Genomic DNA, 107499 nt, shown 5'->3' with positions numbered 1-107499 from the left:
CTTATCCAGTAGGTGTATCAACAGCGAGAAGTGATCACTGGAATGATGGTCATCAGTTGCTTCCCACAGAGCTGGGAAACAGAAAGAGAAGTCGATCGCGGAGGACGACCCGGGAGCAGCCAAGAAATGAATAGGATTGACCATGTTGAGGATGTACTGTTCCTGAGACATCATGAGGCTCTCCAAAACTTGACCCCTATATGAAGTTTAGTTCGATTCCCATCACACATTGTGGGCATTAAAGTTACCGCGTAGGAGAATTGTATAGCGAAGTTGTTCAATAAGGTCTGTGATAGATTGTATAGCTTCCTATGGAGGTAAATACAGTGAGCAGTTAGTGATCTTCTGACCAACATTAACTTCAATAGTCGCTGCTTGTTGGTCAATAACCAAGGCGAGGTACAGGAATGGGGTGCATTATTGACAAACGCAGCAACCCCTCCCTTGCCTCTTTCCTCAGTCTGGTCATCCTTGCAGTAGAGGGTGTAGTTCAGAAACACAGGGGCATCGGTGGTTTTAAAATGTGTTTCCTGTAAACACAAGCATATGGGGTGTGGCCAAGCTAGGAGGTTCAGTTCCTCAACATGAGTCCTGAACATGTTGTACTGTAGTATGGGAACCATTTTTATGGGGTTTGCACTTTCGCCATGTCTTTGTGCTGCGGTGGGATGTCTTCAATGGGTGGAGGTTCAGTCTTAGGGCGAGATGGTTGCCCTGACAAACTTCACGTTCCGCTGGCTGTAAGATCGACCTGGTCTGGGGTTATTCTGCTTGCTTTCGCTTGTGATGCTGGTAAAACGACTGCAGTGCCACCTAAAGCTTTCCAGCCTGTCTTTTAGTGGTCATAATTTATTATAATTGGTTAAAAATTAATGGTAATAGCACTATAGGTCATTAATTATGATATTTAGGTAATAAGTAGCGGTGATAGGTCATACAGCTTTATATTATGACAGTAACATAACAGGTCATCAATTTTTACTGTTGTGCTTTTCTGTCCGAAGACTAGTTTGATGCAGCTCGCGATGCAACTCTATCCTTGGCAAGCCTCTTCATGTCTATATCACTACTGCAACCTACACCACTTTCAACCTGGTCTCATACTCATCTCTTGGTCTTCAGCTACAGTTTTTACTCCCCACCCTCCCCTGCCCCCCCCCCCCCCACCCTCCACACACACACACACACATACTCATGCACACACACTTACCTCCAATACTACATTTATGATTCCTTGATGTCTCAGAGAGTGTCTTGTCTAATGATTCTGCCTCTCAGTCTACATGTGCCATGAATCCATTTCCTCTTCATTACTCACATGATCTATCCATGTAATCTACAATATTCTTGACGAGCACCACATTCCAAAAGCTTATAGTTTTCTTGTGTCTCAACTTCTTATCATCCCTATTTCATTTTAGTACAAGGTTCGCTTCTTCAGAAACGATTTTTTGCCTTTTCCAGTCTACATTTTATATCCTGCCTACTTCGACCATCATCAGTTACTTTACTGCCAAATAACAGAATTTCTTTGATGCTTTTAGTGTATCCTTTTCTAATTTCATTTCCTCAGCACTGACAGATTTACTTCGACTTCAATCCATTATATTTGTTTTACTTAGTTATGTTCATCTTATATTCTCTTTTCGAGACACTGTCCATTCCCTTCAAATCCTGTTCCAATTCCGTTGTATTTCTCACAAGATTACAATGTCTTTGGAAAATATCAAAGATTTTTTTCTTCTCCCTGATCATTAATTCCTTCACCAAATTTTTCTATAGTTTCCTTTACTGCTTGCTCACTGTCCAGGTTGAATAAATTTGGTGATAGGCTACAACCCTACCTCACTCCCTTCTCAATCACTGCTTCCCTTTCATGCCCCATCGCTCTTGTAATTGCAACCTTTTTTCTGCAAAAGTTGTAAATAGCCTTTCGCTCCTTATAGTTTACTCCTGCTACCTTCAGAATATCAAAGAAAGTATTCCAGTTAATATTGTCAAAAGCTTTTCTAAGTCTACAAAATTATGCTATAAACGTTGGTTTGCCTTTCCTTAACCTATCTTCTACGAAAAGTCGTAGAGTTCTATTGCCTCACATGTTCCTATATTTCTCCAGACTGCAAGTTGATCTCCCTGACATTGGCCTTCTAACAGTTTTTTCATTCTTCTGTAAAAAAAAACATTTTAGTTTTTAGCAACCATGGTTTACTAAACTGATAGTTGGCCACTATCCACCCCTGATAGCATCTGATTTCTTTGGAATTACATTCTTGTTGAAGTCTGATGGTATTTCGCTTGTCTCATACATATTACACGTCAATTGGACTTGGAAGTATTACAATCTAAAGCTTTATCTCATGATATTTATTTTATACGTGATATGCAAGTACTGTTTCTTTCTTGTACTGTTAGTCAGTGCATATACTTAAATTTAAAAAAGTTTCCTATAATTTTATACTTGTGTTGTAGGCCAGTTTGACAGTTTTATTTCTGATGAAGGCACTCATAGTAGTGCCGAAACTTGGGTCAAAAGACGTCTTTTTTGCGATAGAGGGCTGTTGTTGTTTTAATTTTACTTTGTAAACGGTCGCTGATCACACAACCATGTCCAGAATTTTAAGTATTACAGTCTTCTTGAAGTCTTGACTGTAGTCCTTGGAAATAAGGAGGATATTGAGCACTGACCTTGAGGATGGGGCGGCCGGAATGGCCGAGTGGTTCTAGGCGCTACAGTCTGGAACCGCGCGACCGCTACGGTCGCAGGTTCGAATCCTGCCTCGGACATGGATGTATGTGATGCCATTAGGTTAGTTGGGTTTAAGTAAAAATGGTTCAAATGGCTCTGAGCACTATGGGACTCAACATCTTAGGTCATAAGTCCCCTAGAACTTAGAACAACTTAAACCTAACTAACCTAAGGAACATCACACACACCCATGCCCGAGGCAGGATTCGAACTTGCGACCGTAGAAGTCCCGCGGTTCCGGACTGCAGCGCCAGAACCGCACGGCCACCGCGGCCGGCAGGTTTAAGTAGTTATAAGTTCTAGGGGACTGATGACCTCAGAAGTTAAGTCCCATAGTGCTCAGAGCCATTTGGACCATTTTTTGAGGATGGGCCAGTTGATAGAATGGTACACTCCCATCGTTCAGATGTCTATTTGTATTTCGCATGTTTCAGGTGAAATAGTGTTGTCATGATTAGCTCTCTCAAGACATCAGTAGTTGTGACTCAAATTATTGCCACAGTATCATATTTCACCTCTCATCATCTAAGTTCTCTTCTTTCTGTACAATTTTGCTTGAAGACCTTTTGCTTTTATAGCTCCTCTACATAAACCTTCCTCCTTTCAGCTTCCATTTATTTTCTTAGTACTGGTTTTCCATCTGAGCTCTTGCTATTCATACAGCTGCTTACCTTCTCGCCAATGATCCCTATAATTTTCTTATACTCGTTATCTGTCTTTGCCCTAGTTCGCCCCCAATGTCTTAGTAGTCAGCGCGACAGAATGTCAATCCTAAGGGCCCGGGTTCGATTCCCGGCTGGGTCGGAGATTTTCTCCGCTCAGGGACTGGGTATTGTTTGTCCTAATCATCATCATTTCATTCCCATCGACGCGCAAGTTGCCGAAGTGTAGTCAAATCGAGAGACTTGCACCCGGAGAACGGTCTATCTGACGGGAGGCCCTAGTCACACGACCTTGCCCTACACATTATTCTTTCGTATCCTTACATTTGTCCTCTAGCAATTCCTGCGTAGCTATTTTGCTTTTCCGGCCAATCTCAATTTTAGACATTTGTATTCCCTTCGCCTGCTTCATTTACTGCATTTTGATATTTTCTTTTCTCTTGATTAAATTCCATATCTTTTGCGATATCCAAGGATTTCTACTAGGCCTTGTCTTTTTATGATCTGCTGCATTCACTAATTCATCCCAGCAACGTACCCATTCATCTTCTACTGTATTACTTTCTCTGCTTCAGTGAATCGTTGTCTAATGCTCCTTCTGAATCTCCCGACTGTCTCTGGTTCTTTCAAATTATCCAGTACCCATCTCCTTAGTTTACATTATCTCTGCTTTTTTTTCAGTTTTAGTCTACAGTTCATAGTCAGTAAACTGTGGTCAGAGTCCACATCTGCTCATTCCATAATCTCTGCCTTACCATTATATAATACATCGGAAAACTTCCTGTTTCTCCATTTTAATTTCATGTATAAAAATGTCTTTCATGATTATTACGCAAAGTGTTAGCGATGGTTAAATTATGCCTTGTGCAGAGTTCTAGCAGACGGCTCCCTCTATCACTCCCTTTCTCCAAAGCTGCACACACCTACTATTTTTCCTTCTTTTCCTTTCCCTATTACTGATTTCCAGTCCACCGTCATAATTAAATTTTCCTCTGCCATAATTATCTGAATAATTTACTTTACCTAATCATTTTTTTTTTCAATTTCTTCGGCCTCTGTAGCACTAGTTGCCGTATACACTTGTAATAATGTAGTGGGTGTTGGCTTCGTGTCTGTCATGCCTACGATAAGAAGTTCACTGTGCTGTTGATAGTAGTTCAATCTGCACTCACTTGATGTGTTCTGGAGTAACCATAAGCGCCAGAACGCGTTGCAGAAATGTTCTTTGCTTTTTTTGTCTATTTGTTGCAATTGTATCTTCCAACATGCCCACCAATCCTGTCCCGCCCCCAGCTCCGACGCCACGTAGATAATGCAGTTGTTTCAGTTACAGACGAACCACATTTCTACCCTGCACAACACGGTGCAGCAGCTACTCGACAACGCTGGCGCCCGACAGAACAAGCACCACCTACTACAGCTGCTTTCCGCCTTTTCGACAGTTTCGTGAATAAGACGAGTAATGGCTCGAGTGGCTGCACCGTTCAATGCGCCTATGGTAGCTCATAACGTCCCAAGTATTGTGAAACTTCCATATCTATTATAGGAAGTGCAGTGTTCAGATTAATTCAAAAACAATTTCCTAACGCCATTCCGAGTGAATTTGATTACGACCAGGTTATCGTCTCTCTAACAAACTATTATGACCAACGAGTAAATGTGGTAGCAGCTAGGTATCAGTTCTTTAATTGCGAAAAACGGGCAGAACAAACTTATTGCGAGTGGCTAACAGATTTGAAGTGTATGACAAGAAAATGCAAATTCAAATGTGCTTGCGGTTATTTACATTAAGACATTATGTTGCATGATGCAATCGTGTACAATGTCCATGATGTCAAAATCAGGGAACAACTATGGAAACAGTCCGATCCATCATTTCTGCAGGTAGTGCAAATATTAGATCAGCATGATTCTGTGGCCTTGTCGCTCATACATTTGAGTAGCCAGCTATTTTTCAGGTAGAGTCCCTTAGTCGTGATTGCCCCATTCCACACAGGCGGCGTGCGCTAGCCACGACGGGTAAACAGAATTCCACGTCGCATACGCACTTCGCTGAACAGGCGGATACACAGGCGAAGAGAATTAAGTCTTGTCCTCGCTGTTATACACGGAACAAACGACACCACTGCCCCTACCGACAAGCTCAGTGCTACGCTTGAGGTAAAAGGACATGTAAAATCCGTATGTTTGCAATGGAAGAAAGATAAAAATTCATCCCTCTCACAAAACAATGATACACAAGTCAAACCAACTTTCTGTTCATTTATTTATTTATTTGTGGGAACCGTGTGAAATTTCAGTTGGACACTGGTGCCTCTGTCACATTGATAAATCGTCGCACATACGAACAATTAGAATCTCCACGTGCCTGCCATATATCACTCGCATACGCGAACAATGACTTTCACAGTACTACAGTCACGTAAATGTGAGAAAATATTTGGACTTGATTCTTTTCATTTGTTTGGCTTTAACATGCAGGCCAATGTGTTGTCAGTGTCTGCATTCAATACAGAAGACAGTTTACCTAGCTTGCTAAAAGAATTCCCGGAACTCTTTTTTGAAGGTTTAGGCTAAGCTAACGATTTTGTTGGACATATTACGCTGAAAGACAATGCTCAGCCGAAATTTTGCCGAGCCAGAATTGTTCTCAATGCATTACGGGACAAACTCGTTGCTGAACTTGGAGAATTGCAGCTAGTTCAAAAAAGCACTATGGGACTTAACATCTGAGGTCATCAGTCCCCTAGACTTAGAACTACTTAAACCTAACTAACCTAAGGACATCACACACACCTATGCCCGAAGCAGGATTCGAACCTGCGACCGTAGCGGTCGCGCGGTTCCGGACTGAAGAGCCTAGAACCGCTGGGCCACAATGGCCGGCTATCAGCTAGCTAATGGGCAAGTCCAATGGTTTTACCCCCCAAACCTTCAGGTCGAATTCGCCTCTGTGTCGACTTTTAAGTCTATCGTCAACCCAGAAACGTCATTGATACCTACCCATTGCCACGCCCAGACAATCTTTTGGACAAATTAGGCGCTAGACGCTATTTTTCGAAAACTGATTTGCAAGACGCGTATCTTCAAATACCGACAGATGAAGAACCTCAAGTAGTGTGTGTGGTGAATACTCATTTGGACTTGTTTAAATATTTGCGTTTGCAGTCCTTCCGCACCCGCCATTTTCCGACGGTATTTGGAACAGCTGATTGCATAAATGCCAAACTATTAGAACATACTGCAAATTTACGTGCTTTGTTTCATGTGTTGTCTGAAGCAGGACCAAAGTGTACACTGGACAAGTGTGATTTTTTAAACCTGAGTTGCAGTATCTTCATCACGTCACTAACAGTCAAGGTTTACATCCCCTTCAGTCGTATTTAGTAGTCATAAGCGACTTGCCAGCAAGAATGTGCCCTTTGTCTGGACAGATGAGTGCCAAGTAGCTTTTCAAAAAACTTAAAGATGCATTGATCAGTGATCGATGCTTAGTTCACTTTGATCCTGAAAAACCAGTTGTATTGCAAGTTGACGCTTCTTCTTACGGAATCGGTGCAGCGCTTTCGCACAGAATTGGTGATAAAGACAGACCTATTGCTCTCGCATCAAAATTGTTGGCCAAAGCCCAGTGTAAACTATTGACAAATTGAAAAAGAGGCATCGGCTATTGTGTATGGTGTCATGAAATTCCACCACTATTTGTATGCCAGAAAATTCTACTTAGCAATGAATCAGAGGCCTATGCAGTTCTTGTTTGATCCGGCTAAACCGGTTCCTATACTAACTGCACAAAAATTGCAATAAAGGGTTTTTTTGTTGTCTCAGTATCAGTACGAGATTCTGTATCGTCCGACAGCTCAACATGGTAATGCAGACGCACTTTCACGTCTTCCAATCGGTTCTGATACAAATGGCTCTGAGCACTATGGGAGTTAACATCTGAGGTCATCAGTCCCCTAGAATTTAGAACTACTTAAACCTAACTAACCTAAGGACATCATCCACATTCATGCCAGAGGTAGGATTCGAACCTGCGACGTAGCGGGCGCGCGGTTGCAGACCGAAGCGTCTAGAACCGCCGGGCCATAGCTGCTGGCAGGTTCTGACACAGACTTTGAAACATCGATGCTCAGGATTCTGGATTCCTTCAGTCTTTTCCGTTGAACTGTAAGAAAATTGCACAGGCCGCGATAGCTGATCCAGATTTGAACATTTTGCTAACCTACATTCGCTCATCTTGGCGTCGTTTGTTGCATAGCATAAAGAACTCCGTAGTGCGCCTATACTTTGCTCATTGGTATAGCCTCGCCGCACAGAAAGGTGTAATTCTGGTTCAAAGTGACAGTGGACAGTCACGTGTGTTGATCGCTACAGCTTTGCAAAAACAAGTGTTGTAGTTACTTCACCTGGGACACTGGGGGATTGTTTGTACGGAACAGTTAGTGCGTCGACACTGTACTTGGCAGGGTATGGACGCCCAAATAGAACAGATGACCTCACAGTGTCACGCATGTGCAGAAAATCAGTCTGCACATAATCTTTGCGGGACCCTTTTGGAACACTCGCTGGCTAATTGTGGTTTACTCATACAGCAAGTTTCCTTTTGCTATGCCCATGAACTCGACAACATCCCGTAGCACGATTCAGGCATTGTCAACTTCTTTTTTTTTTTACGTTGAAGCCTTACCGGAATTAATAGTGTCAGACAATGGACCTCAGTTCACGTCAAACGAATTTCAAACATTCTGTGAACGCAATGGCATGTTGCATCTAACTAGTACGCCGTTCCACCCACAGTCAAACGGCTAAGCGGAGCATTTTGTCAGAACATTCAAGCAGCAGATGGCCAAACTTCGCTCCGCACGCACAAGGGGTCAAGCATCGTTCACACCTACTAGATGGACCATCACCGGCGGAATTGCTTCACAGCTGCCGTCATGGCACACTGCTTCACCTGCTCCCCCTCCTCAACATCCGGCGCCGCAGGACGACCGCAAGTATCGCTTCGCTCCGCATGATACTGTCTTTTACAGGGATTTTAGCAGCAGCAGACAGTGGGCGCGAGGCGAGGTCGTCCGTCGACTTGGCGCTTGCATGTATCTTATTTCAGGTCCGGATGGCTTCCAGCACTGCCATCAAAATCAACTTCGCCTCTGTCACGTATACGATGATCCTTCAGTCTCTCTTCTCCCAGATTCACGGGCCCAGAGGATAACGCGGCCGCAGCAGCTTTCAGAGGGTGTCATCACGCGATCGCGGGACGACCGCATGGATAAGGAGCCTTCGCCCCCTCCGCCCCCTCTCGTCTTACCGATGGAGCTGCACCCACCCACACCGCAGCAATTTCCGCCCTCGTCATTTTCATGGCAGCAGGAGGTGGACGCGTGCCCTTCTGGTCGTTTTCCGGGGGACGTTCCCGGCAAAGCGCAGGCCGGATGGCCGGACGGCCAGAAGCTGGACGTCTCCTGCAGCCACAGCTTCCTGCCCATCAGAGCGTCCACGCTCCTGGATCCCTCGCCGTGGTCGCACTCCATACACGTCGACGGTCGCTTGCTTTGGGGGGATGAATGTTGTGGGGTAACCACAAGCACCGGGACGAAGATGCGGGTCGCAAGAGCAGAGAAGGGGCGAGAAAACGGCGGCCAGTGGTGCACGAAACTGGACCGCTCCGCGTCAAGAGCGACACCTGGAGGAAGGGAATATAAAAGCCACTCCTGCTAGCCTCAGCAGTGCAGATCGGCACCAGATCGTGGACGTTAGTTTCAGTGACGCGTGTCAACTTCCCTGAATAGCTCACATATCAAGGACTCTAAATTATATTGCTTGTTGCTCCTCGTTTGCAACTACTACTTGTAAATCTCCAAAGGTTAGGTATTGTTAATTGCTTTATAGAAATAAAAGTACTTATATTTTTTGTTTAAATTTTTGTATAGCATTCCAAGAACGCTAAATCCCTTAGGCACCCTATCAGCTACGAGTGAGCAATACCCCCTATGATGAAAAGTTCTTTTCATCGTGTCACCACTAACTCCCACAGTATCTAACTTCAACCTTTACATTTCCCTTTCCAAATTTTTAAAACCACCTACATGATTAAGGAATTTTGCATTCCACGCTCTGCACGTAGCGTGCCGACTCTGCTTTGTCTGATGACGAGATCCGAATGGGGGTCAATTTTATGTCCATAATATTATAGCCAAGAGGATGTGATCATCATTTAACCGTATAGTAGACGTGCATGCATCATAAAAATTACAGCTGTGGTTTCCCCTTGCTTCCTACCATTCCCTGTGCCAGTACAGCAAGGCCATGTTGGCTGATGTTTCAAGCCCAGATCAGTCAGTCATCCAGACTGAAGCAGTGGTGCGGAGACACTGCAGGCAGAGGAGGCAGGATGGAGACAACGCAGCGGAGAGGCAGCGTCATTGTGGGACTGTGGCTCAAGCAGACATCAGCATGGACAGGCGCAATGGCTACAGAGCAGAGAACAGACATCGTTGTGGACTGGCACATCGGATACAGCGAGGTCTGATGACAGCGTTTCAAACCAATGACTCTGTAATGACTGATACACATACGGGCAGCGGTATGGATCAACAGTCCTACAGTGGATTCAAGACCAGTAGGCAGACGCTGGGAGAGGATTCAGCATGGATGGATGTGATTGCTGTGATGTACAGACACTGTAGCTTCGACCACCATTGAAGTGGACAAGCACAGTGGCTGAGGTATGGTCATGTGGTGGCTTGTGGATGCAGCTGCCCCGAGATGGATGCGGCATGGACAGACAAAGGATTGGACGCAACGGTCCTACAGTCGCTTTGGAACTGACAGATAGCAATGTGGATGCACGTCCCTGTGATAACTTCAACGTGGGAACTGGACACAGAGATGGTAGCCCAGTGAAAACTGCGATATGAGCAGCGCGCCTGCTACAATTGCAGCATCGACAGATAGCAGTATGGACGTGACCATCCTGTGAAGACTGTAGCTAAACATGCAGTGATATAAAGACAGTAACTCTCTACAGACTGCAGCATGGATAGTGGTGGCGTTCTCAAATTGTGGCGTTGCGTACACCGCTGTCTACTGCTCCCACCCACAATAATTGCACTGCTACTACAGTTGCTGATACTGCGCTGTATGAATCTCAGAGCCGACATACCGACATACTAACTCTCTTTCTAAGATCCCCAAACACATATTTACACACAGTCCTGACATGAACCTAAGAGGGAACTTGTTTAGTTGAGTAGGTAATTCGTTTATTAGTGTTCTGCACATATTTTCTACGTGTACAATTTTCTGGAAAATTTCCTCTTTGCCAGTTCTTTGTTCTTCGTCTTCTGTACGGTCTTTCAGATTGCTGTGTTGTACATAACCTATTGGTTCGCACTTCCCACTGTCTTCTTCAGCCATCACACAATGTATCACGGAAAATGCTTCTTTATTCTCTGTCGTCTTTCAGACTGCTGTGTTATACATAACCTATTGGTTCGCACTTCCCACTGTCTTCTTCAGCCATCACACAATGTATCACGGAAAATGCTTCTTTTTTCTCTGTTGTCTTTCCTGTATAAAGGTAACCTCTGTCGCCCTTCTGAATCTTTACAGCATTTTCGCCAAAATTACCCTCAACTTGATGTTCTGTCAACCCGGCTGCCTCCAGTATACAATCCAGACGTAAGTTTGGTACAGCCAAAGCCTCCAATGCATGCGTTTCTTGTCCTCTTTCCAAAGCCAAAAATACTTGGCAACTTTTAGATTTGATGACATCTCCTATTATGCCTACAATCTTACGTCCCTTGTGGGAAAACTTACTATGTGAACTCCATTTTTCAACATGTAACATTACCTGACTCAAAACTTGTTTTTACTTCTATAGTCTCAAATTTTGAGGTTATTACCAGTGATCTCTGTTCCTTTCCTCACACCTCATTCTGTCACAACAGTTCTTGTTGTTTCTAAATGGTTCAAATGGCTCTGAGCACTATGGGACTTAACAGCTGCGGTCATCAGTCCCCTAGAACTTAGAACTACTTAAACCTAACCAACCTAAGGACATCACACACATCCATGCCCGAGGCAGGATTCGAACCTGCGACCGTAGCAGTCGCACAGTCCCGGACTGCGCGCCTAGAACCGCGAAACCACCGCGGCCGGCTCTTGTTGTTTCTCCTTTAATTCATCTGTATATTTCATTAGTATTTCTGCTGGCCTTTCATCTCCAGTTCCACATTGGACCTCTTGTAGAGCTACTACTAGCTATTCAGTTCACGAATACAGCCTCCTCCTTTCTCTAGTTCTTCAAGAGTTTCATATCAGCCTTTGTCCCACTTATACTGTATGTCCTCTGCTGTGGACAAAGCTTGCCTCGGGCCTCATTCGTAGAGGTCCCACTTCTGCCAAGCACGCACACTATGGCCATTAATACCATCCCATCATCAATACTGTTCTAGCAATAGTGGACACCGGAAGATTCTGCGGAAGGTCCCAGCAGAGGGGTCAAAACGCCGATAGTTTTAGAAGAAATATGACGCGGGCTAATAACCCAGAAGATTTCAACTTCAGGGATCATAATCCTGTTGTTCATTACTTACCCCTGTTTCTTAGTAATTTCTGTGCTGCATGTTTACTCCATGTTGCATGTTTCTCTGGGCATGTATTTCTTTTTGGATCTAGTCGATTCCTTTAAAAGCCTCCTGTGCTGTTCCTATGGATTACACTACTGTTCCTGCTAGTGTATGTTCCATGGCACTCTTTTTATTAAAACTGAAACTATTCATTTTTCATGTCGTTGACACATAGATAGATTTGTGTCTCATTCCTTACCACCGAAACTCTTTAGCATTCTGTTCTCTCTTGAGCATCCTCGTCCAGTTATTAACGTAAATTTTATTTCAGTCTGTTTTTCTTCTGCCCGGTATACCCCTAGGAACGCTGCGTAAAAATTGGTGTAGGTCTTTGTTGCCTTTCATAAGAACATGTGTCACACATCGGCTTCTCCACTTAGCTTCCTTGACCTTTGTGTCTTCTGACCAACCCACAAGCCAACCTCGTTTGAATTTTGTTCAAATTGCGACTGGGTTGTTGGAGCTTTGGGGATCAAATTTGTAATTTGACTCAACCGAGAGACGTCACAGCCTACATCTATACGTCCACTTAGTACCCAGTGCGAAGGCGTTAACTCCTCCTTAACCCATTCATGCATGGTTTCTTCAGCATTCTTAGGGTTCTCAGCAATTTCCTTTCTGGCTGTTTACACTTAATTATATAGTTACAGAGACATTCTGCGCAAGTTTACTACATTCTCCTTGAGTCTGATTACATCAGTGCACCACTTGCACGTTGTGTTCTACAATCGCATTACCTCTCTTAGATGATTCAGTATTCACTCGGATATCCTCCCTAATTGCCTTAGACCGATTGAGCAGGCCCGTTTCCATATCAGAAAGTTTTCCTGAGTATTTGCTCCTAGTTCCTCACATTTGGCCTTACATCGTTTTATTGACTCTCTAATTTCCTCGTGCTCTTTCTTTATCTTTTCAAGTTGTTCCTTCCGCCTCCATTTTCCTTACCCAGGGTGTCTGCCGCCCATCCTGTTTTCTTCCCCACTTTGCCTCCTTCTCCTCCTCTTTTCTTAACTGGTGTGCCTCTTTTATCATTAGTACATCGACTCACTAATAGTGGTTTTGTGTGCTTGTTGACCTTCACGCTTCCATGACAACATCTAATGCTATCTCCTATTTTGATTTCGCTGTTTTCCAAATAACCTGACTTCTTAGATACGTCCATTTTTTTTCTTAGTTTCGTCCATTTTTTCCACTTTATTCTTGTCTCATTTCTTATCTGTCCCGTTAAGTACTCCTTCACTTTCGGCCATAACTGTAGTTAGTAGCCGGCCGAAGTGGCCGTGTGGTTCTAGGCGCTACAGTCTGGAACCGCGTGACCGCTACGGTCGCAGGTTCGAATGCTGCCTCGGGCATGGATGTGTGTGATGTCCTTAGGTTAGTTAGGTTTAAGTAGTTCTAAGTTCTAGGGGACTGATGACCACAGCAGTTAAGTCCCATAGTGCTCAGAGCCATTTTTTAGTTGGTATTCGTACATACTTTACCACAATAAACACTAAAGCATAATTCTAGCACTGTTTGCTCTAAATCTTCACTTTATTTCACGTTCTCAGTAATACCATCTGCTCGTGAATGCTAACCTCAGCAACTACTGAAACGATTTTGATACAGTGTTTAGTATAAGACAGACTGACTGAGGAGGAGAGTTTATGAATGTAATTTATCAACGCTAAGTAATGAGTGTGCTGTATACATATTGTTACCTGTTCCATGTTTAACTGACGTTGGAGGTGACATCTCGTGAGATTGATGGGAGCTACGAGCAGTTCAGCTAACAGGCGGTATCTGGCGGGAAAATCAGTGAAGTAGACAGCCCCTACAACTGCAGAGTCCATTGTAGCTTGACCAGAATCTGCGTCGGCTCTGCTCGTCTAGAGGTCATACTAGCGGTTATGCAGTCAGATTTATAACCTAGCATTCACCTGTCAGTGGTGCGGAGATTCCCCAGAAAAGACATATGGTTCAGATTCCGCATTAAGCAGAAGGTCCTCTTTCCCCGATTGGATAACTGTGGTGGGTTAGGGACATGCAAGTCACTGAAGTAACGTTCAATTGAAAGGCTTACACCTCGCCTTTGAGCCACATGAGGTTATTATTACCAGAATCTTATATGTCTATACATATCTTCTTGTACATACATACCTTTGCAGAAAACAAAGTTAACACACATTTTAGAGGTTTCCAGTTCACTCAAGATTTATTGTTGCGATAGTGGATATGGAGCACATCAAATGTTTACATTTATGGATCAATAGCACAAACTGTTCTCCAGTACCAAGTATCAACCCATGGTGAAACACCGACATTGGCACGTGGTGTATGGAATATGTTATGACACGCCTGCTGCACCTGTTCACGCAGTTCTGTAAGAGTTGTTGGCTGACGAGTCACACTGTCACTCCGCATCCCACCATAGCACAAACGTGCTCCACTGGAGACAAGTCCGGAGATCGTGCTGGCCAGAGAAGTTGCTTCTTGTCTTGCAGAGCACGTTGAGTTTCAAGGGAAATGCGTAGGCGAGCATTATCCTGTTGGAACAACACATCACTTTCCTGTTGCAATAGCGGCAAAAGAATGGGTCTAAGAATATTCTAAACGTACCGAGTGCTGGTTAGCGTTCTCTCCAGAAACACCAAAGATAAACTAAAGTTGTAGGTTATCCCACCCCAGACCTTAAGGCCTGGGGAGAGGCCAGTGTGTCTTGGACGAATGCACTATATGAGACAGTACTCCAGGTCTACGGCGTAAGTGCAGACGACCATCACTTACGTGCAGGCAGAATCTGCTTTCTTCGCTGAAGACCACGGGGCGCCATTGCACCTTCCAAATGATCCTCTGACGACACCAATCGAGCTATGCGCGTCGAGGCTGTGGCTTGAGTGGAAGATAGGCCAGAGATGTGCGTGCCCGTAGTCCCACTGCTAATCAACGGTTTTCAACAGTTCATGTTCACATATCTTGCCTCACAAGCCCTCTTATCTGTGCTGTGGTAGCTGTACGATTTGCCACTGCTGCCCTTATAGTATGATGATCCTAAAGGCCGTCTTTGCTGCGTGGACATCCAGAATTTGACCCTTTTCAAGTTCCCTCAGTTGACTGTAAGGAGCATTAGTGCGTCTTTGTTGCATGGTTTTCTGTTTGCTTCATACGTTTGCATCACAATGAGCTTTCTGCCTGTGACCATTACCTCTCAAAAGGTAGGCACATTTGGCGCTCTGGTAGCTATGCTACTACGCTACCCATTGGAGGATGACTAAACCATTATCAGTACATCTCCTATCCCCCAACAGGCATATACAGTCAGAGGGTCAAAATAAACGATGTCTTTCGAGGTGTACGAGCCTTTTCTTTTCATATCACTAAGAATAGAAACATACAATCTGGAGAGGGTATTGATCTTATTTTCTAGGAGTTGTTGAAGAAGGGATTTTTCGTAATAACACACCTAACGGGGTGAAACAATGCTCAAAGGTTTTCGAAAATATGTCGCTATTAAGGCAATTGTCAAACTAGACTCACCGGAATTGGTCATAAATAAAGAAATACGTGTTTAAGCATTTTTGGAACTTTTTAACCCGTATAAGGATTAAATAGTGGGTGAAACTTTTTTTTAATAGATCACTATTAAAGAACTACTAAAGTATTTTTAGAGCTATATCCATGAAAAATGGTGCTTGACTTCTCGGTTGAAAATTTAAAAAAAAAGTGTTTCAGTGTTTTTGGAAATTCAACCCGCAAGAGGGGGAAATACGTCCTGACTAATTAAATGAATCATCATCACCAAACCTAAACTCCTAATGATAGAAGCTTGAAATTTGGGCAGAGTATTGATCTTATACCTTAGGTATCGTTTACCAAGGAATTGTTCGAAATTCCACCCGTAAGGAGGTAAAGTAGAGGATGTAATGCTTTTCCAAGATGCGTCGCTTTTAAGGCAGTTTTGAAGCTAGAATTACGAAAATTGATATTTGGTCACTCAGTCAGAAATAAAAAAGTACGTGCTTCAGCAATTTTGAAAATTCAACCGCGGAGGGAAAGAAAACTGGGTCAAAACTATTCTGATTTGGAGAGGATGCTGATCTTATACTGTAGGCATCGTTTAGTTCTGGATTGTTCAGAATTCGACCACTAAAGGGAGAAGCAGGGGATGAAAGGATTTTTAAAATTATGTCGCTATTAAGGCAATTCTGAAGTTAGAACTACGAAAAGGGGTATTTGTTTCCTCAGTCAAAAATTTAAAAAAAATAATAAAAAATACAAAAATAAAACAAACCTGCTCCAGCATTTCTAAAAATTTCAACCACTAAGAGAGTAAAATAATGAGTGACAGCTTTCTCTAAAATAAATCATTATTAAATTACAATTAAAGCTACATAGAAGGAAATTAGTATTTGGCTTATCGGTTAGAAATAAAAAAATATATCTGTTTTAGTGTGTTTGGAAATTCGACCCCTCAAGGGGTAAAACAGGAGTAGAGATGTGTTACGGAAATATTTCATTATGAAAGCATTTTTGAAACTATCTGAAAAATTGTATTTTGCTTCTTTTCCCACTATCTGTTTTCTGTGGCCATTCCACTGGATAGTTAAGCCTAGATATTTTACGGCATACTCTGTCTCCAACTGTTTGTCGTCAGTAGTGTAGCTGTACAGTACTGGATTTCTTTTCCTATGTATGCGCAATATGTTACATTCATTTACGTTCAGGGTAAACTGCCAGAGTCTGCACCATTCATCGGTTCTCTGCAGGTCGTTCTGCAAATTCTTACTATCTTCTGACGTTGCTGTTTTGGTATAAACAACTGCATCATCTGCGAATAGCCTTAATGAGCAGCCGGCGCTTTCTACTAGATCATTTATATATATCATTTATATATATTGTGAACAGCAACGGTCCTATCACACTTCCCTGTGCTACTCCGGATATTACCTTTACATCGATCGATTTAATTCCGTTAAGAGCGGCGTGTTGAGTTATGTTTGCAAGAAGGTCTTGAATCCAGTCGCAGGTCTGCTCGTATCTTTTTTTATTAAACTTCAATGCGGGACGATGTCAAATGTCTTACTGAAATCAAAAAACACGGCATCAACCTAAGCGCCTTTGTCCACTGTGCTGTGGATCTCATGGAGGAACAGAGCGAGCTGAGTTTCGCAGGATCTGTGTCTGCGGAATCCATGTTGGTTTTTATATAGGAGCTGTTCAGTTTCCAAGAATGTCATAATTCTTGAGCATAAAACACGTTCCATAATTCTACAACAGATTGACGTCAACGATATAAGTCTATAATTGTGTGGGTCTGTCTTACGGCCTTTCTTAAAAGCGGGAATGACCTGCGCTTTTTTCCAGTCGTTAGGTACCTCTCGTTGCTCACGCGAACTACGATAAATTACTGCTTGGGGAGGAGGGGAGTTCTTTCACATAATCTTTATAGAATCTTATAGGTATCTCATCTGGTCCTGAAGCATTTTCACTATTAAGCGATTGTAGCTGCTTTTCATTTCCACGATCGGTTATTTCAACATCTGCCATTTCGACGTTCGCACGACGATTGAAAGGAGGGACAGTGTTATGATCTTCCGCGGTGAAACAACTTCGGAAGACCGAATTCAGTACTTTCACCTTCTCTCTGTTATCTTCCGTTTCGCTTAGAGAATGAATAGATGATCTTGACCCACTTACTGATTTTGCATACGACCAAAATCTCTTATGGTTTCTATTCAGGTCGGTTGACAACGTGTTACTTTCGAAGTCATTGAACGCTTCTCTCTTTGCTCTCCTTACGCTCATTTTCGCTTTGTTCAGCTTTTGTTTGTGGCATTAAGAAATTTTAGCATTTTTGTGGTGGTGGTGGTGGTGGTGATGGTTAGTGTCCCGTCGACAACGAGGTCATTAGAGACGGAGCGCAAGCTCAGGTTAGGGAAGGATTGGGAAGGAAATCGGCCGTGCCCTTTCAAAGGAACCATCCCGGCATTTGCCTGAAACGATTTAGGGAAATCACGGAAAACCTAAATCAGGATGGCCGGAGACGGGATTGAACCGTCGTCCTCCCGAATGCGAGCATTTTTGTGAGAAGGTATGAAACATATTAATTTGTATTAATGAATCTAAAATTTTTGTGTCAGTAAGAATTGGATCTTTTATTTTTAATAATATTTTACAAAACATTTTTGCTAATACAACTGTTTCATTTCTAGACTATTCATCTAAATCAATACAAAATCCAATGTACTTTTCATTTTAAAATGTGTTATAATGTGTATCCTACGAGTTTCATCTGTAATTCTTTTTCTCATATCATAATACTGATTTTGAGAGTGAATCGTTCTATAAATTGTGAGGTATACGGAAGATAATTAAATACACAATGTCTTCATGTAGATTTATTCCTTGTAATCTTTATTTAAATTCCATCTTTAGATTTTCCTTTCTACATTCTATATTCCGTTTTTGTTTGTGACTGATAATCAGTAGATGTGATTCATACATTTGTCTTACTTCTTCGTCGTAGGGCAGTAAGAGTCTGGAAGCTTCTCGCAGGTTATGAACGGTGGTATATCGCATGAGCATTTGATACACTTCCCACCAGTTGATAGAAGTTCGTCGCCAATCTTCAGTTTGTGATCTCCGAACGAGCACTGATCACCTACAACGTTTCACACGCGTGAGTACATCCTTACGTCTCGATCAGAGATAAGCGGAAATAAAACAATAAACATTGTCAAACACATACACAAAAATTATTAGGGTGAAAGTCACATGAGAAATTAGAAGTATTCGCAATTCTGTGTGAAAACATTTCACAATGAGTTCAGATGTGTTAAAATGTTATATGCACAGCAGTAAGGGCACTAATTTGAAAAACATGAGCTCCGTTTTTCAGTGCATATAGTAAAATTGATAGAAAAAGTCCATATATACATTAACACGAATGGCTGGCGTCAGGAACTGTAATGCTTCTATTATTACGAATAGGACAGTAATATCATCATGGGCTGAGAACTGCCAGCGTAACCTTATTCATTTTTCATGTGTCTGGCTGATATGTTTTTATCGAATGAATGTCAAATCACAACATCTTACTCGCAAAATCATAATTATCCTCCTACTAAGGACATTTGTAATTCAGAATCTGCGTTTTATCTAATGGGTAAAACAATCTTTGCAGATGAAAATTCGCCAGACTTCCTGTTGCGCATTGCTGAACAGATAATAAATATTTGCTAAAACTACGTAGTTTTGTTAACCCTCCCTTGATGAACTGTAAATGAATCTGTAGGTCATTAATTATGCAGCTAGGAAATTGAAGCACCAGGAAAAACCAGAAGGTAACTTCCGCTTGTTCGTTAACATAATTCAAACTATCATTAACATCAGTTTTCTGCTCATTCAGCAGGTCATTAGCATCTCCATTTCTTAATTCCTTTCCATATCTATCCGTCCAACACATCTTCCAGAACCTGAAATCTGCTCCTTCCTCGCTTCCTCCCTCAGTAACGTTCTCTGTCCTCCCACTCCTCTCAGCAACTCCTCATTTCCCCCTCATCCATATAATTAGTTCTTTTCTTCCTCCTCCATGTCTACATCTGCAATGCCTGGAGCTTTGCTCTGTCTTTTTTCCTCCTCGTCCACCTTCTAACGCCATACAGGAGGATACTCATCAGTGAAAAATATCTTGGTCTGGCTACTTTCCGCCACTAGTACTTATACTTTCTTTCGTAAACCAAGACGCATTTATATCGGTGCATCCTATATGTTTTTATGTTTTAGGTGTACTTCACCATCTGTGTTAGGGAATTTGTATATTTAATAGTTATTCGTTTGTCCGCCCCGAAATCTCCATTTCCTCTCAGCTAATCATAGGTTAGTCTCTCAACTTTATTGGCAGCGTAGGAGAAAATTGCAGTATTAATAATGACGTTTGCATTATAAGCTATAATCAGATGAGAGGAATCGCAGATTTTTGCAGGACATGAGAATAAATGTTAAATCCACTGAACATCATAAAGGGTGAAATGCATCTGGAACAAAAATAAAGATTGTGGTAGGTCTGGGGCGTTTTAAGTTATAGAAAGATCTTTCTCAAATACATATGCATATTTCTGTAGAAATCTCTCCTTTTATTACAAAATGTTTCTTTCGCCGTGCCTGTCCCTTTCTTAATATTAGTGTCTGTTTTGCGTCCTATGTTTTAAAATATTTGCACATCTTATAATGTATCTTCATTCAGTATTATCCTTGCCTTCCCATTTCCTCGAAGCCTTATTTCTTTTGTTTCCTTGATGTCGATTTTCATTCGGTAGTTTCTTCCTTTTATCGATTTTCGTTCGTTAGTTTTCCCCATTTAATCCCAACGATCACATTTTTCTGAACGACAAGTGTCGTCTGAAAACTTCAAACTTTTACTCATTTTCAGTTAATTAAAACCTCCGGGCTAAGAGGCCGTGGTCGAACAGTAGAGTTTCTTCCTCCTGTTGCGTTCCCAACTGCTGGCAACGTCTTTCTTTTCCTGATTCAGCTCAGTACTTTCTCCTCGCAGTGCCACAGACATCTTTTGTGTCAAATGAAAATCACCTGTCGGGTAACGTACACGGCCCTAGGGAGCTGGTCGCAGGCGGTGCAGTTTTCCACAGGGAGGTGACACTAGTGGAATCACTTTACCACAGGCAGAGCGACTTACAGAAAATCGGTGTCTGGCCCAAAAACTGACACTCGTGTCCACGATTGAAGCTTCGGCAGCTGCTCCTTTTCAGCAGGAATCATCCTCGGTCTGAAATTTGAATCTCGCCACTGCCTAAATTTTGAACGTAAATCAGCAATGGCAGCCGAAGACTTAGGCATAAAAAGTTATCCTCGTTCTGCCGAAGGCCTTCTCAAAGAGGCAAAAAGGGCGGAGGAGCGGACAGAGATTCAGGCCACTCCCTTGGCCTTGGGTGCAAAAGGCAATCGAAACCACTGAAGGGAAGACACATAACGTACATCCACAAGACATGTGGTCTGTAACTGAAAAACTGTCATGATGATCTCTCCACTGGCATCTCACCATACTAGTCAGCTATCCAGATCTCAAGGAGGGAACAGCCATTGTTGAGGTGCACATGAGAAAAAAGACTGAATAGCCAACGCAAGGGTAACGTTCTACGAATCAGGACGAGGTATGTAATATGTCTGAACGTCGTAGGGAAAATAGAAAATCTGAAAAGAGAAATGCTAAACCTCAATCTAGATACAGTGGGAGTCAGCGAACTGAAATGGAAAGAAGACAAGGACTTCTGTTCAGACGAGTATAGGGTAATATCAACTGTAGCAGAAATTGGTATAAAAGGAGTAGGATTCGTTATGAATAGCAAGATTGGGGTGAATCAGTTATTCTGAACAGTTCAGTGTTTCTTCCTATCAGCAACAACAGAAAACCAACAACGGCAGCACTACTTCAGGTATATATGCTGACGTCGTAAGCAGAAGATGAAGAGATACGGAAAGCATATGAAGATAGCAGACGGATAATTCATTACGTAAATGGAGATGAAAGTCTAATATCCATGGGGGATTAGAATACTGCAAAAGGCCGGGAGATAAGAAGCGATTCTAGTTAGATTACATCACGGTCAGGCAGAGATTCCGAAATCAGACATTCGATTATAAGGCGAAACCATGAGCTAAGATCACAACTTAATAAGGATGAAGAGTAGTCTGTAGTTCAAGAGACTAGTCATGAAGAGTCAATGCACAGCAGGTGCAATACAGGAGTATTAAGGAATGAAGACACCATCTTTTAATTCTGTGAGGCTAAAGATACTGCGATAAAGATTAGCTCAGCAGGCAGTTCAGTTTAAGCGGAATGGAGGTGTCTAAATAGGGAAATACTTGGAAAGAAAAACACAGGTACAAGGAAGGTATTAGCTAAGAAACAATGGGTAACAGAAGACGAACTTCAGTTGATCGGTGAAAGAGGAAAATTCAGGATGAAATAAATAGGAACTACATGGAAGCTAAGGTGAAATTGCTGCCTGAGAAGGGCTAACTTCACTTGTAGAGAAGTCAAAACAACCTACGGTGAAATTAAAAGAAAGTGTGGTAACAGAAAGAGTGAAACGGGAATTTCAATGCTAAATGCAGAGGAGAGGGCGGATAGGTGGAAAGAGTACATTGAACGACTATGTGAGGAAGGTTTGTCTGATGTGATAGAAGAGTCAGGTGTCGACAGGGAAGGGATGAGGGATCCAGTATAAGAATCAGAAACTAAAAAAACGTTGAAAGACTTGAAATGAAATAGGCAGAAGGGATGGATAAGATTCCACTGGAATTTGTAAAATAACTGGGGAAAGTGGCTACAGAGCGACTAATCACGTTGGTGTGTAGAACGTATCAGATTGGCGATGGACCATCAGATTTAAGAAAAGCTTGATCTACATAATTCCGAAGATAGAAAAAGCCGACAAGTGCAAGAACTATCGAAAATCAGCATAACAGCTCACATCCAAGTTGCTGGCAAGAATGACATGCAGAAGAAATGGAAGAGGAAGTTAAGGTTTTGTTATATGACCATCAATCTGACTTTAGGAACGGTAAAAGCAACAGGGAGGCAGTTCTGACATGGAGGCAAGACTGAAGAAAAATCAAGCCACGTTCATACGACTTGTCGACTAGGAAAAAGTGTTCGATAATGTAAAATGGTGCAAGATGTTCGAAATTATGAAAAAACAAGGGTAAGCTATATGGAAAGACGGGTAATGTACAATATGTACTAGAGCCAAGAGATAACTATAACAATGTAAGATCAAGAACTATGTGTTCGGATTAAAAAGGTGTATGACTGGAATATAATCTTTCGCCCCTACTGTTCAACCTACACATCGAAGACACAATGACGAAAATAAAAGAAAGGTTCAAGAGTGGAATTCAGTGTGAAAGGATATCAATGATAAGATTAGCTGATGACATTGTTGTCCTCAGTGAAAGTGAAGAAGAATTACAGGATCTGCTGAACGGAATGAGTACAAAATAGGGACTGAGAGTGAATAGAAGAAAGACGAACGTAAGGAGAACATCTACATCTACATGGATACTCTGCAAATCACATTTATGTGCCTGGCAGAGGGTTCATCGAACCACCTTCACCATTCTCTATTATTCCAATCGTATAGCGCAGGGAAAAAACGAACACCTATATCTTTCCGTACGAGCTCTGATTTCCCTTATTTTATCGTGGTGATCGTTCCTCCCTGTGTAGGTGTCAACAAAATATTTTGGCATTCGGAGGAGAAAGTTGGTGACTGGAATTTCGTGAGAAGATTCCGTCGCAACGAAAAACGCACTTCTCTTAATGATGTCCAGCCCAAATCCTGTATCATTTCAGTGAGACTCTCTCCCACATTTCACCATAACACAAAACGTGCTGCACTTCTTTGAATATTTTCGATGTACTCTGTCAGTTCTATCTGGTAAGGATCCCACACAGCGCAGCAGTATTCTAAAAGAGGACGAACAAGCGTGGTGTAAGCAGTCTCCTTAATAGAACTGTTACAATTTCTAAGTGTCATGCCAATAAAACCCAGTCTTTGGTTAGGCTTCCCCATAACATTTTCTATGTGTTCCCTCCAATTTAAGTTGTTCGTAATTATAATTCCTAGGTATGCAGTTGAATTTACGGCCTTTAGATTTAACTGATTTATCGTGTAACCGAAGTTTAACGAATTCCTTTTAGCACTCATGTGGATGATCTCACACTTTTCGTTATTTATGGTCAACTGCCTACATAAAAAAAGGGAAGTAGCAGATATGAGAGCAGCGAGAAACTTACCAACAGGATTTGGATCACGAAGTAGACGAAGTTAAGAAATTCCACTGCCTGGGTAGTAAAGTAACCGATGATGGACTGAGTAGGGGGACATGAAAAGTAGACTAGCACTGGCAAAAAGAGCATTCTTGGCTAAAGCAAGTCTGCTAGCCTCAAACATAGACCTTAATTTGAGGAAGAAAGTTCTGAGACTGTACGTATGGAGTACAGGTTTGTCTGGTAATGTGAGAAAACTGTAACAGGAGAGAACTGAAACATTTGACATGTGGTGATACAGACTGTGAAATATAGCCGATAGCGATAGGTAAATTTTTTTATATCTTTTCCGTCATTTCTTTTCCTTTGTTACACTAAGTATTCATATCTTTGGTGTAGTGTATTTCGGTGTTGATATTAAAAGGTAACTGCAGTTTATTTCATTTTCTTTAGAGCATAAGTACGTGTCCTCATTATTTCTTGAATATGGAAAGACTTTAATTTGTTTTATTTTATTTGCATTTGCAATATTAACTGTGATGTGAAGAACTGCTCTGTATATTGACTCCTCTTCCACTGCGCGAAGTTTCTGGGAAATCGAGTTGTGGAACTTCCTGTGTTCTCCTAGTGGGTTTTGTAGTGTAAGCTGTCTAAGTGTATGAAGTGCACTTACTTTGTCTGTCTCCTTAGCATCTCCGATAGTAACAAGTCATCCAACACAACCATAAGTATCAGCTGTGGCTTCAGGAACGTAAATAACGGCCCCGCAGACTCCTCAGAGTGGTGGAGGAGGGGGGGGGGGGGGGTAGGGGGGCATTACATACAGCGCGCAGATTCCACAAGTAGAGTCTTCACAGAATACCGTCGCCGGTAGATGCGCAGCCGGCAGGGAATGTGTGGGGAGAGCGATGGTGGTGGGGGTTTCGCGCAGACGCTGTAGGGGAAATGCTGTTCTGGACTGAAGCCTACGCTCACATTTTTTGTATGTATTAAACGGAGCCCTTGCATGCGCACATGCATGGTGACCATTCAGAAAGATCTTCCGTCACCTCTTCTTTCGTTAGTATCTAAAAGGAAATCCTCTGAAAATGCGGCCATTCATTTCCTCTTCGTTTGTTAACCATTTGTAACTTTCAGAGAAGTATCATGAGTGGCGAATTTTGAGTAAAACCTACACATTTCTCTTATTTCCATGTTAAAATTTGCCTCTATTTCCAAAACACTGCAGAGTTTACACAATGTCACCTCACTAATATGTTGTGCACATGCAACAGCGAGAGAATTCCGCAACAGTGGTTTCTGAAGTTCATTGAGAGAGGAACTGACGAGAAGTAGGGTCAATAGCATATTTTTAAAAAGTACATCCTCAGTACAAAATAGACGTGCAATGCCTTCGCTAATGTCGTTCCAAACCTATAGAATTTCTCGTTTCACCAGCTATCGATAGCCCCTAAATATCACCTTTCACCGAAAAGATCTGTAGTCAGTGGAATAACATGGTTGATAATGAAGTTTTGCATCATAAACACATGGCAAAATACTCTCCTCTTTGCGTGCTATCATTTGCCAAAATCTCATTTACATATGTCAAACCGTTTATGAAATATGAGGAATGTTGAGAATATTTCACTCTTGCTTTATCGCTGGCGCGGCGCGATCGCAAATGAGCGTGTCACATCAGATCAATTTTCTCGAGATTGGTGACAGGTAAGGACCTCTACCCAAGTCCAATGAAAAAATTCAGTATCTTAACTAAATTTCATAAGCAGCAACATATTACGTAATACGCACCAACGCAAAATCATAGCGAACGCTATTTTTCATTGCAAACTTTTTCGAATTTCGCGCAGTGTCTTCTTCCATGTAAATATCACAGAAACTTTGACCATTAATGAAATGACAGGCACATGATCCTGAGCCTGACATATAAAAATGTAAGTAACGCAGAAATTCATAGTTCCTGTGAAATCGTCTGATAAATATTCCAGGGCGTGGCCTCGATTTTGTCATCGACCAGCCGAAAGGTGGCAGACACAGTCGGCCTCCCGTTCTGAACAAAAGAATGAACTCGCCCTGCGCATAGGACGCAAGTTGGTCAGTGCGCATCAGCCACCTTACCCTGCGTGGACTCAACTAGTTTTCTACACGAGTGGCCGGTACGCCAGCTGGCGCTCTAGAACGCGCTGCCTTCTTCATTTTGTTTCCTTTAACTCTCGATGACAACAATAGACGCCCCTACTAACAATCCTATACGTTTATTTGTATTTCTGTGACAGCCACAGTCTTAAAGGGCAAGTAAATTGCTAATAGAAAGTGACTCTTACTTTAAAGTTGTGTATGTAAGTTGTCTGACTAATGCAATTATTTTCTCTGCATTAATGTAAAACGTTGGTACTTTTTATTGTACTGACTGTTCTTAAACTTTTGCATTAAGTTCACAATGTCAAGGAATAGGCTATATTTAGGTGGTGTGCGAAAGAGAAAGTAAATAGCCTGCTGAGACGAAGGAGCTAAAAAGATAGTGAAAGTACATACCGTCTTCCAGTGATCAGCTACACCTCAAGAACAGACATGTACTAAAATTAGTAACGAGATTGAAATTTGGAAAAAGTCTGTCGATTTAAAGTTGAAAATGGAAGTCAATATAGTTGCAAAATCGAAACTGGGAAAGATTCTGACTTTTGCAGTTTCATAGGGGACACTAAAACTGCTCAGGAAATGGAACAAATTTGGCTACGCTATTCCCCTACTTTAAATGCCCCTTAATTGTGTAGCCTGATGATTACTCGGAAATGAAGAAAAAAATGGCGTCATGGACACTTTGACGACTGGCAAGGTCTAAGCAAGAAGATAAAAGTATGAAATAACTTTCGCTACACATTTAAATGTATGTATTACTTACAGCATGTGGAAACGTGGCAAAACCATTAACACAGATTTGTATAATAGGTGTGATGAAACGGAAGCCATTATTTCTAGAATACCGTATCTAACGAGAACATCAGCTCCGTGACAAATTGTTTCGGTGGCCTCACGAATATGCCATAGGGAATATAGTGGCAACTTTTTAATTATAATAGGTCATCGCTCTAGATATGATCCTGCTCTGATGACATATCTTTCAAATGAAAAAAAAAGCTAAAACAAAGTTTTCAACCCACAAATTGAGAACGAGAGAATATAACTGCTGAATGGTTGTGTTTTAGAGCGGATCATCGGTGAAATTAAACAACAGCCACTCTGTTCTCTTGTAGACCCAATCTCTCATTTATCAAGGAAGTGATGTAATATATTTGCCCTTAGATTTAAACGAACTAGATACACCCGGACTTTGAAATAAAGGAATCGTTTTTAGGGTTTCGTAAAGTAAGGGGTATAATGCTGAGAGTTTTGCAAAATAAATAATAACTGATTTAGAGACGATGAAAATACAACTGGGTAGATGTATAGATCAAGGATAAGATGGTGCTGTGTCTATGAGTGGTAAGTGCTTTACGGTCAAAAATATAACTGCAAATCCTGAGTTTACATATTGTTCAACAGAAAAGCTTAATCTGGTGCTAACTTAACTGTCGTGAATACAGCGGAACTGCAACAGTTTCATGGGAAAATACAAAGCATTTATGTTTTCTTTACTCCTTCACTGTTTCGACGTCAACAAGTAAATGGAACTGTAGCAAATGACAGACGAGTTACAACGGCTGTGAAGAAACTGTGCCCAGCCAGATGGCCTTCCAGATCTGATTCTTTGTTATCAACAAAACAGGAGTTTCATAAAAATTTTGCTGTGCCTATCTTGTCTCATTATAAACACCAAGAAGAAAGCAGAGAGGGAAGCAGTGTCTAATCTTATAAAAAATTGGAAACATCTGGCATTGTCCTGCCTCTGTATTTTAAGGTGAGCTTTGGAAAACATTAACCTACCTTCCCAACTACCGTAGTACCCAAATAATGATACAGATATTACCTCTCAGATCCTTCAGACTAAATAAAACTACTCACCTTATGATATAATTTTAAACTTGTAGCCGAAGAAACGAAAGTACTAGCGAAAGTTTGTAGCATTGACACAAAGCTGACCTAAAGTGTAGAAATTTTTGGACCAATTTTCTGCAGATCTTGAGTTTTGAATAAACTAAAGTCTTTTCAAGTGCCAGTTTTCAATGACCGTATGTTAAATACTTTATCACCCTAAAGAATGCTAATGGTTATTTTTCTTTCTTACGTCCTGTTCATCTTTTTAAATTAAAAAATGAAGATATCCAGGAAAGAGTGAAAAAAGTGATTAGAAAGTACTAATACGATTTCACGTGAACCTTTTAGCTTAGAAACTCTTATGTCGAAAGAATTTGAAAAGAAAGGACACGTGTTGTCAGTTAAAGAGCTTGTAAAATTTTTGGTTCTTGCAGGTACATTTCCAGCAAGCAGTTTAGCTCTGATGTTTGCACAGCCCGACAGCTGTTCTTGACTCTGCCAGTTATATCCGCCATGGCAGAGAGATAATTTCAGTGTCCGAGTCCAGATTAAGTGCTTTAGCAATTCTAAGCGTTGAACTTGAAACCTGCTCTATTTACTTTGATGCCGTTGTGAAAATGTTTTTGAGCGCTATGGTAGGAGAATGGGAAAGATGTGTATGTTTTAACATGAAGCCTCATTTCACAACACTGAAGGCTTTGTTCGTTCTGCAAATAATGTATCGATAAGTGAGTTTATTTCCCTCTTCACTTGAATTATGGCGTCTGAATGAAGAGTTTTTTCGATTTGTTCTTTAATTTTTTTAGTAAATAAGGGCCACAAAATTTATTTGCAGTGGGTTCCCCAAAATCTTACTTACGCCACTGTTATTTTGTATATTACTACCGTTCTAGATGTTTGTTTGAAGACGCCGACAATTACAAGTAGCTTTCTTTTGTGCAATGATAACTTTTTACCTTTTGTGCAGTAGTAACTTTTTGTGTTACTTAATCCATGCCGGCATCCGAACACCAAGGCTGTTTTGGTAATACATATCACTGAGAAAACAATTTCCACCAACCACACTTTTTAATGTTGTATTTATGTTACCGTGAAGTATGTCAAAAATTTTGATAAACTTATCTTTCACCCAGTTTCTATCAGTCCGCTGGCGATCGTCATTGATATTTATCAAAAAAAACTCTAATAATTTTTCAACCGATAAAAACGGATGCTGCATGAAACAGTTAATTAATGGTTTTTGTGGCCGTAAGTAACAATGGAACTAAGGCAGTATTTTTATAATCATTGTTATATCTGATTTCCTAAAAGCTTTAAATTAAACGGTGTAGAGACTGACCTTCGTTCGCCGTTGATGACTCATAACGCCTTACTACAAAATCTTCAGCGGAAGCTGCGGAAAGAATAAAGTACACCAATAAATTCTATACTGTATTGTCTAAAGAACGATGTATTACAGGTCAGTTGACATGTAAAGACATTTGCAGAGTGACTGCGATAATTCTTCATGTTGTAGACACAACCGAAACTGTATTTGCTGACGTTTAAAACATGCATTTATTACGCCGAAAGACGTGAAGTTTTTTTCTTCTATAAATAAAAAGCTACAACTGTAAATTGACACAAGTCAATTTGGTGCTACTTACGGCAGTGGAACTCATAAGTACAGCACTTGTTTTCTTCACTGTACAGTGGCGCACACGTACGTAGCTGTGAAATGGGCCACGTCAGACGATACCCGCAGCTGGGTCTGCTACACCACGGCCCTTTCAGCGTTCCTGTAACGTAATTGCAGTCAGTATTTAACGACAGCAGGACGTGCATACACTAAATACTTCTATCAACTACACGGATGCGTCTCTGCTGCTTCTTGGGCTGTTGCTTCTTGTTCTCTACAGTCTAAACACTGGCTCAGTTTAGCTCTGCAAACACGTCTAAACTGCCCAAGTCTGTCCATGCCCACATAACTACTGCAATCTATAGATCACCTTGAATGCTCCTGCAGCATCCTTGTCTTTGAATCATATCTCCCTTCCAAACTCCCCACCCACAAGCCCGTTCTTCACACTTCCTTCCATTACCAAATCAACTATTTATTGATGCTCCAGGATTTGTCCTAGCAACTTATCAGTTCACTTTGTTCCATGTAACTCTTTTCCTCCTGGAATTATTCAGTAACTGTTCATTTACTGGTTGTCCTGTCGACAAATCTAATCTTCAGCATTCCTGTGTATCAGGTCATTTTAAACTGCTATGTTCTTGCCTTGATACAGGCATTCATTTGTCATGTTTACCGTCTACATGAGGCTACACTGCAAACAAATATATTCAGAATGTACTTCCTAACACGTAAATATACACTCTGAGACAAAGAAAACGTGTCATGGAGGAGCTATGCAAATCGGTCGCAAACTGATATAGATGTATCGACGGAAAATTCAAAATTGTAAACTTTGGCGGTCGATGGATGAATGTGTTGACCTGCAGCGCAAATTCACTGCACAGGTGGCAAGGATAGTACACAGGGGACATGTCAGTACCAGGGCATAAAATATTCGTGAATTTAATTTCGTGTACTCAGTTTGACAATGACTATGGCACAGACAAGCGCGTGAACAATACACGCAGATGTCAGCATTTCAGTGAAGATATGTAGTTGGGCTAAAAGAAGCTGGTTGGGGTAATCGGCGAAACGCTCGACGTTTCAATACGAGCCATGCTACTATTCAACCATGTTGGCAGGAACAGGTGACCCATTACCTAACACATCGTCAAGAAAGAAGCGGTCAACCTAGAGACACGACACAACGTGAGGACTGAGCAGTCGCCAGAGAGGCATTCAGAGCCCCGGTTTCAGCGGCATCGTCGATATGATGTGGAACTGGTGGCGAAGTGACCACAGGGACCATTAACAGGCTCCTCACGAGAAGGGTGCTGATGTCATGGCGTCCGCTGCGACGACTGTCGTTGACGTCTGCTCATTAAGAAGCCCTTCTGTGGTGTTGTCGGCACACTCGGCCTGAATCTCATCGACTGGGTTAGAATTATCTTCAGTGATGAGTCACGCTCCGAATTGAGCCCCGATGACCAGCAAAGACGCATCTAGAGGCGCCCCAGACAGCGGTGGGATACCGGCCTCACTGTATCCCGCTGTACGGCCCGACAACCAGGAATGATGGTCTGGGAAACCATTTTATTTCATAGCAATACTCTTTGGTTGTCATCAGCGACACCCTTGCGACATACATTCTACGCCTCGTTTTTTTTTTTTTTCAGTTTCATGGAAAGCTATCCTGGACTTACTCTGAAGCAACATAACGCCCGCCCGCACAGGGGAGAGTTTCTACTGCTTCCTTTCGTGTTTGCCAAGTCCTACCTTGGCTATCGAAGTCGCCGGATCCCTCCCCAGTGGAGAACGTTTGGAGCTCTATGGGAAGGGCATCCAGTCAGCTCGTTATTCTGATGAGGTACCGGTTCAGTGGGACAGAATTTGGCACGATATCTCTCAGGACATCTAACACCTCTATCAATCAGTGCCAAGACGAATAACTATTCGCATAAGGGCCAGAGGTGGACAATTCGGTTATTGACTTGCTCAATTTGTGGCGCTCTTTCTATATAATAAATCACCCAGTTTGCCTGGAACAGTAACCACTTGTTTGTCTGTACGTGTACCTCACATCTACCGATTCCGGATCCATTCGGATAATTCCTTTGTGGTGCAATCCTTTTCTTTCTTATTTTTTGTCTTAGCGTGTATACTGCCTCTCAAAAATGTGAAGCAACCAGAAGACACGGTAGAACATCAAGGTAATTTCGTTCACGCACAAAACTTAGGGTGGAGCGTAAATAAATAAATATGATGCAGTTCTTTGTGACACGTAATACTTCCAGCACAGCGGATTATTTTTGTTAGCATTTTGACCTGTTACCGGGATTTGTTGGGTATATAAGGGGCGTAAACACCATCAGATGTTAAGTGATCACTGTGGACAATACGGAGATGTAGCGTGGTCGTGTGAGACGGCGTTATCTGCACGTGGCACAGTTGGAAAGAGGCTTTATTCGGGACCTCTACCTGGCCAACTGGTCACATCGTGCAATGTACTGATTTGTGGGGCATTCAGTTGCAACAGTGGTGCAATGCTGGAGTACATGGAGACGCGAGAACACGTTCTGGTCGATCATGTCAGATCACTACAAGGAAGGTTCTTCGTATTGTGCACCCAAGCACATTGTAGCCAGTTCACACCCGCACGTGACAACCGAGGACATGTAATGGACTTCCTGCAACTTCATGTGTCATTCCACATTACTGATCGGAAACCAGCAACAGCCGGATTACGGAATTAGCATATGATGCGTAAGCTTCTGTTAACACCACAACACAAACGGCTGCTATCACAGTTGTGCCATGACTAGGACAGCTGATGAATGGCATCACACTGCGTTTAGTGATGAATCGCGGTTCTGCACTACCCCTGACAACCACAGCCGGTGAATATGAGGTGAGTATGACGGCGATATGCGGAGAGGGCCCCATTTCTCTGATACTTTAGAGGGGTACAGCAATGTTACTCCTGGCGTCACGTTATGAGGAACCACTGGATCTAGCTTCAGGTTTTGGTTGCACTGACTGAAGTAACTCTCACGGCATGTCCATGGTGCACATCCTCTGTCCTCTTTTCTTATCTCTCGCACGATATTACTTTTCAACAGTAGTATGTTCGTCCACAGATAAACCGAGTTTCCATGAACTGTATTCAAGGTGATGAGGTATTCACTTAGCCTGCAAAACCCCTATGTCTGTCCCCGATGGAACGTGCGTGGAAGCAGCTTGGACGTAAAGTACATCCCAGGGCCAGTATACAGGACATCAATTACCAGTTTACTTGTGGGCCAGCTTGCCACAGAAGAGAATACAACGGCTTTACGTAAGCTTTACCGAATCAAATCGCTGCATGCCTCCGAAGCGTGCGCAACGTCATAGCAGCAGCTGACTCATGTTGCCTAGTCATTTGCAAATTTAACTCGATCATTTATCACTGAAATAACATCATATACTCTTTTAATTTGTGAATTTTCATTTCTTATCCTCCTCCCCTTCTTGGTCCTTTAGTTTTTTTCGCTTAATGTGTTTTCGGTGTTAAAATACGTCTCCTTTCTCTGAAAATAGTCTCTAGCTGTTGCAAGTCAGGATTTTATATTCTCTATGGTGACGTTCCTCTCAGTTCCTTTGGTCACCAAACGGGCTTAAACCATTCCCTGTAAAGGAAATTATTTCTTTAAGAGCAGTTAATGTATTCTGCATATGCAAAAGGAAACTGAAAATGTAAGAGATCAAAATCAAAAAACGAAAATTGGAGTATAGACTGAAAACAAATGCTACAATGGAAAAATATAAACTGCATTTGGAAAGAAATCTGCCTGTGCCAGGAACACAAGATATCTCCGTCTACTGTAATAGCAGTGCAAATTGATCAGGTCTTGGAGTACACGCAGAAATCAGTGTCTACATGGATGTTTCCCGCATTAATCTAAATTCGAAAAATCTGTATACAAATATCCGCTCCCATTCGGGCTGGTTTACAAATGATGGTGTTTACATTTAAATGTGGTGGACCGAACGCTGTGCACCTACCAACAGAACAGCCATCTGTGGAGTTTAAAATTGACATAAACGCTACTTACAAAGGTCACTTGTTTCCAAGGTTTATAAACTTTACGTTTTATAAGAAAATGCCACAAGAATGTGATGCAGAAGAGCTAGTAACATACAGTCAGAAAGATCTGGAATGTTTTAAATGCATTGTTATGGAGAAAATAGAAGAAAAATTGAAGTACTGGATACCCTTACCCACAGTCATATTGCAAGAAGGAGCAGAGTTTATTCCTGAAGGGGTAAGAGAAATATTTCTTAGAGAAATTTATATACGTGGGGAGAATCACCTGCAACAAGCTTCACAAATATTGTGGAAATGGAAAGTGCTATCGATGTGCGGTTTTCACAGAAACAATTGATAGTCATGGCTCTTAATATAGCCAATACACTGATTGTAATAATACTTAGAAAGTGTATTTTTTGTGCAAACATACACTTTTTTAATGGAACAGTGCGCATTGGCATTAAGAAACTAAAAGTAGGGTAAATCAGAATGTCAATCCTGTTTGTTGCAGGATCCTAGTACGAGTCTTTTACGAGATATCGTATTTTGAAACGTTTCCACGCCGACACTTGTTTGTGTCATTCAATCTACGTAGCTGCTGGGTTCGATATTGTTATGTTTGCTGACAGTGTGCTTGTGTGCTCCTTGAGTGCACCGCGACTTGCTAGTCGGTTAGTGTGTGACAGTCCAAGAAGCAGGTTGAAAGCAGACGATGAGATTTGCCAAAGCATAAAAAGCCAACAGGCTCATGGTATATGGAGCGTTGCCTTCCCTAGAAAGCTGTTCGTTCTTGTACGGTTTATTTGGAAAGATAAGCCAATAGACGTCAACCATCTCCGAAACTATTTATCAACATCTTCAACCAGTTACGTGAATGTGGCAGTTTGATCTCTAGACAGCGTAACAGAAGGAAACAAGTGACGACATGAGAGAGGGAAATCAATGTTCTTGCTGCCGTTGCTGTTGATCCGCACGTTGGCTCCCACGCAATCGCACGAGGAAGTGGCATTGGGCATTATCAGGTAAGTGTCGTACGTATCGACATATGCTCCATGTCTATCACATCTCACTCCATCAATAGCTTCAAGGAAGCGATTATGAGAATTGTGTTAACTTCTGTACGTGGACATTAAGACTAGATATTTCAGAAAAATGGTTCAAATGGCTCTGAGCACTATGGGACTTAACATCTATGGTCATCAGTCCCCTAGAACTTAGAACTACTTAAACCTAACTGACCTAAGGACATCACACAACACCCAGTCATCACGAGGCAGAGAAAATCCCTGACCCCGCCGGGAATCGAACCCGGGAACCCGGGCGTGGGAAGCGAGAACGCTACCGCACGACCACGAGATGCGGACGATATTTCAGATGTATCATGTATCTTGTTTAGGGATGTACCCACTTTTACCAATCATGGCCAGTTAAACCACCGAACCACACTCCGCCAAGTGGGACGTCAGTGTACATGGAATGAAAACGTGTGGTTTGGGATACTGAAAATCAGGTCATAGGCCCGTTTGTCATAGATGGAATACTGAACTCGCACAAGTATAGCTGCCTACTAACAGACCATCTTCCACGGATACTGGAAGACATTCCGCCGGAGACTAGGAGAAACCTGTGGTACCAACATGATGGCTTTCCAGCTCATAGTGCACGAATTGCTACAGTATGTCTTTACGAATTATTTACAAATCGTTGGATTGGACGCAGAGAACCTGGATCTTGGCCGGCCCGTTCCCCGGATTTGACGCCTGTAGACTTTCTTCTGTGGGGAAAGCTGCAAGACGCTGTCTGAAAGAACATATCAACTGCACCCGTTGATATTCAAGGACGTATTACTGCAGCCTGCTCGTACATATCCGCTGAAATGCTAGCAAGTGTGCAGCAGACGCCCATACTAGACAGGAAGCGTGTACTGCCGCTGCCGGTGGTCATTCTGAACACAATTTGTCAAAGCTTCACCCTCCATTGCTGGTTATGGACTGGAGTCGAGCTCGCGGCCGCAGATTGTATGTCCAAGGGCTTTTCCGTGGTTATTTCCGGTGCGGTTCTCCTCTTGCTACCTGCAACGGTCGTTCGCTGCAGCACGGTAATCCTGGATCCGTCCACCTTGAGACTTTCTTCTTTCTTGCTGAAGCTAGTCGCATGTTTGTGCATTTATGTAGCTTCTCTGAACAAGCTGGTGTGATAGCTCTTCTATACAGCCAGAATTACCGTGTCGGCGAATTTTACTACGTGGTCAGCCTCATACTGTATTGTCGCTTATGCTCTGTGATCCTCTTCCGCATGTGCGTGGTTTTAGGCATACTACTAGCATTGCAAGTGGGTCCCTTTTTTCCTTTGCCGGTCTTTTGTGTCGCTTTATAACTAGACTTTACGCCGTGCTTGCGCAGTGTACGACTGATTCTGTCATTCAGTCTGGGTATGTATGACAGAAAGACCGCACCCGATATTTCCTTTTTCTATGGTTCACTTCGTCAATTGCTTGACTCTGTTACACTTCTTATATAACTTTCGAAGTGTTGCATTTTGCGTCTGAGGTGCTGCGTCTCACATATTCGTCTTGCTCGCGTCACGAGCGTATTAATCATGCCTCTTCTGGTCCGAGCGATGATTTGACAGTTTGTGCAGGTATCGGTCCGTGTGTGTCAGTTTTCGATATACGCCGTGTCCCGGGTTTTTACCATCCCTTGTCACCAGCACATCTAGAAATGGTAGCTGTTTGTAGTTTTCTACTTCCATGATACATTTTATATTGCCATGAAGGCTGTTCCACACAACGAAGGTGTCATAGACGTATCTGTACCACGCATTAGATTTACAAGGTGCTAACTCCAGTGCCTGTACTTCAAAATGTTCTATGGACAAGTAGGGCACCACTGGACCAAGAGGACTACGCATGGCGAAGCTTTCCACCTGTTCGTAGAAGTTCCAATTCCACTTGAAAGAGTTCGAGATGAGACTTGCATCAACAAATTTTGATTTATTGCTGGAAAATGGAACCGATGTGCTCCAGAGAGCCATTAGGAGACGAGGTACTGGCGGAATTAAACCTGTGAGGACGGGTCGTCAGTTGTACTTGGGTAGCTCAGTTGGTAGAGCACTTGCCGGCGAAAGGCAAAGGTCCCGAGTTAGAGTCTCGGTCCGGCACACTGTTTTAATCTGCCAGGAAGTTTCATATCAGAGCACAGTCCACTGCGGAGTGAAAATGTCATTCCAGAGATGCCAAGCGTTTTGCCAGTTTATACGTCGGTGAGCCAGGAACGCTATCATTCGAAATGGTAGGGTTTCTCTGTTGCGCATGTTCTTCTGTATGTCCACCGAGAGAGAAGACGCCTTGATTAACCGATTCATATTCCGTGTGATACGCTGCGTGAGATCTGCGCCTAGTTTTCGGTACGTCGTCGGATCTAACAGGTCCCGGATTTTCTGTTCATAATTTTGGATCTTCGGTCGCATTTCCCTTTTCGGCGGGCAGTACCAATAGACTCCTGTCGACGTTAAGATTCTTATTAGCTTGTACCTCTTCTGTCTTCAGGTTACAAGCTGGTGGTTTTGCTCGGCGCAGTATCCTGGCTGTTTCAGTGCGTATTTCCTCTGTTTTTTCACAAGTTAGGGCCCGAATGGCCGCTTCAGTATTAGCAATGATCTCCTCCGTAGGTATAGTTGCGTGGATTGCCTCCTTTTTGATGGACAGATTCTTCCTCTTCCGTCAATTGGCGTTTACTGAGGTTGACCACTGTGCGTGGAATGTCAGGAATAGCCTTGTCAGTCTGCTTCCGGCATCTTGCAAACTTCTTCTTCTGTCGTTCAGTGGAGCGCTCGAGTTCGTTCTGTATGTTCCTGCATGTTGTTATTTAGTGTGTGCTATTACAGCTATTGTACATGTGTCAGTGTGAGAACTTTCCAAGATACGATATCTCGTATACGACTCGCACTATAATCCTGTAGCAAACACATTTAACATTCTAATTTATCCTAAGTTTAATTTTTTAAGGTCAATAGGCCTGTTCCACTAAGAAAGTGTATATATGCACAAGAAATGCACATTCAAAGAATTATTACATTCTGTTGATATGCTAACAGTACGAGCCCTGACTACTAATACATTCTGTGAAAACTGCACATCAATAACACTTTCCATTTCCACAATACTTGTGGTGTAAGTTCACTCTGTATACTAGTATTTACTGTATTTATAAAATAACTGGTAAAAATGATTTGAGTGATTCGGGTGCAGATTTAAATTGTAAGTTAAAACTTATCTGGATTCTATTAAAACTACACCAAACAAAAATAATAAAGACTTATTTTCAGTGCTTAAACGTATATATAAAAATTAATAACAGTTTTTGTTTGAGAATATTTGTTTCTCATTCACTACCATGCAAAAAACCATAAACGTCTGCTGCTCACAACGATCTAAATGTGAGTTTGGGCTGCGGAAGTGGGTTAGTTGGTTGAGCTTGAAAAGTGGTTGGAACTAGGTAGTTCAAACTGCAACAGTTGTCGTTTCTTACCTGTATGATAATATCCCAGCACCTATACATAAGGCAATCGGTCCGGAAGAGAGGGAGATGGAGAACGGGTGGGTAGGAGAGGGATGAACTTGACCTTGATCTTCGAGGAGCTCTGATTACAATGGAGACTCCGCCAGAAGTCGCTTCTTCTATTACTCACCATATCATACATACCATGTCGGTAGAGTTCGGTAGAGTTTTACGTAGGTCTCGGCCTTCATGCACCTATTTCTATTTACTTGCTATAAAGTAAAAGACACCAAATAATTTTGACTATCGTTATTATTTCTGTAGACGCGAAATTGTTTACTCACCGTCATACCCCTTCTGGCAGACACATCTCTGGCACTCAGACACGGTTCCGTCAATGACCTGGCCCTCCAGGAACGTCTTGCCTTCGTAAGTACACTCTGTGACATTCCGTAGGCTCTTCGTGTCATTTGCTGCAAAATAAAATATACGTATTTAATTTACTAACAGTTTGATGTAATGCACATAAATGAAGATAAAAGTGTCTAAACTGCTACAACTGCTACAGTCTATGAGTGTTTAGCAGAATTTTTGCACCCTAGCAGAAACGTATTTCTCTTTTCGCATGGTGGGCGTCTTCTGAAGCAGCTGTTACGTGTCAGTTAACTTCATGTAAGCTACGATGGTTATTCTTCGTAAAACCAAAACGGTTAAGTAAATGGAGGACTTAACAGCAATATGTGTCTACTGCCTTTATAATGTCGTTTTTACTATACCCATGATCATGGCTTCAGCCTCTATTTCAAGGCCTCCTTTCCGCTGTCATCACACCAAAAACGGGTATCTCCGGAAGCTGTAGTACATGCTAATGGGCAGTTTTAATTAACACCTCCAAAAAATTACTTTTGTAACTAATTCTTTTTTATTCGTTTTAATTTTTTATTTTTTATGTTTATTTTTTTATTTGTTATTTTTTGCGTGTGTTTGTTTGAAATTTCCTGGCAGATTAAAAGGAGCGCCGAACCGGAAGTCGAAACTAGAAACCTTTCCTTTCGCAGGCAAATGCTCTATCGTCTAAGAAATCCTTCTTTTCTTGCATTTTTAGGGCCTCCCTTTTCCCATCACAGCCTGCAAGGGTACAGTACCCTTACATATACCGATCATGCACTATGCAGCGATCATAAAATTAAAGCAATGACTGCAGTGCAGTCAACAATGTGCGAGTGGGTGAGCGAGAGTCGAGTGTTAAAGAGTCCGTGAGTTGAAATCGGGTGTGCGAGAGGCTAGAGCGGGTGCTCGGTAACGAGGTTGGAGATTAGTGGCAGAATATAGGCGTAATGGCACACAGTATTTGACTCCTGTTGAGTGTTTCTAAATGTTGGTTTACGAAAGGGTGTTTTTAATTAATAAAATCCAGTAATTGTGAAAGGAGATGATATCATTTAGTAGTTTTCCTTAGATTTCACAAGAATAGAAGGACACGACAGTAAGCCTCTTGAAAAGGAGCTATTACCTATTATTGTAAAATAATTAAATATAACTTCACATTCAGCGTATGCGAATAATAAATTTCGGCACGTTCGTCGGACTTCGATTCCACAGCAATCTTCGGAAACGACGGAGAAGACGGAGAAGACAACACAGAAAACGGTGAGTCTGCAGCATTTCAGCACAGCAGCTCTTCGAAATTAAATGAATTCAACGTTGTGTAGAAATGAACAGGAATAGGAACAATCAATAGTGATACTGACTTTTAAGTAGCAAGTGAACGTTTCAATTAAGTGCAGGCATAAGTTGTAACGAACAGTGATTTTTGTGAACAGAGTTAATATGGCTAATTCAGAACAAAACGGTGGTGTTACTGAAGGTGAGGGAGGACGATTTAATAACGTGGTTGACGGAGAACAAATTAATTTGATGGGAAATACTACAGTTAACTCGACAGAGGACATTAGTATTGTCAGTTTTGATTTACCTAAAAGAAGTTCAACACCAGTGGCTATCCAGCAAACAGGAACTGCTATTGTCAGTAAAGACTGCATGTGTCAATTGTTAGAAGCATTCAAAAATGTTTATGAGCAAAATAGACAGGTGCGAGTAGAAATAACAAAATTTTGTGAGGAACCCAAAAAGTTCCATGAGGAAACCAAAATTGATTATCAGACACTAACTAATGCGATTAGTAATTTGCGAGCGGACTCACCAGCTCATTTGAACGAAAGCATGATGAGCTCCGAAATGTCAAGACAGACATATGGCCATTAGCAGCGAAATTTCATATCTTATGGCTCTGAGCACTATGGGACTTAACATCTATGGTCGTCAGTCCTCTAGAACTTAGAACTACTTAAACCTAACTAACCTAAGGACATCACACAACACCCAGTCATCACGAGGCCGAGAAAATCCCTGACCCCGCCGGGAATCGAACCCGGGCGCGGGAAGCGAGAACGCTACCGCACTTCAGATCTTAAAATACAGGTTAATGGACGGTGCAGGCAAACGGAAGATTCTGTTAGTAAAGTTAATGACAAAGTTAAGGTTCAGGATGACGAAATTGTCAAAATTAAAAGTTCTTGTAAAACAAGAAAGGGTCAATAATTAAGATGGTTAGCGGCGTACAAACGCGATGCGATGAAGTAAGTGATGAAGTGGATGAGATACGAGAAAAGGTAACAAACGACACACTGTAAAAAGGAATTAGTAAAGAAATTTTGCGTGATAAAATTAATGCAGTATCACGGGAATCAGATAGCAATATTGTTGGTTTGACGCAAGTAATTGTTGACAGTGGTCTGACCGGTTGAAAATTTCATGACTATGAACCGAAACACCCACTTGCGTTCATTAAACAAGTGAAACATGCGTTTCGGAGGCATTATAAGGTACGTACTAAAATCGATACTTTCGTCAGTCACATGAAGGGTGAGGCACATATTTGGCGTATAAGTGTATCCGACAATTACGCCAAGTATGAAGAATTTGAAACAGCATTCTTGAACAAATTTTGGTTTAAAGGAAAACAGTGGGATGTAAAACCAAAAATTCTCACACCGCCGAACTATGCAAGACATCACGGTAAATGCGTGAATTTATGCAAAGGTACTGGAATGACAATGCGTACTTGGACGATCCGGTTAAAGAAGAAGAGCTGATGCTTATATTAATCCAGAAATTATCATTTTTGGTGGGTGAGAAGTTAGCACTCACACCACAGTTCATAATGGAGCAAGTGTGTTTGCTAATTGACCGGATGGAAGCACTCAGTGTCGAACGGGAACAACGTGAGCGAAACAGTAACAGTAATTACCCGAATCGTCATAAAGGGCCCATCGCGGGAAGAAAGTCCAAGCTGCGGACGACCGAAAGTGTTTGATCGCCGAGATGATGATAGACACAGAAGAAACAGATACAATGTACAAGACGGATTCAGGTCAAATCATCCGCCGAACTGGCCACGCAATTACAGAGAAAGACAGCATCGATCGCCAGAACGTGCAAGAAGCCGCGATCTCAATCAGCGAGATTCTGAACAGTTAAACTAAGCAAAGTTTCGGAGACGACCCGCTCCAAAATTCTGTCACAGGGACAAGGGTCGGATATTATGATAAATGCCATAAAGTGTGAACATGTAAATGACGTCAAAGAGGATTTGTGCCGAGAAGATGAAGAAACTACTAAAGAAATTCTGATGCCTGGTATTGTTGTGGATGCATTAATTGATTCAGCTAGCTAGGGAAGTGCTATTTCTGAAAACCTATCTGCTCAATTAAACAATCTTGTAACCATTCCCACATTTCCTGTTAACGGCGCACGTATTGTCAGTGCAGTTGGAAACCGAAGCAAACCAATTAAAGGACCACTAAGATTTCGTATTCAAGGGGACTAATACGAGCACAGTGTGTTAATCGTTGGTTCTCTCAATGTCGCACTAGTTCTCGGAGTTGATTGGTTGTCAGAGATGAGATGCGGTATTTATTTTGAGGAGAATCGACTGCGGACGCGGAAAGATAATGAAGAAAGAAGAATTGTATTTAAGGGATTTATTGTGGGTGATGATAAGGGCGCTGCGGGCGTGAAGATAAGGATGATTCGTTATAGAGGAGAAGATGAAACTGTAACTTTAAACAGTTCTGAGAACTACGCTAAGCAGCGAGAGAGGAACGATAAGGCTACTCTAAATTGTGTTCGAACCAAGATTCGAGTATTGGTGGATTTGACTGAAGCAGAACAAGAAGAACTGAGGGAACTACTGAGAGGCTACGTCGACATATTTTCAAAGGTAACGGGATTAATTGAAGGATGTGTTTGTGAAATTAAAGTAAAGGAACATGAACCATTTCGCAGTAAGTCATACGCGATACCACTGGCAAAAAGGGAAGCTGTTAACAAGGAAATACAGAGGATGCTGAATAATCAAATACTTGAGCGCACAGATAGCGAATATTCAAACCCAATACAAACTGTAGCAAAGAAGGATGGCACAGTTCGCATTGTTCTTGACGCCCGTGCGATGAATCGCATAATTTTACCACAGCGTGATCAGTCAGAAAATCTGGAATTTTTGTTACAAAGATTTAAAGGAGTCCATCATCTAAGTAGCCTTGATTTAACTAGTAGTTACTGGTAATTACTGCTACAAGAGAATAGTAGGAAGCATACAGCATTTCTTTATAATGGGAGAAGTTACCAGTTTCAGAGAATGCCTTTTGGTCTGTCGATTTCTTCATCGGCTTTTATGAGAGCACTGGACAAAGTTTTAGGCGAAGATTTGTCGAAATATGTGGACGATATTTTGATTAGCACAGCTTCATGGGAAGACCCTGTGGAAATTATTCATCGGGTACTTCAGGCATTTAGGGAAGCTGGAGTGGTTGTTAACCTGGAAAAATCGGAATTCGCCAAGTTGCAAATTAAATTCCTTGGGCATATTATTTCGTCACGAGGGATTGAACTGGATCCAACAAAAATGGACACAGTAAGAAATTTTCAGTCACCTAAGTGCCGTAAGCAACTTAAGTCGGTTTTTGGCTTCTGCAACTTTTATCCTCATTATTTTTCCGGATGCTGCTTATCTTCTTATATCTTAATGGACTTGCTGAGAAAGGATGCTATATGGAAATGGACTCATGAACATGAGGAAGCATTTGATTTAGTAAGAAACCAGCTGTGTGAAACACCTGTCCTTCACCACCCTGATTTAAGTAAAAAGTTGTAGCTTGGGACCGATTCAAGTGATTATGCTCTTGGCGCGGAATTATATCAAGTAATTGAAGTCAATGGAGTTATTGAACATAATACTATTGCATTTGCGAGTCGCGTACTCACGAACTGAGAGCGAAAACATACTGTCACGAAAATAGAAGTTTCTAAAAGTTTCGTTTTCACCTATTTGGAAGGCATACTGTCATAGTGACAGATCACAAAGCATTATCATTTTTGATGAGTTGCAAATTGATGCACAACAGGCTAACCCTGTGGTCATTAACGCTTCAGCAAAAAAGTTTTGAGATTTAGTATAAACCAGGAAAGCAGAACGTCGTGCCGCATGCTCTGTCAAGGCTATCAGAAGGAAAAGATTAATGTTGCGCATCCATACCAGAAACATATAAGGATTCATTTTATGCGAGGTGCGAAGGCGAGCTTCATATACGCAGTATTCTGCGGAACATCTACATCTACATGTATACCCCGCAAGCCTCCCAACGGTGTGTGGCGAAGGGCACTTTACGTGCCACTGTCATTACCTCCCTTTCCTGTTCAAGTCGGGTATGGTTCGCGGGAAGAACGACTGCGGAAACAAGAACAGGATGCAGACGAAATATTGAAGATGATTAAAGAAAAATATGATGATCCGAAGGCCGAGGGTAGCCACAAGATACGTCAATATTATTTAAAACAAGATGGCGTCATTTACTGTCGAAGCGACATGAATTCTGATCATTGGAGGCCATGTATACCCAAACATGTTATGGACGAATTAATAATATATGTGCTCGTGAGCTATGCTCATTTTGGACCACGTAAATGTGTACCAAAATTGCAAGAGAACGTCATCTTCTATAACATGGCACGGAAAGTACGATCAATTTTAAAATCTTGACGAGATAGTGAAGCCGATTACGTACATAGTCGGTAATTTAGTACTCATTCGAACTCACATTAAATCGTCAAGTGCAACTGAAGAGATAAAAAGTTTCATCTCTACCACCGAGGACCATTCAAAATTAGAAAACTTGTTCACCCTAATTCGGTTGAAACTGAAATGGTGCATCTGGTCAGTATCATAGCCTACAACATGTAGAAAACTGCATCATTTGTAAGAAGTTTTGCAAGACAACAGATGCTCTGTCGAAAAGTGAACGTTGTGTTATTTGTGAACATATCATTTTGTCTGTTTGAAAGTAAATGGACAATAGTCGGTAACTATTGTGAGTTCATTATAGTGGACAATAGCAGATAGCCATTGTGAGCTAGGTGCAATCAGTTTTAAACATTTTGTGCCATCAAGAAAACATTGTACAGTGCTTGAGCCACAGAAACGTCCATAAGCAATAATAGGGACGCGTGGTGCGAGAGTTGTGTTTACTACACACTGATGTGAGCGCGCGGTGTGTTTTGTTTCCCAACCGCCAAATTCCCTTTCGTGATTGGATGTTGGCGAACCGACATGGAGCCACCGACGTGAAGCGATGCGCGCGCAGCTCGGTCGTCACTTGTCGCTAGTGCAGCAGTGGATCTGCAACGCCTCCGAGGACATCATGGAGGTAAGAATAGAGGGAGACGCCGTGACGTCACAGCTGTGAAGCTATGTGAAGCCGAGGGTAGCCATCTCAATCCGACCAAAACATTGCTGTTGTAGGCTTGTGTGCATAGGCTTGTTGCTCGCTTTTGGAAGGATTTTGCGCAATTATGGTGACTTGTGTGGTGTTCGGATGTACGAATCGTTCTGATTGTGATGCGAAATAGAAGGGAATAACATTTCATGTGTAAGTTGTCTCGTTAAGTGTGATTTTACAACTTCATTGTGAATGAACGTGTGCTACATCGGTACTTGTACTATAGCGTGTTTTTCTTCTGTATGATTTTAGATTTCCTAAAAATGAAAGTCGGAAAGCTCTGTGGGAGAATGCCGTGAGGAGGAAGAATTGGCGTGCGTCTAAATGGAGCACTATATGTTCTCCGCATTTCCGAGAAGAGGACATAGACCGAACTTCCCTTTCAACAGTAAGGCTCCGAGAAAATGCTGTACCATCAGTTTTCCCTACACACCCAAAACATTTGCAAAAGGTATGTTAATTCAAAGAATTAAATTCATAGTTTTCAAGTTCACGTTTCAGTATAATACGTACGGCCGGCCGATGTGGCCGAGCGGTTTCAGGCGCTACAGTCTAGAACCGCGTGACCGCTACGGTCGCAGGTTCGAATCCTGCCTCGGGCATGGATGTGTGTGATGTCCTTAGGTTAATTAGGTTTAAGTAGTTCTAAGTTCTAGGGGACTGATGACCTTAGAAGTTATGTCCCATAGTGCTCAGAGCCATTTGAACCATTTTTTTTAATACGTACGCATCGTCGATAATCGAAGTGTTGAGTAACTCACTTTGTCTTCATCATGTACCAAATTAAAAGCTAACACTACATTAACTGGCGTAAAGTATAGGCCTAAACAGGACACTGTGTAGATTTGCCATTCTATGTACCGTATTTCAGTAAATATTGGTGGTAATGAACAGTGTTTCCCAGTAGTGTAACGTAACTGAAATGACCCAGTACGTATTACAAACAAAATGTATTTATGGGGCTTTGGAGGGAGGGTATAGCTAACTCAGTTTTCAGTTTCTATTATTTAGTTTGTGATACACGTTTATTACTGAATTAACAAAATTGTATCGTTTACATTGAAGGCTAGCCTTTACGAGATTTTATTTTAAACAAAAACTTTGAAACAACCAATCTGATGATGTTACGTGCGTATATGGTGCAATTAGTGACTGTAATACACGCAGCGCTATAGCACACTGGCAATGTTTTGGTCAGAGTGTCATGGCAGCGAGCCACGCCCCCATGGCTTCAAAACGTAGTACGGCTGGGATACGTAGCGCCATCTCCCCTTATTCTTACCTCCATGGAGGACATAGCACGCAGCGCGACCATCGCTTGTTCCAGCGCTGCGCTAGTGCGGAACCATGGGATGCTGATCAACAAGCTTCATGACGCGGGAGTCGCTGTCATGACGCCGTAACGAGAATTCCACCAAATTGCAGAGGCAACGATTCTACAGACCCCAGCGGCTTCTATGCCACAGCCTTGTAATTCATCGAAAGCAACGAATACGTGTGTTTTGCATCGCATCCTACAGGAAAGCAAAAAAGCTGAGTAACCAGTGATGTGGTGGTGTATCCCTGGCGGCGTCGATGCCACAGCCCAGTGCATCTTGAACCAGTGTGTTTGCTTGTGATTTACGACTCACCGTATAGGCAGGGACCTAAAGCAGAGTGGTGGTGGTGGTGGTGGTGGTTAGTGTTTAACGTCCCGTCGACAACGAGGTCATTAGAGACGGAGCGCAAGCTCGGGTTAGGGAAGGATTGGGAAGGAAATCGGCCGTGCCCTTTCAAAGGAACCATCCCGGCATTTGCCTGAAACGATTTAGGGAAATCACAGAAAACCTAAATCAGGATGGCCGGAGACGGGATTGAACCGTCGTCCTCCCGAATGCGAGTCCAGTGTGCTAACCACTGCGCCACCTCGCTCGGTAAAGCAGAGTAATTATATATGAAGTGCTATGTAACAAAGCGTTTTCCAATGTGATTATTTGCTTATGGTTTACTCTCCAAGGTTTGTGCTTTTTCCCAATTTCTTGTGTTTCTGACCCTGTAAACTCTGTGCCAAAATCTAACAGTAACAGATTTTCAAAATATGCTGCGACTAGGACTATAAATTTATGTGGGGTAGTAACAGAATAGTTTCCTGTCAATATTGTGCAGTAGTTAGAGTGGTCTGTTTATTATTTTGCTTACTTTTGAATCAGTTAGACCTATGTTTCTATTCACTGAATACAGTGATTTATATTCAATTCATTCTGACAAATTACATCAATAGTCAATAGTAATAGACAATTGTTAATTAATGTGTCACATTTAGCCATGGTATTTCAATGGGAAGTTACAGCATTTGGTCTCATCCTGCTATGTTATTTCAGTGAGATTATGCAATATACACAAGCATTTGTGAGTAACCTGAATTATCTTGTTGCTAACTAGTGATTGATTCAATGAGCTAATTGATTTTAATGCAGTGTGATACTAACTTTAATTTATTAAATGCCATTTTCCATTTGCAAATATAAACAAATATTGTAAATAGGGACTCCATTGAGAATTATTCTTAATCAGTTGTGGTTCTACATTGATAAACAAATAGTTTTGACCAACTACTGTAATTTTATAATGTTAAATTTTACATTTTTTGTCTTTTTTGTCATTATATGTATTTTTTAACTTCAGTATTCAGATCTAATGTCACCATTACATTTTATCATATTAAAGTATTATTTTAGTGGGGATACGTAAGGGCACAGTACCCTTACATAGTATGGATCATGCACTATGCAGCGATCGTAAAATAAAGGAAAGACTGCAGTGCAATCAACAATGTGCGAGTACGTGAGCGAGAGTCGAGTGTTAGAGTTCGTGAGTGGAAATAAGGTGTGTGAGCGGCTAGAGAAGGTTGCTCGGTAACGAGGCTGGAGTTTAGTAGCAGAATATAGGCGTAATGGCACATAGTATTTGTTTCCTGTTGAGTGTTTATAAGTGTAGGTTTATGAAAGGATGTTTTAATTAATAAAATTCAGTATTTGCCAAAGGAGAATTTAGTAGTTTTCCTTAGTTTTCACAAGAACAGAAGGGCACGACAATAAATTACATGAAAGGGCTATTACCTATTATACTAAATTAATTAAATATAACTTTATCTTCAGCCTATGTGAATAATAAAGTTTGGTGCAAAACTGGAGGGAGGTTATAAGCCCTTCTTTCACTCACCACACATCACTTACTCTGGCCTAGCTTCTCCACTGTTGAACTGTAATTCTTTCTGGTGTATAATATTTTCTCTGAAAAATTAAATCCAAATTGTGAGGTCCTCTTGTAATTCATTCTAAAATTTGACACATATTTATTTAATGTTATGTGCTATTTGTTGTCTCACTACTAGCATTAAAAAAGATTAACTCTGCTGACCCCTACTGAGGCTTCAGTAACCTGCTCAGTCCTCATTTAACATAGAACCTACACCCAGCTTTTAATATTTATGGCTCATGGCAAACTAATCTTGTTGTCCCTGAGTGTACTGTGTGCATTACACCATGTGCTTTGCTTTATCACTTGTCTTCGTTTCTGCATGCTCGCAGTAGTGGCAGCACCTTCTTGAAAAAAGCTATTTATTACACTGTAAGTATGGCTTCACAAAATAATTGTAATTTCTGCTTGTTTCTAGCAATTTTCTACTACAGTGTTTTAGAATATGATATTATAATATACAATAAACAATGAAAAAATTGATTCTTTATTTCTACAGTATATGTTCTTTCTGATGTAGCACTGGTTCCACACTCGCCAACAACTACACACCCATAAGAGAGAATACATCAGGAAGAGGAGACTGAAGAGGAAGGAAAAATCTGATAAAGATGATGCAGGTCCAAAGAGGAAGTGCCCCAGAACAACAAAGCCTGTGCCACCTAAACAGAATTGATGTAAGGCTTTTCAGATGTAGGTTGCCTTGGTATTAGGGTTTCACATATGTGCAGTGTGCTACATGAAAAACATATCTCTCTTTCACAAAAAACTGGTTTTTGCAATTTCATAAAAATGGCAAAATTATGAAGGATTTTCTGATTGTGTTTTCACATAAAATAAAATAACTTTTCCGGTCATTTATAAGAATATTTGTGTATTTCAATTATCAGTTCATAAAACCCATGAAAGCAAACATTAAAATCACTTTAATACTGGGACAAAAAAAAAAAAAAACATATTAGCCTCCAGACATAGCACAATCTAAATGCAGTAAAATTTTAGTAAAAATAACTCCAAGTTTTTTTATTTTAGTATTTGAGTTTATTTCATTCCAGAAAAATGCATTGACCATCAACATACATTTTTCATTTATAAAACCTAAGCTCAGAATTTTTTTCCTTTCATTTCCCTCAATCCACATGTGGAGGGATGAGCTGTCAACAGTACAACATTCCACTCTTCAGCCAAGAGCTTTAAAAAAAGTAACAAAAGCGAAACAAAAATTATCAAAATGAGAAGAATTTTCAGTGATTTTAAGAAGTACAATTGAGTTTTGTCAGCAATTACATTGTATTTTTAAAAAATATTAAAATGGGAGGAGTAAATGTTAAAAAACACAATATATGTGCCCCTATTAACATACTGCCGAAAGGCAAACAATCTCTAGAGAAATAGCGCTGCACTCTGACTTAAAATCTGCAGGACCTGCAATGGGAGAAAAGGATTTGGGAAGGAGAGAATGCATTCTATAGGACTGACAGTTATGGGCTGAAAAATACAGGCAGTCCTTAAGGTAAGGAACTACTGGAAAGAAGGCAGATGTTGGGATGAGTAGCAGGAAAACAGATGGTGAGGAGGAATCTAATGAATGGGCCGATACAAAGAATGGACAGGATGGGGAGAGGTGGATAGAGAAAAGGGAGGGGGAGATCTGATGTGAAGTGAGTTCAACAGGCAATTGTAGCTGGTAGGATAAACAAATGTTGGGGAGGGGGTGGGGTGCGAGAAATGTCAGTATCTGGGATAGGATCTGGAGTGTGTGCAGCTGGAGGGATGATGTGATGTGTTTGTAAACATGTGGCATTAAACTGGGATTGGTGATCACAGGGGAAACATTATGGTTATTGGAATCTTAATTTGCAGTTCCTATCAGATATGGAGAAGTTTTCGATGCGAGTGAGGAAGGGTGGTACTTTGAAGAACTGCTGGAGGAACTATCTGGGGGAAGGTAAACATAAGTTGATAATGAGGTGGAGTACATGACATTCAAGAATTTGGAGGGCATGACAAGCATAGACAAGGACAGGTCAGGTCAGGTCAAGGTTTTCCTATGTGTGGAGGACAGTGAGTGTAATTACCAAGTTTAGCCAGGTAGCAGTTGTAGCCTATTGTGGGCTTTGTGTTGGATTGTTAGTAGGTGAGATTTTCATTTTAGTTGTTGGTCAAGGTGTTTTACTTTATTACTGAATTGGATGGGATGGTCATAAATGGTAAGATACAGAAGGTGATCATTTTCCATTCTGTAGTTATTGCCTCCCCCCCCCCCCCCCCCCCCCCCATGAACCATGGACCTTGCCATTGGTGGGGAGGCTTGCGTGCCTCAGCGATACAGATGGCCGTACCGTTGGTGCAACCACAATGGAGGGGTATCTGTTGAGGGGGCCAGACAAACGTGTGGTTCCTGAAGAGGGGCAGCAGCCTTTTCAATAGTTGCAGGGGCCACAGTCTGGATGATTGACTGATCTGGCCTTGTAACATTAACCAAAACGGCATTGCTGTGCTTGTACTGTGAACGGCTGAAAGCAAGGGGAAACTATAGCAGTAATTTTTCCCGAGGACATACAGATTTACTGTATGATTGAATGATGATGGCGTCCTCTTGGGCAAAATATTCCGGAGGTAAAATAGTCCCCCATTTGGATCTCCGGGTGTGGACTACTCAAGAGGACGTCGTTATCAGGAGAAAGAAAACTGGCGTTCTACGGATCGGAGCGTGGAATGTCAGATCCCTTAATCGGGCAGGTAGGTTAGAAAATTTAAAAAGGGAAATGGATAGGTTAAAGTTAGATATAGTGGGAATTAGTGAAGTTCGGTAGCAGGAGGAACAAGACTTTTGGTCAGGTGATTACAGGGTCATAAATACAAAATCAAATAGGGGTAATGCAGGAGTAGGTTTAATAATGAATAAAAAAAATAGGAGTGCAGGTAAGCTACTACAAACAGCATAGTGAACGAATTATTGTGGCCAAGATAGACACAAAGCCCATGCCTACTACAGTAGTACAAGTTTATATGCCAACTAGCTCTGCAGATGATGAAGAAATTGATGAAATCTATGACGAGATAAAAGAAATTATTCAGGTAGTGAAGGGAGACGAAAATTTAATAGTCAAGGGTGACTGGAATTCGTCAGTAGGAAAAGGGAGAGAAGGAAACATAGTAGGTGAATATGGATTGGGGGGAAGAAATGAAAGAGGAAGCTACCTTGTAGAATTTTGCACAGAGCATAACTTAATCATAGCTAACACTTCGTTCAAGAATCATAAAAGAAGGTTGTATACCTGGAAGAATCCTGGAGATACTAAAAGGTGTCAGATAGATTATATAATGGTAAGACAGAGATTTAGGAACCAGGTTTTAAATTGTAAGACATTTCCAGGGGCAAATGTGGATTCTGACCACAATCTATTGGCTATGAACTGCAGATTGAAACTGAATAAACTGCAAAAAGGTGGGAATTTAAGGAGATGGGACCTGGATAAACTGAAAGAACCAGAGGTAGTAGAGAGTTTGAGGGAGAGCATAAGGGAGCAATTGACAGGAATGGGGGAAAGAAATATAGTAGAAGAAGAATGGGTAGCTCTGAGGGATGAAGTAGTGAAGGCAGCAGATGATCAAGTAGGTAAAAAGACGAGGGACAGTAGAAATCCTTGGGTAACAGAAGAAATATTGAATTTAATTGATGAAAGGAGAAAATATAAAAGTGCAGTAAAGGAGGCAGGCAAAAAGGAATACAAACGTCTCAAAAATGAGATCGACAGGAAGTGCAAACTGGCTAAGCAGGGATGGCTAGAGGACAAATGTAAGGATGTAGAGGCTTGTCTCACTAGGGGTAAGATAGATACTGCCTACAGGAAAATTAAAGAGACCTTGGGAGAGAAGATAACCACTTGTATGAATATGAAGAGCTCAGATGGCAACCCAGTTCTAACAAGGGAACCTCCCCATCGCACCCCCCTCAGATTTAGTTATAAGTTGGCACAGTTGTGTGGAACTGTTAAAAAATAAGCAAAATATACAAACTGAGTAGTCCATGAGCCACATAAACAACATCATGGACAATATGAGCTCTAGAGCGCTGTGGTAGCGTGAGCAGCTGCTAAATGTGAGGTCCTTGATTCAAGTCTTCCTTCTGGTGAAAATTTTACTTTCTTTATTTTTGCAAAGTTATTATCTGTCCGTTCGTTCATTGACGTTTCTGTTCACTGTAATAAGTTTAGTGTCTGTGTTTTTGCGACCGCATCGCAAAACCGTGCGATTAGTGGACGAAAGGACGTGCCTCTCCAATGGGAACCAAAAACATTTGATCGCAAGGTCATAGGTCAACCGATTCCTCCACAGGAAAACACATCTGATATATTCTATACGACACTGGTGACGGCATGTGCGTCGCATGACAGGAATATGTTGCCGACCCACCTAACTTGTACACTTGGCTAATGGGTAAAAAGATTCTTCTACCTTATCCGATTTAGGCTTTCTTGTGGATGTGATAATCACTCCCAAAAAAGTGATGAAAACAGAAGAGTTTGTCACATAAACTGTAAATAAAAAGTTAAACTTTTCACTCGATGGAAAATTTGAACCTAGGACCTTTCGTTCCGCAGCTGCTCACGCTACCACGAGACCACGGCGCTCCTACGGTCACAGTATCCTTGATGTTGCCTATGTTGTCATGGACTACTCAGTTTGTATATTTTGCTTATTTTTTCAATAGTTCCACACAACTTCTTCCTGTTTTCTCGATTGATCTGTGTTCAGTTTTTGAAGGCCTATCTACTGTGCCAACTTATAACTAAATCTGAGGGGGGGTGCGATGGGCAGGTTCCCTTGTAAGCAAAGAAGGGAAGGCAGAAAGGTGGAAGGAGTATATAGAGGGTTTATGCAAGAGCGATGTACTTGAGGACAATATTATGGAAATGGAAGAGGATGTAGATGAAGACGAAATGGGAGATAAGCTACTGTGTGAAGAGTTTGACAGAACACTGAAAAACCTGAGTCGAAATAAGGCCCCGGGAGTAAACAACATTCCATTAGAACTACTGATGGCCTTGGGAAAGCCAGTCATGACAAAACTCTACCATCTGTTGAGCAAGATGTATGAGACAGGCGAAATACCCTCAGACTTCAAGAAGAATATAATAATTCCAATTCCAAAGAAAGCAGGTGTTGACAGATGTGAAAATTACCGAACTATCAGTTTAATAAGTCACAGCTGCAAAATACTAACGCGAATTCTTTACAGGCGAATGGAAAAACTGGTAGAAGCGGACCTCGGGGAAGATCAGTTTGGATTCCGTAGAAATGTTGGAACACGTGAGGCAATACTAACCTTACGACTTATCTTAGAAGAAAGATTAAGAAAAGGCAAACCTACATTTCTAGCATTTGTAGACTTAGAGAAAGCTTTTGACAATGTTAACTGGAATACTCTCTTTCAAATTCTGAAGGTGGCAGCGGTAAAATACAGGGAGCGAAAGGCTATTTACAATTTGTACAGAAACCAGATGGCAGTTATAAGAGTCGAGGGGCATGAAAGGAAAGCAGTGGTTGGGAAAGGAGTGAGACAGGGTTGTAGCCTCTCCCCGATGTTATTCAATCTGTATATTGAGCAAGCAGTAAATGAAACAAAAGAAAAATTCGGAGTAGGTATTAAAATTCATGGAGAAGTAGTAAAAACTTTGAGGTTCGCCGATGACATTGTAATTCTGTCAGAGACAGCAAAGGACTTGGAAGAGCAGTTGAACGGAATGAAAAGTGTCTTGAAAGGAGGATATAAGATGAACATCAACAAAAGCAAAACAAGGATAATGGAATGTAGTCAAATTAAATCGGGTGATGCTGAGGGAATTAGATTAGGAAATGAGACACTTAAGTAGTAAAGGAGTTTTGCTATTTAGGGAGTAAAATAACTGATGATGGTCGAAGTAGAGAGGATATAAAATGCAGACTGGCAATGGCAAGGAAAGCGTTTCTGAAGAAGAGAAATTTGTTAACATCGAGTATAGATTTAAGTGTCAGGAAGTCGTTTCTGAAAGTATTTGAATGGAGCGTAGCCATGTATGGAAGTGAAACATGGACGATAACTAGTTTGGACAAGAAATGAATAGAAGCTTTCGAAATGAGGTGCTACAGAAGAATGTTGAAGATTAGGTGGGTAGATCGCGTAACTAATGAGGAGGTATTCAATAGGAATGGGGAGAAGAGAAGTTTGTGGCACAACTTGACTAGAAGAAGGGATCGGTTGGTAGGACATGTTCTGAGGCATCAAGGGATCACCAATATAGCATTGGAGGGCAGCGTGGAGGGTAAAAATCGTAGAGGGAGACCAAGAGATGAATACACTAAGCAGATTCAGAAGGATGTAGGTTGCAGTAGCTACTGGGAGATGAAGAAGCTTCCACAGGATAGAGTAGCATGGAGAGCTGCATCAAACCAGTCTCAGGACTCAAGACCACAACAACAGTTATTGCCTGGGTTTTGGAGAGGTCGATCTTGAGGAGTCGTTGGTTACTCCAGGGGGGAAACTGATGTAGATTGGGAGGGACCGAGCGAGGTGGCGCAGTGGCTAGCACGCTGGGCTCGCATTCGGGAGGACGACGGTTCAATCCCGCTTCCGGCCATCCTGATTCAGGTTTTCTGTGATTTCCCTAAATCGCTCCAGGCAAATGCCAGGGTGGTTCCTTTGAAAGGGCACGGCCGACTTCCTTCCCCATCCTTCCTTAATCCGATGAGACCGATGACCTCGCTGTCTGGTCTCCTCCTCCAAAACAACCCCTAGATTGGGAGGGATAATTGGGGTTTCTGAAGTATAGGATGAAGGAGAAGGAAAGTGGTGTCATCAGCATACTGAAGGAGGTGAACTAGTGGTGGTGTTATGGGCGTACCAGCAATGCAGAGGAGATAAATGAGAGACAAGAAGATGGAGCTGTGGAGCACTATGTTCACGACTGAGTAATGTACACTCAGACTAAATACCTCCACAGTGGGCTGTCAGGAGAACTACAGAATGGAGTAAAAAAGCCTTCTTTTCAGCTTCTGAGCTATGTGTATGTGTAATGCTTAGCATGTTACAAAACTAGCAAACTGTTTGGAATCACAGTGTCATATTATCTCAGCTAAAAGGGACTTGGTTGTAGGCGAGCGGCGATGGCACAGTGCATAGTCTGAGTTAAACCAGTAGCTGGTATGTACATCTATATCTACATCTACACACATACTCTGCAAGTCACTGTAGGTGCGTGGTGGAGGGTACCCAGTACCACAATTGGTCGTTTCATTCCCTGCTCCACTCGCAGACAGAACGAGACAAAATCGACTGTTTATATGTCTCCATATGAGCAGTCATTTCTCATATCTTATCTTCGTGGTCCCTACGCGCAATGTATGATGGCGGCAGTCAGCTTTAAATGCCGGTTCACTAAACTTTCTCGGTTGTGTTCTTCGAAATGAATGCCTTTTTCCATCCAGAGATTTCCACTTGAGCGTCTGAAGCATATCCGTAACACCTGCATGCTGATCGAACCCACTGGTAACAGATCTAGCAGCTCGCCTCTTAACTGCTTTGATGTCTTCTTTGAATCTGACCTGGTGTGGATCCCAAACACTCAAGCAGTACTCAAGAATAGGCCGCACAAGCATCCTATACACGGTCTCCTTCACAGATTAACCATACTTTCCTAAAATTCTCCCAATAAACCGATGTTGACAATTCATCTTCCCCACCACAGTTCTCACATGCTTGCTCCATTTCATATTGCTTCACAGAATTATGCCCAGATGTTTAAATGACGTGACTGTGTCAAGCAGGACACTGCTAATGCTGTATCCGAAAATCGCAGGTTTGTTTTCCTACTTATTCTCATTAAGTTACACATTTCCACATTAAGAGACAGCTGTCATTCATCACAGCAACTGGAAATTTTTTCTAGGTCGACTTGTATCAACCTACAGTCACTTATCGTAGATATCTTCCTGTACACCACAGCATCTACAGCAGATAGCTGCCCATCCGTCTGCCTGATCATTTATGTATATGGAAAATAGCGACGGTCCTACCACACTTTTACGGGGCACTCCTGATGTTGCCCGGTCTCCGATGAACACTCGCCATCGAGGACATCACACCTGGATCTATTACTTAAGACGTCTTCGAGCCAATCACGTATCTGGGAGCCTGTTCCATATGCCCGTATTTGGATGTCGACCCCACTATCAAAATGATTTGCTGGTTTGTGTTCAGGTGTGTATACAGTGCTCCACTAAAGAAAACATTGGCTTCATTCACAGATCACACGTTTGTATCAGGTGCGGAGACTTCAGTGGCGACGAGTTCTGACCCTGTCACGTTTATGGCGACGTATTCAACTCTGGTTCCCATATTGTGGACTCAAGTTTATGGAACTTTGGTTTCAAGAGCAGTCACTCCAAAGAAACAGTTCGCGGCTTCAGAGCAACGGTACAAAGAACAGCGGGCCGTTCTCCTGCTGCTCATCTCTCAGGAGTAGCTCCCTAGTCAGTCGGTGGCTACGGCTACGTCCTCTCCGCCGTTCGCTGCCTTCGACGAGTCTGCGGAGAGCTGGTAAGTCCACCTCCACCGTTTTGAACTCTACTGTTTTCCATATGGCATTTCAGGTGGGCAGCAAAGTGCTAGGTTTTTGAGTTCTCGTAATCAGTTATACGAAATCGTGCAGAAGCTGCATCGACTCTTGGCCTCTGGTGAAACATCTTTCGTTTAGCTCCGTGCTCTGATAACCAAATACTGCAATGAGCAGATACACCTTAATGCGGTTAGCCTACAGTTTAAGGTATCTTAAGTGTTGTGGACAACTGTACACAGCTTGGACTTCCGACCTGCACCGTCTCACACACAACTGCAGTTTCAGTCGCCAGTACCGTGCGGAATCATTGCTTCGAGTTGTGCTTGTGCACTTTGCCACTGCCAGGAAGGTAATAGCTAAAGCTTTGGAGAAGCTCGATCCTAGTCTTGATGAAGTGCTTCAAATTGCAAACACATTCGAGTTCGCTTCGGCAACTCAGCATGCTTTTAGAAATTAAACTAAGTTTCAGCAAGTTGTTAGTCACCGTCCCAAGCAGTGGGCAACTCGTGATTCCTATTCATCATCTTCTAAAAGTGAAAATAAAGTGATTTACAACTGAAGCGGTATTTTCAACCTCGGTTCTAAAGGTTTCTTGAAATTACTGCAACCAGTCGCCTGTTATTTTGTTCTTTAATTTTTTTATTACTCCATTAGCGGTTTTGAACCGCCTAGCGATTCATCATCAGATGCTACATGTATTAAATGTGTGAGGCAACGTGTTACTTGTGGCAAAGTGAGTAAAGTGCAGTACAGTTAACGTCACTGGAAAACATTCATCATGTTTTCCAGAATACGATGTACACCAGCATCCAACCAACGGATACAAATCACTATACGTGATTCCCACACTGCTGCAGAGAGTTAATATACACACCTCAATAAAAGTTTTGTATCACCTCGGTTACGAGAGTTCTGGAACCTGTACAGAAAATTGTAATAGAGATCACCTTCTGAGGTGGTGGTCCAGATTGCTGTACACATCAGCTCCTCTAATACCCAGTAGCACGTCCTCTTGTATTGATACAGCACTGTATTTGTCGTGGCATACTATCCACAAGTTCATCAAGGCACTGTTGGTCCAGGTTGTCCAAAACCTCAACGGCGATACGGCGTAGACCCCTCCGAGTGGTTGGCGAGTCACGTCGTCCATAAACAGTCCTTTTCAATCTATCCCAGGCATGAAAGGATTCATGTTTGGAGAACATGCTGGCCAGTCTAGTCGAGCGATGTCATTATCCTGAAGGAAGCCATTCAAAAGATGTGCACGAGGGTGGCGCGAATTGTCGACCATGAAGATGAATGCCTCTCCAATATGCTGCCAATATGGTTGCACTATCGGTCAGAGGATACTATTCACACTGGCGTTATGGCGCCTTCCATGACCACCAGCGGCGTACGTCGGCCCACTTAATGCCACTCCAGAACAGCAGGGGACCTCCACCCTGCTGCACTCGCTGGACGGTGTGTCTAAGGCCTTCAGGGTGTCAGGGTTGCATTCAAACACGTCTCCCACGATTGTCTGGTTGAAGGCATATGCGACACTCATCGGTCAAGAGAACGTGATGCCAATACTCAGCAGGCCATTCGGCATGTTGTTGGGTTGGTCTGTACCGTGCTGCAAGGTATCATGGTTCAAAGATGGACTTCGCTAGCCGGCCATGGTGGCCGAGCGGTTCTAGGCGCTTCAGTCTGGAACCGCGCGATCGCTACGGTCGCAGGTTCAAATCCTGAATGTGTGTGATGTGCTTTGGTTAGTTAGGTTTAAGTAGTTCTAAGTTCTAGGGGACTGATGACCTCAGATGTTAAGTGCTCAGAGCCATTTGAACCATTTGGACCTCGCTATGGACGTCGCATCATGCACTCTGTTGCTCACACTTTGAGTCGTAACACGACTTACTGTGGCTGCACGAAAAGCATTATTCAACATTGTGGTGTTGCTGTCAGAGTTCCTCCGAGTCATAATCCGTAAGTAGCCGTTATCCACTGTAGTAGTAGCCCTTAGGGGCCGGAGCGAGGCATGTCATCGACAGTTCCTATGTCTCTGTATCTCCATGTCCGAACAACATCGCTTTGGTTCACTCTGAGACGCCTGGGCACTTACCTTGTTGAGAGTCCTTCCCGGCACAGAGTAACAATGCGGATGCGACTGAATCACGGTACTGACCGTCTAGGCATGATTGAACTACAGGCAATGCGATCCGTGTACCTCCTTCCTGGTGAAATGACTGGAACTGGTCGGCTGTCGGATCCCCTCCATCTAATAGGCGCTGCTCATGAATGGTTGTATACATCTTTGGGCGGGTTTAGTGACATCTCTGAACAGTCAAAGGGACTGTGTCTGTGACACAATATCCACAGACAACCTCTATTTCAGGAGCTCTGGGAACCGGGGTGATGCAAACATTTTTTCGATGTGTTTATGTACTATCTGATAATGAATCGCTATGTGGTTCAAAACTGGTAACTGAATAATAAAAAAAAATGAAGAACAAAATAAAGGGCGACTGGTTGCAGTAATTTGAAGAAACCTTTATTCATCACAGTCACAGTGTTCTTCATCCATACTGTATAAAAGTTTCATCGTCCTCTGACTCTGCTTCCAGGTCTCAGCAGAGTTCGAGGGAGTCTGGTTGGTCACTATCTTGTGAGAGATGCAAGTACATTACATCGCTTAATCTACTCAGGTCTCAGTGTCGGATGAACTCTTTTGTAATATTAATAGGGCGGGTCAGAATTGACCTCGCTCTTCAGTGTTGAGATGTAGCTTGCACACATCGAAGAAGCTTCAGTGCTGTTCCGATGGCAGTGGCGTACATACCTGAAATCGATGTCCGCAACGTGCAGTCATCTGCTCGGCCAAGCGGCCCTATTTGTGGTATTCCAGCTGACATGGGCGCTGCCGTGTGTTTAACCTCTTAAACTACGATTTAAGTTCCACCGACCTGGGCCCAAAATTTAAACGTGATTGCCAGGCCTTCGAGGCATTCCACGGTTCGACAAATCGGTCCGACATTGTACCAATTCCGTGAGACTTACGGACTGTAATTAAATGTGTAAGATCCAACTGGTTTAGTTTTGTGAAATATTTAATAAGTGGTTACAAATTCAACTAACAATTGTGTTAAAAATACTACAAAGGATTTATTATCAATCAGTACAATGTAATATAAACCAACTGCTTGAAAAGTTGGTCAGAGGGAAATTAGAAAACGGACTGGTGAGACTTCATTCTGAGAGGACGAAACAAATTTGGACACAAAGGAAGGCCAACCATCAAAAGTGATATTGGTGGATTGCAAAGGGCGTGGTTCTATTGGGCCCATATGTGAATAATAATAGTAATAAACCAATACCATTATCTCAAGTTCCCGAATACACTCAGAATTCACATAATTAGCACTTTTACAAAATTCAACAACGCAAATCAGTAGTCTTCAAAGGCGTGATATGGTTCGAAGTGTATGGTACATGTAATGGAACCTTGCATCTCTCTTGAACTCCCACGTTGTTTCACTAGGTTTCTTTATATTTTATGTGAAAACTTTACAGAGTCTTGATGGCCTTGATTTTGATGCTGCTGGGTCAACACGCTTAAGAAAACTAGCCCAGCATTTCGCATGCTGTATCTCCGGCATATCGCCGTGTGATACCTGTCTTTGTTCCTTTATAATCTGGTTTTGGTATATTCTTCAGTAAGAATTCGGCTATTTTAATCCTATAATCAACATAATTCTATTTTCTCTCGTTATTTATTCTGTTGCACAAACTGCACGAATTGAAAAGACAAATATCGAAAAGATAAAACAAAGTTTTTCGATATCCTTTCATATATTTTCACATGATTGGGAAGCATGCTAGTACTGGTGTTGCTTATTGATTCCAATCATTTTCTTGTTGTGCTCAATAACACCTCTTGGTTTCGATATACGATTGGATCCTTGAGTAGTCATTTCCATTGTTCCCTGTTTTGTCGTCATAATGTGAACATCTCGCTCATCCCCATTGCGTCAACAATATTTCCATTTTACAGCTAGTATTCGACTGCAGCTCCTCATTCTGTATTCTTCCTCTTTAATTTTAATTTATAGAAATCTTTTGGCATATTCTTTCTGTTCACAAGCACTGGCCCAGTCTCATTTGTTTTATAACTGTGAGATAGTGTCATAAATAGTTTTGATGAAGGGTACCAATTTTCTAGATGTGAAGTGTGTCCTCTGACCCACTGTGATAGGTCTTTGATTAAAGTTTCGGATTCGTTGTCATCACAATTTATTTTACCGAGGCATGTATATATTTTGAAGTCATACTAATAAACTGACTCTGACTGACATAATTTTTCACGGCAGTGTGTCAGTGTTCGACGGATTGGCTGCTGCGATGAAGCAGCGTTCATGGTCAGTCTTTCTGCGGTCTCGTTAGTATGATTTACACAGACTATATTGATGCGGCCTAAGAGGAGCAACTCGCCATTGCGTCAACAATGTTTCTGAATCGTATTTTTTCGCAGACAAGTAGAAAATTAAAAAACTAGCTCTTTACAGTAATTCGAAGAGTTACTATGTAATGCGTTAAACTGCAATAAATGAATTTCAGTACATCCAGCATGGGATGGTATACATTGAAATTTTCATTATTTCCGTTCTTTAGTGTTTAATGTATGCTACATTAAGTGGACAGCGTTTTTTTTTTATTTTTGTTGCTACAAGCCTCAATTATCCGACCAAGACATGTTACAAAAATTTTACTGGTCTCCTTGCCTATTGGTGAATTCAGCAATCTGAGATATTCTATTCTGTCGTAATTCCTGCTATTTCCGTACAGCTTCCTGGTGGATCTACAAAAAACCATCCTAACTAGGCTTTCAACTATGGACTTACGGAATTCAGCTCATGAGACCCGGAATAATGCATACTTCATGTTCAAAATCGAAGTTTGGAAGATGTTTTTCTCTACGGAAATTTTTGGTGGACATCCTATGAGTGAAGATGAGATACTGGGTCATCTGTCTGCGGAAAAGCCACACTACGATTTTTCTAATTGATGTGGAGCTGATTCCTCAGTCTAGTTTCTAAGATATCTGAGGAGATCTACGTATGCACCGAGAGTGGCGAAATACCCACAATTTAATCCAGTACCCGTTACGTGCCTGAAATAGCTAATTAATGGCGTTTCAAAGATTCTTTTGATAAACTGAAACACCTTTTTCTTATTCGAAGCACTATTTATTTATGTCCCAAACGCGTTTCACAACTTAGGTTAAGACACGTCCAGTGGATTTATTCTGGAATAAAGCAGTTTCTTTTATGCATAACTTACAGAACAGGAAACACTTTCAATCATACGGGCGTGTGCTATGTATGCTGCTCCGTATCCTGGATGACATCATCCAAGTGTCCGGACCGTTCGCCGGATAGTTAAGGAAACGGGAAGTGTTCAGCCACATGTGAAACGTCAACCACGACCTGCAACAAATGATGATGCCCAGGTAGGTGATTTACCTACTGTCGCGGCTAATCCGCACATCAGTAGCAGACAAATTGCGCGAGAAACGGGAATCTCAAAAACGTCGGTGTTGGGAGAATGCTACATCAACATCGATTGCACCCGTACCATGTTTCTATGCACCAGGAATTGCATAGCGACGACTTTGAACGTCGTGTACACTTCTGCCACTGGTCACAAGAGAAATTACGGGACGATGACAGATTTTTAGCACACGTTCTATTTAACGACGAAGCGTCATTCACCAACAGCGGTAAGGTAAACCGGCATAATATGCACTATTGGGCAACGGAAAATCCACGATGGCTGCGACAAGTGGAACATCAGCGACCTTGGTGGGTTAATGTGTGGTGCGGCATTATGGGAGGAAGGATAATTGGCCCCCATTTTATCGATGGCAATCTAAATGGTGTAATGTATGCTAATTGCCTATGTAATGTTCTACCGCTGTTATTACAAGATGTTTCACTGCATGACATAATGGCGATGTACTTCCAACATGATGGATGTCCGGCACATAGCTTGCGTGCGGTTGAAGTGGTACTGAATAGCATATTTCTTGACAGGTGGATTGGTCGTCGAAGCACCATACCATGGCCCGCACGTTCACCGGATATGACGTCCCCCGATTTCTTTCTGTGGGGAAAGTTGAAGGATATTTGCTACCGTGATCCACCGACAACGCCTGACGAAATGCGTCAGCGCATTGTCAATGCATGTGCGAACGTTACGGAAGGCGAACTACTCGCTGTTGAGATGAATGTCGTTAGACGTATTTCCAGATGCAGTGAAGTTGACGGACATCATTTTGTGCATTTATTGCATTAGTGTGGTATTTACATGTAATCGCGCTGTAACAGCATACGTTCTGAGAAATGATAAGTTCACAAAGGTACATTTATCACATTGGAACAACCTAAATAAAATGTTCAAAGGTACCTACGTTCTGTATTGTAATTTTTAAAAAACCTACCTGTTACCAACTGTTCGTCTAAAATTGTGAGCCATATATTTGTGACTATTACAGCGCCATCTATCACAAAGCGAAAAAAGTGGTCCAACTGAAACATTCATATTTCTTTATGTACTGCACGTATATGTAATAAAAATGAGGGTTCCTATTTAAAAAAAACGCAGTTGATATCCGTTTGACCTATGGCAACGCCATCTAGCGGACCAACCATAACGCCATCTGGTTTCCCCCTTCAAGCTAGACAAGTTTCGTTCTTTGTAGTTTTTTTCGTTTGACGCTTATTTCGTGAGATATTTGGCCCGGTCACGATCAATGGACCACCCTGTATAGAGGTTCGTGCGTCTGTGAAAATATCTATGCGCGAAGCATACAGCACGTACCACTATGCCGGCCGCTGTGGCCGAGCGGTTCTAGGTGCTTCAGTCCGAAACCGCGCTGCTGCTACGGTCGCAGGTTCGAATCCTGCCTCGGGCATGGATTTATGTGATGTCCTTAGGTTAAGGTAGGTTTAAGTACTTCTAAGTTCTAGGGAACTGATGAACTCAGATGTGTTGTCCCATAGTGTTCAGAGACATTTGAACCTACCACTATCTCTCTCTCTCTCTCTCTCTCTCTCGATGATGTATAAGTGTGTGTGCATTCCTATCAGCGATGTTTTCATTATGTTAAGGCATTTTGTGTGGTGGGTTTATGGTTAATCGGAGAGGGTGCTGCAGGTCCTTGAATGTGGAACGAACAGCTCTCAGGCAGTGGATAAAACGTTCTGGTGTTCGGCTTGTTGGATTTTTCGTTTAGAGGTTATATGGGGGGGGGGGGGGATTTACGGGAAACGTAAGTGGAAGGGGATTGTGCAGAACTGTTCTGACGATCATATACTCATTGATTTCTAGACCTGTGTCATCGGGTGGTAATTTGGAGGACTCCCCTAGAGAGGTAACGGATGCACTACACAAAGGAAGCAGCTACTCGGGTAGCAGAGTATTTGTGGAGTGCACATGAAGGTATTTTTAGGCCAGGCGGAAGTTTGAGGAACTGCGACGAAATCTCGCCAGTCGATACGCAGAAAGGGAATTCAGACTACGTGCAGAGTAAAAATACTTCGACTGTCAAACTTTATCAGTAAACTGTCCAAGTATTCGTATCAAAGTTCCCGGATTTACTGCCGTCGAGGAAAGTTCTCACGCTTCAATTATTTTCGGGACCGAGAACTGGCTGAAACCCGAAGCAGTAAGTTCTTAGATATTTAGCGGATCACGAAACGTATGTCGGAAAGAAAGGTTAGACGCCACAATAGGGGAAGTGTTCATTGCAGTTTACGAAAATATTTTCTCTTTGACGTCGAAGCCGAGTGTGGCAGTGAAGTTACCTGGTCGCGTATAACAGGTCTAGGTGAAACCAATTTAAGCGGTGGATGTTTTTACCGGGCACCATGTTCCGCTGTGGCAGTTCAAGATTCATTCAAAGGTAATCTATATCCAATAGCGTATAAATACCCACATCATACAACACTAGTGGGAGGCGACTTTAACCTATCGAATATAAACTGCGACGTCTACGGAAAAAATTGCTGACAGGTGGGCTTGCGAAGTACTTTTCAACACTTTTCTGAAAACTGGAGTAGCTAGTTCGTCAGCCCACACAGAGTGGAAGTATCTTAGACCTTGTAGCTACAAACAGGCCGGACATTCACGACAGCGTCAGTATAGAGACTGGGACTAGTGATCATGACGTTATTGTAACAGCTGTGGTTACGAAAGCTAATAAAGAAAGCAGTCAAGAAGGTTAGGAGAGTGTTGCTGCTAGAAAGAGCAGATAATCAGTTATCAGCCTCTCCCTTAGACACTGAACTGGCAGCACTTACTTTCAGTAGGATGGACGTAGAGGACTTATTTGCACAGTAGGTGGATTGAGGACAGAAAAGACCAACCGTGTTTTAAAAAAGAAATATTGAAAATTCCGCGGAGACAAAGGACGTTGCACTCTCAGTTCAAAAGAGAACTCGCACATGACGACAGGCAAAGGTTAGTAGAGATTCGTGCGTCTGTGAAAAGATCTGCGCGCGAAGCATACATCAACTACCACCGTCATGCCTTAGTGAAAGATCTGCGCGAGAACTCGAGAAAATTCTGCTCCTATGCAAAACCGCTCAGCGGTGCTAAGGCTTCCATTGAGTCACTCGTTGACAAGTGTGGTGAGGCAGCTGAAGACAGAAAAACGAGAGCGAAAGTTTTAAATTTCGCGTTTAAAAAATCTTTCAAGCAGGAGAATCGTATAAACGTAACGTCGTTCGACCATCGAAAGGATGCCCGTATGAACGACACAGTAATAACCATCTCTGACGTAAAGAAACAACTGAGAGATTAGAAAACAAGTAAGTCAAAAGGTCCGTATGGAATCCCAGTTCAGTTTTACAGAGAATGCTCTGAGGCACTGCGCCTTACTTAGCTCGCATCTACAGCGAATCTCTCGCCCAGCTGAAAGTTCCAAGCGAATCCCAGTTCGGTTTTACAGAGAATGCTCTAAGGCACTGACGCCTTACTTAGGTCGCATCTATAGCGAATCTCTCGCCCAGCGGAAAGTTCCAAGCGAATGGCGCGTAAGAAGGAGAAAAGTAGGGACCCGCAAAATTACAGACCAATATTGTTGACGTCGGTGTAGTGCGGAATACTTGAACATGTTCTCATTTCGGATATAGTAAACTTTCTTGAGACCGAGAGGCTTATGTCAACAAATCAGTAAGCTTTTAGAAAGCATCGCTAGTGCGAAACTCAGAATACCCTTTTTTCACACTAGGTACCGTGAACTGTGGATGAATGGCAACATGCCAAGTTCATATTTCTAGACTTCCGGAAATTCTTTGACATGGTGTCCACTGTAGACTGTTAACGAAGGTAGGAACATGTGCAACAGTTTCCGAAATACGTGAGAGGCACCAAGACTTCTCAAATATTAGAACCCAGTATGTTGTCCTCGACAGCCAGTATTCATCAGAGACAAGGCTAAAGTCACTAGCGCCCCACGGAAATGTGATACGACCGCTATTATTTTCTATACACAAAAATGACCTAGGGGACAGAGTGGACAGCAATTTGCCGTTGTTTGCTGATGACGATGTGGTGTACGAGAAGGTGTCGGAGTTGAATGACTGTAGCAGAGTACAAGATGACTTAGACAAAATATCTAGCAGGTGTAATGAATGGCAGCTAGCTCTAAATGTAGACAAATGTAAGTTAAGGCGGATGAGTAGGAATCTACAATCTTCGGATACAGCATTTGTAGCGTCCAGCTTACTACAATCACGTAGTTTAAATATCTGGGCGTAACGTTGCAAGCGTTATAAAATTAAACGAGCACGTGAGGACTATGGTAGGGAAGGCGAATGGTCGACTTCGGTTAATTGGGAGAATTTTGGGGAAGTGTGGTTCATCTGTAAAGGAGACGGCATATAGGACGCTGTTCTTATGTACTGCTGGAATATTTGGGATCAGCACCAGGTCGGATTGAAGGAAAACATCGAGGCAATTCAGAGACGGGCTGCTATATTGGGTAACGGTAGGTTCTAACATCACGTAAATGTTACGGAGATGCTTCGGGAACTCGAGTGGGAAACCCTCGAGGGAAAGCGACGTCCTGTTCGAGGAACAGTACTGAGAAAATTTAGGGAGCTGGCATTTGAAACTTTCTGCATAATGATTCTGCTGCCACAGACATACATTAGGCGTAAGGACCACGAAGATAAAATACGAGAAATTATGTCTCATACGGAGACATACAGTCGCTCGTTTTTCCCACGCTCTACTTGCGAGTGGAACAGGAAATGACTGGTAATGTTATAGGGTGCCCTCCGTTACGCACCGTACCGTTGCTTTCTGAGTGTGTATGTAGACGTAGATGTATTATCCTACCACTTTATCTATTAATGCGACTAGTGAATCATTTGTCATATATACCTGATGTTTCAAAAGTGATTTCTTTTCGACTTTCGTTTTTTGTATATGCTATTCCTTATTCCGATTATTTTTCTCTTTTTCTCTAGAGTTTGCCTTGTGGTTGTATTGTCTGAGATGCTCTGCAAATGTGAACTAATTTGTCCCTTACTTACAGACACTCATACATTCTTTTTTGTTGACCATCGAACGTTCTATCTCTTTGCCCGACGTATCTGCCATCATATAAGTTACACTGTAATTCATATAAACCTGCATTTAGCTTCATGTCTACGTCTTTGATTAGTTTTGGGATGCATTATTGCACCCAACTGGCTGATGTGTATGTAATGCCAATGCCTCGCCTCTTGAAATTGTTGGTGATTTCGTGTTTGAGTTTGTGTTTCTGCATCTACATCTATGTCTACATAGATACTCCTCAAGCCATCACCTCATTGTTCCTATCGTGTGCTTTCGCTTATATTCTCCTGTTTATTCTATGTTCTTTGGTATTGGATGAGTGTATTTGTGTTGGGGTATGTTGTGTTGTTTTTGGTGGTTTTGTGTTTACTGTTACTATTTTTATTTTAATTGGACCCATTCGTTGTGGCTGTCTGCGTTATGTCTAATGCATTTTGGTAGTTTTCGTTGTTAAGTCAATGGACCATGTGTCGAAGTGCTGTTTTTGTGAAGTTGGGTGGTTAAAGGCTTGATGTATGAATGTATCAGTTGTTGTGGATTATGATTAATTTCAAATACGTACTACGTGTTTCTTTTTTGACTGTTATATCTAAAAAGTTAATTTCGTATTATATCCTTTTCCTACCTTGAATTTTATCTTTTAAGTACCTTGGCGATAGCAACGTGACGTTTATCAATTTTTGATATGCTTCATCTAATAACCAGTGGAAGTCACTCATATATCTGAACCCAGAAAATTCGGTTGCATTCCTTTGCAATTAGTTTTGTAAAACTGAGCTGTTCAACATGGTTTACGAAAATATTTGCTAACGTTCCTGAAACTGGGGAACCCAACGGTAACCATCCTCCAAATCAGAGGAAACTCAGATTTCGGACGGAATAAGGAAATCTACATATAGAAATTTATTAATGTAAAAACGCATTTGGAACATAAATAAATAAAGACTATAGTAAGAAAAGTCGTTTATATACCTAGTGCGCACAATGGCCATATCAACAATCTTGACATTATAAAGAGTATTTTTACGAGGAACCTTACCTTTCTCGTCAGTCTTCACCCATCAAAATTAAGCCGAAATGCACTTTAAAAAACGTCACCTTTCAAACTGTTCAGATTATTTATTCCTACTTACCACAGATAATTCCAGCAAAACAGTCCTGATCAACTCTGAAGCTGGGATAACAGACGGATTCCTTTCCTTCAGGCAACAGGTACTGAACGAAACCAGGGGGTAAACAAGCCCAATGCGCATCTCCCCTGCAGAAAAAGAAAGAGATCGACATGTAGTGAGATTTGTTTAAAGCTTCTGTTTCGAATAAATTGCGTTATTTTTTCAACATTTCATTGTTATGCATTTCCTAAGAAACTACTTGTTCACAATGTAAACGAGAGGATTTCGAGCAGAAAGAAGACGTACAAAATTGAGAGAGAATCGTTTTACAGCAGCTGCTAGTTTTATACCCAGAATAGCCCAGGAACGCTGCAGAATCGAACTAAGGCAAAACCTGAAAGGCCAATTTGATAAGTGAAGGACAAGATCTATTCCGTCGATGTTTCCTTAAATATTCATTCTGTAAATTTCATCGTTTCCCCGGGACGTACACTGACTGAATCATTGGGTTAGTGTCATTTCCGAAAGATCGAACACTTGATTTTCATTTTCTGCCAGTGAACCTTATGAAAAAAAAAGTGCTGCGACGTCCATCAGACTGCACATTACTATACATTTAGGATCCTTTGCGAGTGGCTGCCTAAACCACTTCTTAAGCTACAGAATGAGAAAATCACATCAACCGCAATATGACGATGCCTTGTTGAACGCCCGGAGTAATCGAAAATCGAGAATGATTACGAGAATATGATCCAGAAAATGAACATATTGGCCTAGCAAGACGACGTGGTACTGGGTATTAGAGGTACCGGTATGTACAGCAGTCTAGGTCACTACCTCTGAAGGTCTCGCTGTACGGTGTTACAACATCCAATGTGTGGCTTTCATGATCAGTGAAAGAGCGGAAGTGATGTTTATGTTGATCTGTATTCCAATTTTCTGTGCAGGTTCCGGAACTCAGGGAACCGAGGTGATGCAAAACTTTTTTTGGTATGTGTATTTTGCTGCCGAAATAGCAATAACTTGAGTGTCTCGTTTCCTAATGCACCTGCATAGCATCACTGATTAACATTGAGTACATTTAATCAAACTTCATTTACGTTTGTTGATATTCATGCCAGAACCCCTTTCCTCTTCTCAGCAAAAAATCTTTTCCCTTAAACTGATCTTTCAATTGCTTTGCCGCCTCGAAAAAATAAGAATGCAACCGGCAAATCGTAGAGGTTTTTCTTTCTTCTCTCTGAACATTAATTCCCTTCCCAAACGGGTATAGAGATAATTAATCTATTGCCCTCTAATCATGCACAGACAAATACAACACAGTTTTTCTTAGCACTAAGTATACTGCAGTGTATTTTACTTCATCTGATTAAAAGACGACACAAATCTAAAATTTAAACTTGTTGTTTGAGACAGCAGTATTTTAATGTGCTCGTACTTGACTAACGTTCCCCCTTTTCTGTCTTAGACTACCAGAGAAATAGCCTTCTGCAAGTACTGACGCAGTTTCTGCTTGCAGTGACTACAGTTCTAGAACTGTTATTACAGGGCAGAATGCGAGTACTAACTTCCAGGGTCCTTCCTCATGGCTTTGGCAGACACACCCTGGCGTGCATTCAGACGTTGATCCATCATTCCATGCCCCATCTTCATACGCCTTCCCGTCGAGGTGACATTTTGTCTTGTCCAGTGATAGTAACGAACCTGTAATGAAAGAACATTTAAGGATAAGGCAGCTGTCGATGGTATGATCTATTCAGCTTGTGTCTTTATTGATGAAGTAGTATGTGTAACAAAACTAGGATATATTTCCTTATAATATTTTTTTGAAGGAACAGTCCACTGAAATGCCGGTTTTCGATATCCATGGAGCACAGTGCAGGGCTATTCACAAAAAAACCTCCGGGATTTCAGAAGACGACTTGAAAGGCATATGCACAGAGTAAATTAATTCCCGTGTTGTAAAAAAATATCATATCGAACGAGAGATGGTCAAATGTAGTATCGATTGTGTAGTAGCGTCGCTGCTCAACAGCGATCACTGATTGAAGGTGTTATGGGTGATGTGTTAGAGTAACTTTAGATCGAAAGAAGTATTGAGGACTCTCAAGCGTAAAGTCGCGTTGTATCTGATGTGTGCTGGATATATACTCGCTACGCGTAGTAATGATTTTTTTTTATTTACAAGATCATATGATATTTGCTAACTGTAAAAGGAATCTCAACAGAAGTTGGAAATAACTAAGGTAAAGAAAGTTGTTTTGTTACTGATGCAATGCGCATATTCATAAATGATTGAGACAATGTATAGCAGTCACACCCAATGTTTTTGTAAAGCTAATTGTTAATGTATAATCAGTTTATTAAGAGTGTTAATTGTGACCATTATTATTTCCAAAAAGTCAAAATACAAGTTTTAAAGTTAGTATCATATTGTTACTCACCCAAGTTAGTACCAGTTCCCACCCATGTCATTTTTGATTATTTTTCTCAAGTAGTTATTGTCTCAGTCATATTCGATTTTTTTTAAATGTATGCTAAGCAACAGCCGTGCACAGTAGCTGTTTGCTAACTATACAATTTAAAGTACTAACAGAGAGCAGTGCGAAGAGCGTTAGCATTGAACAGATAAAGGTAATAAATTTTATTATTTACGTCGCTATCATACATTAAGCACTGGGGCCATTATTTTCAAATTGATCAAGGATTTTTTATTACCAGGGTCAACTTCAGTTTAATAGTGTTTGCACTAGATTCTGTTTTTGTGTTACGTAAATTCATGCAGTTTTGGTTTGGTTTAAAGAAGTTCAGTACAGGGCAAAGCGCATAGCGAAGAGCTAAAATCCACGTGCACATGCCGTTCCATTCTAACAGTCGTGATTCAGACTACTGTCAGTTAAGTACTTTTAATCCTATTTAAAACGTGCGTGTTTCACTTGGTCACAACTTTGTACAGATGGAAATGGTTTTTGGAATCTTTTGAAATAATATTGTCAGGCCTACGGCCTGCTCTTCCTTACTTAGTTAAGTGTAGTTAGTAATTTTGCGCTTCGCATTTACTGTTCTGTGTCAATTATTTCTAACAGGTCAACGGCAAAAATGCTCTTTATCTCTTTTCTGTTTTTCTTTCGTTGTATTTGTGCATCATGCGCGTAAAACGATTACTAGTGCTATGCGTAGCTCAGTCATGGACAATGCCGAAAATACGCATTTGCTAAGTAACTCTGTTGCAAGGAATACCAATTCTGACAATTCTCCATTGACGACAGTGAATCACATGACAGTCAAACTGCCTTGAATTTTCTTTACCTACCGATATCACCATTAATCAGACGGCATATTCCACAAATGAGGATGAAGCTGATACACATACTTCCTATGCACAAAATTTGCACTCTGATCGCTTACCTTTAGAATCCAATCAAACTAACAATACCCAAACCTCAACAGACATGTCAAATGCTGACACTGTTGAACATATTACGCCAAATTCCTTAAATACTGATGGTCAGTTATCGAATAATGCCATTATGATGATGATTCAACAAATCATCGATGGCAATAAAAAGTTACAGCAGAAAAAAGACTAACGTTTTACTCAAATTAGTGACGCGATTGTTTAATAAAGTTTCACATAAAGAAGAGGAACTGGCACCCAATATAGAATAGCAAATTAACGAATGTTTTGAACAACAAGAAACGCAAATTAACGAATGTTTTGAACAACAAGATACGCGATTTAATGAACGCCTCAACTAGCCCTCAGAGACATGTAATCAATTTCAATATCAAGTTACACTTGCAATCCAAGCGCAAAATGAAACCATTCACCAACAAAAGATCGAATAGATACACCAAATTCTCCTTCACGAGAAAAATTCATAGACAGTTGCTACAGTAAAGTTTTCAGTGACTTTAAAACCGTACATGACGCGAAGACACAGCTTCAAAGCGATTTTACAGAGCATAAAACACACGCAGAAAATCGTTTGAGTCAACACGAAACACATCAGGAAGAAATGCAAACTGTCACCGGTAGACTTGAACAACTGGAATATGATACTGATTCTGCCGTAATCAAATCTGGCATAAGCAAAATTAAGAAGTGTACAAAGAAACTGCATAAATGTGCAAAGAAACTGCAGAAACAAATGATTTCCATTATAAGTATTTCTTGTCAGTAGGTAAGTTTAAGGTACTCCGCAATATCAAAACAGATGTGCATCCCTTAGACGGGGTATAACCATTTCCATTCTCGTTACCACCTAACAGACCTATTACCAACAAACTGGAATTCATTTGCAATTTTTCGGAGGGTGGGCCCGTCAACAGAAAGCGCCACATTGCAAGACAATTTTACTCATTAGAAAAATTTCAAAATGGCATTTTGTCGGCTTATTGGTTGCAAACTACACAACGAGGAATTAAAGGTCAGTTAACCAGTTTACCTTCCTTTGAAAATTCTGTCTTCCCAACCACTGTGCAACTTTTTAGCACATGGTTGAACTAAATCAGCATCTTACCGAGCCATATAGTCAATCAGCATTAATACAGCTATGCATCTCTAAATTACCGCTTTCATTACGAGTCTCCCTGTTAACGGGGCAACAAAAGAAGGCATTCCTTCATGTCGCCATCTTTTACAACTTTTGAGAGTACTGACTATTCTTTTGTCATTAAAACTTTCTCCCAAAACAGCAACAGTAACAACACGTATGGGTATCAAAACTCATCGGGAAATTTTCATGACAGACATAATAAGAGGTTTGGGAACGGCAACAACTTTCAGAATAATTTTCACAGACGTCAAAATTTTAGTGATCAGTACTCACAAAACTAACAACAGTACCAACAGTTTGGTAGCAACAACCAGAATTTTCAACAACAATTTCACGATGGAAACAGCAAGTTGGAAATTTGAACAATAATATTCCTCAGCAAGATCAACCCGCCTTCAATGGTTCGCCGCAAACTTCCGTGAACACGCAACAGCATAGCAATAATACTACACAAGGCAATAATTTCATGTATAGGAAGCAGACTCTGCGTTTCATCCGAAATGTTCCGTATCAAACTAATTACAGCAACAAACGATGAGGTCAGAATCAGAATTTTCAGCGTAATTATGGCAATAACAGTTTTTTCAGAAACAAAGACAATTTTAACAACAACCTCCACTGATTCTTAATGAACCTGATATACATTTGCACCCACCTCAAAACTCTAATGACCACAGTAGCAGAACTGTCAAATTATTGAGATGCCACAACGAGCTTAGACAAGTAATCAAATTCCGAATACTACATGACTAGAGAACAACCCCCTTGCTTTAGCCTGCAACGACGATCAGAATTAGAACCCTACGAAACAGTAACTGAAAATGTAATCAGTTTGACGACATTAGAGAAACGATTTTAAAAGAAAAGATTCAGACTAAGAAGACAGCTTCACATCTGACCATTGAAATACAAATATGTCACACAAATTTACTGCTGTGATAGATTAAAATTCGCCTGTTACTGCGGTAAGTGATGCTGCATTTAATAAATGTAATTACAATTATTCCTGTCCGACTTTTACACTGAGCAAAACAAAAGTATGTGGAGCAGTTTCTATCAAAGGTGTCGACGTAAAGCTTCAAACACATTATCTTTTTGTGTACACGGTCACACATTTTATCCTAAGTTTTTGATTGTTCCCCGACTTAATGTTAGGTATGGACTTTCTGATCGAACATAAAGCTATTTTGGATTTCAAGAACTCGTACGCAATGTTAAATGAAAATGGAATTTCAACAAACTTTATCATCTGAGGAACAAAACGTCAATAGAATTGAACCTACTTCTGTTACCAAAAATACACATTTGCATAAATCTTTTTACACTGGGGCTTATGTACCAGACGATGTGTAATACAACGTTGAACAAACAATTACTAACAACGTAAGTGAAAGCTAAGCTACAACGATGATGACAGTTACACGACATTTTACCACAGCTTTCATGACTGTTTCATAACATTCCAGGTACTATTCTAATTTTCTTATATGAATTTTATGTCAAACCTCACGATTCTTTCAAATCTATACATTATTCCACACCATTTACGTATGGAGAACAGCTCAAACAGGAACTTCGAGCCATGTTCCACCAAGGGATTACAGATACAGTTTTTAGTCTGTACATAAGTCCACTGCACATTCTTATTAAAAAGGATGGATCATTACGCCTTGTTCTCGATTCACACCAGATCAACGACATTATAGTAACGGAAACTGATCGACCACAGACTTCAGACGAACTTTTACAGAAATTTCATGATACATCCGTTTATTCAATGCTAGATCTACAATGGGGTTTTTGACAGATTGAACTTCAGCCGAACTGTAGAAAATACATGGCATTTCTCTGTTTTGGCAACTGCTGTCAGTTTTGTAAACTGTCATTTGGTTCGACAATATCTTCTGCTGCATTCAGACGAGGTATGAACACAGTAATATTGACAGAATTGAAAGACAGAATAACCACGTATATTGTGAGATTTTAACTGCGGAACCCACTTAGACTGACCATAACAGTACTCTTCAAGCTTTACTTCAGACATTTCTTCAGCAAGGCCTCACAATTAATCTTAGTAAATCCCACTTTGGTAACACTTCTATTAAATTTATAGGTCATGTCATTTCTGCCGATGGCATAGCGCCCGATCCAGAAAAACTTCAAGCAATTCGAGATATTATGAGTCCTCCTTCAAAAAAGAAACTTCATAGCTTCCTAGGGCTGATCAACTTTTTCCGTCGCCTCATTATTCTGCACCAGATACGCCTATATTATGTCAGTTAATTGGCAAAAATACTATCTGGACATGGAATGAACAAGCTCTTTCCGAATTCTTGAATTTTAAGGATGCACTCTTGAATGCACTGATATTATCGCACCCTGATCCTACTAAGAACTTTTCGATCGCCACTGACAGTTCCAAAATAGTCCTCAGGAGACAGAAGCTAGAAGAGATAGAAGAAGATGGCATCATTGTTATTAAAAGCATTTCATGTGAGAGCCGCATTCTGTCTGCTTCAGACATACGCAGTGATGTTCAAAAAATATTCAAGATAACATGACTTAAAAATATAGTCCTCGATTTGGAGACCATCCAGACTGTAACTTTACCTCAACAATGATTTTATCCTTGCCTTTTTCACCCATTACTTTCAATTTTATACTGATGATATAGCTACACTACGCTTTGTGTAACAATGCATATTATTATTTATAACTATGGAAATGAGCGTTATATAAATGGACACTTGATCTCACATACTAGTGCGTTGTAAATGGACACTTGATGTCACATACTAGTGCACTTAAGCGCTACATTTCTTAACAAATTTGTAAATACTTAGAAATGTTTTCCTTTAACTCTGTATTACATAAGTCAGGTTGTTTTAATTCGCATGTGCTTTTAAAGACGTAGATACTGTAACTGACAGCAGAACCAGGCTGGAACTACTAACAGACTAGTTAATCACCGTTCGCTGACACAGGTTTAGACCAGTATTCAGAAACTTTACCTCAGTGCCATGTTACCACATCATCACCACACTGAAGTTGAGTAGCTGCATTATATTTTAATAAATGATTGTTAGTTGTTACTCACTGTGTTGCCAACACTATTTTTGCTGTAGTCTATTTGCTCTGGTGGAAGAAGTATATAGAGGGTCTATACAAGGGCGATGTACTTGAGGACAATATTATGGAAATGGAAGAGGATGTAGATGATGATGAAATGGGAGATATGATACTGCGTGAAGAGTTTGACAGAGCACTGAAAGACCTGAGTCGAAACAAGGCCCCCGGAGTAGACAATATTCCATTGGAACTACTGACGGCCGTGGGAGAGCCAGTCCTGACAAAACTCTACCATCTGGTGAGCAAGATGTATGAAACAGGCGAAATACCCTCAGACTTCAAGAAGAATATAATAATTCCAATCCCAAAGAAAGCAGGTGTTGACAGATGTGAAAATTACCGAACTATCAGCTTAATAAGTCACAGCTGCAAAATACTAAAACGAATTCTTTACAGACGAATGGAAAAACTGGTAGAGGCCAACCTCGGGGAAGATCAGTTTGGATTCCGTAGAAACACTGGAACACGTGAGGCAATACTGACCTTACGACTTATCTTAGAAGAAAGATTAAGGAAAGGCAAACCTACGTTTCTAGCATTTGTAGACTTAGAGAAAGCTTTTGACAATGTTGACTGGAATACTCTCTTTCAAATTCTAAAGGTGGCAGGGGTAAAATACAGGGAGCGAAAGGCTATTTACAATTTGTACAGAAACCAGATGGGAGTTATAAGAGTCGAGGGACATGAAAGGGAAGCAGTGGTTGGGAAGGGAGTAAGACAGGGTTGTAGCCTCTCCCCGATGTTGTTCAATCTGTATATTGAGCAAGCAGTAAAGGAAACAAAAAAAAATTCAGAGTAGGTATTAAAATTCATGGAGAAGAAATAAAAACTTTGAGGTTCGCTGATGGCATTGTAATTCTGTCAGAGACAGCAAAGGACTTGGAAGAGCAGTTGAATGGAGTGGACAGTGTCTTGAAAGGAGGATATAAGATGAACATCAACAAAAGCAAAACAAGGATAATGGAATGTAGTCTAATTAAGTCGGGTGATGCTGAGGGAATTAGATTAGGAAATGAGGCACTTAAAGTAGTAAAGGAGTTTTGCTATTTGGGGAGCAAAATAACTGACGATGGTCGAAGTAGAGAGGATATAAAATGTAGGCTGGCAATGGCAAGGAAAGCGTTTCTGAAGAAGAGAAATTTGTTAACATCCAGTATTGATTTAAGTGTCAGGAAGTCATTTCTGAAAGTATTCGTATGGAGTGTAGCCATGTATGGAAGTGAAACGTGGACGATAAATAGTTTGGACAAGAAGCGAATAGAAGCTTTCGAAATTTGGTGCTACAGAAGAATGCTGAAGATTAGATGGGTAGATCACGTAACTAATGAGGAAGTATTGAATAGGATTGGGGAGAAGAGAAGTTTGTGGCACAACTTGACCAGAAGAAGGGATCGGTTGGTAGGACATGTTCTGAGGCATCAAGGGATCACCAATTTAGTATTGGAGGGCAGCGTGGAGGGTTAAAATCGTAGAGGGAGACCAAGAGATGAATACACTAAGCAGATTCAGAAGGATGTAGGTTGCAGTAGGTACTGGGAGATGAAAAAGCTTGCACAGGATAGAGTATCATGGAGAGCTGCATCAAACCAGTCTCAGGACTGAAGACCACAACAGCAAACAAACAACATTTGCTCTGTGAAAAGGAAGTTGCCGCCACCTTAATATAGCAGCTGCTTTCTGTGGTACTTCCTGCTACTTTTATGTTGAGTGTCAAACTTAACCGGCCGCAGTGGCTGAGCTGTTCTAGGCTCTACAGTCTGGAACCGCGTGACCGCTACGGTCGCAGGTTCGAATCCTGCCTCGGGCGTGGATGTGTGTGATGTCCTTAGGTTAGTTAGGTTTAAGTAATTCTAAGTTCTAGGGGACTGATGACCTCAGAAGCTAAGTCCCATAGTGCTCAGAGCCATTTGAACCATTTTTGTCAAACATATTTCGTAAATACAACGCAGGGAAAACTTGGTCGTGCTCAGGATGGAGGTACAGTACATCATACTGACTATCCTGTTGCATCATAATACGAAAGCAACTAACATAGCGAGTACCCCAGAAGGAGAAGGTTGTTTTCCCGTGCTACAGTAGCTATGGGCAGAGTTCATTTAACGCACAGTTCCGGATTGAGTGTTATGTGCGCCTGTCAGGCTGCACATTCAGGTGCAATTTGTTGAAGAGGGAGGTCTGTGTGTGTGAGGGGTAGACTGACAGAGAACCTTGGGAAATCCTCTTAACGACTGAGCTATTCAGCAATGTGCAACGCATATTCTCAGCTGTGGCTGTGCCTCTTTAGTACTTACCAGATCCTGCAGGGGCTATCCTGTATACCTGGATGTGCTAGTACTCCTGGGAGGATGTTTGGAAGGCGAGAGACAGACACTGATGGTATTGTAACTGCTTGGACAGCTCTGTATGTTAGATCATCGCCTGCGAAGGACTGCGTTGTGTGTCCGAGTCCCATTCCCACCCACAGTTTACGACTGCCTTGAAGTTGCACAACAACGCCCACTCCACTGCAGACTGAAATATTCATTCCGGAAAAAGATCCTGAGGCTGTGACTAAGCTATTTTTGTCCAGGACTGCTGGTCGTGCAGATACACAGGAGAAGTTCTCTTAAATTTAGGAAAGTAGAAGTGAGATACTGGCCGAAATGAAACTTTGAGACTTGGCCGTCATTTGTTAGTGAACGGCTTAGATAGTAGGAGAAAATTCCACCCCCCCCCCCCCTCCCCGGAATATGAGGTTTTTATTTCGAGTCCCAGTTCGGCACACAGTTTTAATTTACAGTTCTTCCTTCTGTCAGTGCTCCGCAGATCTCAGATGATTCATGAAAGACAAACAGCCAAAAGCCGTTATACTAATTTTTTATTACTTCTATTTTCTATTTTAAATTATCAATAAGCTCATAAATGTTATCGGCATTACTCGTCAGAGTTAACTTCACTGCAACAAAAAACACAACAACACTGATGTCTGGTGATACATACAAGTACCCTGATGACCTGGGATGCCCACAGTGCACCGTTTGGGTGTGACTGATAGGTAATGCACTGGATTGGAGATCTTTCGGAAACTGAAGGAAGTTGGCCATTTAGTAAAAAATATCATCTGCTTCTTCTTGTTTTTTTGCGATTGATAAAAGTACGTCTCTCTCAAAGAGGAGTTCGAAGAAGGAATACCCCTACGATCAGTCGGTTTGTAGACCGAAAATACTTTTCACAAGCCTATTTTCTGCCAACCATAAGACATGTTGGCACTAGTTGCTCTTTTATTCTTGTATTTTTTCATTAGCATCACATATATTTTTTTACCGCGCGTCTTTGTATCAAGTCTCTGAAGTTATATTCAACAGTCGTACTCAGCAGCCACTCGTTCACTATTTCCACAGCCCCTTCTTTCTATACAAGACCCATTTCTCACACAAGACGGAAGAGAGCAGGCAGTGCTGTTGCTAGAAAAAATCATAGTGTCTTCTCGTTATTTGTTCTGCTGGTAAGCTTTCTGTTCATAGTGTCATACATCAGCTCAAACTTAAGCTTTCTGTTCATAGTGTCATACATCAGCTCAAACTTATTTGACTCATACTTGTTTCGTAAATAAAACAGCATTTTCTTGCTGCAACTTTATTTTTCCCAGACGCGTTTCGCCCTTTTTCCGACTCTACAGGCATCATCAGCGGGATCTATAACGACACAGTTTTGTTATTTTTAGATTATCAAACAGCTCAAGTCGCAATTTTTTACGTAACGCAACTAAATAATTACTTACGTTTGATGTGATCTGCGTTTCATCTCTTCTGGCCTGGAGGTTGCACTACCACTTTTTACCGACACAAACAAACTTATTTGACTCACTTCGGAGATCCTCCTCACAGAGCAACAAAAGTCCTGACTTGGCCGACTGCTTTATTGCAAATCGTAATCTTTGAACGGTTCCGACTTTTTCTTTTCAATACCAATACTCACATGAATTTATAGAAACATCTAGATCGCAGATTAAAGCTGTTAAAGAGATGATGAGTGGCCAGCTGTAACAAGTAAAATTATGATTTAAGTTCTGCTCTGCAATTAAAAAATGTTTTATATTGCCTGAATTTTCTTTTACAGCAGCGTCAATTACACTACTGGCCATTAAAATTGCTACGCCACGAAGATGACGTGCTACAGGTGAGAAATTTAACCGAAGGAAGTAAATGCTGTGATATGAAAATGATTAGCTTTTCAGAGCATTCACACAAGGTTGGCGCCGGTGACACCTACAACGTGCCGACATAAGGAACGTTTCCAACCGATTTCTCATACACAAACAGCAGTTGACCGGCGTTGCCTGGTGAAACGTTGTTGTGATGCCTCGTGTAAGGTGGAGAAATGCGTACCATCACATTTCCGACTTTGATAAAGGTCGGATTGTAGCCTTGCGGTTCATCGTATCGCGACATTACTGCTCGCGTTGGTCTAGATCCAGTGACTGTTATCAGAATATGGAATCGGAGGGTTCAGGAGGGTAATACGGAACGCCGTGCTGGATCCCAACGGCCTCGTATCACTAGCAGTGGAGATTACAGGCATCTTATCCGCATGGCTGTAACGGATCAACAGATGGGGACGTTTGCAAGACAATAACCATCTGCACGACCAGTTCGTCCATGTTTGCAGCAGCATGGACTATCAGCTCGGAAACCATGGCTGCGGTTACCCTTGACGCTGCATCACACACAGGAGCATCTGCGATGGTGTACTCAACGACGAACCTGGGTGCACGACGGCAAAACGTCATTTTTTCGAATGAATCCAGGTTCTGTTTACAGCATCGTGATGGTCGCATTCGTGTTTGGTGACAACGCGGTGCACACGTATTGGAAGCGTGCATTCGTCATCGCCATACTGGCGTATCACCCGGCGTGATGGTATGAGGTGCCACTGGTTACACGTCTCGGTCACTTCTTGTTCGCATTGACGGCACTTTGAACAGTGGACGTTACATTTCAGACGTGTTACGACCCGTGGCTCTACCCTTCATCCGATCCCTGCGAAACCCTACATTTCAGCAGAATAACGAACGACCGCATGTTGTAGATCCTGTACGGGCCTTTCTGGATACAGAAAATGTTCGACTGCTGCCCTGGCCAGCACATTCTGCAGATCTCTCACCAACTGAAAACGTCTTGTCAATGGTGGGCGAGCAACTGGCTCGTCACAATACGCTAGTGACCACTCTTGATAAACTGTGGTATCGTGTTGAAGCTGCATGGTCAGCTGTACCTGTACACGCCATCCAAGCTCTGTGTGACTCAATACCCAGGCGTATAAAGGCCGTTATTACGGCCAGAGGTGGTTGTTCTGGGTACTGATTTCTCAGGATCTATGTACCCAAATTTCGTGAAAATGTAATCAAATGTCAGTTCTAGTATAATATATTTGTCCAATGAATACCCGTTTATCATCTCCATCTCTTCTTGGTGTAGCAATTTTAATGGCCAGTAGTGTATATATTAAACAGATATTAGAATGTTTCGATGATATGCACCAGACATTAGTGTCACCCTATGGTTTGTGGCTGCATGCGGGGATCTGCCCTTGTCCTTCCTCATCACCCTCTCTCCTTAGCGTGAACACAGACTGCAGGAAGGAAGTGTAAGTACCTCACGAATTCCGCTAAGAGAGTGGGAGGGGAATGACTCAGTGTGTTATTAAAGAAACTGAGAAACTGGATGGGCCTCGCTGTATTAAGGTACTGGACAACTGTATTTAGGGTTAGGTTAGTTTTCCTAAATCGCTATAGGGAAAGCTAGGACGAATTCTGCTACGATACTATGACCAATTTTCACTCCTAACATTGTTAAACATAATCAGCGCTCAGACTCTGTTGATATCTAACTAGACGAACTGTTAAGCTACAGCCTCCCCTGGATTCTGTTGTTACTTTCGTCAAACAGCATTTGTTGGTCGGTTCCCCGCTGATTATGCGGTACTCACTGCAATCGAAGCGTGTAGGGCAACATTCGCTGGAGCCGTCACTGCGTACACAGCCCAGATCCTCATAGTAGTGTATGGTGCGGTAGTTGGGGCAGTCCTGTACTCTGCATGTTGACGTATGTGAACCTGAAAAGGAAATGTAAGAACCCTTTCTTAGACTCGTTACACGGTTGCCAGCGTCAGTACAAGATACATATTTCTTAGACGCTTCCCACATATCCGGCGGACATGCAGAATATCCGCTTCTCTGATTGTTTTCCCGCATCACGTTGAATAAACTTCACTGTAGTTCCTCAAGGCAAATGCTCGACATCACTATGGTAAACAGTAGCAGTCTCCTGTAAACGTAGAGCAATTGCCTTGAAGTAATATATAACCGATAATAAATAAACGAACAACTGTATTTTCATCTCTGATTTATTCCAGAGCCAACCGGATTCGGATTTCCATTATGCCATCATGTGGCCCTCCATAGTAAGTAGCTGATCTTACAATGGAAGACAAAATATCATGCAAAAGCGAACCAGTATCCACATACACGCTTGTGTAGATACTGGTTCGCTTTTGGATATTTTGTCTGGCAGTATAAACTCAGCTACTATGTTACTATAGAGGGCCCGATGATGGCATAAGAGAATGCCGAATAAAGTGAAATTCGAAGACTTATGGTGAACACATTGTGCTGAGGCAAACCCCAGAAATGTTTTCCCAAAATGTTCATTCACAAGAATGTATTCGAAACATTAAGGCAAACTCGCAGTTGAAGTGCTGCCACAAGCACTGTTCCTTCATGTCCACTGTAACTTGATTTTTACACCATGAATGACCAATACAAGCATTATGTTTAAGAACCTTTATTCTATATCACATCATAATTATTATATTACTTTGACAAAACTAAAAAATACTGACAGGCTTACAACACTGATGTACATCTTTCCTATGCAATTATATGCTTCTTGCACAACATCTCATAAGACATGTTAGGTAAGGATGAGTTTGTGTGTCAGTAGGAACGATTTTAATTTGCTTTCAGGCCTTTATCAGCCCTATGCTTTCCTTCTGTAACTAGGTAAGTCCGTTATTGACAAATTCCATGCCCAAGTCTACATCAACATTTACATCTTTACTCTGCAAATTACAATGGAATGAATGGCAGAGGGTACCACTTGTATCAATTCCTTTCCATCCGAATCTCATATGGAACTGAGGCAGAATGACTACTTAAAGCAAGCCACCGTGCGATTCATGTAATCTTGTCTTCGCCAGCGCTATGGCAGAGATACATAGGGTATGTACAGTTTATGCTACTACTGGCTGTTGCAACATTGTAACTAAGCTCTCGCGGAATTATCTTCAAGTCTCTACTAATTCAGTGTTTTCAGCCTACGCCCGGGATGGTTTACGGTAATGTACAACGTGTCAACTGAAACAAGAAAACTGTAGATTTCTTTAGTAAGTATAACAGTTCACTTGTATGTAGATAAAACGAATTTCATGAAACTGGATCTGCTTATTCACATCTTATCTTATCAGATGCTTGGTGTCCATATGTTTGTCACAGCTTGCTATTGAAGATAATGCACGATACCTTCACCTGACAGAGCAATAGCCCTTTTCGTCAGCTCTCAAACGATGCTGTGGTGCCGTTGTCCTACGTTACTTACCAGTCTTTTGCTGGAGGCCCTTGCACGCGCTCTCTCAGACCCCATCCAGCTTTCGGACGCTCCCCGCCCTTCTTTTACTTCCGCCAATTTTTTATAGAACTGAGCTATGTCCCTACTTTGATACTGCCAACACACTTGCCATTCACGAAGGCGACCTTTGGCTTCCTTCAGCAGCACAGGTCAACGAATGTGGTTGAGAGGCTGCATTCCCACGTCGACTGGAGTGCCGTTTGGCGATCGGTGTGCGCTCCTTATCTTGACACTGACGTCCAATCTGCATGGTACCTTACTGTCAATGGAAAGCAAATATGCCCGTCACGCCCTCACGGGATTCACCTCGCAGACACCCTGTTGTGCGTCGCCTGTGGTGTTCTAGACAAGGACGAGCATCACCTGGTGTGCGGATTGGCGTGAGGTGTCTGGCTCTTGGTGCGACAGATGCTGGCCCTAATTACCCATACGATTCCTCATCAGATACCTACTCAACTGCTCCTCTTTCCGGACTCGGGATACTTCCCACAAACGAAGAGAAACACCGTGAAGTGTCTTTTCAGAAAAGACACACACACTGATCGTTATCAGCAGAAAGATTCTAACAACCACCCAAGACATAAAAGAGGGGTAATTAAAAAATTAATAGACAGGGCGCACAAAATATGTGAACCAGCTCACTTAGATGATGAGATTGAACACCTTACAGCTACCATCAAGAAGAATGGGTATTCCAACAGATAGATCGTGCACTACGCTCTAGACTGACAACCAGGACGGACGAGGATCGACACCAATCCAAGGGGAAAGTGTTCTTAGCATTTATCAGTAAGGTCACTGATCGCATTGGAAAAATTTTAAGCAGGTACGATATGGTAGCTGTTTACAGACCGACTACGAAAATAAAAGAATGTTTAAGATCCGTAAAAGATAAACGACATCCTATAGCTACACCAGGTCTCTATAAAATCCCGCGCAGTTGTGGAAAGGTCTATATAGGCACAACAAAAAGAAGCATCAACACCCGTCTGGGTGAACATAAAAGGAACTGCCCCCTCGGACATATTGATAAATCGGTTATAGCGGAACATGTGTTTCAGGAAGGTGATCATGAAATAAAGTTTAGGGAGACGACCGTCATAGCAAAGACGTCGCGTTATTGTGGGCGAATGTACACAGAGGCAATTGAGATTGCCAAACACTGCAATAACTTTCATAGAAAAGATGAAGGCATTAAGCTGGATGGGATATGGATGTCAACATTGCAGCAACAGCGTGATAATCGATTAATTTCAATTGAGGAAGTTAGCAATATCAGAGATCATAGCACAGCCGACGTCACGTGATTGACAGCGGCGCCCTCTGCATGGCTTATATATACTGCGCTCACTCGCGCTCTCGTTGCAGTTCGCCCATTTTCCTCGGAGGATGCCTTCCGCAGTCGAAGGCGAAACGTCAGGGGAGATTTTTATGTACTGACCACGGCATCTCAGCCCGGAAGTGTTAAATGATGACAACACCGGCCGTGAAAGCCTTCATTCTATGATCACCGTGAAGTGGATTTGTAGACACACAGTGCACAACGAGTTTGCTCACGACGAGAAATATGTCCAAATTCTTGGCATTTCCTTGATGAACGCCATTGCATAGTTGTCCACAATTTTTCTCAAGTTTCCTTTGTAGTGTTCCTTAACGCCAGTGTTGGGGTGTTCCTGCAATGAGAAGTTGATCCACGTCTTTTCCACTCTTAGAACCGGTTATTCTCTGGCCATTGGAAAGTTCTTCTCCAAAAAACTATGCTACGATACTTTCACCGAGTCCGGCGACTTGTCGCACGCTCCTCCCCGGGACGTCGGTTTTCTGCTATTCTCAGAGGACTTAATAATATTTTTGTTTTTAGAAAGGAAAATGAGTAAATGAATCATTGACGTTCTTTGTACCTTGACTCCCTATTCCTTACGTTCCCCTTGGTTCCTGTGGGTAGGGAACGGAACATGGTGGCCAGATAACGGCTTACGAACCGTGCGCACTTTGCCCCACCTACTTTTTTGGGCGCCAGGAAGATGCCTTTGAATCTAAAAAAAAATGATTTAAGGGTAGCGTCTCATCACCCAAAGGCCATATAAAAGACAGCAGAGGAATGGACAGAGGTTCGGGGCACTCTTTTGACCTTGGGGTGGAAAACTGCCCCTAAAGACGGAAGAATCAGCAATGATCAACGACATGGGGTGCAGAAGGCTTTGGAAACGACTACCTGAATGACACATAGTGTTTACCCGCAGCACAAGTGGTCTGTAACTGGAAAAGTGTCATGATGTCTCTCCACTGGGGACAGATTCCACACTAGTCCCCCATTCCGATCCCTGGGAGGGGACTGACAGGGAAGGGGTGACCATTAAGAAAAGATTGGCGGTCGGGTAACGTTCTACGAGTCTAGGGGCGCAATATCAGAATTTTTTTATATGTGGCAGGGAAGCTATGAAATCTGAAAAGAGAAATGCCAAGACTCATTTTAGATACAGTGGGGGTCTGTGAAGTGAAATGGAAAGAAGGCAAGGGTTTCTGGTCAGAAGAGTATAGGGTATATAAACAACAGCAGAAAATGCTGTAACGGGAGTAGGGTTCGTCATGAAGAGGAACCCAGGCCAGAGTGTAAGTTACTGTGAACAGTTGGGTGGTAGGGGTATTCTCATCAGAATCGACAACAAATTAATGCCGACAACGATAGTTCAGGTATACAAGCCGATGCCGCAAGCTGAGGATGAAAAGGTAGAGAAAGGACGTGAGGATACTGAAAAGGCAGTACAGTACGTAAAGAGACATGAAAATCCAATTTTCATGGGGGATTTGTAGGCGGTTGTAGGGGACGGAATATAAGAAAAGTTTATAGGAGAATATGGGCTTCGTACTAGAAATGAGAAAGGTGGATAACTAATTGAGTTCTGTAATAAATTTCACCTAGTAATCGAGAATAATCTGTTCAAAAATCGGATAAGAGATGAAGGCGTACTTGGAAAAGCCGGGAGATACAGGAAGATTTTAGGTAGATTACATCATGGTCAGGGGGAGATTCCTTACTGGACTGTAAGGCGTAACCCAGTAGCTCCTACTGACTGAGATCACAATTTTGTGGTGATGACGAGTAATCTGAAGTTTAAGAGACTAGTCAGGAAGATTCAAAACGCAAAGAAGTACTAAAGAATGAAGCTATCCCTGAAGTTCTCTGGGACTATAGAAACTACGATGAGGAATGGCTCAGTAGCCAGTTCAGTTGAAAAGAAATGAACATCTCTAAAAAGGGCAATTACAGAAGCTGGAGAGAAAAAAATCAAGACACTTTCATAGGATTTGTCGACCTGGAAAAAGCGCTCAGCAATGTCAAATGGTGCAAGATGTTTCGACATTATGAGGAAAATAGGGGTAAGCTATAGGGAAAGATGGGTAATATAGGATACGTACAAGTACCAAGAGGGGATAAGAGTGGAAACCGAGAACAAAGTGCTCGGCTTGAAAAGGTTGTACGACAGGGATGTAGTCTTTCGCCGAAGAAGCAATGATGGAAATAAAAGAAAGGTTCAGGTGCGGAATTAAAATTCAAGGTGAAAGAATTCCCGTGATAGTATTAGCTGATGACACTGCTATCCTCAGTGAAGAGAAGAAGAATTACAGACTCTGCTGAAAGGAATGAACGATCTAATAAGTACAGAATGTCGACTGGGATTAAATTTAAGAAAGACAAAACTAATGAGAATTAGTAGAGATGAGATCAGCGAGAAACTTAACATCAGGATTGATGATCACAAAGTAGATGAAGTTAAGAAATTCTGCAACCTAGGCAGCAAAATAACATATGAAGGATGGAGAAAAGAGGACATGAAAAGCAGACTAGCACTGGCAAAAAGGGCATTCCTGGCCAATAGAAGTCTACTGGTATCAAACACAGGCCTTAATCTGAGGAAGAAATTTCTGAGAATGTATGGTAGTGAAACATGGACTGTGGGAAAACAGGAACAGAAGAGAATCGAAACATTTGGGATGTGGTTCTACAGAAGAGTGTTGAATATTACGTGCGCTGATAAGGTGATAAATAAAGAGTTTCTCGACAGAATCGGCAAGAAAAGGAATGCAAGGGAAACACTGACAAAAAGGAGCGCCAGGATGGTAGGACATCTATTAAGGCATCAGGGAATAACTTTCATGGTACTAGGGGGAGCTGTAGAGGGCGAAAACTGTAGAGGAAAGCAGAGACTGGAACAGAGCCAGCAAATAATGAGGAGATAGATTGCAAGTATTACTCTGAGATGAAGAGGTTGGCACAATAGATGAATTCGTGGTGGGCCGCATCAAACCAGTGAGATGATTGATGACTCAAAACAAGAAAAAAAAGAAAATTTTGCTAGTTTTCTGACTGCTGCTTTCAGGTATATCTGTCTAATGTATACAGATGATGGTTATTTGTGTTTGTCCCGTAACTTGTAAATTTGCCTAATGCAAAAGATTCTCCCGAATACAACATACTCTACCTTTGTGACTGAAAGTATATGACTTACAATAAGACATTCATTTGAGCTCTGCTAAAGTGAAATCAGTGTAAGTCTTCGAACATTTCGTAGCGCCTGCCGATTTTTGTTGGTGTAATGCATACACTTATGACGGTGTAATATTCTACCACGATACAGAGACGAACTAGAATAGTGGTGGAGATAATTCTCCTCTGGAGAATGGTTCTAGCTATGAAAGCCATGAGGCCAGAGGAGGTGGAAAACATGTCACATAGGCATGACCATTTACAGGAAATAAATACCCGCCCTGGCGAGCTGATCGACAGTTCGTATCTCGTCACTGAATCCATTGTTACGCCGATTCTCAAATACAACTGTTACTTCGTTTCCAGGGACGTAGATTTTTATTTGGAAATCTGTTTGATTGTGTATCAGAGCATCTAAGCTTTTCTGATTTACGCTCACGCTATTTGCAGTTATAACGTTCGCACTCTACTGCCTAGGTCTCCAGACTTCGGTAAAAGACGGAATGTTCTTCCATCATATTGGCAAATATGTCATACCATTTCAAAACTCTTGGCAGCTTGTTTACAAGAAGTAAGTTTTGAAAATACTATTTGGGAAGTTTACTGGCAGATACTGCTTTGGAAAGAATACATCTCGGGCTTGATGGAAACTTCAGTGATAGTTGAAATACAGAGTGACCAGCAAAAAACAGAACCCATAACGCTACCGATACAGAATCGGTGCCTTATGTCGGAATCGAATTTTATGAATCGTATATAATTTAAATGTTGTATTACTTAGCATTGCCGTTATAAATTATGTTCAAAATGGTCACTGTGGCCACATTTTTGCTCGACTGATCAGTTGATGTCAATTTCGTTTATTTCTCACTGTACTTCTACCTTCAGTTCATCAATATTGTAGGATTAAATGCATAAACTCCAAAGGAAAAAACTGAAAATTGACAACTGTGGGGAATGTGCAGTCCACTGCTGACATCTCGTTCATTTGTGATAGCTCCATTAATGACATTCGGCGAGACGTTTGACGTATGACACGTTGCTCCATCTTGTTGGAAGAAACTCTTTCATTAACAGTCCAACGTGCACAGAATTCTGCTATAACTGCGAGGTAATATTGTGTATTAACAGTGTGGTAATGCAATATTGGTTCCAAAACACGATTATGTGAAACAGCAGACAAAACACCAATGTTCTCATCGTGTGGTGTAGGCTCGAATACTTCGTGAGAATTCCTCGCCATCCAATATCCGGTGTTCCGAGAATGAACAAGGCAAGAGAAGTGAAACCATGCATAGTTTCACATCGGATACACGGGATCTACTTGTCCCCAGACAAAGTTTTCGAGAAGCTAGTTGCAATTGTCAATTCGTGTCCTTCAGCTTTAGCATAGTTTTAAAACTGTATGCTTGCTAATTTACTTCGTGAAACATTTTACGACAAATTATATATTTAACACCAGGCTATCTTTTTTTGAACTGACTGTAATACTTCTTTAAATATTGGCAACGGATCGTGGGCTCCTATCAGAAGTTTGACTATATCGTTTTGCATTTGAAATCTATCTTGTTTGACTAAACCTCGTATGCTACTCTTCGTAGGGATACTGGCCTTGGGAAATGTTTCTACAAACACTTGACGTGCTTCTTGAAACAACTGAGAAGTACCATATGCCTCAACCATAGCTATCCCCTCCTGGATTCGATAAGATATTTCACATAAAAACAAAGCCACTCACAATCCTGCACTGCTCTGGGACATATACTATACTGATACGCAGTCATGTGACATGAAACCTTCCCGCAGGTTAAAACTGTGCATCGGACAGGGACTCGAACCTGAAAACCTTGCCATCCACTGGTAAGTGTTCTGCTAACTGTGCCATCCGAGAATAACCCACGAATTTCCTTCAGTCTTTTCCGCCGGTACCTTGTCTCCTACCTGCCAAACTTCACAGAAGTTATGCTGCATACCTAGGTACTGGTGGAAGTAATCCTGTGAGGACAGGTCGTGAGTCGTGCTGAGATAGTGGTTAAGTAAGTACCAGGCAGTGACACACTAAGTAAAGCAAATGATAGTTCGTGTCCACCTGTCCTGGAACTATGCAGCATAAAGGTGTGCGCGGGAACGAATGACGGATGCACTAATATCAGGGTGTAATGACTGAAAAGAGACATATTTAATACCATTTCACTCTCTGCAACCCGATAAAAAGTTTCATAGTAACTACTGCCTTTACATCGTTGGATTCATCTGTTTTTTTCTTCTTTATTGCTGCTCTACAGCCTACACACTTTTTTAAAAACGGAAGAAGAAAGCAACAAGAAAAACAGGCGATAAAACTGTGACTTAAAGTGTAAAAATGGCGGAAAAACGCGGAAAGGTAAAATAGAAAGCAAACAGGGTTTGGCAATGTTAATAAAATACACAGGAATCAGACAAGTAACATAGTAGACACACAATTAAAAATCATGGCGACAGTCTGTTTTCTGTTTGCAAGAGATAAAAAATCACACCCAGCGACAGTACGATGGCCGTTCGCAACACTTCCCAAAAGACACAATACGGAACACTCACTGTAAAACACTCACTGTAAAACACTGCACGAAAATGGCGGCACAAAGATGACAATCCCGAGCCAGATTGGGGGGGGGGGGGGGGGCTGGAGGAGGGGGAAAAACAAGGAGGGAGTAGAGGAAAAAACGAAAAGGGGGGGAACCAAGGAGGGAGATAAGGGGGGAGAGGGGCAGGGCAGATGTGAGAGGGAATGAGAAGAGACAGAGGAGGGAAATGCAAAAGGACTCGGGGGAGAGAAGGGGGCAGAGAGAGGGGAGGTGGGGAAAAAGAGGATGGAAGGGGGGGGGAGAGGGAGCCCGAGAAAAGGAGAGAGGAAAGGATGGGGAGTGAGGATCTGATAGGAGGGATAAACAGAGGGAGAGAAGGCATCATCCAGGAGGGGCAGTTGATGGAAGCCACCTTGGGAAAGGGGATGAAGGGTGTAGAGATGGAGGATAGGGGGGACACAACGGTGCAGGCGTGGCAGGAAGCGGGGGTGGGAGAGGAGAGGAGCAACCAGGGGGTGAGGGGGATCAAGGTGGCGGGAGGTGTAGAGGATGCGGATATGTTGGACGAATAGGAGCGGATGGGGGAAAGGAATGAGGATCAGCTACACTGTTACAGTTACAAAGTGAGGCCACTGTTTTTTTTTTATTTTCTTGCACTAATTAGAGAGGAGCGTATGCGTCCTACACCAGCAGCTGCAGACGGACGTGAAATTTGGATATTATGAATACAGGGCGGTCCATTGATCGTGACCGGACCAAATATCTCACGAAATAAGCGTCAAACGAAAAAACTACAAACAACGAAACTCCTCTAGCTTGAAGAGGGAAACCAGATGGCGCTATGGTTGGCCCACTAGATGGCGCTGCCATAGGTCAAAGGGCCGAGGGGTTCTAGGCGCTTCAGCTGGAACCGCGCGCCTTCTACGGTCGCAGGTTCAAATCCTGCCTCTGGCATGGATGTGTGTGTGATGTGTTAGTTAGGTTTAAGTAGTTCTAAGTTCTAGGGGACTGATGACCTCAGATGTTAAGTCCCATAGTGCTCAGAGCCATTTGAACCATGTGACATGGCACATTATCCTGCTGAAAAATGCGACTGCGGTCGGGAAACATGAGCGTCATGAAGCGATGAATGTGGTCTGCATTCACCGTGATGGTGCTTTGCATGAGCTCCACTGGACCCATGGAGGCCCACGTCAATGTTCCCCCGAGCATAACGGAGCCGCCACCAGAACAAACCATTGACCAAATTTTCGCAAATTTTTTTTTCTTCCATGGCGTTTCCCCTGTGCGTCAGTAATATGCTGTTCGAATTTGATATCATTCTGAGTAGTAGTTCTCTTTGTACAGCGTTTTGAAACTGGATGCCCTGTATACTTTTTGTAGGGTAGTTAATAATCACCGCTGGAACAATCAGATGGTGAATTGCCTGTGTGTGTGTGTGTGTGTGTGTGTGTATGTGTGTGTATACTCACTGGCGGGGACCGTGGCGACCAGCAGCAGTAGCAGTGAGAAGGCAGACACGTGCAGCAGCACCCAGAGGCCGTCCATGCTGGATGTCGAGTTGCCACTGTGGCGACTCATCAGCGGCGGCGCTCGCTATATACGTCACAGCTACGGGAGGGGGAACCGGATGTTAGGCTAGCAAGCAGCCTCCGATTCTCTGACGTCACTCACGACCGGATGGATTCGCACCTTCTGGGAGCAACTGTTCCGAAAAACCGACCGACGACAAGGAGTGCAATTACATATGGAAAACCGTGAACTTGATTTATTTCCTGCCGACTGACATCAGTAGTGTCCAACATGTATCGTCTTAATAAAATTGTGTAATTTAATTTAATTTATTTAATTTATGTTTACTCATCGAAGGATCATCTCACAATGATACCGGAGCTGTCAATGTAATACAATACGAAACTAGAGCTCATAGTATAAGTCACACGGAATAAGTAACATGCTTTATGGGCATACAACAGATGGCCTATGATGATGGGGCAAGTAATTGTCCGTGGCCTTTAGGATCCATCGCGGGATTTCCCTATTTTAACTCACTTCCAGCTTGCTGGACGACAATAGACAGCAACTTGCCACGGTTCAGTGAAATTACAGAACCGCCAAACTTGCACAGCTGTGTTGCTATTTAAATAGCTACGAGCTTCGGACTTCTGTCCATTTTAAAGCCGTCCACATAACACCATAATGTGTGTACGCTAGCCATGCTACTGCCACTCATAAGTGGTTAAATGCAAGATACTATTTGCGTACGACAGTCCAGTGCTGTGTGAAGCAAAACAACGTTCTGTTATGGTAGAACATACATGGATGGCATAATAATACACTAAAGTGAGAAACTGATCACCATTTAAATGAAAAAAAAAACTTCTGTGCAAGTTTGACGGTTTTGCAGTTTCCCTGAATTCAGGAAAAGCCATGGAAAACCATGGAAAACCCAAATCTGGATGGGCGGACAGAGCAACTCCATCCTTCCAAATACGAGATCAGCGTCTTAACAGATGCTTTGGCTCATTAAGCTACCCGATATTGAACGATGTTTCTTGATTTACTCGTACACAGAAATTGTTCCAGGTTAACTCGTAATAAAATGAAAACCTAAAGATACTGGCGAAAAGGATTTCGTCAGTATATTATGCTCTTGCGGTTTCTGAATCAGTTTGTAACGGCCAATTTCTTGTAGTGGCGTACTACGCCTGTGTACGCTCGAATTATTATTCTGAACAATAAATTATCGTTTCCACAGTTCTGTCGGGTGAGCGGGTCGGTATAAAAGTGGTCGAGTGTCAGACTAAGACAATACAAAGATCAGGTCGAAAGGTGTCCGTGTCGGCATTTGTTCTGCTATTTCAGTTTTTGGGTTCCTCATCATTTCCCGGTTCGATAGTCGTAACTTTGTAGCATGGAGGAGAGTGTTTGTTGTGATCGCCGGCGACGAAGGCCTGGGCACGCAACATTGTCCTTGTGGGGTCCTGCCCACCCGTCTCGTACAGGGTGCCTAAAGGATGCTGCTTTCTCGGATAGCTATACAACAATTCAAGCAAATCACATTAATGGTATGTATTACAATAAAGTAGATTGACAATATTTAACTTTGGTTTACAATGTCATGTCGTAAGGTATTGGAGACACGCAAATAATCGATGTATTTCGCTATATAGAATGTCCATGCAAGTAATGGATATGGATCACAAGCAACATCTCTTCTAGTGCTCCCTTCTAGTCCGGGTATACTAGTGTCCGTCTTCTACTGTCAGGCCGAAGCTGGCGGTGATGATGACGAGGTCCCATACTCCGAGGAGCGTAGGGGACGATGCGGGAGACCCGCACCGCCGTACTAGGCAAGGTCCTAGCGGAAGTGGTTTGCCATGGCCTTCCTCCGACCGCAATGGGGACGAATCATGATGAAGACGACGCAGCAGCCAGTCATCTCGAGGCAGGGAAAATCCCTGACCCCGCGGGGAATCGAACCCTGGACCCAGTGCGCGGGAAGCAAGAACGCTACTCAAGACCACGGAAGCTGGCAGTAGCGGTTCTTATTTTCTCTTCGGCTAGATGCCGCTCCTGTAGTGGTGCAGTCCTACTGGCTGACGTCGTCTCACAACCTCCTCTGCTCTTGCGTTCTTCATCTTCGTGCCGTCGCTTGTCGTTACACCGGAGCAGTCCCATTCTATGGAAAGTATTTGGGTCGTGCGAGATTTTTGTAATACTGCTGGGTCAATTCCTTTTTCCTGGTCGCAATCGAAGTAGAACCAGCCATGAGTGAGTAGTAGCTAGCGATTCTCTTCCCACTTATCTTTCATTCTTCCAAAGTTATTTTTCATACTTAAAAGCCTTATTAGAGCTGAGTTATGGGTATCCGAATGCGGGTTATGCTTATGTCGACAGTATATATTTTCTTGGTTAAAAAATAATTTGTATCAAAACTATTGTGTGTTATGTCACGTTATAGTTCTGATTACTTAGTGTGGTGTGGATTGAATAAATTCGTCAACTTCAGAATGTCTGAGTTCGTGGCGTAAGTACGTTACGTTCTGCAGATTCCTTCTCTACCTCCTGTTCCCCGAAACCACCAATACAGTTACGTCTGGCAACTATTTGTTTGCGACATACAATGTGTTCCCGTAAGAGCGTGCAAAAATATAACAGTATAGATAATGCTCCACTGAACAGCGTGCGGTAGGGAACCTGGGGGCTACGTAAATATGTAGGACGCTGTAGCAGAGGCAGCGAAAAATTCTAAGTCCCAATCAAGGTCACGCGCTGCTCGGCGCGTAACACATATCTAACACGTACTTAACGTATAGTTTCTCTAGCATTACAGTTTTCCATCTTATTCACAACTAACATGCGTACAAGTTTCCTCGTACTGTGCTGTTTATTTACATGTGCATTCTTTATTTCCTGCGAGGAAACAAGGAGAATAAGCTTGATTACTGGGAAGTTATGATGCAAGATTTGTTTACTTTACTTATCCTTGAGATGGCTCTGTTGTATCGTATTTACAGTGTCCCCTTGGCTGTTCGTGAGAGGATGTGGATACAGCATGACGGTGCACCGCCTCGCTTCGGTGTAGATGTCCGCATCCATCTCAATGCTGTATTTCCTGGTCGCTGGATTGGAAGGGGAGGTCCTATTCCACGACCAGCGGCGTCACGCGACATGAATCCAGTTGATTATTTCCTATGGGTGTGTCTAAAGTCACAGGTATATGAGATCCCAGTGGACACGGAGATGGTATTAGTTGCCAGGATTGTAGCTGGCTGTGATGTGATTAGAAACACACCAGGGGTATTTGTCAGTGTGGCTCAGAATCTTGTTTGCCAATATTACGCTTGGATTGAGATTGATGGCTGTCAGTTTCAGCACATTTTGTAAGATACAGCACAAATGGTACATTATTTGCGTCCATTATGATATTTTCAGTTAACTGTAAATAAAAAAATACTTAGTAATGTGATTTTATTCCTGTTATCTCCTTAAGCTGGCTTCCCCGCACCCAGGTTCCTACCTCAAATTCTTCAGTGCAGCATCCTCTATGTCCTGTTAAATTTTTGCACACTCTTACGGATACACCCCGTGTACAAAATGGAAAGATGTTTCAAAGGTTTGCTGTCGTTCACTGTAGTCACCAGCGCTGTGGGTAATATTTTCCGAGCAATGTGGAAGTCTTAGGATACTATTGGCAGCCGCAGTCGTATTGATAGTTCGAGTGCAACGGTGTATTGCCATAAGATTCTGTGTAGCAGTTCTGAAGCTAATGGCACCAAGTGCTTCCTTCAATTTTTTTATGTTGTCTCGTTGTCTCTGTAGAGCTGTACCACAGGAGCAAGGAGAGGATGTTGTTTGTGGCCAGTGTCCTCTTTCTATAACACAAACTGCACGCATAGGTTAACTGGGTGCTTCATTCATATGAATGGAAAATTTACTTAACTCAAGACATTCATTGTGGTACAAGCTCTTCTGTATACCTCACGTGTTGCTGAAGTACAAAGTCAGCTATGTTCACAATTATCGTTGCCATGTGCTGCCTGTGTCTTTGTTATCCGCAGAGCAAACTGCTACTGCGATTCCCGCTGGGCTGCGACTGATGACACTGGAACGCACTCTGTGCTACAGACTGCGTCAGACTCGCCCTCCAGTCCGCAGCGGCGATCTTAAATACTGGCAGCCGGGAGAGCATTGGCGGCGCGTTTCCTACGAGTCTGTTTTTGGCCTCTGTCGATCTTCTTGCAACCTCTATGGTGCATGGTGTGCTGGCGACACTTTACGTAAGCACAAATTTAGGAATGAAGTAGAAGTCACTATGGCTTAAGTCCGGGGAGTGTGGTCGGTGGTGCGGCAGTTCCAAGTGCAATCGACTCAACAACTCAGTCACAGCTTCCGCCATATGCGCCCCAGCATACTCCTTCGAAATGATGGGTGCCTCCTGCAGAAAGGGTCGCCATTTCTGTCGCTATGCTGGTCACAGGCTGTGATCCAGAAATCAGCAGCTCAGAGAAAGAGGTGGTGACTCTTTCTGCAGGTCCTGCTCATTTGGATCAATGTAGGGCAATGCTGGGGAGCATATGGGGTAACTTGTAACTGATCTGTTCGATCAATTGAGTTGGAAAGTGCTCTACCACACACCACACTCAGTGGATGTAAGTGCTTGTAACTTCCAGTTCATTCCTATGCTGAAGACAGCATTCCTGCAGTTTGCTTCTGAAGTGTTACAGAGATTCGTCAGGCAATAGACCACTCCACTCAAACTGTTAACAAAACTGGTGCTGTTAAGTGTATCTTACGACTTCCACACACCTCGCATCAGGCTATGCACAGTGCTAGTGACCACAATGAAGAACTGAAAAACGTTCACACATCTATCCATTTTGTGTAAGTTGCAAACAAATAGTAGCCAGTATTTAAAATTACACTCCTCATATCTTCCCTTCATTATTTTATTACTGATATGGGTTTATCTTGTTTAATGCGGTGATTGGAATTAATAATTATTCTTTCTGATGTTACATGCAATTAGACAGCAGTGATTTTCAGACTGTCTTACCTCTAAGGTAAATATTCATTTAAATACATTGCATCTTTCCTAAAAAACTGCGGTTTCAATGTTATACTTTTAGCATTGTTTGAAGTAGTCATAACATTCCGTTAAGTGCAGCTAGTCGTGAAATGAAAATTTGTGCATAATTCTACAGTATGATGAACTATAGTCTGTCAAACTTTTTTTGCACCATGCCAATGGTGACTGCATGGAACAAGATCTACATCTACATATATACTCTGCAAGCCACCATAAAGTGTGAGGTGGATGTTACCCTGTACCACTACTAATCATTTCCTTTTCTATTCTGTTTGCAAAGAGAGAGAGGGAGAAACAGCTGTCTGTAAGCCTCCATATGAGCACCAATCTATCTTTCAGGTCTTTAGGTGAAATGTATGTTGGCAGCAGTAGAATCATTTTGCAGTCAGCTTCAAATGCCATTTCTCTAAATTTTCTCACTAACATTTCTCAGAAAGAATGTCATCTTCCACCCAGTGATTCCCATTTGAGTTCCTGAAGCATCTCTGTAATACAAGCATGCTGTTCAAACATGCAGGTAACAAATCTAGCAGCCTGACTCTGAATTGTTTTGATGTCTTATTTTAATCAGGTCTGAAGTGGAACACAAAAACTTGAGCAATACTCAAAAATAGGTCGCATTAGTGTTCTACATGCAGTCTACTTTACAGATGAACCACCCTTTTTCCAAAATTCTCCCAATAAACCAAAGCTGACCATTTGCCTTCCCTTCTACAAAGATTACATTCTCATTCCATTTCATACTGCTTTACAACATTATGCCCAGATAAACATCACTGTGTCAAGCAGAACACAACTAATGATGGATTTAAACTTTACAGGTTTGTTTTACTCACTCATATGAATTAACTTACATTATTATACATTTAGAGCTAGCTACCATTCATCACAAACCTTTTCAGTATCTTGTCTTTATTAAATGAGTATCACTTTCAACCAAAGTAGTAAATTTTCCTACCACTACATTTTACCAGCATCCATGGTAGTTTCATACATGTATTATCTGAGACCGTTAATATAGACAAAACTTCTTTGCATAAGTAATCGGAAATTTGTTATCGACCAAACACACAGGCAACATCACCAAATAAAGCAGGTTCCACTTGATTTAAAACGCACTTAATTACAGAGCCACAATAACGTTCGATCTTTTCACCATGAGAGAATACACGCTGCAGTTCTGAAAGTACTCTCTCGCAGATCGCTATGTAACGGTAAAACATTTTCATCATGTGGTGTGATTAGTTATTTCTACAAATAATTACAATTATACTTAGGTTGGAACTTAAATAGTGGCAGCACTGCTGTAGAGACACTATGCAATGGAATCAACTATTGTTGATGATAGCACACGATGTTGACATACCTACCTTACTTCTTAGTAAATGGACTCACTTGTCCCACGTCACCGGGGTGCGCACAATCGATGGAAACACAGTCACCTGTGAGCGAGCGGTCTAACATAACAATGTCACTGTGGTTTCGAAACAGGAACAACGGAGTTGGATCAAGATTGAATGTGCCAGAGGTCGTACAGCACGACAGTGTCATCAAGGTCTTCAAGAGGCGTGCGGGGAATCAGCATTTCCGTACCGAATAGTGGCACGTTGGGTAAAAGCATCGGGCAGGTCGTCCTAGACTCTCTCAAGAAGAAGTGCATGCTGTTGCTGCGTTAGTGGACAGTGATGGACGCCATACGATTTGTGAGCTCACCCACGAAAACGTATTAGCGCATACGAATGTGCTTCACATCCTGGAGGAACGTCTGGGCATATGAAAAAGTGCACCACGATGGGTTCCGCATGACTTGACGGAAATGCAGAAATGGATGCGTTACGACGCTGCTCAGACACACTTGGAGCGCTATGAGCCCGAAGGAGAGGCTTTCTTACGCCGTATAGTAACACTGGATGAGACATGGGCCACACCGTACGAGCCAAAACTGAAATGCCAATCCAACGACTGGCGTCATTATGGGTCGCCGCGAGGGTCGAAAGTGCGTCAGAGCCCCAGTATGGTGAAACTTATGGTGATTCTCTTGTACGACTGTGATGTTATCGTTACGCATTACGTTCCTCCCCGGCAGACCATCAACGCACAGTATTACTGTTCGTTTTTGGAGCATTAACTGCGACCAGCTTTGCTAAAGAAACAGAGACACTTTCTGCGCAACCTACCCATCATTTTGCACGACAATGCGCGGGGGCATGCAGCGCAGGCTGTGGTTGCTCTGTTCGGTCGATGGGATTGGGAAGTACTGTACCATCCACCATATTCCTCGGACTTAAATCCTTGTGACTTTGATTTGCTTCCGAAGATGAAGGAACCATTTTGTGGCATTCGCTTCAGAATTGTTCCAGAGATTCGACAGGCAGTAGACCGCTCCATTCGCACCATCAACAGAACAGGCTCTGCTGAGTGTATACTACGCCTTCCACAACGCTGGCAACGGATTCTACACAACCCTGGTGACTACATTGAAGGACAGTAACAGGTGCCCACATGTAACTCTATTGTTTCTATTGTGAATACGTAGTTGCCACTATTTAAATTCCAACCCTCGTACATAGTCGGACTTCCTTTTGCCAGGTAGAGGCTACAGACACGTTGATGACGGCATATGGAAGTTCTGGCCTGGCCGCGAGTCACGCTCAGGTAGCCCAACAGTAAGACGACCGCTCATGAAAACGGGAAATCCGGGTTCGACTCCAGGTCCGGCATACATTCTCGTCGTCGTCATTCCATTATGCAGCTGATTGTGGCCCATATTCGCAAATGCGAATACATTTCATGTGCTTGTCAAAAAGTTCTAGCCACTGAGCAACAGCTATTAAACAGAGGTAGAATCCTGGTCTTCAAACCAAACCGCAACGTTAAATTAGTAGTTCAAAGTATAGGAATAAATCTTCGTTAATAGTAAATAAAATGGACCGAGCCGCAAAATGAAACATTCACGGATATTTTGGAGAAAGAGTTCAATAACTGGGTCGAAAGGCAAAGCCGTCAGGTTGCTATAAGGTGAAAGGGGGAACAGCAAGGAGTTTTAAACAGAGTCACTCGAAGACATTTTCTCAACAAACTCAGGTCACTGAATCCTTTGTTGAAGGAAAATTAAGTTATAAATTGGCGAGTCTGAAACAACGACCTATCTAAGGATCATTGCCACGTGAGTAGCGAACTGCTCGCGGTGCAAGCAGAAGTTAGCGCAATAAAATTAGAGCTCAGGAAGTTGAGGGAGATAATACCTCGCCGCAGGATCTGCAGCAGAAAATTTGAGAACGAACTGCGACCGTTATCCCTCCCTGGGGACTTCATAAAAATTACGGCTCTACAGCAACTGTTTCGAGTGTCTGCCGGACCAATGAGGAGGTATGTCCCATTAAATTCATGCACCACCAAAATCTAGCAAAGTAATCAAGTACCACAATAACGACGATTTTCTTAATTAAAAATATACTGACAGCAATCTTTAAAAGAACAGTTAATCAAAACCATTGCATTTCTTAGTTCCCCAACACAATAATGCAGTGCGAGTCGCAAGCACTCAAGTGACTATTGATCAACGTACGAATGTTCTTTTAGCTGCCATATTCCAGTCTACATACATCATCCAACTCCGAACTTCCTCGGAAATGCTTCAAAGTCCAGAGCTGCCTACAAGCAATCAAAGACATTAGGTGCTTGGATAACTCCGACATCTGTAAGAAATAATTCAGATCCACCGAAAATCGAAAATAGTTCAAAATCTAGCACCGGTCAGGATATCTTTCCGTGTTCCACAGTTAACAACTAGCAGAATTCCTCCAAGTCCTCGCGTGCAGGCGTTTCACTGTTCGTCCGCCGACACTCGCTGGCATTACCATCTAGAACACTGGCCAGCAAGAAAATTATTGCTCAATCGCCCCTCTTTGGCGCTTTATTGACTGGAGCCCCGTTTCTCAGTACCATTCAGATTACAAATTGCTTCGTCATTTAGAACTCTGTCAGTTTACACAGGGCTATTACGCGTTCACTAGCGTGCACTTCGTAATGTGTTTAGCTTTGTTGTTCCTTGTATAGTCAGCGTAGTTAATTTTGTTTCTAACAGTGAATGTCAACCTACATATCTGATACTAAGAACAACACTTCCAGAAGACAAGTGTGCTAAGTCATGTGGTAATTATTTTTCTCTATTCCATCTCCAAAGGAAGCAGGTGCTGACAGATGTGAATATTGCCGAACAATCTGTTTAATAAGTCATGGCTGCAAAATACTAACACGACGTCTTTACCGGAGAATCAAGAATCTGGTAGAATCCAACCTAGGGAAACTTCATTTTGGAAGCCGGAGAAATTTAGGAACAAGCGAGGCAATGCCGACCCTGTGACTTATCTTACAAGTTAAGTTATGGAAAGTAAAATTTACGTTTATAGCATTTGTAGCCTTATAGGAAGCTATTGAAACCTCTGGAGTACTATCTTTGAAACTCTAAGAGAGCAGGGGTAAAATTCAGTGAGCGAAAAGTTGATTATAACTTGTACAGAAATCAGATGGCAGTTATAAGATTCCATGGGCATGAAAGAGAAGCAGTGCGTGAGAAGGGAGGGAGACCGAGTTGTAGCCTATCCCTACAATATTCAGTTTGTATATCGAACAAGCAGTAAAGGAAACCAAAGAAAAAATTGGAATAGAAATTAAAGTTCAGGGAGAAGAAGCAAAAACATTGAGGTTTGCCGAATAGATAGTTGTTCTGTCAGAGACAGCAAAGGACTTCGAAGAGCAGTTGAACAGAATGGACGAAGTCTTCAAAGAAGTGTATGAGATGAACGTCAACAAAAGCAAAACAAGGACAATGGAATGTAGTCGAATTAAGTCAGGTGATACTGAGAGCATTAGATTAGGAAACGAGATACTTTTTAGTAGATGAGTTTCGTTATTTGGGAATCAAAATATCTGATGGTGCCAAAAGCGAGGAAGGTATAAAATGTAGACTCGAAATGCTAAGAAACGAGTTTCTGAAGGAGAATGTAGACATGAGTGCTAGGAAATCTCATTTTGAAGGTATTGTATGGAGTGTAACAATGTACAGAAGTGAAACATGGACGACAAACAAGAAGAGAACAGAAGCTTCTGAGCTGTCGTGCAACAGAAGAGTACTGAACATTTGATGGGTAGCGCACGTAACTAATGCGAAAGTACTGAACAGAATAAGGGGGAAAATTTATGCCACAACCTTACTGGAAGAAGGGATCAATTGGTAGTACACATTCTGAGACATGATGTGATCAACACTATAGTATTGGAGGGACAGATGGGGCAGTGGGGTTTTAAAAATTGTAGAGAGAGACCAAGAGATGAACACAGTAAGCAGAAAGAGGAGGGTGTAGGTTGCAGTAGTTACTCGGAGATGTAAAAGTCTGCAGAAGATAGAGTGGCATGGAGAGCTGCATCAAACCAGTTTCCGAACTGAAGAACATAACAACAACAACTTTTATTTTCAAAATTCTTTATAACTTCTATTCCTAAAATGTAAAATTTAATTGTTGTGCAATAATCCATACATGCTTTAAGGTGCGAGCAAGAAATATTCTCCCATTCTGTCACAGTAAAACAGAGACTAATTATTATTTCAAAAATTGCTTATAATAGTTTCAGTGCAGACATATTTTATAAGTAATAAATACCAGGAAAATTAAATAATGTGCAAATAATCAGCAACTTAGAACATTAACGTCGCAATTGATTCTTACAACTTGCCAATAACAGGTTACATGGTTAGTTTCATGACACTATGAAAAAGGTTCGTTATTCCACACTGTGAATCAAATTCAAGATACTATTGTAGTAAGCTTCAGAAATGACATTCATAAATGAGAGGAACAGAAAATTTACGTATCTTTTAAGTAAACATTTGATATTTATTATGATTCTATATTTCTTGCTTGCTCAACGAATAGGACTAGTGAGGATAAAACGTTAACGTTCTATATAGTATTTGCCTAATACATCATCATAGCAAATTCCTGGCAGAGGCATTGTTGAAAGAGTTGGGTGGTATGCTTAAACAAACGCCGTTGCGTGCGATTTTGTATGAAAAATAGCTGGCTACAAATGCTGTGTTAGTTTATGAAGCTGCCCAACAGTTGCGATGACATTATCTTGGAATCAAGTTGAGGAGCTTATGCTTTTGTTTAATACAGCCTATCACGGTATCCATCCAGAAACTCGTATTAACTCTGTAAACTTTGCGGAAATTCTATCCCCCTACACAATAATTTGTAAAGAACATTCCATCACCAGAAATGGTTTTGAGTTTAAATTTGTTTGAGGGAAAATTGAGTCAGTGATTCCTGAATACACGGTAAAGAATTAGGTCAATAGGAGATTGGACATCAGGGTTAATGGTCATCAAGTAGATGAAGTTAAGGAATTCTGCTACCTAGGCAGCCAAATAACCAATGGCGGACCGAGCCAGGAGGAGATCAAAAGCACTGGCGAAAAGGGCATTCCTGACCGAGAAAGTCTACTAGTATCAAACATAGACCTTAATTTGAGGAATAAATTTCTGAGTATGTACGTTTGGAGCACAGCATTGTACGGCAGTGAAATATGGACTGTGGAAAAACCGGAACAGCAGGGAATCGAAGCATTTGAGGTATGGTGCTACCGACTAAAGTTGAGAATTAGTTAGACTGATAAAGTAACGAACGAGGCGGCTCTGCGCAGAATCGGAGAGGAAAGGAATATGTGGAAAACAATGACAAGGAGAAGGGACAGGATGATACGACATCTGTTAAGACACAAGGGAGTGACTTCCATGGTACTAGAAGGAGCTGGAGAGGGCAAAAGCTGTAGAGGAAGACAGATACTGGAATACGTACAACAAATAATTAAGGACGTTAGGATGGAAGTGCTGCTATCAGATGAAGTGGTTGGCACAGGAGAGCGATTCGTGTCAGACCGCATCAAACCAGTCAGAAGACTGATGACTCAAACCAAAAGGAAGATGGGTGACTAAAAGAAATATAATTATGTGGATTTCTTTGTTGCTATTAAATTTGCTATAAAATAGTCAGCCACTTCGGACGGTAAGTTCTAAAACCAGATGTTGACGACTGGGACATGACCTCATTCAGAAATGGCAGTGCAGAGAAAAAAAATATGTTTAAAGCTGATGGTATTGCATGTTCATCAAGGTCTTGACAGAGTCTTGACACAGCTAGTATTATCAAAGGTTTGTGCATCAATAATGTTTCATAGGCTGCAGTTTATGTTTAAAATCTAATTCTTACTTGAACTTCTTAGAAATCAATATTTTCAAAATAAAATAGGTTAAAATGGAAGTGTTTTCTACTAGTCCCATTTCATCCTGATCAGTGTGCCAATCCACTATTTGAAAAAATAATCGTAACATTAAAACTTCAGATGGGAGTAAAAAGTATTAATCTATATATGACAATTGACTCTACTTGTTGTTGTTGTTGTTGTCTTCAGTCCAAACACAGGTTTCACGCTACGCTCCATACTCCTCTGTCCTGTGCGAGTCTCTTCATTTCCGAATAACCACTGCAACCTACGTCTTTCTGAATCTGCTTACCACATTCATCTCTTGCTCTCTCTCTCCCTCTACGATTTTCACCCCCTCCCCCCCCCCTCCACACACACACATCCGTGAGATACTTAACTAGTGATCCATTGACGTCTCGCAGTGTGTCCTATCAGCCGATCCCTTCTTTTGGCCAAGTTGTGCCAGAAAATTTATTGTCTCCTAATTCTATTCAGTACTTCCTCATTAGTTACATGATCGATCCATCTAATTTTCAGCATTCTTCCGCAGCACCACATTTCGACAGCTTCTATTCTGTTTTTGTCTAAACTGTTTATCACCCACTTTTCACTTCCATACTTGGCTGCGTTCCAAACAAATACTGTACTTTCAGAAATGTCTTCCTGACACTTGAATCTATACTCGATGTTAACAGACTTCTCTTTTTCAGAAATTATTTTCTTGCCATTTCCAATGTACATTTTATATCCTCTCCACTTCGGCCATTATTACTTACTTTGCTGCCTAAATAGTAAAACTCATCTACTACTTCAAGTATCTCGTTTTCAAATCTGATTCTCTTATTATCATCTGACTTCATTCGACTACATTCGATGATTTTTTTAATGTTCATCTAATACCCTACTTTCAACACGCTGTCCATCCCGTTCAACTGCTCCTCCATTCCTTTGCTGTCTCTGACGTAATTAGAATGTCATCGGCAAACCTCTGTGTTTTTCTTTCTTCTCCCTGAAATTTAATACTCCAAATTTTTCTTTGGATTCCTTTACTGCTTGTTCAGTATATAGACTGAATAACATCGGGGATAGGCTACAACAGCCTCACCCCCTTCGCAAACACTGCTTCCCTTTCATACCCGTCGACTTTTATTTCTGCAGCCTTGTTGTAAATAGCCTGTATCATACCCCTGCTACCTTCATAATTTCAAAGAGAGTAGTCCAGTCAACAATTTCAAAAGCTTCAAAAGCTTTCTCTAAGTCTGCAAAGTCTATATGTAGGTTTACCTTTCCTTAATCTGTCTTCTAAGATAAGTCGTAGGGTCAGTACTGCCTTGAGTGTTCCTACATTTCTCTGGAATACACACTGATCTTACCCGGTGTCTGCTTCCATCAGGTTTTCAGTTCCTCTAAGGAATTCGTTCTAGTGGCTTATGAAACTGCTAGTTCACTAATTTTCACACTGAGCAACTGCTTTCATTCGATTTGGAATTACCACATTCTCCTTGAAGTCTGAGGGTATTTTGCCTGTCTCATACACACATCCATGTGGTAAGTTCAATGTCACCTCACACCACTCGCCCGGGGTTATTAATAATCAATGTTCGTCTACTCCCCCTCCCTTTAGTTATGTATGACATGTATCACTCAAGAAAACGTTTGTCTGAGGCCACGGTGTGGACATTGGTTTTAATTACAACAATAACTTAATTTTATTACTAATCCTATTATATATGTTCTGGCATTCAGGATTTATACACCGTAGAAAGAACAGCCACAGCACCAGAGTTATCCCACTTAAGAAATGGAAACAAATACTTCACTGTGTGTGTAAATGAATAACATCTTGCCATCTTCTGCAAAGTGACAGTTAATATTAATTAGAGTTACTTTTAAAATGCCACGTGTGGTTTGATTAGTGTGATTTTATGAAATTTACGGCATCCATGATTACTTCTATGAGTGTATGATGTCACAGGGTATGTACTGAAATATGTTGCCCTATTTGTAAAAACACTGTAATTTAATTGTGTCATGGCATATTGTACATTTTGTACATTTGTACATGGTTCCTCGACAAACTTTGTTTATTTAGCAAACATCGCATCTAATCATTGGTGTACTTTTCTTTGCGAGTTCACCTAGGCCCAGAATCGTAGAGAATTCTCGTCATCAAAGTGCCTTCCTCTGCCACTTTTTCTCTGCTCTGTGGCAAAAGCTTGAACATTTCTCTTACCAAAAGCAGATGAAACACTGCTGCTGACATTTTTCGCCCTGTGAACTCTCTAAGAAACGTAGATTGAGTAAGTAGAAAAATAACTTTATATACGACTTCACGCTCTTCCGTACTGATATGACTCTGCTCAGTAGTTTTGGACCTACTGATAACAAACAGACCCGAACTTTTCGACTCTTTAAGTGCAGAACAGGGAATCAGTGATCATAAGGCCGTTGCAGCATCCCTGAACATGGAAGTCAATAGGAATATAAAAAAAGGGAGGAAGGTTTATCTGTTTAGCAAGAGTAATAGAAGGCAGATTTCAGACTACCTAACAGATCAAAACGAAAATTTCTGTTCCGACACTGACAATGTTGAGTGTTTATGGAAAAAGTTCAAGGCAATCGTAAAATGCGTTTTAGACAGGTACGTGCCGAGTAAAACTGTGAGGGAAGGGAAAAACCCACCGTGGTACAACAACAAAGTTAGGAAACTACTGCGAAAGCAAAGAGAGCTTCACTCTAAGTTTAAACGCAGCCAAAACCTCTCAGACAAACAGAAGCTAAACGATGTCAAAGTTAGCGTAAGGAGGGCTATGCGTGAAGCGTTCAGTGAATTCGAAAGCAAAATTCTATGTACCGACTTGACAGAAAATCCTAGGAAGTTCTGGTCTTACG

The 107499-nt window shown here is 41.8% G+C and overlaps 1 protein-coding gene across 1 annotated transcript; it reads right to left on the bottom strand.

The window, feature by feature from the left end:
* Window positions 1-18454: 18454 nt before the first annotated feature.
* Window positions 18455-92317, bottom strand: LOC124596475. The gene is made up of 8 exons (XM_047135618.1): window positions 92222-92317; window positions 82000-82125; window positions 69913-70048; window positions 68366-68490; window positions 38299-38427; window positions 29436-29567; window positions 29129-29182; window positions 18455-18684 (listed from the first exon to the last, which is right to left on the bottom strand). Exons 1-8 carry the CDS (start codon window positions 92295-92297, stop codon window positions 18533-18535), a joined length of 930 nt encoding a protein of 309 aa, XP_046991574.1. The 5' UTR covers window positions 92298-92317; the 3' UTR covers window positions 18455-18532.
* Window positions 92318-107499: the final 15182 nt, after the last annotated feature.

This window comes from Schistocerca americana, chromosome 2, assembly GCF_021461395.2.
Source record: "Schistocerca americana isolate TAMUIC-IGC-003095 chromosome 2, iqSchAmer2.1, whole genome shotgun sequence".
In the NCBI taxonomy this organism is placed as follows: domain Eukaryota; kingdom Metazoa; phylum Arthropoda; class Insecta; order Orthoptera; family Acrididae; genus Schistocerca; species Schistocerca americana.
The sequence above is the reverse complement of the archived record's forward strand: the minus strand, read 5'-3'. Positions and strand labels throughout refer to the sequence as shown.

Coding starts and splice junctions, on each gene's coding strand:
- LOC124596475 (XM_047135618.1), bottom strand. CDS start 92,297: ATGGACGGCCTCTGGGTGCTGCTGCACGTGTCTGCCTTCTCACTGCTA. Junction 82,126..92,221: donor GGTCGCCACGGTCCCCGCCA/GTGAGTATACAC, acceptor TTTCCTTTTCAG/GTTCACATACGTCAACATGC. Junction 29,568..38,298: donor CTGCCAGAAGGGGTATGACG/GTGAGTAAACAA, acceptor ATTACGTTACAG/GAACGCTGAAAGGGCCGTGG.